A 144,179-nucleotide genomic window follows, 5' to 3' on the forward strand; every position below is an offset into this window, starting at 1 on the left:
GCGCTCTACTGCCCTACAGGTGGGAGCCCTTCTTCTGCCATTTTCTTTTCCTCCATTTACACATCATCTAAAATCGATGAGAATATGTAATCAGGAACATCCATCTACTACTCTCTCTGCATCTTGCTGACTTTTCTAGGGCATGAAGATTATTTGGAAGAAGTAAAGCCAGCAAAAAATGAGGATGGTCATCATTAAGACCTAGCCCACCCAAGGGGTGCAGACTGGATGGTATTGGGTGGCACTTTGGCACCAGAATAATACAGACTTCTATCTTATTGGTATTGAATTACATTTCTTAGTTTACGGCTGATGTAGAAATAAGTAAATGTAGGAATAAATAAATAAAACAGAATAAGAATAAGTCTCCCTACACTGTCCCTGCAGTCTCCCTGTACTATCCCTGCATTCTCCCTGCACTCTTCCTCTCCAATACTCTTCTATTAATTATTTTCAGCAACATTGTCCCTAGCACGTGAACACATCTCTCTCTATGTTCAGCTCACAGGACAATGGCAGAGACTGTGTGAATGAGGGTTTTATAGGGCTGTGACATCACAGGGATGTGCAATCCATGTTTTTCTCTTTTTTCAGATGCATTACACAGGATTGGCTGGCTGCACTCCATTATGGGCGATCTTGCTTTCCCAGGTTTCTCTGCTCTTACCTTCACTTTGTACCACATGCAGTCACCATTTTAGGAAAATGATTTGTTACCACGAAGCGTAAGGAACTTCGAATTTGTTGCGAAAACTTCTGTATGAAATCCGCTTTGAATGCTTTAACAATGTAACACACATAATCCTCTACATATATTTCAGCTCCTACAACTTCCATTTACTCCACAACTTCCATTTACTCCTGCAGTCAGGGAATATTTAATCATCCTGACGACGTTTGACCGGAGTACACTGCCTTCTCTCAGAGCTTGGATGTTGCAGCAGTTTTCTGGTTTCTATGGAAAGTTCTGCTGACCTTTCCTAGATAAACACCATCTGTAATATTAGGATAAAACCTACAAATATGCCTTTTGTTTCCATAGTAATCTTATTGCTTAGCCACATAATTCACATAAATTTATATTTCGTTGCTGTTTTCGGAGTCATTCATAATGTATGGACACCATTAAAGGCCAAGTAAGTTGGGAGAAAAGAATAATTCAAAGCTGAGTATATGGACAGTGCATTCATTATTATCCTTTATTATATTATGGATGTACAGAGTGGAGTCCGCTCCATTCAGGTATTATTAGGACAGATAGATGATAGTGACCCTGTGATTCATCAAGGCTTAATGTAATTTGTTGCCAGCGAATTATATAGACTTCAATACGATGGGGTCGGAGAATATACATAATACATAGTCTCAGAAGTGGAAAACAGACATAGGTTTACCTAGAACAACCAGTGTATTCAGAGTAGGAAACAAAGAAAAAAAAATATATATATATATATATATATATATATATATATATACTGTAGAGATGAAAAACGGACAGCACTCCAGATAAAAAGCAATGGTGTTTATTCACCCATGTGGAAGGCAACGTTTCAGCTCATACAAGAGCCTTTCTCAAACTTGAGAAAGACTCTTGTATGAGCTGAAACGTTGCCTTCCACATGGGTGAATTAACACCATTGCTTTTTATCTGGAGTGCTGTCCGTTTTTCATCTCTATCCATATGGATAGAGATAGGTCTATATCCCTGGACCTAGCACCCGCCATTGTTTGTTACTCCAGTGCCGCCATTATTTTCCTTTATTATATATATACTGTATAAATGCAGTAACTATCTTAACTGCACTATTGGTGCATACTGTATCTATCTATCTACAGGGTGAGTGAAAAGTCCCAGGACACCATTTTGTTTCAGAGACGAAACGGAAAATGAAATATCTGAATACCCCAGCAAATATTGAGTAAAGGGACCTATCTTTTAGTCTATGTCCGAAACATGGTAGCCATTTGAATGACCCCGAAGTAATCTTGATAAATGTTAATACTGCACCTAAAAACCTATAGAAAATGACTTAATGTGTAGGCGTAAATCAAAACTCAAAGCTACAAGAAGATGTTCTCTGAATGACATTTACCAACAACATAAGTGACCCTCAGAAGCGTGTGCTGCGCCATAGGAAGCCATTCACTGCACACCATGGAGCAGCCTTGACTGACTCCATCTGTAAGTCACATTATATTCACTTTACAATGCAATGTTTTTGATGTTATAATGTATGATTATTGTTATGGTTAATAAAGGTCTAAAATCAGTGTAACTTTTATTTATCAGCCTTTTATTATGTCTAGTAATTGTATGAGCCATTATAGCATTTTATTAGTTTTATAATATATATTTATCTTTTATCTTCATTAATAGTATATACATTACTTGAAAATGAAAAAGAAGAGCGGGAAAACTGAATGTGAAGTATAAACTGTTCATGGTGCTTGGTTACTGATCACGCAAGGTGGTTCCCCCTTTATTTTAGATTCTGCAGTGGGGTATAGGATGAGGTCACATTGATACTGGGTGGCATCTCCCCTTGATACCATACAGACAGGTGCTGGACATCTTCCTGTTGTCATTCCATGCTCTTCCTTCTTAGAGCCATAGTTCAGACAAGGTGGTTGTTTGCTGCTGTGCATTGTCCTTTTCCCCATCGAGTCTCAGACATTCTCTATGAAGGAGATATCTGGTGATGGAGCTGGCCAGGTGAGCTGCTGGACTCCCTGAAGAGCATGTAGTGTAGCGTGGGCAGTGTGTGGCAGTATTATATTGTTGTAACACCATGTCTCCTGAGTCTAAAGGTCAGTAGGATTGGATCCTCAATGTCCTGGACCTACTGAAGGCTGGTCGGAGTTATCTACATAAATAACAGACTGGAAAGACCATGGTGGCTAATGGTCCCTCCCCCCCCACAACTGGTGCTGGTCCTGTGTATCGCTGTACTAAGCATGATGGCAGTAGGTGCTCTACAGCCTCCAGCGAACTCTGATCTGACCATTATTATTACCAAAGCAGAACCTACTTTCATCACTGAATACTGTTGTTTTCCTTTGATGACCACCGTATAATGATCTATAACTGTTATATTGGGTTGAACCAATTTTAAATTAGGTTGGTACGAACTACTAACGCACTGCTGCTACTATTTTATAGAAGTTATTTTGACATCTGCTGAATCATTACTGGAAGAAAGTTGATTAAACTTGTCACTACAGCAGTGCCTATGATAGTGAACTACTATAGCTTTGTCCATGGTACTGCTAAAACACTGTCCACATACAGAAATACTCAAAGCTATTAATGGTCCTGAATTACTTCAGAGCTATCCATGGTATTGAACTACTACACCACAGTCTATGGCTGTGATGGCTAACCTCCGGCAAAGTGTACATCCCAAGATGTGTACACTTGCTAGGCTGTTCTCAGAACTCCATAGAAATGAATAGATCATGCTGGGAGTCATAGTTTTACCACAGCTGGAGTGCCGGAGGTTAGCCATCACAGGTCTATGGTATCAAAGTACTCTGCAGTTGTAAACTACTCCAGAGCTGTCCACAATACTGAACTACTACATCACTGTGCATAGTTCTAATACTATTACATCACTGTCCATGGTGCTGAACTACTATTTCACTGTCCATTGTGCTGATCTTACTGTATCACTGTCTATAGTGCTGGACTACTATATCACTGTCCATGGTGCTGAACTACTATATCACTGTCCATGGTTCTGATAATAATACATCACTATCTATAGTGCTGGAATCCTATATCACTGTCCATGGTTCTGATAATACTACATCACTGTCCATGGTGCTGAACTACTATATCACTGTCCATGGTTCTGCTAATACTACATTACTGTCCATAGTTCTGGACTACTATATCACTGTCCATGGTTCTGATAATACTATATCACTGTCCATGGTGCTGAACTACTATATCACTGTCCATGGTTCTGATAATACTATATCACTGTCCATGGTGCTGAACTACTATATCACCGTCTATGGTTCTAATAATACTACATCACTGTCTATAGTGCTGGAATCCTATATCACTGTCCATGGTTCTGATAATACTACATCACTGTCCATAGTGCTGGACTACTATATCACTGTCCATGGTGCTGATACTACTATATCACTGTCCATGGTGCTGATACTACTATATCACTGTCCATTTTTCTGATAATACTACATCACTGTCCATGGTGCTGGACTACTATATCACCGTCTATGGTTCTAATAATACTACATCACTGTCCATGGTTCTGATAATACTACATCACTGTCCATGGTGCTGAACTACTATATCACTGTCCATGGTTCTGCTAATACTACATTACTGTCCATAGTTCTGGACTACTATATCACTGTCCATGGTTCTGATAATACTATATCACTGTCCATGGTGCTGAACTACTATATCACTGTCCATGGTTCTGATAATACTATATCACTGTCCATGGTGCTGAACTACTATATCACCGTCTATGGTTCTAATAATACTACATCACTGTCTATAGTGCTGGAATCCTATATCACTGTCCATGGTTCTGATAATACTACATCACTGTCCATAGTGCTGGACTACTATATCACTGTCCATGGTGCTGATACTACTATATCACTGTCCATGGTGCTGATACTACTATATCACTGTCCATTTTTCTGATAATACTACATCACTGTCCATGGTGCTGGACTACTATATCACCGTCTATGGTTCTAATAATACTACATCACTGTCCATGGTTCTGATAATACTACATCACTGTCCATGGTGCTGAACTACTATATCACTGTCCATGGTTCTGCTAATACTACATTACTGTCCATAGTTCTGGACTACTATATCACTGTCCATGGTTCTGATAATACTATATCACTGTCCATGGTGCTGAACTACTATATCACTGTCCATGGTTCTGATAATACTATATCACTGTCCATGGTGCTGAACTACTATATCACCGTCTATGGTTCTAATAATACTACATCACTGTCTATAGTGCTGGAATCCTATATCACTGTCCATGGTGCTGATACTACTACATCACTGTCCATAGTGCTGGACTACTATATCACTGTCCATGGTGCTGATACTACTATATCACTGTCCATGGTGCTGATACTACTATATCACTGTCCATTTTTCTGATAATACTACATCACTGTCCATGGTGCTGGACTACTATATCACCGTCTATGGTTCTAATAATACTACATCACTGTCTATAGTGCTGGAATTCTATATCACTGTCCATGGTGCTGATAATACTACATCACTGTCCATGGTGCTGGACTACTATATCACTGTCCATGGTGCTGGACTACTATATCACTGTCCATGGTGCTGAACTACTATATCACTGTCCATGGTGCTGATAATACTACATCACTGTCCATGGTGCTGGACTACTATATCACTGTCCATGGTTCTGATAATACTACATCACTGTCCATGGTGCTGGACTACTATATCACTGTCCATGGTGCTGATACTACTATATCACTGTCCCTGGTTCTGATACTACATCACTGTCCACGAGGCTGAACTACTATATTGCTATCCATGGTGCTGAACTACTATTTCACTGTCCATTGTACTGATATTACTACATCACTGTCCATGGTGCTTAACTACTATATCACTGTCTATGGTTCTGATAATACTACATCACTGTCCATAGTGCTGGACTACTATATCACTGTCCATGGTGCTGATACTACTATATCACTGTCCATGTTTCTGATAATACTACATCACTGTCCTTAGTGCTGGACTACTATATCACTGTCCATGGTGCTGATACTACTATATCACTGTCCACAAGGCTTAACTACTGTATTGCTATCCATGGTTCTGATACTACTACGTCACAGTTCATGGTGCTCAACTACTACATAACTATCCATGATTCTGAACTATTCCAGATCTCTTCATGTACTGAACTGGAATATCTGTGAAGAGACAAAAGGAAATAAACTGAATAAATGATCTGTGCTGCATTAGAACTAAGAGTTGCTGCAGGAGTGAGAACCTTGAGGACCTTCTCTTTATTACTTTCCTGGATTATTATTGTCGGGTGATATTGGTGCTGTTCGTATTGCGGAAACAAAAGAAGACTAATAATGTAGAGCACAATTTTTAATATTGGAGTAAAATTGTAATGATGTAACACCCGAGGTAAACAGCAAGTCAATAAATTCAATGTGTTACCCTTACTTCCATATGTAAAGACAAAACAATGTCCAGATTCTCCAAGTTACATGGTAAACACCTCTTCTCTTAGCAATTTTTTTTAGCAATAAGCTTAGGTATCATTTAATAGGTTTTACTATCAACATTGTGTGTGACCACAGCATTCAAAACCCTGGAGGACAGATTAAGATTATTCCAACTGTTTGTATCGCCAGTCATTTAAAACCATTTAAAAGTGCAAAGACATAGAATGTAAGATAGAGTCCTGTATGCCCCGAGCTGCCAGGACACATTATCTATACATGGTATGCAGTGTAAAAAATTATTATAATGAACTCGTAGCATACTGAGTATCATCACTTCCCACACCAGGTAATAATGGCCATTCTTAACCAGTAATGGAAGTTAGATACCACTTTTGCACTAAATATTAAAGTCATGATCTGATTTTAATACATTTTGGCAGTATGGAAATGAAAGGCTATGGACATGTCTGCAATGAGTATTTGCTTTATTGACCATTTGTTTCCTAAATGCAAAATTAATCAGCTTTCTAAACAGTCTTCAGTATAAATTTCCAGCCATTTTGCTTCTGTAGAGTGTGTGTAAGTCCTTCACCTAGTTCGTAGTGCTGTTGAAACTGGCATAAATACATCTGACCTCTGCTGTTGTTTCTTATGTCTCTCTCTCTGCCGTTCCCTTCTCTCAGTGTTAGAGCTAGCAGCAGGAAAGGGGAGGAAGATGTACATGGCAGCAAATGTGGAGAGTGGAGAATCCCAGGAGGGCATCACATGCAGGTTGTAGATGGGAAAGACAGCAACATTCTTACACACAGATCCAGCACATAATACTGGGTGGAAGACATCCACATCGAAAACGCATGAAACTAGAAGTAGGTTGCACACTGAATATTGAAGGTCTGAAAATAGATTAAATATTGAAGATATAGACTGGCAACATTTTGAACTAATGGTAACCACTAGCACAAAGATAAGTAAAAATGCTTATTTCCACATCAATGTTATCTATCAACCCTACTGTTGGTTTCTAAAGTAACCCTGTATGTTATAGTGCACACAGTCTACATAACGATGGAACTGCATACAAGCGCTCTACCTTTCATTGCTGCTCCTTTAGACCTTCTAGGCAGAAACTTTGGTCACATGTTGTGCACCATTTCTATAAAGCGAGGATCAAGGTAAACTAAAAATATAAACATTGCAGCGCTGAGTCTCTTAATGACTTCCATTTATTGGTCATCACATTAGTAGAGACATTGTCGTGTTCTCCAAGTGCTGTTATTACATGTGTTGACCTCTGACAAGAGGTGACAAACAACAGCTATGTACAAATTGCTTTCTTTGTCAGCAACTGACAATTTCAGCATTGCACAAAATTCTTTCTATTATTGTATTGTAAAGATGGTTGTGTGAGACAGAACGGTTGTGGGAGGGAGGCTAACATAGCAACCATCGGCTCCTAATAGAATGCATAGCCTGCTGTTCCGCAGATGTTGATGGCGCTGGTCACAGGCGGTAAATTAAAGCTTTGATTTATAAGTGTGCCTCATGGATTCTTTCTCTTAATTCTTCTTTTGTGTTGTATTATTTGCCCGCCCCAGATCTGCAGATATTATAGCAATGTACAGATCTCATCACTGCCTTTTCTTGAAACCATCGCAATCTGTTCTTCATGCCACATATTCAGCTTTTCTGGAAAGCACATTGTCTATAAAGATAATAAATTGCTTGGGAGGAGAAATGGAATCAAGAGTTTCATGTAGTTCCTTCATTCCTCCAATAATTTTTGACCACCTGCTTCCACTTCTCGAAACAAAGCTGGTTGATGGTTTTCATGGAAATGAAGCTATAATGAGAAGCTCCACAATTACACATATTTATCTATCTGTGTATCTATCTATCTATCTATCTATCTATCTATCTCATATCTATCAATTCAATTTAAATCAGCTTTATTGGCAGGACTAAATACATTTTAGCACTGCCAAAGAAAGTGGGAAATAATTGGGTAGGGTTGGGGGATGAGAACAAGTCCAGAGTGGGGGCATAGGGTAGGTTTGGGGGATAAGGACACGTCCAGGGTATAGTAGTCCATGGTATATCAGGCTCTTCTCTGTCTATGGCAGGCAGTAATATATTGCTGCTGCTATTGCTGCTGCGTTCTCTCTTCTCCCAGCAGTATGGAGAGTATTTCTTCCTCCTCCATGGAGGTGAAGTCTGAGCAGAGATCAGACAGTCTCCTGAATTGAGTGTCCCCCACTGCTCAGTATTTGGGACACCACAGCAGAAGTGAACCTCATCCTCCACCGTCTCCTGGTCACACTGCTATCTATCTATCTATCTATCTATCTATCTATCTATCTATCTATCTATCTGTTTCTATGTAATCTTGAAAGTTGGGGACAGCCTAATTCTAGCTTTTTGCTGCCTGAGTAGGAATGAGCGAACCCGTGGAAGTTCGGGTTCACCGGGTTCGGCCAAACTTCAGGTCAAAGTTCGGGTTCAGGACCCGAACTTGACCCCGAACACGGGCCCCATTAAAGTCTATGGGGACCCGAACTTCACTTTATTATTTTCCGTTATAACATGGTTATAACGGAAAATAACAGCATTCTTAAGACATAATGCTAAATAAAATGGCCATTGAAGGGTTAAAAAAAAAATCAAAAAATCACCTCATCCACTTGATCGCGCAGCCGGTATCCTCTTCTTTCTGCAGGACCTGTAAAAGGACCTTCGATGACGTTACCGTGCTCACCGTGTCACCGCAGGTCCTTCTATCTTCATTCAGCAGGACCTGAGATGACGTGGTAAACGCGGTGATTTCATCGAAGGTCCTTTTGCAGGTCCTGCAGAAAGAAGAGGATACCGGATGCGCGATCAAGTGGATGAGGTGATTTATTTTTTTATTTTTGAACCCCTCAATGACCATTTCATTTAGCATTCTGTCTTAAGAATTAAAGGGTTTCTATCACTTCATATGACATAATTAACTGGCAGACACTAGCGATCTGCTAGTGTCTGCTCTGGCCAACCATCCTACTATAATCACTTGTGGGGCAGCGGTTTTGCTAAAAAACTAACTTTTATAAATATGCTAATGAGCCTCTAGGTGCTATGTGGGCGTCATTAGCACCTAGAGGCTCCGTCTACCTTCATACACAGCGGCCGCCCAGCACGTCCCTCCAGCCCGCCCATGTCCTCCTCCGTGTGACGCAGCGGCCGAATTCTCGCGCATGCGCCGTGCGCGGCTGTATTCGGCGCATTAGAGATGTCTGAGCTCGGAGCGGTCAGACATTCAATGCGCATGCGCCGAATCGCGCATGCGCATTGAATGTCTGACCGCTCCGAGCTCAGACATCTCTAATGCGCCGAATACAGCCGCGCACGGCGCATGCGCGAGAATTCGGCCGCTGCGTCACACGGAGGAGGACATGGGCGGGCTGGAGGGACGTGCTGGGCGGTCGCTGTGTATGAAGGTAGACGGAGCCTCTAGGTGCTAATGACGCCCACATAGCACCTGGAGGCTCATTAGCATATTTATAAAAGTTAGTTTTTTAGCAAAACCGCTGCCCCACAAGTGATTATAGTAGGATGGTTGGCCAGAGCAGACACTAGCAGATCGCTAGTGTCTGCCAGCTAATTATGTCATATGAAGTGATAGAAACCCTTTAAGAATGCTATTATTTTCCGTTATAACCATGTTATGATGGAAAATAATAAAATCACCCGAACACCGAACCAAACTTCAGTGAAAAAGTCCGGGTTCGTTCAACCCTATGCCTGAACTGCTATATATAAATAAAGCACTTCTGGGGGGATATTATATAAAGAGGGCACTGCTGAGGGGATATTATATATAAAGAGGGCACTGCTGGGGGACACTAAATAAATAGAGCAATGCTGGGGGACAATACAAATAAAGAGGGCACTGCGGGGGGACACTATAAATGAAGAGAGTACTGTTGGGAGGAACTCCAATAGTGAGAGGGAGAGGAGGGGAAGTAGATCCAGCGAATGATACACAATGAGTGGTCAGAAAGATACGAAGAAAACCAAGAGAGAACGGTGTCCTTAAGGCCGATAGATTGGAGCATGGTAAGGAGAAAATGGTGTTATACATTGTCAAATGCTGCAGAAAGCTCCAGAAGGATTAGTAGAGAGTAGTTACAGTTGTATTTAGACGTCAGAAGGTCGCTTGTCACTTTGCTAAGGGCAGTTTATGGAGAATATAGAGTGTGGAAACCAGATTGTAATGGATCAAGGAGAGACTTAATGAAGAGATAGAGAATAAGGCGAGGGTAGACCAGATGTTCCAGGAGATTAGAGATGAAGGGGAGGTTACTTTCACTGGATAGGTCAAGAGAAGGGTCATTATTTTCACAGAGTGCTTTATCCAAGCATATTCATGGAAAGTTGAGTAGAAAGAAAAAGTGTGGTAGAAAAAGTAACAGGGAGAACACAAGCAACAGGGAAAACCGCAGCATTGAAAGATTGTCAAGAAAAGGTCATTCAAGAATTTGGGGGATATTCACAAAGAGTGGACTGTAGCTGGAGTCAGTGCTTCAAGACTCAAGAGCCATCACACAGAAATGTATACAGGACATGGGCTACATCTTTTCCGGCATCATTCTCTCTCTGGGCTCATTGCTTATGTCAAGCCTCTCATGACTCAGAAACAACATCAGGAGCGTCCTACTTGGGCTAAGTAGAAAAAGGACTGGACTGTTGCTCAGTGATCCAGAGTCCTGTTTTCAGATAAAAGGATATTTTGTATGTTATTTGTTTTGAGGAAAAGTGGAGAGGCACACAATTCAAGTTGCTTGAGGTGCAGTGTGAAGTTTCCACAGTCAGTGATGGTTTGGAGAGCCGTTTCATCTGCTGGTTTTGGTCTACTGTGTTATAACAAGTCCAAAGTCAGCGCAGCCGCCTACCAAGAAATTTTAGAGCACTCCATGCTATCCTATGCTGACAAGCTTTATTGAGATGCTGATTTAAGTTTCCAACAGGACTTGACACCTGCCTACACTGCCAAAAGTACCAATACCTGGTTTAATAATCACGATATCACTATACTTGATTGGCCAGCAAACTCGCCTGACCTAAACCTCATAGAGAATCTACAAGAGACACCAGACCCAACAATGCAAACGAGCTAAAGGCCACTATCAAAGCAATCTAGGCTTCCATAACACCTCAGCAGTGCCACAGGCTGATCTCCTCCAAGCCGCATTGCCGCAGTAATTAATGCTCAAGGAGACCTGACCAAGTACTGAGTGCATATACTGGACAGACTTTTCAGTAGTCCAATGTTTTTACATTAAAAAAATCATTTTTAAATTGGTCATTTCTTAATTGGTCTTATATAATATTCCAATTATCTGAGATCCTTACTTTAGAGTTTTCATTAAGTGTAAGCCATAATTAATTAAATAATAAATATGAGTAGTGTCTCTACAGGAACACAAGAGAACGAAGACAATGATCTCGGTTCAGTGATTCCGTGAGTCACTTTGCCTCAGGCAACATCAGAACCTGACAACATTTACCTGTTAGCAAACTGAAGTGAATGAGACTTGTAAGCATTTAGACGCTGCCAAATACTGTCTCCACCAATATTAGTGATTCTCCCTGCTATGCGGTAACTAAACTGCTGGAATATTTTGTGATACTGTATGTAGAGTTTTATGTAAACTGAGAAAATAAACATCACTCCCTATATAAATATACAGCAAAAGTCATACGGGCCACCCTTGCCCTGGTGGCTTGCAGCGCTGGGGTCCTAGGTTCGAATACGACCAAGGACACCATATGCATGGAGTTTGTATGTTCTCCCCGTGTTTGTGTGGATTTCCTCCGGGTTCTCCGGTTTCCTCCCACACTCCAAGGACAGACTGATAGGGACCTTAGATTGCGAGCCCCATTGGGGACAGTTGGATGCTAATGTCTGTAAAACGCTGCGGAATATAGTAGCGCTATGTAAGTGCATAAAATAAATAAACACGGCAACCACAATATCCAAAAGCCAGAGGAAACGGTGCATCACTGCTATAGTCTTTGTATGAACTCATTCCCTGTGAGCAGGGGTATATAGACCCTATAGGGAAATTCCCCGGCAGGCCGATGCCCAGGGGGCCGCCTGGGCCCCACTCAAAGCCTCCCAGTGGAAGTTTTTGGGGATGTATTTCGTGCTGCTGGCGGTATTTTTTGATGGACTGTGGTATTTGGCTCTGTTGGGGTGGTATAATGTGCCACAATATGGTATTGCTGGCCCTGCCTTCCCTCAGTTTGGACTCAACTAAAAAACGGGGCCACTTTTAGTATTTTTTGCAGGGCTACTTTGAATTCCCAGTCTGCCCTTACCTGTGAGCTCCTGTCTGTTCATTGTTGCAGTAAGGTTTCAGCATTGTAGCAGCTTGTGGTCTTTATCTCCATGAGACAGATTTCCCCACGTCAAGTTTCACACCACCTTTATGGTATTTGCTTTTTTTTTCAGCTCAAGAATCAGTTGTTGGATGTGGTCATGAGACAGAATAAGCTACTTTCACACTCGCGCTTTGTGCAGATCTGTCATGGACAGATCCGTTCAGATAATACAACCGCGTGCATCAGAATGGATACGTTTGTATTATCTTTTACATAGCCGTCTTGAACACCATTAAAAGTCAATGGTGGACGGATCCGTTCTCTATTGTGCCAGATTGTGTCAGTGAAAATTGAACCGTCCTCATTGACTTACATTGTGTGCCAGGACGGATCCGTTTGGCTCAGTTTCATCAGACGGACAACAAAACGTTGCAAGCGGCCTCCAGAGCGGAATGGAGACGGAACGGAGGCAAACTGACGCATTCTGAGCGGATCCTTTTCCATTCAGAATTCATTAGAATGCAAACTGATCCGTTTTGGACCGCGTGTGAGAGCCTTGAACGGATTTCACAAACGGAAAGCCAAAATGCTAGTGTGAACGTAGACTAAGCTGGGCCCGGAGAGGGAATGATGCCGGAAAAGTAAAGGCATGATGGAATACAATGGAGAAGAAAAAGTAAGAACGTAATTATGAATCATTGTTGCTACAGATCTTCTAAATGGAGGCTTTGGGGCTATTATAAATCATAATATAAGACAGCCTTAGATCCTTACGGCTATCTTTCCAAGTGTGGCATGCAGACCAAAGTAGCGTTAGAATCCATACTGTGGATTTCCTCCGCCTCTTCTCTATTATTTATGATTTGTGATGTGTACCGGGAGCTGTCTATTGTATGTGAGCAATGTGACCCTACACAGACATGGTGTCTTTATCCTGGCTCTGCTCTTGGATGATTCGCTCATTGCCCCCCACCCCTGTGGTTTATAATCTACAACGCCCGCGGTTACTCCAGGGGGCCTTACTGCATTTTCTTATAAATATAGGTATTTTTTTTATCTTTCTTGTGCACCTGAGAAGCCTGCAGACTACAATTTTAAAGAGCTATAAAGAAAAGGATTTCACATAAATAAAACCAGCCGCTGGCATCAACCATAATCACTATATAGAATCCTTATCCGCTGTACTAATAGACACCACTCTCTGCAACTTTGTTACTGTATCTTGTAAAGTATCTAACAGGAACATTTACATATTTCGCTACTGTATCTCTTTTCTTGTGTGTGGAATCAGAATTTTGACCGAAGAATCCGTGGGAGACAGAATACAGAATTTAATCAGATTGTGATACAATCAGTCATATTGGATTAGAGGGAAACTGGTTTCCCACAGAGTCTGCAATTCAGGTGCATGGCCACACTGATGGGGGGGTGGGGGGGATTTTGATTTTTTACAAAATAATTTTGCAAAAAGTTATAAAGACAGAAGAAAGAAAGAAAGAAAGAAAGAAAGAAAGAAAGAAAGAAAGAAAGAAAGGAAGGAAGTAAGGAAGGGAGAAAGGAGGGAGGGAGGGAAAGAAAAAAAGAAAGAAAGAAGGAAGGATGGAAGGAAGGGAATGCTGGAGGAAAAACAAAGCAAAAGGAAAGAAAGAATCAAAGAATACTCAAAAAACATGTTATAATTATAAATGTGACGATATTAATAGTAACATAGTTTGTAAGGCTGAAAAATGCCCTCCGTCCATCAGTTCAGCCTGTTTTCCTGAAAGGTGATCAAGAGGAAGGCCCCCAAGGTAGAAGCCAGATTTCCTCATTTTTGGGGGAAAAAATCCTTCAGGCAATCAAAATTCTCTTTGGATCAACGACTAGGATTGAGCGAACCCGAACTGTAAAGTTTGGGATCGTACCGAACTTTAGGATTTTTGAACCCCGGACCCGAACCCGAACATTTCAGTAAAAGTTCGGGTTTGGTGTTTGGCGCTTTCTTGGCGCTTTTTGAAAGGCTGCAGAACAGCCAATCAACAAGCGGTTAACCTACTAATGGCATGGCTGTGATTGGCCAGAGCAGCATGTGACCCAGCCTCTATATAAGCTGCAGTCACGTAGCGCTGCCCGTCACTCTGCTGTTACTAGTGTAGGGAGAGGATGCTGCTGGACTTGTGATTTCAGGGAGAGTATAGGAGAGAATCTAACTCAGCAATCTACAGAGAAATAGTTGTGTGGGTGCAGGGCACAATCGTTTTACCCTGCCCTGAGCCCATTGACCAAAAATCAACAACTTTTATCCGTCTGTTAGTTAGGTGGGCGGCGGAGGCTATTTAAGCTAGACATACACCCATCATTTTCTAGGGTTTTAAAAACACACTTTTTTGCCAAAAAACTGTATTTTCCTGATCTGCAAGTGTTAAATTCAAGTTTAATATATACAGCTTTCCTATTCTGTTACCAAAAAAACACTCCAAATAAAAAGATAAATGTTGTCCCTCTTTTTATCTGAGCACCTGCAAGTAGGTTACCTTTAATCAGTACGGATAGGGTTCGATCTCTTCACTGTCCTCTGATACACCATACACTATCACAAAGATGATTAAGGGGCGACGTGTTTGAGGATTGAAAACAACTGGAGCCGAAGTCATCTGTGTGTGAGGACGTTATTTATTTGGTGTGTATGCTGGCTCTGTCCACCTTTACCTACACATCTATCTGGGTAAGCGGTGTATATATTACAGTATACCTATCCATATACATGTGTCCGACATGGAATTTGTGATGCTTATTGCCTAATCAGTGTGGCTTCATGGTTACAATTTGGGCTATTTTTACTCTTTAGATTTATTATTCAAAGTTATATTTTACTACTGCCCATTTAGATTTTGGTTTTTCTATCTGGTGGTAGCCTTGTAGGACTATATTTCTAACCTATGAGCAGTAACAGCTCCTGTGGTGGATGTATTGATTCTTTTTTTTAGCTTTCATATTCTGTTACCAAAAAAACACTTTTTTGGCAATCTACAACATCTGGATTAGTCAGTGTGCAATTTAAGCTAGAAATACACCCATCATTTTCTGGGGTTTTAAAAACACACTTTTAAAAAAACAACACAATTTTCAGGCTTTGCAGCATCAGCACGTGTGAACTTACAGGCTTATATACTGCTGTCAAATTCAGTTGTTAAACAAACACTAATTTGGGCAAAAAAAAAATAGTTGGCAGCCTTTGATACAGATGTCATTGTGAGATACACCCTTAATACATTTGGGTTAGATTCAGAGATTTAAAATACCGCCATTTGGTGCACCAATATTTACTTCAGGCCTACAGAGGTTCAGGCCGTGTGAGATACACCCTCTACATACAGCGATTTGATTCAGCCATTTGAAATACAGCCATTTTGGGCAAAGAAATCTTTAATTCAGGCCTACACTGGTTCAGGCCGTGTGAAATACACCCTCTACATACAGGGGTTTGATTCAGGCATTTCAAATACCGCCATTTGGTGCACCAATATTGAATTCAGGCCTACACTGATTCAGGCCGTGTGAGATACACCCTCTACATACAGGGGTTTGATTCAGGCATTTGAAATACAGCCATTTTGGGCAAAAAAAAATCTTTAATTCAGGCCTAGACTGGTTCAGGCCGTGTGAGATACACCCTTTACATACTGTCGTTCTATTCTACTATTAATTAAACACCCATTTAGGGCAAGATCCTATATTCGAAAAATATGAGTAGAACGTCAAATAAGGGACGTGGCCCAGTTCGTGGTGCTGCTGGTGGAGCTCCTGTTGCAGGGAGAGGACGTGGTTGATCTGTGCCAGCTACACGCACAAGTGAAACCCCTTCCTCAGGTGCAAGTAGGCGACAGAACCTGCAGCGGTATTTGGTCGGGCCGAATGCGGCTCTACGAATGGTGAGGCCTGAACAAGTACAGGCGATAGTAGATTGGGTTGCTGACAGTGCCTCCAGTTCCTTCACATTGTCTCCCACCCAGTCTCCTGCTGAAAGACCACAGTTGGCACCTGCAGCCGATGTCCATCAGTCTTTCACCTCACCCCGTGGCAAATCAGCCAAGCAGTCTGAGCCCCAAGTCATGCAGCAGTCTTTTCTGCTTTTTGATGACTCTGTTAGCAGGGTTTCCCAGGGCCATCCACATAGCCCTGCCCCAGAAGTGGAAGAGATTGAGTGCACCGATGCACAACCACTTATCTTTCAAGATGAGTACATGGGAGAACCATCGTAGAACGTCTCGGATGATGACGAAACACAGGTGCCAACTGCTGGGGCTTTCGAAAGTGTGCAGACCGACAAGGAAGTCAGGGGTGAAGACTGGGTGAAAGATGATGTGGAGGACGATGAGGTCCTCGACCCCACATGGAATCAAGGTCATGCGAGTGACCTATGTAGTTCGGAGGAAGAGGCGGTGGTCGCACAAAGCCACCAGCACAGCTGAAAGGGGAGCGAGCAGGGTGCAAAAGCGGAGCGGCCGTCCTCTAGACAGTACGCCTGCTACTGCCCACCGCACCCAGGGACCGAGCACACCAAAGCCAGCTCCAAGGAGTTCCCTGGCGTGGCAGTTCTTCAGACAATGTGCTGACGACAAGACACGAGTGGTTTGCATGCTGTGCAATCAGAGCCTGAAGCGAGGCATAAATGTTCTCAACCTGAGCACAACCTGCATGACCAGGCATTTAAGTGCAAAGCACGAGCTGCAGTGGAGTAGACACCTCAAAAACCAAGAAAGGTCTCTGGCTCCTCCTGCTTCCTTTTCTGGTGCAGTCTCGGCCTCTTCATCCACCTCTGGAGTGACAGTGCCATCTGCCACCCCTCAAACAGAGGATCTGCCAGCAACACCAACACCTGGGTCACCAAGCATCTCCACAATGTCCCACGGAAGCATTAAGCTCTCCATCTCCCAAACACTGGAGAGGAAGAGGAAGTACCCCCCTACACACCCGCGATCCCTAGCCTTGAATTGCAGAATTTCAAAATTACTGGCCTTTGAAATGCTGTCATCCCATCTGGTGGAGACGGATAGTTGTAAAGGCCTTATGGCGGTTGCTGTCCCACAGTACATCGTGCCCAGCCGCCACTACTTTTCAAGGCGAGCCATCCCTTACTTTCACAACCAAGTAGGGGACAAAATCAGGTGTGCACTGCGCAACGCCATCTGTGGCAAGGTGCACCTGACTACGGATGCGTGGACCAGTAAGCACGGTCAGGGCCGTTATATCTCCATAACAGCACACTGGGTAAATGCAGTGGCGGCTGGGCCTGAGGCGGATAGCAGTTTGGCGCATGTCCTTCCACCAACGAGGATTGCAGGGCGCTTCAGTTTGCCTCCTGTTGCTTCCTCCTCCTACTCCGCTTCCTCATCCTCTACCACCTCCTCATCCGGTCAGCGTAACACCTTCAACACCAACTTCAGTACAGCCAGGGGGAAACGACAGCAGGCAGTTTTAAATCGTATCTGTTTGGGGGACAAACCCCACACCGCGCAGGAGCTGTGGACGGGTCTTGAACAACAGACCGATTAGTGGTTTGTGCCAGTCAGCCTCAAGCCCGGCCTGGTGGTGTGCGATAATGGGCGAAATCTCGTAGTAGCTCTGGGACTAGCCGGTTTGACGCACATCCCTTGCCTGGCGCATGTGCTGAATTTGCTGCTGCATAAAGTGCTTTCGGCGTTCTCACCCTGCTGCTGCTGCTCGCCTGTCAGCGCTGCTGCATAACTTCGGCCTTCCCGCTCACCGCCTCATATGCGACGTGCCCACAAGGTGGAACTCCACCTTGCACATGCTGGCCAGACTGTGTCTTCGCAACGACCACCGAGTTGCCCACATTCTAACTTGAGCTGATTACTGGATGGCCACGCTGCTGGATCCCCGTTACAAGGACAACGTACCGTCCTTAATTCCCTCACTGGAGCGTGATTGTAAGATGCGCGAGTACAAGCGCACGCTGGTAGACGCGCTGCTGGTGGCATTCCCATCTGACAGCGGGGGCACAGTGGAAGCACAAGGCGAAGGCAGAGGAAGAGGACGCCAACGCAGCTTGGGCACCGCCAGCACCATAGAAGGCAGGGTTAGCACGGCCGAAATGTGGAAAAGCTTTGTCAGCACGCCACAACAACCAGCACCACCAGCTGATATGGAACGTCTTAGCAGGAGGCAGCATTTCACCAACATGGTGGAGCAGTATTTGTGCACACTCCTACACGTACTGAATGACGGGTCTGCCCCTTCAAATTCTGGGTCTCCAAATTGGGCACATGGCCTGAGCTTGCCCTTTACGCGTTGGAGGTGCTGGCCTGCCCTGCAGCCAGAGTATTACCTGAACGTGTATTCAGCACGGCACGGGGCGTCATCACAGACAAGCGCAGCCGCCTGTCTACAGCCAATGTGGACAAGCTCACGTTCATTAAAATGAACCAGGCATGGATCCCTCAGGACTTGTCCGTACCTTGTGCAAAATAGACATGTATACCGGCACTAAGCAGCCATTGTTATACTGCAGCGCAATTGCTCATTCTTGTTTTTTTTGGATTCTGGATATTTCACATTCTTTTAGAGTGTACCCTAATTTTAACCCCTTTAGGACACAGCCTTATTTTACCTTAAGGATTAGGCCATTTTTTGCTAATCTGACCAGTGTCACTTTAAGTGGTGATAACTTTAAAACGCTTTGACTAATCCAGGCCATTCTGAGATTGTTTTTTTTTCATCACATATTGTACTTCATGACATTGGTAAAATGAAGTAAAAAAATGCAAATTTCCAAGTTCCATTCTCTTTACTTCTATAATACATATTAATACCTTCAAAAATAGTTATTACTTTACATTCCCCATATGTCTACTTCATGTTTGGATCATTTTTGGAATTATATTTTATTTTTTGAGGATGTTACAAGGCTTAGGAGTTTAGAAGCACATTTTTTGTGACTAGTTCAGATCTGAAGTCACTTTGCGAGGCTTACATAATAGAAACCACACACAAATGATCCCATTCTAGAAACTACACCCCTCAAGGTATTCAAAACTGATTTTACAAACTTTGTTAACCCTTTAGGTGTTCCACAAGAATTAATGGAAAATAGAGATTAAATTTCAGAATTTCAATTTTTTGGCAAATTTTCTATTTTAATCCTTTTCTTCCAGTAACAAAGCAAGGGTTAACAGCCAAACAAAACTCAATATTTATGGCCCTGATTCTGTAGTTTACAGAAACATCCCATATGTGGTCATAAATTGCTGTACGGGCACACGGCAGGGCGCAGAAGGAAAGGAATGCCATAAGGCAGAATTTGCTGGACTGTTTTTTTTTACACCATGTCCCATTTGATGCACCCCTAGAGTAGAAACTCCAAAAAAGTGACCCCATTTTAGAAACTATGGGATAGGGTGGAAGTTTTGTTGGTACTTGTTTAGGGTACATATGATTTTTGGTTGCTCTATATTACACTTTTTGTAAGGCAAGGTAACAAGAAATAGCTGTTTTGGCACCGTTATAATTTTTTTTATTTATAACATTCATCTGACAGGTTAGATCATGTGGTATTTTTATAGACCAGGTTGTTACGGACGTGGCGATACCTAATATGTATACTTTTTTTATTTATGTAAGTTTTACACAATGATTTCATTTTTTAAGCAAATAAAATCATGTTTTAGTGTTTCCATAGTCTGAGAGCCATAATTATTTCAGTTTTTGGGCGATTTCCTTGGGTAGGGTATGATTTTTGAGGGATGAGATGACGGTTTTATTGGCACTATTTTGAGGTGCGTGTGACTTTTTGATTGCTTGCTATTACACTTTTTGTGATGTAAGGTGACAAAAAATGGCTTTTTTTACACCGTTTCTATTTTTATTTTTTACGGTGTTCATCTGAGGGGTTAGGTCCTGTGATATTTTTATAGAGCCGGTCGATACGGACGCGGCGATACCTAATATGTATACTTTTTTTTATATATGTAAGTTTTACACAATAATATAATTTTTTAAACAAACAAAAAAAATCATGTTTTAGTGTCTCCATATTCTGAGAGCCATATTATTTTTTTTGTTCCTGGGCAATTATCTTAGGTAGGGTCTAATTTTTTGTGGAATGGGATGACGGTTTTATTGGCACTTTTTTGGGGTACATATGACTTTTTGATCGCTTGCTATTACACTTTTTGTGATGTAAGGTGACAAAAAATTGTTTATTTAGCACAGGTTTTTTTTTTTTTTTTTTTACGGTGTTCATCTGAGGGGTTAGGTCATGTGATATTTTTATAGAGCCGGTCGATACGGACGTGGCGATACCTAATATGTATACTTTTTTTTATGTAATTTTTTTACAATAACAGCTTTTTTAAAACAAAAAAAATTATGTTTTAGCGTCTCCATATTCTGAGAGCCATAGTTTTTTTTATTTCTTGGGCGATTGTCTCAGGTAGGGGCTCATTTTTTGCGGGATGAGGTGACGGTTAGATTGATACTATTTTGGTGGGCAAACGCCTTTTTGATCGCTTGCTGTTGTACTTTTTGTGATGTAAGGTGACAATTTTTTTTTTATTTAGCACAGTTTTTATTTTTTATTTTTTACGGTGTTCATCTGAGGGGTTAGGTCATGTGATATGTTTATAGAGCCGGTCGATACGGATGCGACGATACATAATATGTATACTTTTTTTTATTTCCTACTTTTTACCAATTATTTTTTTACTTTATTTGGGGAAAATTATGTTTTTGTTTATTTTTACTTGAAACTTTTAATTTTTTGGGGGAAAACATTATTTTTTCAACTTTTTTTTCACTTTATTTTTTATCCTACTTTGGGACTTGAACTTTAGGGGGGCTTATCCTTTACAATGCATTCCAATACTTCTGTATTGGAATGCATTGGCTGTATGAGTAATACTGTGTGTATTACTCATACAGCTTCCGGCCTGTGAGATCAAGGGGGCTGGATCTCACAGGCTCGTCACCGGAAGGCAGCGCGATGCCTTCCTTAGGCATCGCACTGCCTTCCATGCCATCGGTTCCCCCTACAGCCGCAGGGGGACCCAATGGCACCGCCGCCGCCGCCACTGCAACCGCAGGTAAAAGCCGCAAACCGCAGGTCTGAATTGACGGGAGGTCTGAAGTCACGGGACTCCCCCGCGCATTTAGCCAAGGTGCCTGCTCAACGATTGACGTACCGGTACGTCATGAGTCCATAAGTACCAGGACAACATGCTGCACCGCGGTACGTCATGTGTCCAGAAGAGGTTAAAAAATTAAAATAAAACCAAAGACCTGTGTTGGCTACCTCGTCCTCCTCCACCGCCGCTTCCACCTACACTATGTCCACCACCTCCTCAAACTCCTACTCCACATGGAACTCCACCTCATAAATCTAATTTTTTTATTTTTTTGGTACGTATTTTATTTTATATAATTTCACTACTTTGTCATTTACATTTTCGGGTGAAATTAACCAATTTTTGGGTGTATAGTACCACTGCTATACCTAGTAGGCTGGTTAAAAAAATGAATAAATTGTCATTTACATTTTTGGGTGAAATGAACCAATTTTTGGGTGTATAGTACCACTGCTATACCTAGTAGACCGGTAAAAAAAAATAAAAAATAGTCAGTTACATTTTCCGGTGAAATTCACCAATTTTTGGGTGTGATGTACCACTGCTATACCTAGTAGGCTGGTTAAAAAAATGAATAAATTGTCATTTACATTTTTGGGTGAAATTCACCAATTTTTGGGTGTAATATGCCCCTCCTCTACCTAGTTGACAGCTTAATAAATTTCAATAATTTTTCTGTTACATTCTTGGGTTGACATTATACAATTTTAGACGTGAATAAACACCTGCTCTGCATAGGTGACAGGGAATTAAATGTAATATGTTATTCAGTAATTAATGTGCACCACATCCTTACATTCAATGCTTAAACTTTTAAAAATTGTCACACTTTTACGCTTTAATCATTTCTCCCATATTTCAACTCTATAATTTTAAATTTCAAAAAATGAATCCCCCCTTGGATGTGGTCTCTCTTTCTCACGCTCCCTATCCAGCTTGGAACCCTGATTCCCCGCCACCCGTGATCACCATGGTAGGCGCATAAAAGAACATCGAAAGTTGATAGAGCAGATATCAAATTGGATGGTGAACATCACGGGGACGTGCGACATGGTGGGGCAGTAAGTGTGCACACACTTACACGAACTGACTGACAGGGGTCAGCCCCTGCAACTTCTGGGTCTCCAAATTGGGCACATGGCCTGAGCTTTCCCTTTACCCCTTGGAGGTGCTGGCCTGCCCTGCAGCCAGTGTATTGTCTGAACGTGTGTTTAGCATGACTGGAGGGGGTTATCACAGGTTATATTTCCCAATGTTTTGGGGTGTAACCTAATTTTAAAAATAAAATTTAAAACCAAAAACCAGTGTAGGCTACCTCCTCCTCCACCGCCGCTTTCACCTACACCGCCACATCCACCGCCTCCTCAACCTCCTACTCCATATGGACCTGGTCCTCCTAGATCAAGATTATTATTTTTTATTTTTACGTATTTTATGTTATTTGAAGTCATTTCCCTATCCACATTTGTTTGCTGAGCACTTGCCATGCTCTTAACCACATTTTGATGCCATTTTCAGCCCTCTAGCCCTTTCCATGACATTTTTACAGCCATTTTAGTGTTCAAAAGTTCAGTTCCCCATTGACTTCAATAGGGTTCGGGGTCAAGTTCGGGTCAAGTTCGGGTCCCGAACTCAAACTTTTTTTCGAAGTTTGGCCGAACCCGTCGAACCCGAACATCCAGGTGTCCACTCAACTCTATCAACGACCCCTCTCCAGAAATCTAGTAACTATAACCTGTAATAATATTACACTCCAGAAATACATCCAGGCCCCTTCTGAACTCTTTTAGTGAATTCACCATCACCACCTCCTGAGGCAGAGAGTTCCATAGTCTCACTGCTCTTGCCATGAAGAGTCCATAGTCTCACTGCTCTTACCATAAAGAGTCAATAGTCTCACTGCTCTTACCGTAAAGAGTCCATAGTCTCACCGCTCTTACAGTAAAGAGTCCATAGTCTCACTGCTCTTACAGTAAAGAGTCCATAGTCTCACTGCTCTTACAGTATAGAGTCCATAGTCTCACTGCTCTTACAGTAAAGAGTCCATAGTCTCACTGCTCTTACAGTAAAGAGTCCATAGTCTCACTGCTCTTACCATAAAGAGTCCATAGTCTCACTGCTCTTACAGTAAAGAGTCCATAGTCTCACTGCTCTTACAGTAAAGAGTCCATAGTCTGACTGCTCTTACAGTATAGAGTCCATAGTCTCACTGCTCTTACAGTATAGAGTCCATAGTCTCACTGCTCTTACAGTAAAGAATCCATAGCCTCACTGCTCTTACCATAAAGAGTCCATAGTCTCACTGCTCTTACCATAAAGAGCCCATAGTCTCACTGCTCTTACAGTAAAGAGTCCATAGTCTCACTGCTCTTACATTAAAGAATCCATAGTCTCACTGCTCTTACCATAAAGAGTCCATAGTCTCACTGCTCTTACCGTAAAGAGGCCATAGTCTCTCTGCTCTTACAGTAAATAGTCCATAGTCTTACTGCTCTTACTGTAAAGAGTCCATAGTCTCACTGCTCTTACAGTAAAGAGTCCATAGTCTCACTGCTCTTACCGTAAAGAGTCCATAGTCTCACTGCTCTTACAGTAAAGAGTCCATAGTCTCACTGCTCTTACAGTGAAGAGTCCATAGTCTCACTGCTCTTACCATAAAGAGTCTCATAGTCTCACTGCTCTTACCATAAAGAGTCCATAGTCTCACTGCTCTTACAGTAAAGAGTCCATAGTCTCACTGCTCTTACCATAAAGAGTCCATGGTCTCACTGCTCTTACCATAAAGAGTCCATAGTCTCACTGCTCTTATCATAAAGAGTCCATAGTCTCACTTCTCTTTCTATAAAGAGTCCATAGTCTCACTGCTCTTACAGTAAATAGTCCATAGTCTCACTGCTCTTACCGTAAAGAGTCCATAGTCTCACTGCTCTTACAGTAAAGAGTCCATAGTCTCACTGCTCTTACAGTAAAGAGTCCATAGTCTCACTGCTCTTACAGTACAGAGTCCATAGTCTCACTGCTCTTACAGTAAAGAGTCCATAGTCTCACTGCTCTTACAGTAAAGAGTCCATAGTCTCACTGCTCTTACAGTAAAGAGTCCATAGTCTCACTGCTCTTACAGTAAAGAGTCCATAGTCTCACTGCTCTTACAGTAAAGAGTCCATAGTCTCACTGCTCTTACAGTATAGAGTCCATAGTCTCACTGCTCTTACAGTATAGAGTCCATAGTCTCACTGCTCTTACAGTATAGAGTCCATAGTCTCACTGCTCTTACAGTAAAGAGTCCATAGTCTCACTGCTCTTACAGTAAAGAGTCCATAGTCTCACTGCTCCTACAGTATAGAGTCCATAGTCTCACTGCTCCTACAGTAAAGAGTCCATAGTCTCACTGCTCTTACAGTAAAGAGTCCATAGTCTCACCGCTCTTACAGTAAAGAGTCCATAGTCTCACTGCTCTTACAGTAAAGAGTCCATAGTCTCACTGCTCTTACCATAAAGAGTCTATAGTCTCACTGCTCTTACAGTAAAGAGTCCATAGTCTCACTGCTCTTACAGTAAAGAGTCCATAGTCTCACCGCTCTTACTGTAAAGAGTCCATAGTCTCACTGCTCTTACAGTATAGAGTCCATAGTCTCACTGCTCTTACAGTATAGAGTCCATAGTCTCACTTCTCTTTCTATAAAGAGTCCATAGTCTCACTGCTCTTACAGTAAATAGTCCATAGTCTTGCTGCTCTTACCGTAAAGAGTCCATAGTCTCACTGCTCTTACAGTATAGAGTCCATAGTCTCACTGCTCTTACAGTAAAGAGTCCATAGTCTCACTTCTCTTTCTATAAAGAGTCCATAGTCTCACTGCTCTTACAGTAAATAGTCCATAGTCTTACTGCTCTTACCGTAAAGAGTCCATAGTCTCACTGCTCTTACAGTGAAGAGTCCATAGTCTCACTGCTCTTACCATAAAGAGTCTCATAGTCTCACTGCTCTTACCATAAAGAGTCCATAGTCTCACTGCTCTTACAGTAAAGAGTCCATAGTCTCACTGCTCTTACCATAAATAGTCCATAGTCTCACTGCTCTTACCATAAAGAGTCCATAGTCTCACTTCTCTTTCTATAAAGAGTCCATAGTCTCACTGCTCTTACAGTAAATAGTCCATAGTCTCACTGCTCTTACCGTAAAGAGTCCATAGTCTCACTGCTCTTACAGTAAAGAGTCCATAGTCTCACTGCTCTTACAGTACAGAGTCCATAGTCTCACTGCTCTTACAGTAAAGAGTCCATAGTCTCACTGCTCTTACAGTAAAGAGTCCATAGTCTCACCGCTCTTACAGTAAAGAGTCCATAGTCTCACCGCTCTTACAGTAAAGAGTCCATAGTCTCACTGCTCTTACAGTAAAGAGTCCATAGTCTCACCGCTCTTACAGTAAAGAGTCCATAGTCTCACTGCTCTTACAGTAAAGAGTCCATAGTCTCACTGCTCTTACCATAAAGAGTCTATAGTCTCACTGCTCTTACAGTAAAGAGTCCATAGTCTCACTGCTCTTACAGTAAAGAGTCCATAGTCTCACTGCTCTTACAGTAAAGAGTCCACAGTCGCACTGCTCTTACCGTAAAAAATCCTTTTTTATGTTTGTGTACAAACCTTCTTTCCTCTAGAGCAGAGGTTGTCCCCTCGTCATAGCCACAGTCCTGGGGATAAATATTACCTATCACCCCCCTCCCCCTCCCCAACCACCACCACACTCCTTCACTCCTGTGTGGTGATGATAAATGCTATGGCATCCACAGGCCTATAAATGGCTCCTGCCAAAACTTTTTTTTATTTCACAGGAAGATAGACTTGAAAAACAATATATACATTTGATATTGACATACACACAGTGACCACCAGTAAAAAGCCTAAAACAAAATATGCCAGGATAACAGTTATTGTTCATTCTGCCTCCCCAATAAAGGTCACTGTTTATACAAACATTATATTTATGTGCTGCCTGCATCTGTTTGTATACACATGGTGGAATCAAAAGAAGTAATGAAAAATGTTGTGAAGAAAAAACAGGATCAGGTATGATTGCTACATATGCACGTGGGCAGAATTGTTGATACCTTAAAGAAATGAACACAATTGTCACTGAAATAACTGAAAACTGACAAAAGTAATAAAATGTAAAAATGTACTGAAGATCAACTGAATTGTGGTTCAACAGAATCTCTATATATATATATAAAAAGAAGGACGTACAGTATATATATGTATGTTCCTCGATCACTCAAAAACACAACCATCGATTTCAACTAAACTTGGTATACACGTCCCTTGCTACCTGGAAAGAAATCTTGGTCAACCAATATTAACCAGACAGAATGATATCAAAACATCGGACCCCCAAGGAGTCATAATAATCACCAAAAAAATGAAACTAACTTTCGTATGTATGAAAATCCAAAAAGCTTTATTGTAAATATATATGAACAGTACATACATGTATTATAAAACAGGCAGCACAAGGCGGGACACACAGATGAGGAGCAGGACCCAAGGAGAGGCCGGGAGATCAGTGCACGAAAATACAGGGAAAAAGAATGCTAGCTGAAAGAGCAAACCTCAGAAACTCATGGCAGCAACGCCCCAAACACAATGCAACAGAGGCGATTGTGGAGACTGAGGTTAAGATGGAAGGAACACAAAGGAACACAATTAAACATACCCTGAATGGTGCAAAGATCTCTCGGCCAACTCCTGACCCAACGCCGTTTCGCCAGTAGATTGTATATATTTACAATAAAGCTTTTTGGATTTTCATACATACGAAAGTTAGTTTAATTTTTTTGGTGATTATTCTGGAAAGAAATCTTGTGGGGTCTCAGCTCTCTAGGACGTACCGTTCCTGAGATATTCCCAAAAAATCACCTGCATTAGCCAATACAGGCCTGCAAGTCTTTCTCTTCATATTCCAACTGCCATACACACGGTCACATGTCCCTTATCAGCCAATAGAAGCTCGCAGGCTCTTAGTCTCCACATATACACAGTTTTACTCCAGGTTTCCATAAAAAACAAGCAATTTCCCTTCACTGCTGTAGGTCAGCTTTAGGCTAGAGCTACATAACGACAATAAGTCGCACTACACATAGGACACAACTACACTGCTACATGCATCCATGGAATTTTGCAACTGTCGTGTCACAGTCGCAGCATGTCGCAGTGCGACACCATAGCCTATCATTATAAAAATTGTTGTGCGACATTGGTACAACAAAAATGTCGTGTGACACATGTTGTCATGTAGCCCTAGCCTTAAAGGGGCAGGACTCTGTGGAGGTCACTGTTAAGGGGGCAGGGGCCACAATTAAAAGGGCAGCTGCTGTGGAGGTCACTATTTAAAGGGCAGACACTGTGGAGTTCACTGTTAAGGGGGCAGGGGCCACTATTAAATGGGCAGCTGTGTGGAGGTCACTGTTAAAGGGGCGGGCACTGTGGAGGTCACTGTTAAAAGGGTGGGCACTGTGGAGGTCACTGTTAATGGGGAAGGCAGCTGTGGAGGTCACTGTTAAAGTAGCAGGAACTGTGGAGGTCACTGTTAAGGGGGTGGGCAATGTGGAGGTCACTGTTAAAGGGGCTAGCACTGTGGAGGTCACTGTTAAAGGGGCGGGCACTGTGAAGGTCACTGTAAAAGGGGTGGGCATTGTCGAGGTCACTGTTAAAGGGGAGGTCACTGTGGAGGTCACTGTTAAAGGGACGGGAACTGTGGAGATCACTGTTAAAGGGACAGGCACTGTAGAAGTCACTGTTAAGGGGCAGGGGCCACTATTAAAGGGGAAGGGCGCTGTGGAGGTCACTATTAAAGGGGTGGACACTGTGGAGTTCACTGTTAAAGGGGTGGGCACTGTGGATGTCACTGTTAAAGGGGCAGGCACTGTAGACGTCACAGTTAAGAGGGCAGGGGACACAATTAAAGGGGCGGGCACTGTGGAGGTCACTGTTAAAGGGGAGTTCACTGTGGAGGTCACTGTTAAGGGGGTGGGCACTGTGGATGTCACTGTTAAAGGGGTGAGCACTGTGGAGGTCACTGTTAAAGGGGCAAGCACTGTGGAGGTCACTGTTTAAGGGGAGGTCACTGTGGAGGTCACTATTAAAGGGGTGGGCACTGTGGATGTCACTGTTAAAGGGGCAGGCACTGTAGAGGTCACTGTTAAGGTGACAGGGGCCTTTATTAAAGGGGCAGGGCGCTGTGGAGGACACTGTTAAGTTCGCAGGCGCCACAATTAAAGGGGCAGCTTCTGTGGCGGTCACTGTTAAAGGGGCAGGCACTGTGGAGGTCAATGTTAAAGGGGAGTTCACTGTGCAGGTCACTGTTAAAGTGGCGGTCACTGTTGAGGTAACTGTTAAAGGGGCGGGCACTGTGAAGGTCACTGTAAAAGGGGTGGGAATTGTGGAGGTCACTGTTAAAGGGACGGGAACTGTGGAGATCACTGTTATAGGGACGGGCACTGTAGAAGTCACTGTTAAGGGGCAGGGGCCACTATTAGAGGGGAAGGGCGCTGTGGAGGTCACTATTAAAGGGGTGGACACTGTGGAGTTCACTGTTAAAGGGGTGGGCACTGTGGATGTCACTGATAAAGGGGCAGGCACTGTAGACGTCACAGTTAAGAGGGCAGGAGCCACAATTAAAGGGGCGGGCACTGTGGAGGTCACTGTTAAAAGGGCGGACACTGTGTAGGTCACTGTTAAAGGGGAGTTCACTGTGGAGGTCACTGTTAAGGGGGTGGGCACTGTGGATGTCACTGTTAAAGGGGCAAGCACTGTGGAGGTCACTGTTAAAGGGGCAAGCACTGTGGAGGTCACTGTTTAAGGGGAGGTCACTGTGGAGGTCACTATTAAAGGGGTGGGCACTGTGGATGTCACTGTTAAAGGGGCAGGCACTGTAGAGGTCACTGTTAAGGGGACAGGGGCCTTTATTAAAGGGGCAGGGCGCTGTGGAGGACACTGTTAAGTTCGCAGGCGCCACAATTAAAGGGGCAGCTTCTGTGGCAGTCACTGTTAAAGGGGCAGGCACTGTGGAGGTCAATGTTAAAGGGAAGTTCACTGTGCAGGTCACTGTTAAAGTGGCGGTCACTGTTGAGGTCACTGTTAAGGGGGTGGGCAATGTGGAGGTCAATATAACAAAAATAATAGCAAAGACAGGTGCACTCTGCGGTCTTACTAAACCCTCAAACTGATTTTAAAATTGAGAGATTAGCCAACATGTCCTACGGTGTAGGACATGTCTAAGCCCGGGCACCACGCCAAGGTTTCTCAAGTAGCCTGGGACCTAACACTCTCCTAACTGAGCCGTATGGGCAATACCAGGAGCCAGTGGGCAAATTACAGGAGCATGAGGCCGACTCACAAACAACTCACCAGTTACCTCCAGCATGTAACCATGCTTGCAGTGGGAGGAGGGAGGAGTCTGTGAGTCCCACTCAATGTGAAGGTCACTATTAAAGGGGCGGGCACTGTGGAGGTCACTGTTAAAGGGGTTGGCACTGTGGAGGTCACTGTTAAAGGGGCGCAAACTGTAACGGTCACTGTTAAGGGGGCGGGCACTGTGGAGGCCACTGTTATAGGGGCGGGCACTGTTGGGGTCACTGGTAAAGGGGTGGCATACTGTGGGGGGGTCAGTGTTAAGGGGTGAGGGGCTGTGGAGTTCACTGTTAAAGGGGACAGGGTGCTGTAGAGGTCACTGTTATGGGGGATACTGTCGATATCTTTCAAAGACACACAAACATTAAGTGAAATAGATGAAATAAACCCGTGCAAAGCCGGGTCCTTCTGCTAGTAATTTATAAAATAGACTAAAGACATTGGCATGGACAGAAATGATGGTTCCTTAACTTAATATTTTGCTGCACGACCTTTTGAGGCAATCGCTGCAATCAAGTGATTCCTTTAACTATCAATGAGACTTCTTCACCAGTCTGCCGGTATTTTGGCCGCTCCTCGTGAGCATACTGCCCCGGATGTCTCAGGTGTGAAGGTGCCTTCTCCAGACTGCAGCTTTCATCTCCTTCCACAGATGTTCAATAGGATTTAGATCAGGGCTCATAAAAGGCTACTTCAGGATAGCCCAATGCTTTGCTCTACGCCATTCTTGGATGTTTTTAGCTGTGTGTTTTGGGTCATTATGTTGGAGGACCCATGACCTGCAGCTGAGACCAAGGTTTCTGAAACTGGGCAGCACATTTTGCTTCATAATGTCTTGATAGTCTTCTGATTTCATTGTACCCTGAACAGATTCAGACACCCTGTGACATACCCGAGCCTCCTCCATGTTTCACAGTAGGTACAATGTTCTTTTCTTTGTATGCTTCATTTTTGTACACATTTGTGAACAGAGAGCTGATGTGACTTGACAAAAAAGCTCCAGTTTTGTCTTATCTGTCTGAAGGACGTTCTCCCGGAAGTGTTGTGGCTTCTTAATATGCATTTTGTCCAATTCCAGTCTCGCTTTTCTATTATTTGCTTTACAACACTGGTTTCCTCCTTGTTTGCCTTCTTTTAAAGGGGTATTCCCATCACAGACAATGTGGTCATATCGCTAGAATATGCCCCCTGTGTCTGATAGGTGCAGGTCCCACCTCTGGGACCCACACCTACGCCGAGAATGGAGCAGGGATTCCCGGGGTCCGGCCACCACCAAGCTCTCTCCATGCAAGTGAAAGGGAGTGCACCGTGCTTGTGCGGCAATTGCTCCCATTGATTTCTATGGGGCCGACAGAAATAGCCAAGCCAGTGCTCGGCTATTTTCGGCAGCCCCATAGAAATGAATAGAGGGCGGCGGCATATGCGCAGTCACCCTCAATCAGCTTTCCCTGCTTGTTCTCAGTGTCCCACCTCTGGGAGCCGTACCTATCAGACAATGGGGGCATATCCTAGTGATATGCCTCCATTGTCTGTGATAGGAAAACCCCATTAAGTCTTCCTTGGCTAAGACAGCAAAAAATGGTGCAATAATGACCTTCTCTTCAATTTGTCATCAATTTCCCTCCTGCCACCATGTCCGGGGGGGCTTGGCTACAGTCTAGAAGCCTTTACCTTTGACATGTTTGTCTAGAATTTTCTCTCTTATCTCCTAAAGGTTAGTCTCTCCTTACCTTTCTTTAGGACACACCATAGTTTAACATGTTCCTATGGTGAATCTACTTTTAATCTTTTCTAGTGGCCCCATCATTTTTGTCCGGGGCAGTTTCATTAGTTTGTTTTTCAAAATTATTCTGTTGAACCACAATTCAAAAACAATGTCTGATTTATATTAGTTGAATTTTAGTAAATTTAAATTCATTAATACTAGAGATGAGCGAATATAAAAAAAATTCAATTGGCAGGTTCACTGAATTTTTAGGGAAAAATTCAGTTCGATATAAATTTATTTGCGGTGAATTACGCTAAAAAAACAGCTATTTCCTGGCTGCAGAGAGCCTGTATATCGGTGTAGAACACTGTGCCTGTATATCGGTGTAGAACACTGTGCCTGTATATCGGTGTAGAACACTGTGCCTTGCAGTAACACACATAGGGAGTCTTCTGGGGTAGTGAAATAATACTGTGAGTCCGTATGACATGCAGATGACAGGCGTCGCTCTTAGAATCACTGCACACTTCACTTATTGGGGCAGTCACAGGGCCAAAACTGACCAAATAACTCAAGTGTGAACTCAGCCTTACAGGTCAATGTTAGCACCAAGAAGAAGCGTGCTCCTTTTACACCATCGTCAGCTGATTCCACATAGATGTCTATAGAACCCGTTCTATTAAACGCTTATACAAGTAGAGCCCCCCCCCCCCCCCCCCGACAGAATGGAGAGGGTGTCAGCAGTAAGTTTGTGTTGACGTCACTGATTATTTTGCCCTTCCTCTGATCAGTTAAAACAATAACCCCCAAAAAACGGATCCTGCCTGTGGAGCATGCACCTTCACTCGGTCAGAATTTGGTCAGTAATTCATCAGTATTGCTAATGCCCAAAAAAACTGAGATGAATGCAATATTTGCATGTCTTCTGTGTTTTGTACCCAATCCTGCTTTTGGCTACCAAATCATAAGCCAATTCATATGGGACCATACAGGCCTTACAGCTGCTACACAGAGAGGATCCGGTGTGCGTTTCATTTTACCTTCCTTCTGAAAGATCAGAAAAAGGGTCAAATAAATGATGATGTCAGCCAGGCAAAAAGGCAAAATAGTGGCCCAGTCATGAAGTGGGGAGGGTGGGAACAGCATGAGAAGTCCAGAGTGGCCCTATGAGATAGTGGTGAGGTGGAAGCAGTATGAGGAGGCCACAGAGTGGCACAATGACAGAGTGTTAAGGTGGCAGCAGCAGCAGCATCATCAGGAGGAGACCACAAAGTGGTACAATGACAGTGTAGAGGTGATGGCAGCATCAGGAGGCCGCAGAATGGCAAGGTGACATAATGTGGAGGTTGCAGCACCATGAAGAAACCACAGAGTGGCCTTATGACATAGTGGTGAGGTGGAAGCAGCATGAGGACACCACAGAGTGGCTCAATGACAGAGTGTGGAGGTGGTAGCAGCATCAGAAAACCATAGAGTGGCAAGGTGACATAGTGTGGAGGTGGCAGCAGCATGAGGAGACCATAGAGTGGCAATGTTACATAGTTTGGAGGTTGCAGCAGCATCCGGAGACCACAGAGTGGCGAGGTGACATAGTGTGGATGTGGGTGGCAATACCAGTATCCGCTGAAGATGTTGGGTGAAAGAAGGAGCACTTGGCATCAGATGTGTGGCATCAGGCGGGTGGCAGCATCAGTATAGTAGCTGAGGCAGGTAGCCAGAAGAAAAGTCTCTTTTGTCAAAGTGTTGGTGTGGCGCCATCTGATGCCACGCTACTGGCCGGGCAGGACAACTTTTCCAGGGCAAACTCTGCTAGTTGCAGCCACAAATCCAGTTTGTCCATCGGATCTTCAATGTGGGTTGGCAGGGTGCACTCGAAGTATGCCACCACCTGCTGGTTCAGGTCCTGCTCCAGGTCTACCTGCTGCTGCTGGTGAGTAGTTTCTTCACTATGCGGGTGAAGAAAGCTGCTCTTTAGCGACTCTAGACTCAGGCTGCTGCTGATGGAGCTGGTACTGCTCCTGCCATTCCACCCATCCCCAGCAGCCATGGCAGTGGAACGTGAGCGCAGAGGACACCCCCGGTCAGACCTGCGAGAGGATGGACGATGGCGCAGATAGGCAGCGGCCAACTGACTACATAGGATGTCTCTGTAGTAGTTCCGTTTGTCCTCCCTCTCAGCGGGTGTAAAAAAGGCCCCCATTTTGGACCGGTATCGAGGGTCCAACAAGGTGGAGAGCCAGAAGTCATCCCTCTCCCGAATGGTGACTATTCGGCTATCACTACGCAAGCAAGTGAGCATGCAGTGGGACATTTGCGCAAGTGACTCGGAGGGACTCCCTGCCTCCATCTCCGTCTGGATCCTATGCCTCATCTTCCTCATCTCCCTCTTGCTCCTCCATCTGCTCCTGCTCCTCCTCTCCTGTCACCTGTGAAGAAAAAACACCCATTTCGCTACACATTGCTTGTGCTACAATTTCCTCCTCCTCCTCCAGTTTAGGCCTCACAGGGCTCATGTGGCCGTTGAGATCTAGACGCCACGTCTCCAGTGCCCTGATCAGCCAGTGTTACCAGCATCTGTTATAGGACATGAAGCAGTGGAATGACTTTGTTCATCCCGTAGTTCTGGCGACTGACAAATATTGTGGCCTCCTCAAAGGGTCTGAGCAAACGGCAGGTGTCACACATGAGCTGCCACTGGCTGACATCGAAGTTACACAGGGGAGTACTCCTATCTGCTTTCATCATCATGAAATCGTTGATGGCCTTTCTCTGTTCGTACAATTGGTCCAACATATGGAGGGTGGAATTCTAACGGGTGGAAACGTTGCATAGCAGCTCAAAGAGGGTGTGTTTTACGGTGTACGAGTGGCTGAAGTGCATGCAAAGTTTCCTGCCCATTTTTAGGATGTCTTGCAGATGGGTGGAAGACTTCAGGAACCGCTTGACAACCAGATTGAACACGTGAGCCAAGCAGGGCGCATGGCTCAGCCATCCTTGATGCACCGCCGACACCATGTTCTTACCGTTGTCGGTCCCCATGGTCCTGATTTTCAGTTGTCGCGAAAAAAGACAGGATTTGATTTCTTGCTGAAGGACGCAGAGCAGTTACTCCCCTGTGTGACTCAGTTCGCTCAGGCAAACGAGGTGCAGAACAGCGTGACACCGCCGTGCCCTGCACATGTGTTATGCTGGAGGGGCCCTTTGAATTGTCACTGCAGTGGAGGCTGAGGACACGGTGGAGGATGAGGAGGCAGAGGCGCACATTGTCGCCAGACTAACGGCGTAGCAACGTGGAGGCGGAAGCGGCGTCACCTGTGGCTTCACAAATGCTTTGCTGCATACCTCGGTTGTAACAAGTGGTTATTTCAGTCAACGTTGCTCTTCAGCTTGAATCAGTCGGCCCATTCTCCTCTGACCTCTAGCATCCACAAGGCATTTTTTCCCACAGGACTGCCGCATACTGAATGTTTTTCCCTTTTCACACCATTCTTTGTAAACCCTAGAAATGGCTGTGCATGAAAATCCCAGTAACTGAGCGGATTGTGAAATACTCAGACCGGCCCGTCTGGCACCAACAACCATGCCACGCTCAAAATTGCTTAAAATCACCTTTCTTTCCCATTCTGACATTCAGTTTTGAGTTCAGGAGATTGTCTTGACCAGTAGCACCCCCCCTAAATGCATCGAAGCAACTGCCATGTGATTGGTTGACTAGATAATTGCATTAATGAGAAATAGAACAGGTGTTCCTAATAATTCTTTAGGTGAGTGTATAACTGCACCGCACAAAGGCAAATAGGACGGACTATACAAATATTTCCTTGTTAATGGCTGTATCAAATAGCACTTGCACCCCAATAACAAGAATGGTTTGCTGGAATTGCAGAGCTGTATAATAGCAATTTGGATCCCCAGTCAGTGCAGCAAGGTGTAATAGGATTGTTCCTATTACCCAGGCTGTAACCTCCCCTACTGAACCCTGTTCTGCTTCAATACTGTGGAATAATTCCTCCCTATCCTTTCCCTACACTTATAAATAGCTTTTTCAGCACAATGAAGTCTTTCCTAGCACTGTCCCTAGCGCCTGCAGACGTCTCTCCCTGCACTAAGTACGCTGGAAAATGGCAGAATCTAAGATGGCTGAGGCTATTTATAGGGCTGGCTGGCTGCTGATTGGCTACATGCATGGCATTATGGCTGATCCCACATTCCCAGAGTTCCTTGCTCCATGTCCTCACTAGTGTTGAGCGGCAGGGGCTATATTCGAACTTGCGATATTTCATGAATATTAGGGCAAATATTCGTCATATATTTGCGAATTCTATATTATGTTCTTGATTGCGAAAAATCGGCAATGTAATATTCGCGTAATGCCCTTGAAACATAGCCGTGGGTCAGTTTTGCTACATTTTCCAAGCTGCTAGAAGTTTCCTGGGACTGGAGAAAATGGTTGGCACAGCAGAACATTAAAAATGGCTTTATATGCAGTTAGAGTGTTCCAATATATTTGCGATTGCGCTAATCGACACTAATAATGCGAATATTTTGGCGCAATACGTAAACTTCACATTTTAGCAGGTCTGCATGTATGTATGGACAGCAGAACCTATCACTTTACTAACACCCTGCACTGGAACCTATCAGCTACACTATATCACTATCTAACCTACACTGACTATCTCCCACTAACTATCTGTATTATATATATGAGCTAACTAACTAACTAACCAATGTAATGAGTGGAAAGCACAGAGCACAGCAATGTCACTGCTCTCTCTCTCAGAATTGCATAAAACTGCAGAAAATGGCTGCTTGGGAGGTTCTTATATAGTAAGGGGTCGGCAACTTTCCTATTGGTTGCTAGGGATGTTGCTAAGCTCAGACCAAGACATTGCAGCCTTCTCATTGGCCCACAAGCAAGAAGGGAGGTGACTGATGAAAAAAAAATCTAGAATATTTGAAATTATGAATATATATCACTATATTATAAATATTCGCAAATTCTCGTAGTGCCAATATTCGCGATTCGAATATTCACGCCCAACACTAGTCCTCACATGTGCAGCAGCCATTTTAGGAAAAAATGCGATTCTCTACCACGATTTTTTCTGAAATTCGGAATTAATTCCACCTTGTCAGATTCGATTCGCTCATCTCTAATTAATACTTTTGTCAGTTTCAAGCTATATCATTGACCATTGTGGGTTTTTCTTTCTTTAATGGAAGAGTACCAACACTTTTGTCCTTTAATTACATGTGTGTAACTTAGCAGAACAATACATCTGACCCACTATCAGCTCCAGGATTAATATATTATTGTTGTAAAAGATTTGCGATTATGAATGGGATGATGACGATTGAGGTGATTCACATTAATAAGAAATTGTATTATACAGTATTAGCACTTATTCACAACAATTGATACAGCCTGCCTGAGCAACACAATGACACACTGATTCTTATCTTTAAAATCTATCAATACACTCATTTATCTATTGGCTTCTTCTTACTGTGAAACACACTCACTGACTCTAAAGCAAGATTTGGGATTGGGATTCGTGAATGATGTGATGAAGACTGGGGTGATTCACATTAATAAGAAAATTGAATTAGTTTCAACTATAGCAACACTCACAAAATCTCAAAATCTCTGCCTGCCTTCCTGAGCCTGCCTGACTAAGTAACACAAAGACACACTGGCTGTGATCTCTTAAAGCTATTTTCTTATCAATCAATTGTAATTCTATCTATTGTCTTCTCCTCACTGTGAAACACACTCACAGAAACTAAGGCTACGTTCACATAACAATAATAAATGGCCATCACACAGTCAATTTTAGAACCAATTACAGTTAAAGGGGATATTCATATGGCCATTTTTTTTAACACCCAGTGAATAGTGCCCATCAAAAAATAGGATATGTGCTATTTTTGGGGCGCTAGACGGACTTAATTGAAATCAATGGGATCATTTTTAACAGCCATTAGACAGTATATCTATAAAGAATAAATCAAGGCAACTGGACTTACTGTAGATTTCTTGAAAACATTTCACTCGTTCTTCCAACGAGCTTTCTAAATTCTGAGTGACTGTACAAGAATTCTCAGTTACATATTTATTCCCAGAGAATTCTTGTACAGTCACTCAGAATTGAGAAAGCTCGTTGGAAGAACGAGTAAAAACGTTTTCAAGAAATCTACAGTAAGTCCAGTAGCCTTGATTTATTCTTTACAGATATACCATGACCTGGATAAATGAGAACCTTCACAGACAGCCATTAGACAGGATTGCACTGGGGTATATTAGTGAAAGGTGAGCTTTAAAGTTCAGCATCAAGAGAGGAGTAACTGCCCCTTTGCGTGCAAATGAATGTTTTTTTTTTCTCAGCATAAAAAAATAAATCTGCAAATTATGACTGCTGGGGGGAACTATGTGGGATATTATCACTTCTGGAGACCACTATAGGGGACATTATCAGTGCTGGGGGCCACTATGGGGAACATTATGTATACTCCATGGATTGAGATATAAAAAAAAATAAAAAAAATAAATAGAAATAATTTTTAATGGCTGTTTTTAAAGTCTTTTAAAAATGGATGCAAAATGGCCATTTGATGGCCATGAAAAACTGACAGTGTGTCTGTTTTTCATGACCTTTTTTTCACTGTTGTGTGAACGTAGCCTAAACTAGCTGTTTTCTGTGGTTTAACCTCTTCCGGACACAGGGCGTACAGGTACGCCCTGATGTCCTGGTACTTAAGGACACAGGGCGTACCTGTACGCCCTGTGTATTTCCGATCACCGCCGCGCGGCAGGTGGTGATCGGAACAAGGTGCCTGCTCAAATCATTGAGCAGGCACCTTGGCTAAATGCGCGGGGGGGACCCGTGACCCCCCCATGTCGGCGATCGCCGCAAACTGCAGGTCAATTCAGACCTGCGGCTTTTCGTGTTGCGGGCGGCGGCGGTGCCATCGGGAGAATACCGTAAAAAAATAAAAATAAAAACGGTGTAAAAAAAGCTATTTTTTGTTATCTTACATCACAAAAAGTGTAATAGCAAGCGATCAAAAAGTCATATGCACCCCAAAATAGTGCCAATCAAACCGTCATCTCATCTCACAAAAAATGAGACCCTACCTAAGATAATCGCCCAAAAACTGAAAAAACTATGGCTCTCAGACTATGGAGACACTAAAACATGATTTTTTTTGTTTAAAAAATGAAATCATTGTGTAAAACTTACAGAAATAAAAAAATTGTATACATATTAGGTATTGCCGCGTCCATGACAACCTGCTCTATAAAAATACCACATGATCTAACCTGTCAGATGAATGTTGTAAATAACAAAACGGTGCCAAAACAGCTATTTCTTGTTCGTTTGCCTCAAAAAAAGTGTAATATATATATAATCATATGTACCCTAAACTAGTACCAACAAAACTTCCACCCTATCCAGTAGTTTCTAAAATGGGGTCACTTTTTTGGAGTTTCTACTCTAGGGGTGCATCAGGGGGGCTTCAAATGGGACATGGTGTCATGTCCCATTTGAAAAAAGTGAAATTTTGAAATTGAATCTCTATTTTCTATTAATTCTTGTGGAACACCTAAAGGGTTAACAATGGTTGTAAAATCAGTTTTGAATACCTTGAGGGGTGTAGTTTCTTAGATGGGGTCACTTTTATGGATTTTCTACTCTAGGGGTGCATCAGGGGGCTTCTAATGGGACATGGTGTAAAAAAAAACAGTCCAGCAAAATCTGCCTTCCAAAAACCGTCTGGCATTCCTTTCCTTCTGCACCCTGCCGTGTGCCCGTACAGCAGTTTACGACCACATATGGGGTGTTTCTGTAAACTACAGAATCAGCGCCATAAATATTGAGTTTTTTTTGGCTGTTAACCCTTGCTTTGTAACTGGAAAAAAATATATTAAAATGGAAATCTGCCCAAAAAGTGAAATTTTGAAATTGTATCTCTATTTTCCATTAATTCTTGTGGAACACCTAAAGGGTAAACGACGTTTGTAAAATCAGTTTTGAATACCTTGAGGGGTGTAGTTTCAAAGATGGGGTCACTTTTATTGAGTTTCTACTCTAGGGGTGCACCAGAGGGGCTTCAAATGGGACATGATGTAAAAAAAAACAGTCCAGCAAAACCTGCCTTCCAAAAACCGTATGGCATTTCTTTTCTTTCTGCGCCCTGCCGTGTGCCCGTACAGCAGTTTACGACCACATATGGGGTGTTTATGTAAACAACGGAATCTGGGCCATAAATTATGAGTTTTGTTTGGCTGTTAACCCTTGCTTTGTAACTGGGAAAAAAATATTAAAATGGAAAATCTGTCAAAAAAGTGAAATTTTGAAATTGTATCTCTATGTTCCATTAATTCTTGTGGAACACCTAAAGGATTAACGACGTTTGTAAAATCAGTTTTGAATACCTTGAGGGGTGTAGTTTCTAGAATGGGGTCATTTTTGGGTGGTTTCTATTATGTAAGCCTCACAAAGTGACTTCAGACCTGAACTGGTCTTTAAAAAGTTCTGAGAAATTTCAAGATTTACTTCTAAATTTCTAAGCCTTGTAACGTCCCCCAAAAATAAAATGTCATTCCCAAAATGATCCTAATATGAAGTAGACATATGGGAAATGTAAAGTAATAACTATTTTTGTAGGTTTTAATATGTATTATAGAAGTAGAGAAATTGAAACTTGGAAATTTGCTAATTTTTCAAAACTTTTAGCAAATTTGGTATTTTTTTTATAAATAAAAAATAATTTCTTTTACTTCATTTTACCAGTCTCATGAAGTACAATATGTGACGAAAAAACAATCTCAGAATGGTCTGGATAATTCAAAGCGTTTTAAAGGTGAAATAAGGCTGTGTCCTTAAGGAATTAAGATCTCTTTCTGACATACCGTTCTCTTTTTTTTTGAATAACCCCAGATAACACTTGCATTTGGGGATATTTTTTTCTAGTGCCTATGATGCATCACACCTATAGTTCCTCATGACTGGCTGAGGCTGACTGCAAGGCATTATGGGCAAGCACCACTGAGCTAGGGCATGTGATCCCCCTTCTACATCTTCTCTGTCTTCGGATCTGTACAATGGAGGATGAATATTTTTATCTGTGCAGGAAAATTGTAGAACAAATTGCATTGTTTAGAATCAATTCACTTATCTGTAACCATTATACAGTTTGTATTAGATTAAAATACAATTCCCTCCATGCATACCTCAATAAAAGAGTAAAATATAGGAACTTTGTAATATATTTTATCTAAGAAAAATGCTTCGTTCTCCCAACAATCTCAGCTGAGTCTACCTTGGGAGCTTACTAAAGGATCAAATTACATGCTGCCCACAGAACTCTCTGGAGAGCGTTGAGAGGTGGGACAGAGAGACATATACAAACCCGCTGCCCATAGAAGTCTATGAAGAAGGAAGGAGGGAGGAGGAGGAAGGAAGTGCTGAGAGACACACACAGACACGCTGCCCATAAAAGTGTATGGACAGGGGAGGGGGAGGATAAGAGGAAGTGCAGAGAGACATATACAAACCTGCTGCCCATAGAAGTCTATGAAGAAGGAAGAACGGAGGAGGATGGAGGAAATGCTGAGAGAAACACACTGACGGCTGCTCATTGAAGTCTAGAGGGAGAAAAGAAAGAATTAGTTTAGTATATTCCCCTGTCCTATTGTTGTATGCACAAATTACTGAACTGACAATGACCAGTTAAGGAGTTAAAAATACAGTTGCAAGAAAAAGTATGTGAACCCTTAGGAATGATATGGATTTCTGCACAAATTGGTCATAAAATGTGATCTGATCTTCATCTAAATCACAACAATAGACAATCACAGTCGGCTTAAACTAATAACACACAAATAATTAAATGTTATCATGTTTTTATTGAACACACCATGTAAACATTCACAGTGCAGGTGGAAAAAGTATGTGAACCTTTGGATTTAATAACTGGTTGAACCTCCTTTGGCAGCAATAACTTCAACCAAACGTTTCCTGTAGTTGCAGATCAGACGTGCACAACGGTCAGGAGTAATTCTTGACCATTCCTCTTTACTGAACTGTTTCAGTTCAGCAATATTCTTGGGATGTCTGGTGTGAATCGCTTTCTTTAGGTCATGCCACAGCATCTCAATCGGGTTGAGGTCAGGACTCTCCAGAAGGCGTATTTTCTTCTGTTTAAGTCATTCTGTTGTTGATTTACTTCTATGCTTTGGGTCGTTGTCCTGTTGCAACACCCATCTTCTGTTGAGCTTCAGCTGGTGGACAGATGGCCTTAAGTTCTCCTGCAAAATGTCTTGTTAAACTTAGCAATTCATTTTTCCTTCGATGATAGCAATCCGTCCAGGCCCTGACACAGCAAAGCAGCCCCAAACCATGATGCCTCCACCACCATACTTCACAGTTGGGATGAGGTTTTGATGTTGGTGTGCTGTGCCTCTTTTTATCCGCACATAGTGTTGTGTGTTTCTTCCAAACAACTCAACTTTGGTTTCATCTGTCCACAGAATATTTTGCCAGTACTGCTATGGAACATCCAGGTGCTCTTGTGCAAACTGTAAACGTGCAGCAATGTTTTTTTTGGACAGCAGTGGCTTATTCTGTGGTCTCCTCTCATGAAATTCATTCTTGTTTAGTGTTTTACATATCGTAGATTCGCTAACAGGGATGTTAGCATATGACAGAGACTTTTGTAAGTCTTTAGCTGACACTCTAGGATTCTTCTTCACCTCATTGAGCAGTCTGCGCTGTGCTCTTGCAGTCATCTTTACAGGACGGCCACTCCTAGGGAGAGTAGCAGCAGTGCAGAACCTTCTCCATTTATAGACAATTTGTCTTACTGTTGACTGATGAACAGCAAGGCTTTTGGAGATACTTTTATAACCCTTTCCAGCTTTATGCAAGTCAACAATTCTTAATCGCAGGTCTTCTGAGAGCTCTTTTGTGCGAGGCATCGTTCACATCAGGCAATGCTTCTTGTGAAAAGCAAACCCAGAACTGGTGTGTGTTTTTTATAGGGCAGCTGTAACCAAAACCTCCAATCTTATCTCATTGATTGGACTCCAGTTGGCTGACACCTCACTCCAATTAACTCTTGGAGATGTCATTAGTCTAGGGGTTCACATACTTTTTCCACCTGCACTGTGAATGCTTATATGGTGTGTTCAATAAAAACATGGTAAAATGTAATTCTTTGTGTGTTATTAGTTTAAGCAGACTGTGATTGTCTATTGTTGTGACTTAGATGAAGATCAGATCACATTTTATGACCAATTTGTGCAGAAAACCATATCATTCTAAAGGGTTCGCATACTTTTTCTTGCAACTGTACATAAAACATATACAGAGTAAGAGGTGGACACAGATGGCAGAATATTTTATGGAACCCTAGTATTTTAATAGCTCAGTTTGGAACACATCTAGTACTCATGAGTCCTGAAGTTCTTTAGTGCAGTCCTGTGCATGGAATCTAATATTCAAATATAAGATGAAAATTGGCCCACCTAGTCTACTCAGCCCACATGGATACCCTTACACAGGATTTCATAGAGTTTTATGGTCTCTATATGTTTCTTTACAGGTTTCTTTAGGCCTAATGCATGTGAAGCTAATCTCTCCTAGAAACAATGTTCCTTTATACCATCATCTATTATCCTTTCTCTTGGATTCATTGGGAATCCAACTGAAAAAAAAAACCTCTATATGAATCTTTATGAAATTGGAAGCACATACAGGTACAGCAGAGGCCTCCTGCAGCTCAATAGCAGCCCTGTATAACTGTACAGAGCAATGTTGAAACATGGCCTTAGAATCATTAGAGAAACGCCATCATGTGCATGAATTTTTGCAACCCCCATTGGGATGAATATAAAAAAATACAGCACAACACAAGATGACATTTGGTGTTCTTCTTTATCACTTGTCAAATTTCTCCCAAGAATCTAGGACATGGTGATATATCGGCAGATGATCCTGCAGATACCAGCAATGTTGCTTTCTGACCATCTGTCAACATTCAGTTGCTTTAATTGCCTGCCGAGGTCTTTGGGGGTGGCTCCCAGTGTGCCGATCACCACTGGCACCACATCTGCTGGTTTGTGCCAGAGTATTTGCTTTTACTTATTTCCACTTGTGGACTGAGTATATAATTTTTTTTTTTTACTATTATATAGCTAAAAGCATAGGTGGTTGCAGTGGGACGAAACAAAAACATACATACATATATACACATATATTGTCACCATCTGGGGCCGCGGTAAGATAGTTATGGGTAGATCTTACCCCGTCCTGTAGACACACGACCAGTAGACAGTGGATGGCGTCAGTGCCCTGGTATGATAGATGGACACTGGTGACCAATGCTTCTGTGGGTATGGCAGTTTGGACACTCCTATAATGCCCTGGTCTAAAGCCCTCCCTATATGGATGGTTAGGGGCTATCCTCATAGACCTGCCTCAACAACACAGAGCACCCGCATCGACAGGGGCGACCCCATACGGAACCTGTCCCTGTAATGGGGCCTAGTCCCTGTAAAGCCCTTACTGTATAGCCCTATATGCCATGTTTCATTCCATAGAATTGGAACTCATCAAGTTTTCTCTCCTTGTAGATTGGAGGGTGTACGGACGGTCAGTTGTACTCGTCCCTACAGGGTATGGGAAAGTGTCCCCCAAGAATACCCTCGCCTCGCCACAAGATGCCAGGAGTGCGGAGATACAGCATTTTTTTTTATATATACTCAGTCCACAAGTGGAAATAAGTTTATTAGAGGTGTGACATATATCTCTGCACATACCGTATATACCTGGTGCATGGAGATTTTCTTTTGTATATAATAGTATAGTATTTGCTTTTCAGTTTTCAAATCTTAATATTCAGCCGTTTTTTCTTGTTGCTTCTCATCCACCTTGCTGTCACCAGGTATTGTGACGTCAGTGAGCCACACCCTTTCCTTTTCTGTGATCAGATGTGTTATGTGCCAATACTTTGTCAGTTTGAATTAAAAAATTCCAGAGTATTTTGGCACATTCATATTCAACCACCGTCTCAGGCTTGTGGTCCTTCCACTTCTTTGCAGCTGGTAACCAGTATTTTTTGCAAATGTTCCAGTGGACCATTTTTGCCACTGAGTTTTGCCGTTGTTTATAGTCAACGTCTGAAAAGTTTGCACTTGTGGTCAATTGACTTTTCATTCCTGGCTTATATAGCATTAGTCATGAGGGCCTGTTCTTGTGCGGCTGCCAGTATCAGTCTTTCAGTCTCTATTAGTGTTGGGCAAATTGTACTCCACAAAGTGGAATTCGATCCTAATTTCAGAGAAAATTCTATTCTCCATGAAGCTGAATTTCCTCGTGCTTTGTGGTAGTGAATCTTTGTGGTAGTAAAACTTATATTTACCCCATCTGTTTGAGTGTGAAGAGCCAACTGCCGCCATCTTGATTGAAGATCTTGTATGAAATCCTGTGCACAGTGATGTATGACATCACAAATAGAGATGAGAGAATCGAAGTTGGCAAAGTGGAATTCAATTTGAATTTTAGGAAAAATTTAATTCGCACCGAAGCCGAATTTCCTATTGGTTCGTGGTAACAAATCGCATTATCTCTTAAAATGTCTGCTGCACGTGTTAGGACATGGAGCAAAGAACTCTGGGAGTAAGGGATCACCCACAATGCCATGCATGCAGCCAATCAGCAGCCAGCCAGCCCTGTAATATCACAGCCCTATAAATAGCCTCAGCCATCTTGGATTCAGCCATTTTTCAGTGTACTTAGTGCAGGGAGAGATGTCAGCAGGCGCTAGGGACAGTGCTAGGAAAGAATTCATTGTGCTAAAAAAACGATTTACAAGTTCAGGGAAAGATTAGTCAAGGTGTAGGGAAAGCATAGGGAGGAATCATCTACACTATAAAAGGAAAACAAGATGCAATAGGAGAGTGTACAGCCTGGGTAATAGGAGCGATTCTATTACACCTTGCTGCACTAATTGGGGATCCAAATTGCCGTTCAGCGGTGAAGTTACATTATACTACAGCCATTTACGGGGTGTATTAATAGGAAAGATACGTACGTCCTATTAGCCATTCTGCATTGATTTTACATTGTTTTACATTTTTTAACTTATTAATAGGGGGGGATGTATATATACTGTATATATATATATATATATATATATATACAGTACAGACCAAAAGTTTGGACACACCTTCTCATTCAAAGAGTTTTCTTTGTTTTCATGACTATGAAGGCATCAAAACTATGAATTAACACATGTGGAATTATATACGTAACAAACAAGTGTGAAACAACTGAAAATATGTCATATTCTAGGTTCTTCAAAGTAGCCACCTTTTGCTTCGATTACTGCTTTGCACACTCTTGGCATTCTCTTGATGAGTTTCAAGAGGTAGTCCCCTAAAATGGTCTTCCAGCAGTCTTGAATGAGTTCCCAGAGATGCTTAGCACTTGTTGGCCCTTTTGCCTTCACTCTGCGGTCCAGCTCACCCCAAACCATCTCGATTGGGTTCAGGTCCGGTGACTGTGGAGGCCAGGTCATCTGGCGCCGCACCCCATCACTCTCCTTCATGGTCAAATAGCCCTTACTTTCAAAGTTTTCCCATTTTTTCGGCTAACTGACTGACCTTAATTTCTTAAAGTAATGATGGCCACTCATTTTTCTTTACTTAGCTGCTTTTTTCTTGCCATAATACAAATTCTAACAGTCTATTCAGTATGACGATCAGCTGTGTATCCACCTGACTTCTCCTCAACACCATTGATGGTCCCAACCCCATTTATAAGGCAAGAAATCCCACTTATTAAACCTGACAGGGCACACCTGTGAAGTGAAAACCATTTCAGGGCACTACCTCTTGAAGCTCATCAAGAGAATGCCAAGAGTGTGCAAAGCAGTAATCAAAGCAAAAGGTGGCTACTTTGAAGAACCTAGAATATGACATATTTTCAGTTGTTTCACACTTGTTTGTTATGTATATAATTCCACATGTGTTAATTCATAGTTGTGATGCCTTCAGTGTGAATCTACAATTTTCATAGTCATGAAAATGAAGAAAACTCTTTGAATGAGAAGGTGTGTCCAAACTTTTGGTCTGTACTGTATATATATATATAAAACATACTGTAATTGCCGTTCAGTGGTGAAGTTACATTGTACTACAGCCATTTACGGGGTGTATTGAAGGGAAATAAGCCTACTTCCTATTATCCGCACTGCGGTGAATTGTGATTGTTATTATTTTTCTCGGGGGGGGGGGGGTGGAGGTTATTAATTGGAAAAAATATATGTCTTAATTGCCGTTCTGCAGTGAAGTTGCATTGTACTACAGCCTTTTTGGAGGTATTATTTTAATTTAATTCTTTTATTATACAGTATGTCAGACAGGTGACAGGCCTTTCAAAGGGAATGGGCAGTGGCCAAAATGTTTCTGTTCCAGGCAGCATAAGAAGGGGGAGTGGCAGCAGGAGTTGCAGAGAGAGGCCTGAGCTCCGGGTGTCATCTGTATCGTGTCTTGACCAGAAACCAAGCAGTGCTTGAATGGTTGACTCGGTCTTTGACTTTGTCTTAAATGACATCAGACACCCCCAGCCAAGAGTCGGTGGGTTCCTCTGACACTACACTTAGTTTGCATGGCCCGGGAGCAGGCCCTGTGCCCCCAAGTGTCCTCAACCTGCCTCTGTCCTTTTCTGTTCCCTCAGCGTGAGAAGTATTTTATGCCTATGACGGACTGAACCGTCACTGGGGCTGCTGGAGAAGCCTGAGGGCCAGCCTCCTTCCTACAGACTATGGACCCAGTACTATGGAGACCCCCTAAGACCTTTTGGGGTTACAAGAAACTATGAACCCTGATTTATGTGTGTAATTTATATGCCACATATTTCCTATTTCCCATTAAAAAGGCATGGCGTGGATTCAGCAACACAAAAAGGGTTAACTCTGCACTGAGACTCCCACTGATTGTGTTAGTGATGGGATTAAGATAGTTTATTACAATATCCTCCGACTCCTAGATGAGTAGATCACCATATGATACACTCATGAGATAATCCCATCACATGTGTCTCCTCCCTCCCGATTCATTCATTATGGAGGGGGTGAAGATGTCTGTTTGCATGTTATTTATTGTTGATTGGGTCAAAGGCAATGCCATTGTGTTTGTTAATTGCGTCACAGACAATGCCATTGTGTTTGTGGAATAGGGTTAGTTTTTGTGTTTAAACTGTAAAGCTGTAAAGGATTGGCTGCTATGGCATGTCCTCAGTTCCCAACCAGGTCCACGGGGGTGGTACCTTTGTTGGAAAATGTGTATATAAGTCAATGCTTGTGTGTTCAATAAAGAGTTCATGTTTTACCCTTCATCATGTTGAGGCTGGTGTTTGGGTAACTGATCAACACTGGGGATTGCTATACACTGAAGATTTTCTATACTCCCCTGGCTATAACTACTAGCTATTGTAAGAGCTGTTCCTGTTACTTGTTCCTGCATCGCTCTCTGAAGGAAGAGAGGTTCACCCACTGGAGCCTGGAGCCTTGTCGTAGGTCCAGGGAGGGTAGGAGATGGCGAGACCTCAACCAAGCTTCAGCAGTTCGTGGGGTCTGCAGTGCTTACGGTGTCGAGTGGAGTGCTTAGAGCCCTCGGGAAGCGCTAGGAGCATCCATCGATGGAGGTACCCGGTCGGGGTGCCAGGAGATTCGTTACAATGCCGTAGGCTCGGCTCCACTTTTCAGCGAGGACAAGCTACTAGAGGACAGTCAGCAGCTACTGCCCAGCCAAGATGTGGAGGAGACATCCGTCGCTTCCTCCGGTAGGCTGGCAAGTAGTGATGATGAGAGTCACGTGGGAGCAGGTGTTGCGAGCGGTCAGGCTCCTGGCCCTGAGACCGTTAAGGGGGACATTAGTGACGTGCAGACAGTAGCGGATGATGATGATGTGGCCGATCGTACTTGGGAGCCGGGTGAAGAAGCGGCTTTATCATTAGGAAAAGAGGGTGGCAGCTTGCGTGTGAGGCAGCGGCTGAGCCACCAGGGTGGTAGCAGTGGCTGTAAGTTAGCAGAGTAGCAGCAGTGGGAGGTCGGGAGTCACACGTGCCCAGGGTAGACCACCCGCTTCACAGGAGCCTACCGGCCCGTACAGTAGCAGTGCAGGAGTTCACAGAGGCAGCAGTAGAAGGATGCCAGCGCGGAGTGTTGGTGGGAAAATGCCATACTTGGCAGTGTGGCAATTTTTTGTTAGGCCGCCGAGGTGAACATGGCCATTTGCAGGATTTGTGGGCAGAATGTGAAGCGCAGCCAGAGTGCCAATGTTGGCACCACAGCCCTGCATCAACACATGCAGCATCACCATAAAGTGTTCTGGGAGAACCGTGGCTCCGATGTGGTGGTCCAGCCTGCCGCAGCAACCCCTGCATCACTCAGTGGCACGCACCCAATTTCATGCAGTCAAGGCACCACCACCTCAGCCGAAGGGAGCTCTCTGTTTCTCCCATCATCTGCTGGTCCTGATGCTCCTGCTACTCCTCCCACTCCTGGTCACGCATTCCATCAGCAATCGATCACCAAAACGATTGCCAAGAGACAACAGTAGGCGTGCACTCATCCAACGGCAAAGAAGCTGAACGTGCTCCTGTCCAAGTTGCTGGTACTGCAGTCCTCCCTTTGCAAGTGGTGGACTCTGCACCTTTCAGTGAACTGATGGCTTGTGCCCAGCCGAGGTGTAGAGTCCCAAGTCTTCATTTCTTTGCCAAAAAGGCAGTACCAGCCCTGCACACAAATAGAACAGAAGGTTGGCCAGTCCTTGAGCCTGTCGGTGTCTGCCAAAGTGCACGGCAGCGCCGATGTGTGGAACTGTAAATACGGTCAAGGACAATAAATGTCCTTTACGGCCCACTGGGTAAATGTGGTCCCCGCCCAGCCACACCAGCATCTTGGCAAGGTGACGCCGCTTCCATCTCCACGTTGTCACGCCATTGGTCCTGCAACAATGTCCGTTTCTGCCTCCTCATCCTCCACCGTGTCCTCAGCCTCCATTGCAGGGACAAGTCACAGTGCTCCTCCAGCATACCACATGTGCAGGGCACGGCGGTGTCACACAGTTCTGCACCTAGTTAGCCTGGGCGAACGAACGGAGTCACACAGGGGAGGAACTGCTCCGCGTCCTTCATCAAGAAATCGAATCCTGGCTTTCTTCTGGACAACTGGAAAAACATTCTGTCAGCGCTGAGTCAAGGAGCGCTGAGCCATGCGCCCGGCATGGCGCACATGTTCAATTTGGTTGTAAAGCATTTCCTCAAGTCTTCACCCCATCTGCAAGACATCCTGAAAATGACCAGAAAACTTTGCATGCACTTCAGCCACTCATACACTGCAAAGCACACCCTCTTTGAGCTGCACTGGCAGAACAGCATCCCCCAACATAGGCTGATATGCGACGTTTCCACCCGTTGGAATTCCACCTTCCATATGTTGAACTGATTATATGAACAGAGAAAGTCCATAAACAATTTTTTATGGATTATACAGACGGACAGAGGTACTCCCCCTGTGTAACTTCGATGTTACCCAGTAGCAGCTCATGTGTGACACCTGTTTGTTCGGGCCTTTTGAGGAGGCCACTTTATTTGTCAGTCACCAGGACTATCTGATGAACAACGTCATTCCACTGATTCATGTCCTGGAGCACATGCTGCTAAATCTGGCTGGTCAGGGGACTGGAGACGTGGCGACTACATCTCACAGCCACATGAGCCCTGTGGGGGCTGAACTAGAGGAGGAGGAGGACATTCGAGCACAAGCAATGCATAGAGAAATGAATAGTTTTTCTACACAGGTGACAGGAGAGGAGGAGCAGGAGCAGCCGGAGGAGCAAGAGGGAGATGAGGAAGATGAGGCAGAGGACCCAGACAAAGGGTGGCAGTATGCAGTCGAGATGGAGGCCTGGAGTCCCTCCGAGTCACTTGCACAAATGGCCCGATGCATGCTCAGTTGGTTGCATTGTGACAGCCGAATTGTCACCATTCCTTACGAAGCCAGTGAAAAGTGCATCGAGGTAGCAGTAGTGCCAGGTGCACCGGGCCACATATCAAATATAGGTTATTGATTATTTTACAGTCCTATCTCATCCTACTTGTTGGTTCTATTGTGGAGTATGTATCATATATATATATTTTCTCTGATACTGCCCGGATTGTGAGACAATTTTGAGTGACATACTTTTTCCAGGTGCTTTATGTATTATACTCTATATGTACACTCACCTAAAGAATTATTAGGAACACCTGTTCTATTTCTCATTAGTGCAATTATCTAGTCAACCAATCACATGGCAGTTGCTTCAATGCATGTAGGGTTGTGGTCCTGGTCAAGACAATCTCCTGAACTCCAAACTGAATGTCAGAATGGGAAAGAAAGGCGATTTAAGCAATTTTGAGCGTGGCATGGTTGTTGGTGCCAGACGGGCCATTCTGAGTATTTCACAATCTGCCCAGTTACTGGGATTTTCACGCACAACCATTTCTAGGGTTTACAAAGAATGGTGTGAAAAGGGAAAAACATCCAGTATGCGGCCGTCCTGTGGGCGAAAATGCCTTGTGGATGCTAGAGGTCAGAGGAGAATGGGCCGACTGATTCAAGCTGATAGAAGAGCAACGTTGACTGAAATAACCACTCGTTACAACCGAGGTATGCAGCAAAGCATTTGTGAAGCCACAACACGCACAACCTTGAGGCGGATGGGCTACAACAGCAGAAGACGCCACCGGGTACCACTCATCTCCACTACAAATAGGAAAAAGAGGCTACAATTTGCACGAGCTCACCATTGGACTGTTGAAGACTGGAAAAATGTTGCCTGGTCTGATGAGTCTCGATTTCTGTTGAGACATTCAAATGGTAGAGTCCGAATTTGGCGTAAACAGAATGAGAACATGTATCCATCATGCCTTGTTACCACTGTGCAGGCTGGTGGTGGTGGTGTAATGGTGTGGGGGATGTTTTCTGGGCACACTTTAGGCCAATGCCAATTGGGCATTGTTTAAATGCCACGGGCTACCTGAGCATTGTTTCTGACCATATCCATCCCTTCATGACCACCATGTACCCATCCTCTGATGGCTACTTCCAGCAGGATAATGCACCATGTCACAAAGCTCGAATCATTTCAAATTGGTTTATCAAACATGACAATGAGTTCACTGTACTAAAATGGCCCCCACAGTCACCAGATCTCAACCCAATAGAGCATCTTTAGGATGTGGTAGAACGGGAGCTTCGTGCCCTGGATGTGCATCCCTCAAATCTCCATCAACTGCAAGATGCTATCCTATCAATATGGGCCAACATTTCTAAAGAATGCTATCAGCACCTTGTTGAATAAATGCCACGTAGAATTAAGGCAGTTCTGAAGGCAAAAGGGGGTCCAACACCATATTAGTATGGTGTTCCTAATAATTCTTTAGGTGAGTGTATACTTTTGATCTTATTTCACAATATACTCCGTATACATGCTGCTGCCACATCACCACTATGTCACTGGGCCACTCTGTGGTCTCCTCATGCTGCTGCCACCTCCCCACTATGTCACTGGGCCACTCTGTGATCTTCTCATGCTGCTGCCACCTCACCACTATGTTACTGGGCCACTCTGTGGCCTCCTCATGTTGCTGCCAACTCACGACTCTGTCACTGGGCCCCTCTGTGGTCTCTTCATGCTGCTGCCACCTCACCACTCTGTGGTATCCTCATGCTGCTGCCCCATCAGCACTCTGTGGTCTCCTCATGCTGCTGCCACCTCAACACTATGTCACTGGGCAACCTTGTGGTCTTATCATGCTGCTGCTATATCCCCACTCTGTGGTCTCATCATGCTGCTGCCACCTCACCAATATGTCACTGGGCCACTCTGTGGTCTCCTCATGCTGCTGCAACAACACCCCTCTGTGGTCTCCTCATGCTGCTGCCACCTCCCCACTCTGTCACTGGGCATTTGCATGCTGTTCCTACCCTCCCCACTTCATGACTGGGCCACTATTTTGCCTTTTTGGCCTGGTTGACATCATCATTTATTTGACCCTTCTTCTGATCTGTCAGAAGGTGTCATGGTCTTACCTGCTTGCTGCTCTCCTTCGTTTGACATGTGCTGGCGGCCATCTTGGGTCCTGGGTTTCTTCTAGCCTTCCACCCTGCGGCTCCTCCTTCCCCTGGGAGGAGCTGGATGCCTAGCTCATATATATAGGAGGTCTGTGGCTTCAGTTCCTTGCTTGGTCCTCTTGTGTTCACATGCTTCTAAGACTGCTGCTGCTGCTTCTGGTTCCTGATCCTGGCTTCGTCTGACTACCCTGCTGGTTCCTGATCCTGGCTTCGTCTGACTACCCTGCTGGTTCCTGATCCTGGCTTCGTCTGACTACCCTGCTGGTTCCTGATCCTGGCTTCGTCTGACTACCCTTCTGGTTCCTGACCTCTGGCTTCGCAAAGACTCTGCTCGGTTTCACCATCCGTTTGGACTTTTGCTTTACAGCTTTATTTTCAATAAAGCCTTCTTATTTTCATTTTTCTCTTGTTGTACGTCTGGTTCATGGTTCCGTGACATTAGGACCAAGCCATGAATTCTGACGGTACAGGGCCATCCTCGCTACCCACGCTGGTTGCCAGACTTGATCAGCAGGATCACCTGTTGGGTCGGTTCGCTGTGGCGTTGCAAACCCTGCTTGAACGCACGGCTCATTTCGCTCCCGTTGCCGATGGGTCGGTTGTCGCTCCTGGGCTCGCTCCTACTGCCGCTCCGGTTGTTGCGCCAGAGTCTACCCCGACACCTGTTGTTGCGCCTGCGGTGTTTCGGGGTATGACCGGTTCTGCCCCTCTTCCACAGCGCTTTGGGGGAGAGCCAACTCAGTGCCGAGGTTTCCTTAACCAGGTGGGCATTTATTTCGAGTTGCTGCCACATGCCTTTCCTACTGAGAGATCAAAGGTGGGCTTCTTGATCTCGCTGCTCTCGGACAAGGCCTTGGCATGGGCCAGCCCTTTATGGGAGAACAACAATCCGGTGGTTGCCGAGTTTTCCGGTTTTGTTGCTTCTCTTCGGAAGGTATTCGATGTGCCGGCTCGTGCTGCCTCTGCTGCGAAGCTCCTTATGTCCATCAGACAGGGTTCACGATCCGTAGCTGAATACGCCATTGAGTTTCGTACCCTGGCAGCAGAGGTGGGCTGGAATAATGAGGCTCTGGTCGCTGCTTTCTCTCATGGTCTCTCGGATGCCTTGAAGGATGAGGTTGCAGCTAAGGACCTACCAGTTGAGCTCGAGTCTCTTATTTCTTTCCTGATTTTGATTGACACCAGACTCAGGGAGAGACCTTCCTTTAAGGAGAACCTGCGGAGGTCTTCTAACAGATTGGTGCCTACGTTTGCTGTCCCACCCGTGCCTCCCTCTCCTCCCACGCCTCCTGGGGATGACTTGTCTGGGGGTGAACCCATGCAGCTGGGGTTTGCTCGCCTGTCCGAGGGGGAGAGGGCACTCCGGAGACGCGAGGGCCGATGCATGTACTGTGGTCTCGGTGGGCATTTTCGGTTGGCATGTCCGAACCGTCCGGGAAACGCTCGTACCCTGAGATCCTGTCGGGGGCAGATCTTGGGTGGAGTCTCCTCGTCCCCGGTTTCCCGTGTTGACAAACCACTGATCACTGTTGTCCTCTCCTGGGTCGGGGGCTCGGTGACGACCCAGGCGTTGGTGGACTCTGGTGCTGGTGGTTTGTTCATTGATAGTGTGTTCGCTGCCGCCAATTCCATTCCTCTGCAGGCTCGAGGTTCCCCACTGGCTCTTGAGGCGATAGACGGCAGACCCTTTCTGCCGCCACACGTGACTCATGAGACCCTTCCAGTGGGGATAGCCATTGGTGCCGTTCACAGAGAGTCGGTCTGCCTCCAGGTTATTTCGTCTCCACACTACTCGGTGGTCTTGGGGTACCCCTGGCTCCAGAAGCATAATCCGACTTTCGATTGGAGATCGGTCGAGATCCTCTCGTGGTCACCGCAGTGTGGGGCTAGTTGCATCCATGGGTCTGTCAAGTTGCTGTGTACTTCCTCGGACTCTCTGTTGCCTCCTGAATACGAGGAGTACCGGGATGTATTCGATAAGGTGCGCGCGGTTGCCCTACCTCCGCACCGCCCATACGATTGTGCCATAGAGTTACAATCTGGTGCCGTTCCTCCTCGTGGCAAAGTCTATCCACTGTCGGTAGCGGAGAATGAGGCCATGGAGGAGTACGTGAGGGAGGCGCTTTCACGCGGACACATTCGCAAATCTTCGTCCCCGGCAGGGGCTGGATTTTTCTTTGTGAAAAAGAAGGGCGGTGAGTTGAGGCCTTGCATCGATTACAGGGGTCTCAATCGCATCACGATCAAGAACGCTTACCCGATACCCTTGATTTCCGAGCTGTTCGATCGCCTTAAAGGGGCCACGGTCTTTACCAAACTCGACCTGAGGGCGGCATATAACCTGGTAAGGATCAAGGCGGGCGATGAGTGGAAGACCGCGTTTAACACCAGGACCGGTCATTACGAATCCTTGGTTATGCCCTTTGGGTTGTGCAATGCGCCCGCAGTCTTTCAGGAATTCATCAACGATGTTTTCCGTGACCTGTTGCAGCAGTGTGTGGTAGTCTATTTGGATGACATCTTGGTATATTCTGAATCCATGGAGGCCCACATTCTGGATGTCAGACGAGTGTTGCAACGGTTACGAGAGAACAAGCTGTTCGGTAAGCTTGAGAAATGCGAATTTCACCGATCCCAGGTAACCTTCTTAGGTTACATCATTTCCGCTGAGGGGTTCTCCATGGATCCTGAGAAGGTTTCGGCTGTCTTACAGTGGCCCCAGCCCAGTGGTCTTCGTTCCCTGCAGCGCTTTTTGGGCTTCGCCAATTATTATCGGAAGTTCATCAGGGACTTTTCCATGCTGGCCAAGCCTCTCACGGATCTGACCAGGAAGGGCAGTAATTCCCAGGTCTGGCCGCTCGAGGCCATCCGAGCTTTTGAGGCCCTAAAGTCCGCCTTTGTGTCGGCTCCGATTCTGTCGCATCCCAACCCTGGGTTGCCCTTTGTCCTCGAGGTGGACGCGTCTGAGACGGGAGTAGGCGCCCTTCTGTCTCAGCGTAGAACACCAGAGGGTCCTCTGCTTCCTTGTGGGTTTTACTCCCGGAAACTGTCTTCCGCGGAGTGCAACTATCAGATTGGTGACAGGGAGTTATTGGCCATCGTGCAGGCCCTTAAAGAATGGAGGCACTTGCTCGAGGGTTCGGTGGTTCCGGTTCTCATCCTGACGGACCACAAGAATCTGACCTACCTTTCTGAGGCCAAGAGATTGACACCACGTCAGGCCAGATGGGCTCTGTTCTTGTCACGTTTTAATTACGTGGTCTCCTACCTACCCGGTTCCAAGAACATCAGGGCGGATGCCTTATCACGGCAGTACTCCGAGCTGTCCAGGGAGGAGTCGATTCTGACTTCGGTCATACCTCCGAATCAGATCCTGGCCGCCATTCGCACCAGCCTGACCTCTCCCCTGGGTGAGCAGATTTTGGCGGCTCAATCTGGTGCTCCCTCTGGGAGACCCAACGGCAGATGTTTTGTGCCTGAGGAGTTGCGCACTCGGTTGTTGCGAACCTACCATAACTCCAAGACCGCGGGGCATCCTGGAAAGAATCAGCTGTCCTGGGCTGTTTCACGTCTGTTCTGGTGGCCTTCCCTACGTTCCGACATCGCCGCATATGTAGCGGCATGCTCCGTTTGTGCCCAGAGTAAGTCCCCTCGGCACCTTCCGTTGGGCCTTCTGCAACCCATAGCCACCGGGGAGCGCCCATGGTCACACCTGGGGATGGATTTCATTGTGGACCTCCCTGCATCCCGAGGCCATACGGTCATTCTCATGATTGTGGATCGGTTTTCCAAAATGTGCCACTGTGTTCCTCTCAAGAAGTTACCCTCTGCACAAGAGTTGGCCACGATTTTTGCCAGGGAGGTCTTCCGGTTGCACGGTTTGCCTAAGGAGATTGTGTCGGATCGGGGGAGTCAGTTTGTGTCCAGGTTCTGGCGCGCCTTTTGCTCCCAGTTGGGGATTCATCTCTCCTTCTCCTCGGCCTACCACCCTCAGTCCAATGGGGCCGCAGAACGATCCAATCAGGCCTTGGAGCAATTCCTTCGTTGCTATGTCTCCGATCACCAAGACAATTGGGTTGACCTCCTGCCTTGGGCTGAGTTTGCCAGGAACACGGCGGTGAACTCTTCCTCTGGGACGTCTCCCTTCATGGCCAATTATGGGTTCCAACCTGCCGTGTTACCGGAGGTATTCTCTCGCCAGGATATTCCGGCTGTGGAGGATCACCTTTCCGTCCTACGTGCTTCTTGGGTACAGATCCAGAAGTCCCTTGAGGTCTCTGCGCAGCGCCAGAGATTCCAGGCTGATCGCAGACGAGCGCCTGCTCCTTCCTACCAGGTCGGAGACCGTGTATGGTTGTCCACCCGCAACCTCAACCTTCGAGTGCCCACTCCCAAGCTGGCGCCTCGCTTTGTTGGTCCCTTCCGAGTGCTTCGCAGGGTAAACCCGGTAGCCTATGCCCTTGCGCTTCCTCCTGGCATGCGGATCTCCAACGTGTTTCATGTCTCCCTGTTGAAGCCACTGGTGTGTAATCGTTTCACTTCCTCGGTTCCTCGGCCTCGTCCGGTCCAAGTGGGCAATCGTGAGGAATATGAGGTGAGCAATATCCTGGACTCACGCCTGGTCCGCGGTCGGTTGCAGTTTTTGGTCCATTGGCGTGGTTATGGTCCAGAGGAGCGTTCCTGGGTTCCCTCCGCAGATGTCCATGCTCCTGCCTTGCTCCGAGCCTTCCACGCACGCTTCCCTCAGAAACCGTTTTGTGCTCCGCGGAGGAGGGGCCCTTGAGGGGGAGGTACTGTCATGGTCTTACCTGCTTGCTGCTCTCCTTCGTTTGACATGTGCTGGCGGCCATCTTGGGTCCTGGGTTTCTTCTAGCCTTCCACCCTGCGGCTCCTCCTTCCCCTGGGAGGAGCTGGATGCCTAGCTCATATATATAGGAGGTCTGTGGCTTCAGTTCCTTGCTTGGTCCTCTTGTGTTCACATGCTTCTAAGACTGCTGCTGCTGCTTCTGGTTCCTGATCCTGGCTTCGTCTGACTACCCTGCTGGTTCCTGATCCTGGCTTCGTCTGACTACCCTGCTGGTTCCTGATCCTGGCTTCGTCTGACTACCCTGCTGGTTCCTGATCCTGGCTTCGTCTGACTACCCTTCTGGTTCCTGACCTCTGGCTTCGCAAAGACTCTGCTCGGTTTCACCATCCGTTTGGACTTTTGCTTTACAGCTTTATTTTCAATAAAGCCTTCTTATTTTCATTTTTCTCTTGTTGTACGTCTGGTTCATGGTTCCGTGACAGAAGGAAGTAAAAATGAGACATTCAATGGATCCTGTCTATGTAGCAGCTGTAAGGCCTGTATGACATGGTCCCTATTTTGCATCAGAATTGGCTTATGATTTGGTAGCCAAAAGCAGGAGTGGGTACAAAACACAGAAGACATGCAAATATTCCATTCACGTGTCATCTCTGTTTTGGATCCACTCCTGTTTCTTTGGCTTTAGCAATACTGATGGATTACTATCCAAATACTCCACAGACAGGATCCATTTTTGGGGGTTATTTTTCAGACGGATCAGAGGGAGGGCAAAATAATTCATGACGTCAACACAAGCTTACTGCTGACACCCTCTCCACTCTTTTAAGGGGAGATCTGCTTGTATAAGCGTTTAATAGAACATCTTCTGTAGACATCTGTGTGGAATCAGCTGACGACGGTGTAATAGGAGTGCACTCTTTCACGCTACAGTAGGATCTTGGGCCTCTGCACAGTTTTTTATATCTGGCGCTAACATTGACCTGTAAGGCTGAGTTCAGACTTGAGTTATTTGTTCAGTCTTGGTCCTGTAATTGACCAAAATAGTGATGTGTGCAGTGATTCTAAGAGTGACGCCTGTCATCTGCATGTCATACTGACTCACAGTATTATTTCACTACCATAGCAGACTCCTTATGCGTGTTACTGGCACAGTGTTCTACACCACTATACAGGCACAGTGTTCTACACCACTATACAGGCACAGTGTTCTGCACCACTATACAGGCACAGTGTTCTACACCGCTATACAGGCACAGTGTTCTACACCGCTATACAGGCACAGTGTTCTACACCGCTGTACAGGCACAGTGTTCTACACCACTATACAGGCAGTGTTCTACACCACTATACAGGAACAGTGTTCTACACCGCTATACAGGCACAGTGTTCTACACCGCTATACAGGCACAGTGTTCTACACCGCTATACAGGCACAGTGTTCTACACCGCTATACAGACACAGTGTTCTACACCACTATACAGGAACAGTGTTCTACACCACTATACAGGCAGTGTTCTACACCACTATACAGGAACAGTGTTCTACACCGCTATACAGGCACAGTGTTCTACACCGCTATACAGGCACAGTGTTCTACACCGCTATACAGGCACAGTGTTCTACACCACTATACAGGCACAGTGTTCTACACCACTATACAGGCACAGTGTTCTACACCACTATACAGGTACAGTGTTCTACACCGCTATACAGGCACAGTGTTCTACACCCCTATACAGGCACAGTGTTCTACACCACTATACAGGCACAGTGTTCTACACCACTATACAGGCACAGTGTTCTACACCACTATACAGGCACAGTGTTCTACACCGCTATACAGGCACAGTGTTCTACACCACTATAAAGGTTCTCTGCAGACAGGAAATAGCCATTTTTTTTAATGTGATTCACCACAAATAACTTTGGTTAAAATCAAATCTTTTTAAAAAATTTGGCGAAGCGACCGAATCGAATTTTTGAGAAATTCACTTATCACTAGTCACCACGCCGGCCGACGTAATAACGTCATCACGGACCGAGCGAGATTTCACACTAGATCAGTGGTTTTCTATGCCAACTTTCAGCCCAAGTTTTAACTATATTATTCCAGTATTCTTGTTTTGTTTCCTGATTTTTTGAGCATCTTCTGTCTGCTACCTTCACTTGGCTGGATGTTTTCCTTCTTCAAAAGTCTGTTTCACCTGCGGAAATCTTCCTACCGATGTTCTGGGCAAGTATAGGCAATCAACATCACTAAGTGGGCGTAAACTGTAGTAGATTGTCAGCAGTGTTCCAGTTTTTCTGTCCAATGCATCCAAATCTGCTTGTGTGCAGATGGTAATCCCAGTAGTGTATCTTATGACAGATATGATCCAGGTGTTAATGGCCTTGTTTGTATGCCCACTGTTCAGTTTGCCCTTCAGTATTTTTCTCACTCCCTGGATATATTCCTTGCCAACCATGGTCTTCACTTGTCCATGCTTGATCTTTTCTAGCTGCAGAATGCCAAGTTATTTGTAGACCTCAGGATGGTGACACTTGATGGCTTGGCCATTGGGCATTTACTGTCACACACTTATCTAGGCCAAATTTCATGACAATATCAATATTTATTAGTATGGTACTTATTATTATTATTATGATTATTATTATTATTATATTATTTGTTTGTTTTTTCATTCCATTTGGCTCTTTCTCTCCGTTATATTTGTTTAAATAAATAAAAACTGTCCTAAAATTAATTGGATCATTATAAGCCGATTATTTTGCCTTCTAGGATTTAATGGCAAATGCATAAAAATCTACCTATAAATGAATGTAAACCAGAAGACAAGAAACAGCTTTTTCAGCAGCTTTTATTGTTTCACAGCAAAAAGAGGCCAAAGCTGTAATTATCTCATATTGAAGATATTTCTCTCTGTGTTCACAATAAAGATAAAACGAAAAACCTATTTTTATGTTAAACTTGTCGTGCTTCATGTCTTTGGGGCGTTGAAATGTTTGTGACATAGACAAAGTACCTCTAGAATTATAGATTTTAATGAGAAGATGACCTCTGCCACTACTTAAATGAACATTTTCAAATGAAGGTGTCCTAATGCAACAAGGGTAAATGAGTTTTGTCTAACAGAAATGTAACAAAATGAAACAATTAAGTGAAAAGTTCTGTTCACAAGCATTGATACAATGTATCAAGGTGTTTATGTCTTTATCTCTTTATCCTGCTGTTTCTGTGTCCTAATATTATTGTGTTATTACCTAAATCTGCCCATAGACATTAAACAATATTAGGTCACAACCTAAAGCTAACAATACGCATTAGATTAATGTGGCCTGAAGCCTTCAGCCTTCAGCCGACCATCTAATGTGTATGGTGGTCTCCCGACGTTCTCCTATGGCAGATGTCTAGGTAGAAAATGATCAGGCAGTTGGATGTTAACATGTCTGATCTTTTTGGTTCTTTGTGAGATAAGCCTCCATCAGAGGTATCTGGAAGCGGTCTATTACCCCCCCCCCCCCTCCCCCTTAATTATAAATATACAAAAACTTGGCAGCCAAGTGTGTGTGTGTGGTGGGGTATCAGAAGAGATACAGTTGTAGTAATGCTTAATGTGACACTTAACACATTAGATACACAATTGTAGCAGACTTTAATCCGATGCTTCAAACGCCAAAAGGTTTATGCAGGAAGATATGCAAAACAACACACTTGCTTTCTTGAACTGCTTAGTAACAGTCAATGAAGGAGGAAGCCTGGAAACTGGAGTCTACAGGTAACCTACACATATGGACCAGTACCTGTTGTTTGACTCCAACCATCCTCTAGATCAGGGATGCTAAACCTGCGGCCCTCCAGCTGTTGCAAAAGTATAACTCCCAGCATGCCTGGACAACCTACAGCTATCAGCCTACAGCAGGGCATGGTGGGAGTTGTAGTTTTACAACTGCTGGAGGGCCGCAGGCTGAGCATCCCTGCTCTAGATCACAAACTGTGAGGCATAAGAACCCTACATATCCTGCCAGAGAAGATCTCAACTGGCACAGAGGCTGAAGGAAAAGACACCTGAGAGAAGCACTTAAAACATTTTGGTATCTAGACCAGGCCATTGTTAAAACTGAGAAAGGAAGAGGACAGAGTATCAAGATTAAAAAAATTCAATTCGGCCAGTTCTCCGAATTTATTCGCGGCACATTACTTTAAAAAAACGGCTATTTTCTGTCTGCAGAGAGCCTGCATAGTGGTGTAGAACACTGTGCCTGTATAGTGGTGTAGAACACTGTGCCTGTATAGTGGTGTAGAACACTGTGCCTGTATAGTGGTGTAGAACACTGTGCCTGTATAGGGGTGTAGAACACTGTGCCTGTATAGTGGTGTAGAACACTGTGCCTGTACAGCGGTGTAGAACACTGTGCCTGTATAGTGGTGTAGAACACTGTGCCTTTATAGGGGTGTAGAACACTGTGCCTGTATAGTGGTGTAGAACACTGTGCCTTTATAGGGGTGTAGAACACTGTGCCTGTATAGTGGTGTAGAACACTGTGCCTGTATAGTGGTGTAGAACACTGTGCCTTTATAGTGGTGTAGAACACTGTGCCTGTATAGCGGTGTAGAACACTGTGCCTGTATAGCGGTGTAGAACACTGTGCCTGTATAGTGGTGTAGAACACTGTGCCTGTATAGTGGTGTAGAACACTGTGCCTGTATAGCGGTGTAGAACACTGTGCCTGTATAGTGGTGTAGAACACTGTGCCTGTATAGTGGTGTAGAACACTGTGCCTGTATAGTGGTGTAGAACACTGTGCCTGAATAGTGGTGTAGAACACTGTGCCTGTATAGTGGTGTAGAACACTGTGCCTGTATAGCGGTGTAGAACACTGGGCCTGTATAATGGTGTAGAACACTGTGCCTGTATAGTGGTGTAGAACACTGTGCCTGAATAGTGGTGTAGAACACTGTGCCTGTATAGTGGTGTAGAACACTGTGCCTGTATAGTGGTGTAGAACACTGTGCCTGTATAGTGGTGTAGAACACTGTGCCTGTATAGTGGTGTAGAACACTGTGCCTGAATAGTGGTGTAGAACACTGTGCCTGTATAGTGGTGTAGAACACTGTGCCTGTATAGTGGTGTAGAACACTGTGCCTGTATAGTGGTGTAGAACACTGTGCCTGTATAGTGGTGTAGAACACTGTGCCTGAATAGTGGTGTAGAACACTGTGCCTGTATAGTGGTGTAGAACACTGTGCCTGTATAGTGGTATAGAACACTGTGCCTGTATAGCGGTGTAGAACACTGTGCCTGTATAGTGGTGTAGAACACTCTGCCTGTATAGGGGTGTAGAGCACTGTGCCTGTATAGCGGTGTAGAACACTGTGCCTGTATAGTGGTGTAGAACACTGTGCCTGTATAGTGGTGTAGAACACTGTGCCTGTATAGTGGTGTAGAACACTGTGCCTGTATAGTGGTGTAGAACACTGTGCCTGTATAGTGGTATAGAACACTGTGCCTGTATAGTGGTGTAGAACACTGTGCCTGTATAGTGGTGTAGAACACTGTGCCTGTATAGTGGTGTAGAACACTGTGCCTGTATAGTGGTGTAGAACACTGTGCCTGTATAGTGGTGTAGAACACTGTGCCTGTATAGTGGTGTAGAACACTGTGCCTGTATAGTGGTGTAGAACACTGTGCATGTATAGTGGTGTAGAACACTGTGCCTGTATAGTGGTGTAGAACACTGTGCCTGTATAGTGGTGTAGAACACTGTGCCTGTATAGCGGTGTAGAACACTGTGCCTGTATAGTGGTGTAGAACACTGTGCCTGTATAGTGGTGTAGAACACTGTGCCTGTATAGTGGTGTAGAACACTGTGCCTGTATAGTGGTGTAGAACACTGTGCCTGTATAGTGGTGTAGAACACTGTGCCTGTATAGTGGTGTAGAACACTGCGCCTGTATAGTGGTGTAGAACACTGTGCCTGTATAGCGGTGTAGAACACTGTCCCTGTATAGTGGTGTAGAACACTCTGCCTGTATAGGGGTGTAGAGCACTGTGCCTGTATAGCGGTGTAGAACACTGTGCCTGTATAGTGGTGTAGAACACTGTGCCTGTATATTGGTGTAGAACACTGTGCCTGTATAGTGGTATAGAACACTGTGCCTGTATAGCGGTGTAGAACACTGTGCCTGTATAGTGGTGTAGAACACTCTGCCTGTATAGGGGTGTAGAGCACTGTGCCTGTATAGCGGTGTAGAACACTGTGCCTGTATAGTGGTGTAGAACACTGTGCCTGTATAGTGGTGTAGAACACTGTGCCTGTATAGTGGTATAGAACACTGTGCCTGTATAGTGGTGTAGAACACTGTGCCTGTATAGTGGTGTAGAACACTGTGCCTGTATAGCGGTGTAGAACACTGTGCCTGTATAGTGGTGTAGAACACTGTGCCTGTATAGTGGTGTAGAACACTGTGCCTGTATAGTGGTGTAGAACACTGTGCCTGTATAGTGGTGTAGAACACTGTGCCTGTATAGTGGTGTAGAACACTGTGCCTGTATAGTGGTGTAGAACACTGTGCCTGTATAGTGGTGTAGAACACTGTGCCTGTATAGCGGTGTAGAACACTGTGCCTGTATAGTGGTGTAGAACACTGTGCCTGTATAGTGGTGTAGAACACTGTGCCTGTATAGTGGTGTAGAACACTGTGCCTGTATAGTGGTGTAGAACACTGTGCCTGTATAGTGGTGTAGAACACTGTGCCTGTATAGTGGTGTAGAACACTGCGCCTGTATAGGGATGTAGAACACTGTGCCTTGCAGTAACACGCATAGGGAGTCTGCTGTGGTAGTGAAATAATACTGTGAGTCCGTATGACATGCAGATGACAGGCGTCGCTCTTAGAATCCCTGCACAATTCCGGGGCCAAAACTGACCAAATAACTCAAGTGTGAACTCAACCTTACAGGTCGATGTTAGCGCCAAGAAGAAGCGCACTTCTTTTACAAAGTCGTCAGCTGATTCCACATAGATTTCTACAGAACCTGTTCCATTAAACGCTTCTACAAGTTGAGCCCCCGACAGAGTGGAGAGGGGGTCAGCAGTAAGTTTGTGTTGATGTCACTGATAGGGCTAAGTGAACACCTGAAAGTTCAGGTTCGCCGAGTTCGGCCGAACTTCCCAAAAAAGTTTGGGTTCGAGACACAAATTTGACCCCGAACCCGAACCCCATTTAGGTCAATGGGACACTAACTTTGGGGAACTAAAATGGCTCCAAAAAAGTCAAGGAAAGGGCTAGAGGGCTTCAAAAGGAAGCAAAATAGGGGTAAGAGCAGGACAATTGCCCTGCAAACAAATGTGGATAGGAAAAGTAAAAAATAATGATCTTGAATTCGGAGGCGGAGGTCAAAGTGGAGGTTGAGGAGTCGGTGGACGTGGCGGTGTAGGTGAAGCGGTGGTGGAGGAGGAGGTAGCCAACAATATTTTTGTAGTTTTTTTTAATTTTTAATTTTTAATTTTTTTTTAATTTGGGAAGACCTCAAAACATTGGGAAATATAAGAAAGAAAACAAAGAGAAAGTGCGCTGGAGTATAACAATGGCTGCTTAGTGCCGGTATACATGTCTACTCAGCACAAGTACGGACAAGTCCTGAGGGATCCATGCCTGGTTCATTTTAATGAATGTGAGCTTGTCCACATTGGCTGTGGACAGACGGCTGCGCTTGTCTGTGATGACGCCTCCTGCCGTGCTAAACACAAGTTCAGACAATACACCGGCTGCAGGGCAGGCCAGCACCTCCAAGGGGTAAAGGGCAAGCTCAGGCCATGTGCCCAATTTTGAGACCCAGAAGTTGAAGGGGGCAGACCCGTCATTCAGTACGTGTAGGCATGTGCACACATACCGCTCCACCATGTTGGTGAAATGCTGCCTCCTGCTAAGGCTACTTTCACACTTGCGTTGTTCTTTTCCGGCATAGAGTTCCGTCACAGGGGCTCTATACCGGAAAAGAACTGATCAGGTATGTCCCCATGCATTCTGAATGGAGAGTAATCCGTTCAGTTTGCATCAGGATGTCTTCAGTTCAGTCGTTTTGACTGATCAGGCAAAAGAGAAAACCGTAGCATGCTACGGTTTTATCTCCGGCTAAAAAAACTGAAGACTTGCCTGAACGCCGGATCAGGCATTTTTTCCCATAGGAATGTATTAGTGCCGGAACCGGCATTCAGAATACCGGAATGCCGGATCCGTCGTTCCGGTATGCGCATGCGCAGACTGAAAAAAAGGTGAAAAAATAAATGCCGGATCCGTTTTTGCCGGATGACACCGGAAAGACGGATCCGGCATTTCAATGCATTTTTTCGACTGATCAGGCATTTTTAAGACTGATCAGGATCCTGATCAGTCTTACTAATGCCATCAGTTAGCATACATTTTGCCTGATCCGGCAGGCAGTTCCGGCGACGGAACTGCCTGCCGGATCTCTCTGCCGCAAGTGTGAAAGTAGCCTAAGACGTTCCATATCAGCTGGTGCTGCTGGCTTAGAACATATAACTGCACCAATGAATGACAAATATATTTTTCTTTTGCCACTAATACACGACAAAAAGGGGTGTAATTTTCTCACTTCACCACACATCGGCTAATAAACCCTTTTTTCCCACTAATAACTGCACTGCATAGGGAAAATAAGTAGAAATATTTCCTTGTAATAACCCCTGTTAATGTCGGTATCACACAGAACTTGCACCCCAATAACAAGAACGGTTTGCTGGAATTACAGAGCTGTATAATGGCAATCTGGGTCCGCAGTCAGTGCAGCAAGGTGTAATAGGATAGTTCCTTATACCCAGGCTGTAACCTTCCCTACTGAACCCTGTTCTACAGAAATGCTGTGGAATGATTCCTCCCTATCCTTTCCCTACACCTTGAATAATCTTTCCCTGAACTTGTAAATAGTTTTTTCAGCACAATGAAGTCTTTCCTAGCACTGTCCCTAGCGCCTGCTGACGTCTCTCCCTGCACTAAGTACACTGGTAAATGGCAGAATCCAAGATGGCTGAGGCTATTTTTAGGGCTGTGACATCACAGCGCTGGCTGGCTGCTGATTGGCTGCATGCATGGCATTTTGGGTAATCCCGCCTTCCCAGAGTTACTTGCTCCATGTCCTCACACATGCAGCAGCCATTTTAGGAAAGTAATGTGATTCGTTACCACGAATCGCGAGGAAATTCGGCTTCGGTACGAATTGGATTTTTCCTGAAATTCAGATCAAATTCCACTTCATCAGCTTCAATTCGCTCATCTCTAATAACCAGTAAAGGCGCTGATCAGCCCATAAGGAAGAATTTAGTTCTTCTGGTAATAGCTGAGATGTTTTAAAAACTCTAAAGAATTTTAAGAAACATCACATCCCATTTCAACCTGGTTACATGTTGAGGCACAAAATTTACAATAGAAAATAAGCAGCACTTCAAATCCCCATGTGGTCACGGTACCTAATTATTACGTCCAGTTCAAAGTTGGTTCCCGCAGGAACATGATCCTGCTTGATAAAGACCAATATTGGTTAAAACGTTGCACATTGTATGCTGCTGGTTGAATAAAACCGGAATCTTCACAACTGGGGAGTGCTGCGGATTTCTCTTCTTATACACATGGAGGCACCAACTGGTTCGCCCAAAGCGCAAGAAGAGCAATATTGTACATGCATTCCAGTGCAATGAAGAGTGCCAAGAAGTGTACACTGGGGAAGCAAATCAACAGCTAAACCAACTTATAACCCAGCACAGAAGATCCAACACCTACAGTCAGGCTGTGTACCAACATAGAAAAAGGACTCTAGTCTGATGATTTATGTCAAATTGGAGAAGCCAAGCTTGAATAAAGGTGGAGGGGTGCAACATCTATTGTCTTCCACTTACACTGCTGTTCTAACACCTCTCCTGAGGCAGTTTAATCACAACTAATAGCTTCAATCATGCAACCTGCAATCAACATCTTACATCCATGAGTTCCTTTACCTTGTGTTGACTATGATAATCAGATTATCCTTAGTCGCCATTATTTAATGTCAGAGATTCTTTGTACAAGTCATTGACTGCTCATGTTGACCTGTTGAACTGACACAAATTGATGCTTTAAATACTAACCTTATTCTAGTAAATAATAATAATAATAATAATAATAATAATAATAATAGAAAGCATGTCACATATAGTAAAGTAAATAATTGAACATTTCTCTGAAATAGAAGGTGTGAATTAATTGAAACCAAAGGTTGTCGTTTCTGAAAGATACTAAAAATAACTGGAAAAAGCCAGACAGGTGTGAAATAGATGTGGTCATTGTGGGAAGACATTAAGTAAATTATTATTATTATTGTTATCATTATGGCTGTTTAACCTTTATCTATGTGATTAATGGCTTCCCCAGAATGCGCTGGAGGACTCCGACTCTCATGTTACACATTTATCAAATAATTGATTATGTTAACCTGCTATTATCTATAAAATATGGTGGAAGAGAAGAAGACGACGGCCGGTACAGGATTTGCATTTAAAATACATTTTGTGTCATAAAATAAATGGAGCGTGACGTTACTTAGCGGATGTAGGCAGATAACTGGGTTCCTTTGATTTTGCTTTACAGTTGACTGTAGTGGAAACAGTCATATATCATACGGCAGAATGATTGAAAGGCCGGTAAATAGATGCTCATACACTGATGGGACGCATAGTCATATTTCTAGGCAAGCATAAATTAACTAAGACATATACCGTAAACTGAAGAATACTTTACAGATTTATTTATTTTTTTAGGATTTTTTTGTCTGTTTAATTATTTATTTTTTACTTTTTCCGCCATAACCCCACCCCCAATACCGCTTAAAAAGAGGTGTTGAGCAAATAGTAGTCAAACAAATTGACTTTGATTCGAATTTCAGGAAAAATTTGGATTGACCGCAAAGCCAAATTTCCTTGCACTTCGTCATAACGAATCATTTTACCCTGAAATGGCAGAAAAAAATAAAATACTTACCTCATCCATTTGTGTGCGAAGAGGCCGCGTTAGCCATCTTGATTGAAGATACCATGCAAAATCTCGCGCACAGTGATGTATGACGTCACCACACCTGCCAGCTATAATGATGTCATCACATCACCATATGAGATTTGGCACAATGTCTTCAATCAAGATGGCTGTGGCGGCCTCAATGCGATCAAATGGATAAGGTGAGTATTTTTTTTTCCGGGATTAACCTTTGAAAGCACTCCATGTAGAGGACAGTTTTTTTTTTGGGTGGAGGTACAGTACATTGTTAGCCAGATTTATCTTTGCTACTTTTAGCAAAAAGTTGCAACTGTACTCCGGTCCCCCGATGACAACAAACTGACAGAGCCTTTGTAATAGATATGTATAGACTTTAGACAAAAAAATCCTTAGGTATTTCATGCAACAAATTTTATAAAGGTCAACACTTTGTAATCTATTTGCAAAAATGGCTTCAAACCAAGCAGAGAGCTAAAAAACGTCAAAAACTGTCATTGATATATTGATACAGTCTTAAACTACATTCATCACAGAGGCTGACACTGGAGGGTAAGTATGGTGCATCTTTAGACTGTCTAGGCTGTCTTTACATCATCTATTTGTGTTCCCTGTGGCAAATCTATAGGGGATGCAGAGATAGTAGTTGGCCCTCGTACCTAAGGGGGCTAATAGTCGCTTTTCCATGTAAAAAAAAAGACACTAGTATTATGGACAGCACATGGTAGGTGGGTGCATTGAAGCCCCGGAGCTCTATGTTACGCCTCTACCTTTCCCCATGAAATGGTCACAGTGTGAAGTAAATTTGCCCTTAACGTCATTGATCAGGGAAAGCAAAAATAAAGAAATAAAAATCCACAATAATAACATAATCTTGGAATATTTTTATAACCACATATTAGTACAGATTTGTCCTTCCGTACTTAGACCTAGAGATGTTTGGCACAAGATAACAGCTTTGAAAAAAAAAAAAAACATGAATCCATGATACTCTGTCACGAGATGTCAATCCTATATCTGTCTATGCACAGCGACCCAATGGTTGTGATGTGACTTGCAGCCTGACAAGGGTGTTTGCTAACATGTCTCCATAGTATATGGAACATGTTTCACGAGAAATTGGAGGTCTCTACGGAATTAATGGTAAGGTAAGGGTGGACACCTCTGTATGTGTCTGTAAATAATACTGTACCACTGAACCTCTCATATCATTACATCGTGAACAGGATTTTCATTAAAATTGACTTCAATGTATATAATTATATTGTCTATGTCTTTCCAGCTTCATGTCCCTTTTTATCAATGATTCTTGCATTTACATATCAAAAGTAATCTGTAACATTTTGTACAAGTAGAAACATTGTATCCTTAGGACTATGTTTACTAAACCGAAGTCCAGGTGTTATTTTTCTTTAATATCCTTGCCTTTTTGAATACGAGTAACCTTGAGAAAGCTTGCACAATGCTTTTTAATAAACTTCTCCCAATGGTGGAATTCCCTCAAGGGGCTTCATAAATCTGCAGAGCAGAAATAATAATTCTGCAGAATAATCAAAATAGATTTAATTAGTAAAAGTATCAGGTTTAGGAAACCTTGCACACCTCTAATAATGAATATTGTCTAATTTGGATTTTCTTTGAGTGATGCACACAATAGTTTAAGTAACCTTATACTGCGGGAAGAAAATACGTTGCCTTTGGTTAATCGTTAAAGCAATTATACTGTTCATATACATTAGGCCTCTTCACTCTATGGTTGGGCTGTGCTTGGTGTCTTGGTGTCTAATGTGGACATAGTCTATTAGCCAAAGATAAGCCTGAAACCTTTAGGTAAACGTACAGCTGGTATATATTATAATTATGGATGAACGAATCGAGCTCTGGATCCAAGATCCAAAGTCGATTCACTCCATGATGATTTATCTACGTAGAACATAAAATTTGATGGGCTTCGGCGAGGGAAATTCGTTATTCAGACTTCAGTGAATAACTTCAGGATTAGATTTTTGAACTTGAACTCAGCTTTGGAACCGAGGCAGCAGCCGGTGCCAAATTCTTCTTCGGATTCCTGTTTTAGGCTACACGCACACGACCGTGTGCCCCCCCGTGGCCGTATTACTTTATTGGGTCCGCAATCACGGAGATGCAGAACGGAGGCACGGATCGTAACCCCACGGAAGCACTCCGTAGTGGTGTTTCTAGCTGTGCCTCCGCACAGCCAAAAAGTAGCGCATACAATACTTTTTGCGGTGCGGACCGTCGGATGCGGATCGCGGACCCCATTCAAGTGAATGGGTCTGAGATCCTCATGCGGCTGCCCACGGTCTGTGCATTGCAGACAGCTATTTGCGGTCCGCAGCGGCAGCACGGGCACGGAGCACTAATGTTCGTGTGCATATAGCCTTAAAATGTGTTTTAATTTTAAAATCGAATTCCAAAGTTATTCACTGAAGTCCCGCGAGACTTCGGTGGTGACTCATTTCTAGTGACTCATTTCGCCAATTTTTATCGCAAATATTGGCACTTCGAGAATTCGCGAATATCTAGAATATAGTGCTATATCTTCGTAATCGCGAATATTCTAGATTTATTTTCATCAGTACCCATGATCCCTCACTGCTTCTTGCTTGTGGGCCAAAGAGAAGGCTGCAAAATCTTTGACTTTAGGAGTAGTGTTGATCGCAAATTTTTATCACAAATTTTCCGATTGCCGATTTTCGCAATCAGGAAAATAATGACTGGAGATCACAAATATTCGCCCAAATATTCACAAAATATTGTGAAATCAAATATTCTCCCTGCCGCTTATCACTGCTGTCCACATCGAGTACTTCCATTCTGCAGTCCCACAAAAAAAAAAAAAAATAGAACAATAGTCCCTATTGCGGACAAGAATAGGCATTTTTTTTTTACAAAGGACAGGACATACAGATCTACAAAATATGGAACACACATGGCTGGTATCAATGTTTTTCAGACCACAAAGACGGATACGGTCGTGTGCAGGAGGCCTTACAATAGGAGTCATAGGTAGACATAATGAAATGTGTAGACAGATGTATACTACAAATCTCACATACCTTTTTATCAGCAAACCGAGCTAAAGACTAGAAAACCTAAAAACTGATTCTCATGCTGAAAAGCTTTTGAATAGGAATGTATTCATCTCATCAATCAGAGTTCTTCACCTGTGAGGGGCTCTCTAAGTTGATGAAGAATCTCCCCTTGCCACTTGATGGACAGGGCAGGGCTCTGGCAATATTGTGTCTGCTCCGCTGCTCGAAGGAGTGGCACAAGCGCAAAGGTTATGCTTCCACTATCAGGGCAGCAAGTGTGAATGAGCTGCTACACTTTCAGGTTGTGGCACATGATCAATCGCTGCTCCGGAAGTGGAAGTTCCTGGTGGCTCATTCACAGTTGCTTTGCCCTTGCACCACTAGCAGTGGCACAGATGTGATATTGGTAGGCCTCGGTAGGGGGAGATTCTTCACCAGCGGGGACAGCCCCACACCTGTGAAGAACTCTGATTGATAAGATGGATAGATTCATAGAACTGATTCACTTACCCCTACTCTTGAAAAATGCATTTCAAATTTAGCAAAATGTTACCAATTTAAACTAAAAATACTAAATATAATTGCAAATAACGGTGTGTAATATTCTTCAGTGCATAATGTCTTTCTTAGACTACTTTCACACTAGCGTTCGGGGCTCCGCTTGTGAGTTCCGTTTGAAGGCTCTCACAAGCGGCCCCGAACGGATCCGTACTGCCCCAATGCATTCTGAGTGGATGCGGATCCGCTCAGAATGCATCAGTTTGGCACCGTTTGTCCTCCGCTCCGCTCAGCAGACGGACACCCGAACGCTGCTTGCAGCGTTTTCGTGTCCGCCTGGCCGTGCGGAGCCAAACGGATCCGTCCAGACTTACAATGCAAGTCAATGGGGACGGATCCGTTTGACATTGACACAATATGGTGCAATTTCAAACGGATCCGTCCCCCATTGACTTTCAATGTAAAGTCAGGATTATACCATCAGATCGGAGTTTTCTCCAATCCGATGGTATATTTTAACTTGAAGCGTCCCCATCACCATGGGAACGCCTCTATGTTAGAATATACCATCGGATTTGAGTTACATCGTGAAACTGCTCATATTTAATACTGGGGAGGGAGGGAGGGGGAGACCGCACTGCTCATATTTAATACTGGGGAGGGAGGGAGGGGGAGACCGCACTGCTCATATTTAATACTGGGGAGGGAGGAAGGGGGAGACCGCACTGCTCATATTTAATATCCGCACTGGCCACCGGTGAATATAGAGGGAGGGGGGCCGCACTGGTTACAATTAATACTGGGGAGGGAGGGGGGGCCGCACTGGCCACCAATAAGTTAAATACAGGAGGGGGGGGGGGGGGGTCTGCCCCCTGCTGCCTGGCAGCATCTGCCAGGCACAGGGGGCAGTCATGTACACAGTTCTCAGTATATTCTAACTTGAAGCGTCCCCATCACCATGGGAACGCTTCTGTGTTTAGAATATACTGTCGGATCTGAGTTTTCCGAAGTGAAAAATCAGATCTGAAATAAACTGTTATGCAAACGGATCCGTTCTGAACGGATGCAAGCGTTTGCATTATAGGAGCGGATCCGTCTGATGAAACATCAGACGGACCCGCTCGAACGCTAGTGTGAAAGTAGCCTTACTAATTTTGAAAATTTGGAACAAATGTCAGTATTGTATCGGTGGCTTCAGTGGTACTGAATTTAAATGACTAGAGATGAATGATAAGATACACTGCGTGCAGAATTATTAGGCAAATGAGTATTTTGACCACATCATCCTCTTTATGCATGTTGTCTTACTCCAAGCTGTATAGGCTCGAAAGCCTACTACCAATTAAGCATATTAGGTGATGTGCATCTCTGTAATGAGAAGGGGTGTGGTCTAATGACATCAACACCCTATATTAGGTGTGCATAATTATTAGGCAACTTCCTTTCCTTTGGCAAAATGGGTCAAAAGAAGGACTTGACAGGCTCAGAAAAGTCAAAAATAGTGAGATATCTTGCAGAGGGATGCAGCACTCTTAAAATTGCAAAGCTTCTGAAGCGTGATCATCGAACAATCAAGCGTCTCATTCAAAATAGTCAACAGGGTCGCAAGAAGCGTGTGGAAAAACCAAGGCGCAAAATAACTGCCCATGAACTGAGAAAAGTCAAGCGTGCAGCTGCCAAGATGCCACTTGCCACCAGTTTGGCCATATTTCAGAGCTGCAACATCACTGGAGTGCCCAAAAGCACAAGGTGTGCAATACTCAGAGACATGGCCAAGGTAAGACAGTCTGAAAGACGACCACCACTGAACAAGACACACAAGCTGAAACGTCAAGACTGGGCCAAGAAATATCTCAAGACTGATTTTTCTAAGGTTTTATGGACTGATGAAATGAGAGTGAGTCTTGATGGGCCAGATGGATGGGCCCGTGGCTGGATTGGTAAAGGGCAGAGAGCTCCAGTCCGACTCAGACGCCAGCAAGGTGGAGGTGGAGTACTGGTTTAGGCTGGTATCATCAAAGATGAGCTTGTGGGGCCTTTTCGGGTTGAGGATGGAGTCAAGCTCAACTCCCAGTCCTACTGCCAGTTTCTGGAAGACACCTTCTTCAAGCAGTGGTACAGGAAGAAGTCTGCATCCTTCAAGAAAAACATGATTTTCATGCAGGACAATGCTCCATCACACGCGTCCAAGTACTCCACAGCGTGGCTGGCAAGAAAGGGTATAAAAGAAGAAAATCTAATGACATGGCCTCCTTGTTCACCTGATCTGAACCCCATTGAGAACCTGTGGTCCATCATCAAATGTGAGATTTACAAGGAGGGAAAACAGTACACCTCTCTGAACAGTGTCTGGGAGGCTGTGGTTGCTGCTGCACGCAATGTTGATGGTGAACAGATCAAAACACTGACAGAATCCATGGATGGCAGGCTTTTGAGTGTCCTTGCAAAGAAAGGTGGCTATATTGGTCACTGATTTGTTTTTGTTTTGTTTTTGAATGTCAGAAATGTATATTTGTGAATGTTGAGATGTTATATTGGTTTCACTGGTAAAAATAAATAATTGAAATGGGTATATATTTGTTTTTTGTTAAGTTGCCTAATAATTATGCACAGTAATAGTCACCTGCACACACAGATATCCCCCTAAAATAACTAAAACTAAAAACAAACTAAAAACTACTTCCAAAAATATTCAGCTTTGATATTAATGAGTTTTTTGGGTTCATTGAGAACATGGTTGTTGTTCAATAATAAAATTAATCCTCAAAAATACAACTTGCCTAATAATTCTGCACTCCCTGTACAAATGGTCAAAATGTTATTCTTTTAATCTATTTTCTCCAAGTTACCAGCCCTGAGAAATGGTGTCGCTGATTCTCCTTTACTCCTATAGGGCTCCCTTGCCCAAGAGATGAATACTCTGTTGGCCTTAGGTCTTTGGAGATGGAAAAGTTCAAAATGGTTTGAACAAATAGCAACTGGTAAAGTTTTGTTTCCTTACAGGTTGAAATACAGTCTGGGAGGCACTAAAACTGGAAAATAATTGGCATCGAAAATGGGGACAGGGGTCAGTGTGAAAGGATGGCAATGAAGATAGGGCAAGCGGGGAAAGGTGGGGGGCAACAAGAACATTAAAATGAATATTTGCCCTGGGTGAAGGAAAGCTTATGGGTATAGCTGGGCCTACGGACTCCCACCAAGTAAGTTTATTGATGGTTTCCAAACATAAAGGATTACCTTTCCAGGAGAACTGTACATTTTGGAAGGAGACCATTGTAACTAAAACTACATTCTGTAGTAATTGTCCCCTTCAAGATATTTTCCTGCTGACTTCCAGGCAGGTTCTCCATCCCTCGCCATTGAAATTACGCCTTCATTGAACATGTTATTAAACAATTTTTAAAATGCAATTTCTGATCAATTTTAATTAAAAAATATTTTTCTTTAAGGCGTTGATTGGACTGTTAAAATGAGAGCAGTAATTTTCCAGGGACGTCTATTTCCTGATTGAATCATTATCCGGGCCTTGATTAATGTCCTTGAATAAGAACCACACATCGGAAGGCGTCTTTCTACCCGAGGATCAATTTGAATGATTGAAATCACAGAGGAAGGACTGACTGTATTTAGGCAGATTCTTCGCAACTTTCGCATTTGTCTCGATCCTGTAAACATTTTAAAGGATAACATCTGTGGATTTCATAATTAGTTTTTTTTTTGGTAGTTTTTTTTGCTAAGAGTGGTAGTAGGTATAATGTAATATGAGCGTACAAAAATTTCAATGATTATTAGATTTTCTTTTTCAATACATTCAGTATAGTGCCACCGACAGCATGGTTCCTTCTTCATCCCAGCGACAAGTGATTCCAGTGTAAGGTCCATACCATAGGTGAGGTCCCAGTGCTGTGAACAGGTAATGGCCCCAAATGTTGGCAAATTTAAATGGGTTTAAAAGCAAGAAAAAGGGTGGGTTCACATCTGCGTTCTGGATTCCGTTATGGCTTTCCGTTATAACATGGTTATAACGGAAAATAACGGAATCCATAAGACGGAAGTCAAAACGGAAGCCTTTAAGAGGCATTCCATTTTGATCCTCCATAATACAAGTCTATGGGCAGCAGGACGGATGTGTCCTGCTTTCCATTATGCAGGAGTCCAGTCCTGCATAACGGAAACAGGACGGATCCGTTATGCTGCCCATAGACTTGTATTATGACGGAATGCAAAATGGAAGCCTTTAAAAGGCATTCTGTTGTGCTTTCCGTCATAATAGAAGTCTATGGGAATCAAAACGGATCCGTCCCGTTTCCATTATGCAGAACGGATAAAAAAGTCCCGACAGGACTTGGTTTCCGTCTTGCATAACGGGAACTAGACGTATCCGTTATGATTCCCATAGACTTCTATTAAGACGGATCAAAACGGAATGCCTCTTAAAGGCTTCCGTTTTGACTTTCGTCTTATGGATTCCGTTATTTTCCGTTATAACCATGTTGTAACGGAAAGCCATAACGGAATCCAGAACGCAGATGTGAACCCACCCTAAGTGGGTTAAAACAATAAAAAAAAATATGCTGACCCCACTCTCTGTTACTCCTGTTCTAATTTGTCTGTTCTATACTCTTTGGTCCCGCCTTGGCACACAGGAAATGTCCACTCAGCCAATCACAGGGCACTGTTGTGACCAGCCATTGGCTGACTGGGCCTCTCCAGGCATTTCCTGTCAGCAGCATTAGCCGAATTTTACCAGGCATACTGTCTGGTAGGGTTGATCCTGCAGATCATACATATCTACTGTTATACTGTACATACATACCTCTTACATCCAGTGATGTCTCCTCTAATGTTCTCTTTCCTCTTCTCCTCTCTTCTGACCAGACCACCCTGACGACTTATTTCACCCACATCTCAAATCTGCAGAGTTTACCACACAGACATCTTAGATTCATCACTTTTGCTTCATCCTCCCCCTCCTCATGCCCCAAAGCTATTATCCAGCTGATAACCCCCAATACTGTGCCCGCTGTGTTCCCCAATGTCCCCAAATACTATACTGCAAAAATAATTAAAGTGCATACAGATAGTACCCCCAGAGTAATAGTGCTCCCTAATGCCCCCTACCTCGTGCAGTACCAGTATGTATAATATTCCGCCCTGTAGTGCCCCCATTATTACAATGCTCATTGTAGTACTAGTATGTATAATGCTCTCAACTCCCCTGTACTATCATGTCCCCATAGTGCTAGTATGTATAATGCTCTCCCCCTCTCCCGCTGCAGTGCCCCCTGTAGAATAATGCCCCATGTAGTATAATCCTCCTGTAGTATAACACCCCTCTGCAATATAATGCACCAATGTAGTTTAATGTTCTTCTGTAATATAATGCACTCCTGTAGTATAATATTCCCCTGTATTTCCCCTGTGGTATACTGCACCTCCTGTAATAAAATGCACCCCTGTAGTCCCCCACTTAGAAGAATACTCCCATAGAGCTTTTATATATAATGCTCCCCCTGTAGTCCTCCACTTAGTATAATGGCTCCTGAGGGATTTTATATATAATGTTCTATGTGTATCTGTGTGAGTGTCTGTGCCTACCTCTGCTTATTCTGTATATAGGAGATGGCACCTAGCTATCTGGATATGAGTAGTAGTGTATATATATATATATATATAAAGCGCACTACTACTCTTATCCAGATATTTTTGACACTAATACTGTAATTTTGTAATTTTGATATATACAGTATATACAGTATATAGTCCAGATAAACTGGCAGCACTCCAAGAAAATAAATGAAGAAAACTTTTATTCACCCATATGGAAATGCGATGTTTCGGCACAACAATAGAGCCTTCCTCCAGTATATATATATATATATAAATATGATTCATTTTCACCCAAAAAACTGTGGGGAAAATGTCCCTGTGTCTTATGGAGTGAATACTAATGAGCTCTTCCATTATGGAAGCGCTCATTAGTACCGTAGGACCGGGAAGCGTTGAAGGCTCTGTACTCACCGCTTTCTGGTCCTCGGCTGTTGGCTCTGGCTGCCCACAGTGTTAGGGGCACTCTGTGACCTCAGGTCACTGCACAGCCGACAGCAGGAGGAAGAAGATTGCTGGAGGTGAGGAGCGGCGGAGTTCAGTGCAGGAGAGGTACGTTTTTTTTATTTTATTTTATGTGGCATGGGGACTGATCAGATGCAATGGGGCCTGATGAGAGGCATATGGGGGCTGATATGAGGCATATGGGGGCTGATCAGAGGCAATGGGGGCTGATGAGAGGCATATGGGGGCTGATATGAGGCAATTGGGGCTGATAAGAGGCATATGGGGCTGATATGAGCCAATGGGGATTGATATGAGGCATGGGGGCTGATGAGAGGCAATGGGGGCTGATGAGAGGCATATGGGAGCTGATATGAGGCAATGGGAGCTGATGAGAGGCAATAGGGGCTGATGACTGGCCCCCACAGCAAATTTTTGAACGAGACCCGCCCCCCCCCCCCTTTCCCTGAAACTTCGTTGCAACCCTCACTCCTCTGGATAGTCAGGCGAGAACCAACAGCCGCTCCATCTGTTTCCTACACTGTTACTGTATATAATGTCATATTACAATACTGTTGAGGGGGCCCTGACAATAAAATCATCTAGTCCTCCTCCTGGATGTGCCCCTTCTGAGTTGGGGCCCCAAAGCAGCTGTTTCCCCTATAGCTATGCCCCAAGAAATAGTGGAGTAGCAGTTATTTTTTTACTCAGACAGTTCTCTCTCTGTTCTCCATCCTTACTGTGGCGCACACAGACACACAATGCAAAGACTCAGCTTCTCCCCTTTTTGTCTGGTTTCAGGTGTGATTTGTATATTGCCCACACCTGGTACTTGCTACAGGTGAGTTTGAACGAGCATCACATGCTTGAAACAAAATTTTTACCCACAATTTTGAAAAGGTGACAACAATTTTGTCTTGCCCATTTTTGGAGTTTTATGTGAAAATATGTCCAATTTGCCTTCTTTCCTCATTTTTTGTTTTGTGTTGTTCCGGCACACACAAAGGAAATAAATATGTGTAAAAGAAAACACGTGTAAGTGCAATGATTTTCTGGAAAAATTGCAGGAGTGGCAACACTTGAGGCCATGATTGTATATATATATATATATATATACAAACCGGATTCCAAAAAAGTTGGGACACTAAACAAATTGTGAATAAAAACTGAATGCAATGATGTGGAGATGGCAAATGTCAATATTTTATTTGTAATAGAACGTAGATGACGAATCAAACGTTTAATCTGAGTAAATGTATCATTTTAAAGGAAAAATACGTTGATTCAAAATTTCACGGTGTCAACAAATCCCAAAAAAGTTGGGACAAGTAGCAATAAGATGCTGGAAAAAGTAAATTTGAGCATAACGAAGAGCTGGAAGACCAATTAACACTAATTAGGTCAATTGGCAACATGATTGGGTATAAAAAGAGCTTCTCAGAGTGGCAGTGTCTCTCAGAAGCCAAGATGGGTAGAGGATCACCAATTCCCACAATGTTGAGCAGAAAGATAGTGGAGCAATATCAGAAAGGTGTTACCCAGCGAAAAATTGCAAAGACTTTGCATCTATCGTCATCAACTGTGCATAACATCATCCGAAGAATCTGTGCAGCACCTGAAACTACGGATACTGGAAGCCTGTGCTAGCATTTCTCCTGCGGTGTTGATATCAGTGTGTGAAAAGTGGGAGAAGAGGGTTGCATTGACAATCCAACACAATGGGCAGCACATTGAACACATTTTATAAGTGGTCAGAAACTTGTAAATAACTCATGAAAGAATAAAGTTACGTTAAAACCAAGCAGACCATTGTTTTTCTTGTGAAATTCCCAATAAGTTTGATGTGTCAAATGACCCTCTTCCTATTGAAAAAACAAAAGTTGGATTCAAAATGGCCGACTTCAAAATGGCCACCATGGTCACCACCCATCTTGAAAAGTTTCCCCCCTCACATATACTAATGTGCCACAAACAGGAAGTTAATATCACCAACCATTCCCATTTTATTAAGGTGTATCCATATAAATGGCCCACCCTGTATATATATGAACATATCCATATATTTAGGACACTGATGCTATCTTGCTATCTCCTATATACAGTATATGCAGATGTTGACCCAGACACAAACACAGATACACACATACACTTATTTACTTTACTTTCAGGCTGCACGTTCTCCATTCTCCTCCTTCTCCTGTGGCATCTTTTGTCTAGGAGAAAATTATAAAAATTGGTGGGACTTTAGGGATCGCTTACTATGGGGGTACAATCTGTATGGCGCTATTATTTTTGCATTATAGTATTTGGGGGCATTGGGGAGGAAAGCGCACAGTATTGGGGTTAGAAGTAGGATAACAGCTTTGGGGCACCAGGAGGAGAAAGAGGATGACAGAAAAGTGAGGAATCTAGGATGTCTGTGTGGCAAACTCTGCAGAGATAAGACGCGACTGAAATAAGTCATCCTGGCCAAATGGAGAAGATGAGAATGTAGAACATCTACATCAGAGGCGACGTTACTGGATGTAATAGGTATTTAGTGCTGTATTCTCCTGTATGTTTGGTAGTGCTGAATATAATGTCCATCCTGCAAGTAAAGTATATCTGTCACTGTTACATTATAAGGAGAATTATTACTACTGGGAGGCATTATGGTGAGCTTTACTACTACTGGGGGGTTATGGAGAACATGATAATTACGTACACTATGGGGGCATTATTAATACTAAATGAATTCTGGCAGAACATTATTTCTATTGGTGGAATTTGGGGGAGCACTATTACTGTGGTGGGCACACCGGCACAGTATCAGCTTAGCACATTATGTTTATACTATTAGTGTCCGGGATACTGTTTGCAGGGAACAGGTTTTTTTTGTTTGTTTTTTTAGAGCACTGTGTGGCAATAATTATTGAAGAGGGCACTATCTGGGGTACTAGTATTTTCAGGTGGACTGTTTCTGCACTATAGTATTGGGGAGCACAGTATTAGGGGTGGCAGAATGGGGTGTTCGGAATATGTGAGGATGATGGAAAAGTTGGAAACCAATTTCTGTTTGTAAATCTCTGCAGTGAGAAGATATGGCTGAAAAATCATCATGGCGGTCTGGTCTGAATGGAGAAGATGAGGAAAGAGAACATCTACATCAAAGGTGACATCACTGGATGTAAGAGGTATGGGGCGCTATGTAGGAGAGGAGATGCTCTGGCTGCTCCCCCTGCCATTTGCACAAAGAGGATTCAGAGCTGGACAGCTATAAGCATGGTGGTGGCTGCAAATGGGGCAGGGGGGGCTTCGGTCTGGTTAGGACGGCCGAGGGGGGCAGCAGACCATGGGTGGGTGGCGGATGGTGGGGGGAACCATAGGCCGCGAGCAGGATCTGGGGAGGGAGGGGAGGAGCTTCCTGGCTGTAGCCTGCTATTGTCTATTGTATAGGACGGCCCTCTCCTCTCCTCTCCACCCAGACCTACACACCTTAAATATCGCGCAGCTCCTCCTCCACTCCTCTTTTGGCGCCTTCAGGATTAGGAGGGAGGAAGCAAAGCTGCAACAGCTACTGCCACGGAGCCACGTGGTGAACAGTTACAGAACTGGATGGTGAAGGGGAAGGGAAAAAGAATAGTTTGGGTACAGTAGCTTTATGTTGGGCCCTGAGTTTTAAGTACAGTGTGTCTATGTAGGATCAGGCTGAGACTCTTACCTTCATCCTCAACAATATCATTTTTGCTGTATGGTGTTTGTTGGGAGTGGCCTATTACATGTAGGAGGGGCTTATAACAATGGGCGTGGACCACAATTTTGCACGGCACGCTATATGCGCTGCCTTTATTCTACTCGGATCCCCCCTAGACAAAATTTCTGGGTGCTCCGCTGGAGGGGATTGAGTACAACTATAACATTTTACATGTGATGAGGTTAAAAGTTGACTTTGTGGTACAGTATCTCGGATAATGATGAGGTGTATACTAGGCCTGTATCACACATTACACAGGAAATAGGTTTGTGGTAAATCTTAGTCGTGGTTATATTCAAGCAGAATAACATTCACGAGTTAAATCTCTTTCTTACTAGCCGATGTCAATCAAATATCCTTTAATGTGTCAAAACCAGCATATGCCTCTCCTTAAACACATTTAGCATTTGTATAACGACGTGCGGCATCTTAATGTTTCCTGCTGATTCTCCAGATTTACAAGACACAAAAAAAGGAAAACATTTTAATAACTTACATTAAAAGTTGGACGTTTGACATTTTGTCTTGTTGAGCACATATTCAGCTTTGCCAGGAGAATGGCTGCAGACATAATACATCTCCATGTACTGACAGCTTCTTATATTGTATCCAGTGTAGAGATGAGTGTAAACCGAAATTCAGTTTGGTTTCAATTCACCACATTTTTGAAAAAGTTTGGTTCGGACCCGAATCGATTTGGCCTGAAGCGAAGTGCTTCCAATTGCTCAGAAATTTGGTATATAATGCACTCTAGTCTTCTAGGTTTCCAAATTTTTAGGAAAACCTTTTGGGGCACTTTTATTAAGACCAACGTTTTAGACACCGGTCTTGATAAGGCCCATAGTTGGTGGTGGATCTGGCGCCGGCCTCTTTATAACTTCGACAGATCCACGACTGCTTCTAAATGTAAAACAGCTTCCTTGCTATCTTACATTTAGACTATTCTCTACACCTAATCCAGCCGTAGAAAATGATCAATGAGACAGGCCCGCCACCCGGTAAGCGAGGAGAAATCGCAGATTGTGGCACAAAGGAACTTTGCGTTGCAATCTGCACCAGAAATAGGTATCATTTAGGCATATTTCTGTTAAATAAATGACCCCCTTTATCGCTATTCATAAATTTTTTATGAATTTTTTCTTTTTCTCTACCCCCTCTCTAAGGTCTTTAACGCAATGACAGCAATAGTACACTGACATAAATAGCTGTGGGTAATCACATGTTTGTGTTACCCAAACATCCAAAAAAACACACCGCGCCGGCCCATGTCTCATGCTTTTTCATATTCCAAAAACTGTCCCTTATAGGGGCAAATTATTTTTAAACACGCCTCTTGTTATGAGATTTAAAAACAAAACAAAACAAGGCTTGTTGGGGAGAGCAAGATTCCAAAAAATATTCCTTGACGGGTCAGAATGTTGCCCATACAATGTGCACAAGTGTTGATTGTCAGAAGAAAAAAGTGTCTCATTATGAACAATGTGTCCTTTTAATTTGGAGCAGCAGCAGTAGAGTGCGGGTGTGGAAAGGGTGGGGTATTAGAGGCAATATTAGCGGCAGTAGAAGCAGCATAGCATAGAACATACAAGGCAGTAGGTCGGCTGTCTATGAGTAGTAGTAGCGGAAGTAATAGTGGTGACAGTAGGGGATAAGCAGTGACTAGTAGCAGTTGCGGCTGTGGGGGCAGCAGGAGCCATATGGTACATGTTGACAGGCAAGCATCAACAGTGGCATTATGGTGGCAGTGGCATGATGGAGGTAGCAGCATCTGCACTAAACATGATGGTAGGCAGGCAGACAGCAACAGTGGCAAGATGGGGCACCGTCAGGAAGGCCAGATCTATTCATCGGTCTCAGCCAGAGGAGTGTGAAAATCCTTTCGAATCCAGGCTTGGTTCATTCTGACAAAAATTATGTTTTGGACATGTTATGTTTGGGTGTCACCATGCCCCCTGCAGTGCTGAAAACCCGGTCTGAGATGACACTGGAGGCTCGGCAAAAAAGAAGACATGTCAGAAAGCATGCTAGGCCAATTCTGGCCACTGTTTTAGTCTGCCTAAACGGAAGTCCATGGGGTCAGGGAACAGGGTATGCGCCGGTGACAGGTCAGAGTATAGGTAGGCCTAAACCTGGACGTTGAGACTAGAGGTCTCTGCTTTCTGACTGGCCTCAGCCTGGAGCAGAATATGAAAAAACTTCTCCATCATGTTGAGGAGACTGAACTAGATGCTGCTGCTGCTGCTGTTACCGCTGCTATGGATTCTGCTGCTTGTGGTGGAGGGAGTTAGGTGACTCTGCTGGGGGTGGTGAGGGATCTCCCTTTCAGACACGCTGGCAGCAGGTGCCTGCTCCCTGAAAGCCGTGGCAAGCTGCGTACGCAGTGTTTCTTCGGAGGGAGGAAAACATTTCCCCATTTTGCTTTGATAGCGAGGGTCTAAAAGCATGGCTATCCAGTAATCATCAGACTGCTTGATGTCAATGATACGCCTGTCAGTGCATAAACAAGCCAGCATACAGGTCACCATTCTGGCCATTGTGCCAATGAGCTAGTTCTTGCCAGCTCAGCCCCCCACTGAGAAAATTGTGTGCTGTGGATGGTGTCACTGTCATCATCACCATCCTGCAACACCAACTCCTCCTCCTCCTCTTCCAGTGGTAGGTAATCATCCTCCTCCTCCTTCATGGGAGTTTCTCCTTGTGGGTCCCCAACAGTTACAGGACAGACAGCAAGATGCGTTAGCTGTTCTTCCGCCATCGCCCCTTGCTGCATGAGCATTAGTATCTGTTCTAAGATAAATATGAGGGGGATGAACTACATGAGGTGACCTTAAAACAACACATGCTCCCTGCTGCTGAGGCAGTCTGGTGCATGACAAATCGTTTACAGCTTTACGCCGCTCGTACAAACGCTTTAGCATGTGCAATGTTGAATTCCAGCAAGTTGGAGTGTCATGAATTAAGAGGTGTAGTGGCAGATCTTTCTGTCGCTGCACATCCAGAGAAATTCTTGCCACATAAGATTGGTTGAAATTCAAGGACAGACTCCTGGACATTGCTAGCACCTTGGTGAGTCAGTGTACTTCTTACAAAAGCATTGCACGACTAGGTTAATGATGTGGGCCATGCAGGGAGCATGTGTTATGAAGACAAAGAGGAATCCACTGAAAGCCTTCTCTGGGGATGCAAAGAGGAGGAGCAGGAAGAATTCTGTGACCCTTGGCTCCAAGGAATGGTTCCAGACTCAGAAGCCACCTTCACGTCTTCCTGTTGTGACTGAGAGGAGGAGTGAGCCATCCAATTCAGAATCTTCACCTCTTTCTCCTCAGTGATATTGTTTTACCTTTTAGAAGCCAGGGAGATCTGTGGCCTACTACTACGACTACTACTTCTGGCCAGATAGCTGGTATTGCTACTACCCAAATTCTAGCTCTGGGAGGACAACGCCTGGGCCCGGGTCATACAGATGGCCTTTAAATAGCCAGATTATATCCACCTCAGTCTTTCACAGCCAATGTCTAGACACCTTAGGGTATTCATGGCTCATTTCCCTATGGAAAGGTGCCTGAGCAATAGGTTCTAGTTGTCCAGTGTCTTACTAAGGTAAGCCATAGTCTTGTTTTGACTGTCCATGTGCCAATTTCTGTCTGTATATATTACCCTTCACTGCCTGATCTGACTTCTACCTGTTACTCTTACTTCCTGCCCTAATCTTTGGACTGTTTTTGGACTTGCGTTTGCATCAGTATCTGTTGATCCAAGTGGGTCAGCAGCCTCTAAACTGAGACTACTTCAAGAGGTACGTAGCTGCCTGGTGGTTTTCTTGCAAAGAAACGCGTTGAGCATTTAATGGGCGATATGTAGGCACATACAAACTGAAGCTGCTAGGTGTAGGGTGCTGTGCCGTCCCGGGCACTGGATTATCAGACTATTTTATCAGGGTGACATTACTAGGGGAGTAAATAGGACGAATTGTGGTTGCAGTTATAGCTTTCACAGTGTGAGTGTACAACAACGCTTATATAGGACGCTGTGTATAGCATATCTGCCCTCTCCTCTCCCTGCAAGTAGTTTTGTCTCCTCAGTGCCCGGTTTTCATTTGTAGACGCATCACATCATAAATCATAGTATTGGTGGATGCCCTACAATTAAAAGGGGTTTAGTACCTTGTAGACTATACTTTTTGGCAGAGACATCTCCTCCTTTTGTCCGTGCCAAGGGATAGGGGTAGGAGGATACCATTGACCAAGTCTGGTGCCAATTAGTTGCATTTATAGCTGCACAAGGTATAACCCCTATTGAGCTCATTATCTTGCATAGTGATTCACTCTCGTTCCAACCTTTTAAGGTATATCAATAAAGTTCAACATTTTAAACTATATACATATACAAACGTTCTATTGTTCAGTGACAAGTGGTTTTCTTGCAGCAGAGTCCAGATCCCACATAAGGGGTTAAAGGAAGAACCAGAAAAGTTACCAGATAATGCCCTTGAGAGTAACCTCAAGCCAAATCAGTTCAGTAGGTACAGAAATTACAGTTCTTTCATTCACATATGAGATTGGGTAAATAAACACACAAAATATATAGAGAAGCTTGAGTTATGCATAGAGCAGGCAGAGTGTTGGTTATGGTGGCTGGAAAGGACATTTCCAAAGATAATGTTTACGTGGAATTCAAGGTGGAGTGAAGATGAAATTCCAAGAAAGCTCCAAGTGCAAATCCAAGGAGACATTGTTGAAGCTCTAAGAACAATTTTCAAGGTACATGGTAAGGCACCAAGAAAAAGCTCAGTGGTGAATCTTTAAGAAGAACTTGAAGGTAACATTATGAAGTAAAGCTTCTTGGACACAATGGAAGGTGAAGCTCCAATAATAAAAGGGGTTGTCCGAGATTTTGATATTGATGACCGATCCTAAGGATAGTTCATAAATACAGTACAGACCAAAAGTTTGGACACACCTTCTCATTCAAAGAGTTTTCTTTATTTTCATGACTATGAAAATTGTAGATTCACACTGAAGGCATCAAAACTATGAATTAACACATGTGGAATTATATACATAACAAACAAGTGTCAAACAACTGAAAATATGTCATATTCTAGGTTCTTCAAAGTAGCCACCTTTTGCTTTGATTACTGCTTTGTACACTCTTGGCATTCTCTTGATGAGCTTCAAGAGGTAGTCCCCTGAAATGTTTTTCACTTCACAGGTGTGCCCTGTCAGGTTTAATAAGTGGGATTTCTTTCCTTATAAATGGGGTTGGGACCATCAGTTGAGTTGAGGAGAAGTCAGGTGGATACACAGCTGATAGTCCTACTGAATAGACTGTTAGAATTTGTATTATGGCAAGAAAAAAAACAGCTAAGTAAAGAAAAACTAGTGGCCATCATTACTTTAAGAAATGAAGGTCAGTCAGTCAGCTGAAAAATTGGTAAAACTTTGAAAGTAAGGGCTATTTGACCATGAAGGAGAGTGATGGGGTGCTGCGCCAGATGACCTGGCCTCCACAGTCACCGGACCTGAACCCAATCGAGATGGTTTGGGGTGAGCTGGACCGCAGAGTGAAGGCAAAAGGGCCAACAAGTGCTAAGCATCTCCGGGAACTCCTTCAAGACTGTTGGAAGACCATTTCAGGTGGCTACTTTGAAGAACCTAGAATATGACATATTTTCAGTTGTTTCACACTTTTTTGTTGTGTATATAATTCCACATGTGTTAATTCATAGTTTTGATGCCTTCATAGTCATGAAAATAAAGAAAACTCTTTGAATGAGAAGGTGTGTCCAAACTTTTGGTCTGTACTGTATGTGATCGTGGGGGTCTGGCTACAGGCTAGGCCAATAATATCATGTTCATCGTCATGTGGCCTACACACAGCTTAGTTCCATTCAAGTGACAGGATCCAGGCTTAATTACCAAGCACTGCCACTAAACAATGAACACTGCTGTGTTTGGCAAACTTTAAGGATGCTCCAGTGTTCCTCAGAACACAGCGACCTCTTCAAACAGCTGAGGGTAGGTTATCAATAATAAAATTCCAGACAATTCCTTTAAGCTTCAAAAGTGAAGGTCCAAAATGAAGCTCCATGATTAAATTCATGTTTAAAATTCAAGTTGAAGCTCTTAGGAGGACCTTTAGGTTGATATGTATTTATAAAACTGCTTGTCTCAAGCCTCCTATTTTTTATGAATATCATTTCAGGTTCATATGGCTTGAGCATGTGTGTGTGTGTCAGTGGCGTACTAGGAAGGATGGGGGGGGGGGCAGTCTGTCCCAGTGCAGGCTCTCAGGGGGGTGCCAGAAGCAATGAGCTCTTCCATCAGTACAGATGGAAGGGCTCATTGCTGGAGCGCAGGGAGCTGGGTCCTCTCACTCACCGCTCAGCTCTGCGCGCTCCTCCCCTCCTTTAGGCCAACGGCGCTCTTAATGGTGAAGCAGGAAGACTTCTTTCTGCTCCACCATTCAGCCTGCAGGCACAGATCGTCTGCCAGCATGTGTGGGTGGAGCCTGCAGACCAGAAATCTGCACAAGCTCCGCCCCCACCCAGTGCTGCAAAGTGATCTGTGCCTGCAGGGAAGAGAGGTATGTGAGTTTCAGGAACGGGACAAGGTGAGTAGTTCGTGTTTTTTAATACAGATGGGCACAGAGGGCTTTATTACTATGGAGGGGGCACAGAGGACTTTATTACTATGGAGGGGGCAGAGAGAACTTTATTACTATGGAGGGGACACATAGAATTGTATTAATATGGAGGGGGCACAGAGGGCATTACTAATGTGAAGGGGGCACAATGGGCATTTCTACTATGGAGGGGGCACAGAGCCAGAGGGCATTACTACAATGAAGGGGGCACAGTGGGCATTACTACAATGAAGGGGGCACAGAGGGCAATGTTACTGTGAATGGGGCACAGTGGGCATTATTACTGTAATGGGGGCACAATGGGGATTTCTACTATGGAGGGGGCACAGAGGGCATTACTAGCACAATGGGCATAACTACTATAAAGGGGGCACAATAGGCATTACTGTGAAGGGAGCACAATGGGCATTATTGCTATAATGGGGGCACAGTGGGCATTATTACTATAAAGAGGGAACAATGGGGATTATTACTATGAAGGGGACATAATGGGGATTATTACTATGAAGGGGGCACAATGGGCATTACAACTGTAAAAGGGGCACAGAGATGGCATAACTACTGTGAGGGGGCACAATGTGGGCATAACTACTGTGAGGGGGCACATACAGTTCCAAGAAAAAGTATGTGAACCTTTTGGATTGATATGGATTTCTGCACAAATTGGTCATAAAATGTTATCTGATCTTCATCTAAGTCACAACAATAGACAATCACAGTCTTCTTAAACTAATAACACACAAAGAATTAAATGTTACCATGTTTTTATTGAACACACCATGTAAACATTTACATTGCAGGTGGAAAAAGTATGTGAACCCCTAGACTAATGACATCTCCAAGAGCAAATTGGAGTAAGGTGCCAGCCAACTGGAGTCCAATCAATGAGATGAGATTGGAGGTGTTGGTTACAGCTGCCCTGCCCTATAAAAAACACACACCAGTTCTGGGTTTGCTTTTCACAAGAAGCATTGCCTGATGTGAATGATGCCTCGCACAAAAGAGCTCTCAGAAGACCTACGATTAAGAATTGTTGACTTGCATAAAGCTGGAAAGGGTTATACAAGTATCTCCAAAAGCCTTGCTGTTCATCAGTCCGCGGTAAGACAAATTGTCTATAAATGGAGAAAGTTAAGCACTGCTGCTACTCTCCCTAGGAGTGGCCGTCCTGTACAGATGACTGCAAGAGCACAGCGCAGACTGCTCAATGAGATGAAGAAGAATCCTAGAGGGTCAGCTAAAGACTTACAAAAGTCTTTGGCATATGATAACATCCCTGTTAGCAAATCTACGATACGTAAAACACTAAACAAGAATGGATTTCATGGGAGGATACCACAGAGGAAGCCACTGCTGTCCAGAAAAATAATAATTGCTGAACGTTTACAGTTTGCACAAGAGCACCTGGATGTTCCACGGCAGTACTGGCAAAATATTCTGTGGACAGATGAAACCAAAGTTGAGTTGTTTGGAAGAAACACACAACATTATGTGTGGAGAAAAAGAGGCACAGTACACCAACCTCAAAACCTCATACCAACTGTGAAGTATGGTGGTGGGGGGGGCATCATGGTTTGGGGCTGCTTTGCTGCATCAGGGCCTGGACGGATTGCTATCATCGAAAGAAAAATGAATTCCCAAGTTTATCAAGACATTTTGCAGGAGAACTTAAGGCCATCTGTCCACCAGCTGAAGCTCAACTGAAGACGGGTGTTGCAACAGGACAACGACCCAAAGCATAGAAGTAAATCAACAGCAGAATGGCTTAAACAGAAGAAAATCCTCCTTCTGGAGTGGCCCAGTCAGAGTCCTGACCTCAACCCGATTGAAATGCTGTGGCATGACCTCAAGAAAGCGATTCACACCAGACATCCCAAGAATATTGCTGAACTGAAACAGTTCTGTAAAGAGGAATGGTCAAGAATTACTCCTGACCGTTGTGCACGTCTGATCTGCAACTACAGGAAACGTTTGGTTGAAGTTATTGCTGCCAAAGGAGGTTCAGCCAGTTATTAAATCCAAGGGTTCACATACTTTTTCCACCTGCACTGTGAATGTTTACATGGTGTGTTCAATAAAAACATGGTAACATTTAACTCTTTGTGTGTTATTAGTTTAAGCCGACTGTGATTGTCTATTGTTGTGACTTAGATGAAGATCAGATCACATTTTATGACCAATTTGTGCAGAAATCCATATCACTCCAAAGGGTTCACATACTTTTTCTTGCAACTGTATCTGCACAAAACTACTGTGAAGGTTGTACAATGAGGGCAATACTACTGTGAGGGGCTACATTTTTTTTAAGTATTGAATTTCACGAAAAAGAAAGGAGCCGCCACTGGTGCCAAATATCATAGGCAATCCACTAGTGTGTGTATATATATATATATATATATATATATAAAATACAAATTCAGCTTTAGTGTTGAGCGTGAATATTCGAATTGCAAATTTTAATCACAAATATCGCCACTTCGAGAATTTGTGAATATTTGGAATATAGTGCTATATATTCGTGAATAGTGTTGAATATTCTAATCGCGAATTTATCACAAATTTATTGAGAATATATTACATTGCCGATTTTTTTTAATCAAGTAAACAATGACTGGAGATCATGAATTCTCTAATTTGCGAATTTATGGCAAATATTTAGCCAAAAATTTGCTAAATATTGCGAATTCGAATATTGCTTATGCCGCTCATCACTATTCAGCTTATTAAAAATTACACTCTCGATTAATGTGCTGCACATTGATTTCTTAGGCAATACTTTGGCTTCTGCCCATTGTGAGTTTTTCACATGTTCAGCTTTTATGTCATGTGGAGTGGAGTTAATTGATTTGTTGAATTTAGAAAGAAATCCTCCGTGACTGATGCCGATAGGACTCGTTCCAGCTGATACTTTGAGCCCATTATTGATAAATTTCAAGTAGAATGTCGTCAGGTTACAAAATAAATAAGGGAATACTTTATACTCTACATACCAATGTTTTTTATATTTTCACAACACTGGAAAAGGTTAAAAAAAAGTTGGAAAAGGGTAAAAAACTAAACTAAATGTGCTAAAGTCTTACCTGCAGTCCCATGCAACATCACAAAAAAAAAACTGTGTTAACTTTCTAAGTAGACAAAATGTAGTAGATCTCACATAATAACACCACAGATAACGCAGTGACAACTCTCTGAGTACAGATAATGTAGTAGATGTCACCTGCAGTCCTATGTAACACCACAGATAACACAGTGACAACTCTCTGAGTACAGATAATGTAGTGGATGTCACCTGCAGTCCTATGTAACACCAAAGATAACACAGTGATAACTCTCTGAGTACAGATAATGTAGTAGATGTCACCTGCAGTCCTATGTAACACCAGAGATAACACAGTGATAACTCCGTGAGTACAGATAATGTAGTGGATGTCACCTGCAGTCCTATGTAACACCACAGATAACACAGTAATCACTCTCTGAGTACAGATAATGTAGTAGATGTCACCTGCAGTCCTATGTAACACCACAGATAACACAGTGACAACTCTCTGAGTACAGATAATGTAGTGGATGTCACCTGCAGTCCTATGTAACACCAAAGATAACACAGTGATAACTCTCTGAGTACAGATAATGTAGTAGATGTCACCTGCAGTCCTATGTAACACCAGAGATAACACAGTGATAACTCTGTGAGTACAGATAATGTAGTGGATGTCACCTGCAGTCCTATGTAACACCACAGATAACACAGTGATCACTCTCTGAGTACAGATAATGTAGTAGATGTCACCTGCAGTCCTATGTAACACCACAGATAACACAGTGATCACTCTCTGAGTACAGATAATGTAGTAGATGTCACCTGCAGTCCTATGTAACACCACAGATAACGCAGTGATAACTCTTCGAGTACATATAATGTAGTAGATGTTACCTGCAGTCCTATGTAACACCATAGATAACGCAGTGATAACTCTCTGAGTACAGATAATGTAGTAGATGTCACCTGCAGTCCTATGTAACACCACAGATAACACAGTGATATCTCTCTGAGTACATATAATGTAGTAGATGTCACCTGCAGTCCTATGTAACACCACAGATAACACAGTGGTAACCCTCTGAGTACAGACAACGTAGTAAATATCACCCGCAGGCCTATGTAACACTACTGATAACACAGTGATAACTCTCTGAGTACAGATAATACAGTAGGTGTCACCTGCAGTCCTATGTAACACCACCAACAAAAGAATGATAATTTTCTGAGTACAGATAATGTAGATGTCACCTAAAGTCCTTTTGGTAGGGTGGTTTTGCATATTTAACACCCGAATACTTTGGTGCTCGCTCATCACTACCACTAATAATACTAAAATAAGTAATACTTTATAATAAAAAATATAAATATATAAGTAAATAAAAAAAAACTATACAAATGAAAGAAAAGTAAAAAGAAAATGCAAATGTATTTATATACACAGATATTCAAAAGATAATGTAGCTGTTCTCTTCACTTGAACTAACAAGAAGAATAAAAATAGTACAAATGTTTCTTTTATTCGTTTGTTCATGTATATAATGCAAAAACTTTTTGTATGACAATTAAAGTTTTCATTGTATCATCATTTCTTTGTTAAAAGCAAAAGAAAACACAATACACCAGTACTCTGCTAACATAGAACATATGGACTATATTCTCTATATAATAGAAAGTGAGTTACTTAGCAAATATATTTTTCAGATACTGGTGAAACTCGAAAAATTAGAATATCGTGCAAAGTTCATTTATTTCAGTAAAGCAACTTAAAAGGTGAAACTAACATATGAGACTCATTACATGCAAAGCGAGATATTTCAAGCCTTTATTTGTTATAATTTGGATGATTATGGCTTACAGCTTATGAAACCCCAAAGTCTCAATTTTGAGGTACCCATTGCTCAGGGGGTATGGAGTAATTAGCTGACTAGAGGGTGAAACTTTTAGCCTAGAATATTGAACCTTTTCACAAAATTCTAATTTTAAGCTGCATTAATGCAATTCCTTTAAATTTGCATGGCTGAAATAAAGGGATTTTTGCACAATATTCAAATTTTTCGAGTTTCACCTGTACATGTACACTGTGTGTGCTCTATTTGTTACCTCTCTCTGTGCCAGTAGCCTCTGATTTCAGGGAGAACAGACTGAAGCAATATATACTGCACTTTTTAAAGGGTTTCTGTCACCCCATTAAACAGTTTTTTTTTTTTTTCATTAATAATAATCCCTATAGTGCGATCTCTTGATACATAATAAAATTAATCATTTTGATTCAGTAGATTTAGCTAAAAAATGATTTTTAAAATATGCTAATTACCTTGCTACCAGCAAGTAGGGCGGCTACTTGCTGGTAGCTGCCGCATCCTCCGTTCGTAATAACGCCCCCTCGGCATGCTGATTGACAGGGCCAGGGAAGGGAATCCTTCTCTGCTGGCGCTGTTCGAATTCGAAATCTCGCGCCGGCGCCGTACCTGGCTTCAATCGGCGCAGGCGCACTGAGAGGCGGCCGCTCGCTCGACCGCTCCATCCTCAATGCGCCTGCGTCGATGACGTCATCACATACACCCGGAAGAGAAGACGCCGGCGTCTTCTCTTCCGGGTGTATGCGATGACGTCATCGACGCAGGCGCATTGAGGATGGAGCGGTCGAGCGAGCGGCCGCCTCTCAGTGCGCCTGCGCCGATTGAAGCCAGGTACGGCGCCGGCGCGAGATTGACGCCGGCGCGAGATTTAGCTAAATCTACTGAATCAAAATGATTAATTTTATTATGTATCAAGAGATCGCACTATAGGGATTATTATTAATGAAAAAAAAAAAAAACTGTTTAATGGGGTGACAGAAACCCTTTAAGAACAGCTGGTGGAAAGGATGGGTTAGTTAGGGTATGACCAACAGGCGTAGCGTTCAAGGTGCTGTGCAGCCATTACCAATGAAGACTGGATATACGGTGTGGTCTTCATTGGTGTAATAAAAGGCAGCTGTGGCTTTATTGGCTGCTTAGTTCTCCACCGCAGCCAGCCGTGAAAAGAATGGATTACGACCACATCGTGTGGTCTTAGTCTTAGGAGTGTATAACAAAAACAGAGACAGGCCCACCTCCAAATCCATACAAAAGGCAAGTTAGGTGTGCATCACCATGGCTGAAACTGCCTAAGTTAAGGCAATCACAGAGGAACAGCACTCTGCAAGCACAGACTATATGAACTACGTTGGACATTTATCAAATCTGCTACACCTGTTTTGTGGCGTAAAAATTTTACAAATTATGTGGCATGCAACATTTGTGAAAAATTTAGCAACTTTTGGTGAGCTGCGCCTTTAGAAGTGGAGTGAAAAGTTGGTTAGGTTTTGCCAGTACATCCCTTTCAAGGCACATTTATGAAGTGCAAGTTTTTAAAATGTCGTAATAAAAGTTGCCAGTGGGGGGCTTGCTGCCGAGGAAGATGGCCACCGAAGAGCAGAGCTCCAACAAAACAGCAGCGACTAACCTAGCATTTGGCTCTGGAAACTTGCTAGCTCCTCTCTGCCTACATGTCTCAGACATCTATGATGACCCAGGGCAAGAAATACATGAAGGCCCAAGGCAAACTAATCTTTTTCTTTGACAAAGAGCAAGGACAACATGGCGGCAGCGCTCCTCACCAGTGAGACGCGGCTCGCACTTATCTGCCACAGATGAGCCTGGAGATGGTAAAGGGCCAAGCCCTCGATCCCCGTCACCCACCGTGAGTACTCTGACCAGAGTCGGCAGCTCCCAACCCCCTTGATGCAGGACAGCTCCGGAGGGAGCCTGGAAACTGTAGGCCACGTGTACCGGCTAAACGCCCCTCTCACTAACAGCTGCCATACCCAGCAGCTCATCCAGCAAGAGCCGCACGCCGCTACAGATCTATCCCTGCTCAATTGTACCCCGGGGAAAGTTGGGGCAACATTGCAGGACTTTCCAACTTCTCGGTAGATCTATGCAAGACAATATGGCCTCGCTAATCTCCCCTTTGCAGGCCTCTATCTCAGAACTAGCCGGTAGGGTCTCACATGCATAAATAAAACTTGGGGAATTTGCGCCCTCCCATAACCAACTCATCGATGCCCATAATGACCTCACAGATGAAATTGTGGTAATAAAGCACAAGCTCATTGACCTAAAAGACCAGTCAAACGAAACAATGTCAAAATAAGAGGGATCCCTGAGGTAGTTGAACCACAGGAGCTATGGTCCTACCTTCAAAGACTGATTCAAGTCTTGATCCCGTCAATCTCTGAATGAGACCTACTTGTTGACAGAATACACAGAGTGGCACGTCCTAAGCATCTACCATTCCTAGGGATGTCCTAGCCCGGATCCATTTCTTCCAAATAAAGAAGGCATTACTTAAAACCAGCAGAAAAAAAAGGTACCCTGCCTTCCCCTTATGAGGAGATTAAGTTGTTTGCAGACTTGTCCACAGACACCCTGCTGCCCTGCAAGACCATGCCATGCCCTATAGGTGGGGCTTCCCCACAAAAACCTAATACAACACAATGGGGCTCTAAAATCCATCTACTCCTTGGAAGAAGGCAAGCATCTGTTGCAACAATGGAACATTTTGGTTTCAGAAGCCTTCCAGAACCAAACATCCATCAGTATCAACCCACCTACGCCAAAAATGGAGAATGGTCTCCTGCAAGCGCAAATCCAGAAGCCGAAATCCCGACTAGCTGTACAAGTGTGCATGGAGCTGAACTATTACATGAAGCTAAACCAAAATAACCGAGAGCTATTTTGGTTCCCCCCCCAGACATAAGTGTCAGTCAAAACTATGCTGACAGCGAACTTTAATTTCTATTTTATGCAGGTTCCTATTTGGTTTAATGTTGTTTTGTTTATGCAGTTATCATGGTACAGTACTTTCTTTTCCAACCAATTTAAATCTACAGGGGCTGTCAGGTCCAAAAATATTGGGACATGGACACAATTCTAACTTTATACACCACCACAATGGATTTGAAATGAAACGAACAAGATGTGCTTTACCTGCAGACTGTCAGCTTTAATTTGAGGGGATTTACATCCAGATCAGGTGAACGGTGTAAGAATTACAACAGTTTGCATATGTGCCTCCAACTTGTTAAGGGACCAAAAGTAATGGGACAATTGGCTTCTCCGCTGTTCCATGGCCAGGTGTGTGTTATTCCCTCATTATCCCAATTACAATGAGCAGATAAAAGGTCCAGAGTTAATTTCCAGTCTGCTATTTGTATTTGGAATCTGTTGCTGTCAACTCTCAAGATGAGATGCAAAGAGCTGTCACTATCAGTGAAGCCATCATTAGGCTGAAAAACACAACAAACCCATCAGAGAGATAGCAAAAACATTAGGCGCGGCCAAAACAACTGTTTGGAACATTCTTAAAAAGAAGGAACGCAGCGGTGATCTCAGCAACACCAAAAGACCCGGAAGACCACGGAAAACAACTGTGGTGGATGACCAAAGAATTATTTTCCTGGTGAAGAAAACACTCTTCACAACAGTTGGCCAGATCAAGAACACTCTCCAGGAGGTAGGTGTATGTTTGTCAAAGTCAACAATCAAGAGAAGACTTCACCAAAGTGAATACAGAGGGTTCACCACAAGATGGAAACCATTGGTGAGCCTCAAAAACAGGAAGGCCAGATTAGAGTTTGCCAAACGACATCTAAAAAAGCCTTCACAGTTCTGGAACAACATCCTATGGACAGATGAGACCAAGATCAACTTGTACCAGAGTGATGGGAAGAGAAGAGTATGGAGAAGGAAAGGAACTCCTTATCATCCTAATATAACCTATTAAACCAACAAGATATTGGTAAGATGCATGACATCACATAAAAAAACCAAAAGACCCGTAGGGACACACATACAAAAAATATGAAACTTTATTAGATAAATAAAGACAAATAATTACAACAACACATAATTAGAGACAAATATTTAAAAGGTAAAGCAGCAATGCAGGTAGTGTGCATGAAGTAGCTCACCAGCTACTGACTGACAAGGCATAAGATCACAATATCTAAGCTTGCTCAGCACAAAGGCAAATGAGCAATAACAGATAGTATACCAATGATCTCCTGGAAACTATCACATAATCCCAACCGCCTTCTATGCAAAACTCCATACAAGGTTCCAATAGGAAACCATCAATGGATGAAAGTTACAGGCAGATAAAAAAGGACAGAAATACCTGGGAAATGGTAAAGTACAGGGAACTAACCTTCAGTCAGCTGTGAGCACACTCCGACGCACGTTTCGCTCTGATTCTTCAAGGGGCGTATCTGATTTAAGCACTCAGCCACATTATATACCCAGAAGCTAATTCGATGTGTGGGACACCTGTGGATGGACCAATGGATCAGCTCCGCTAATCTCGGGTGGAATCCCGCGAGACCGGTGTGATTACACCACCTATCGTCATCAATCCTCCTGACCTAAGAAGGCCCTTCCCCAATGTTCACGGCTAATCCCGCGAGACTACGCACGGGACAGCATCCCCCAGCCGCAGTCACGTGACTGCGGTGTCACCCGGCAGTAATTCGCGAGAGATCTCGCGCAAGCGAACGAATCGCGCGAGACTACGCGCAAAGCAGTTTCACCCGACCGCGGCCACGTGACTGCGGCGTCACCAAGCAGATCACATGATCGCACCCGAACCATCTCTAATCAGAGGAGTAGAATCTAGCCACTGACATGTATCCACATAGGTATAGTATTAAAATAGTGGTAGGTTGTGATGGCTCACTAGCAAGTAGTTAAGGTATGGTGCTGCAAGCTCATATAGAGGGAATCACCCCACCCTCTCTTAAAGGCAAATGGTATAGTATTAAAATACATTGTATTAGAGAGTGGGGTTAACAAAACCAGCGTGTTATATATCTAAATAGTAAAATACTTTATAAATCGTGCTAAGTACAGAGCATACTAGCCGATACATTTTACAAAGGACATCAGTATTCATACATAATAGCTTCCTTTGACACATTATGCACTATAAAGTGCTCCAGTGTGATATGTACATGTATAAATAAGAAAATGAGTAAATAAGTAAATATAAATAAATAAATATAAGTAATGATTATAAATTCATTGTGACACATATAAAAGCTTAATGCTAAAATATTAAGGTAAACAAGTTGTGCTACAAAAAAGTGCAAGTGCCGTGAAAAGTGCTGAGTGCAAGTGACATGCAATAAAATAAAACGGTGTAAAAAGTGATATATCCAAATAGTAACAATTCTGTATATCCCAGGTTGATTATAGCCTAGATTTTGCGATTATAGTTACATAAATAAAGTAGACATAACAAAATGGACATAAAGGGAGCATATAAGTCCAATCATCATGCAAAAGTCCCACATCTCAAGCAGAGGTACAAAGGATTATTCTTGACATCCCAAGCAGAGGTACAAAGGATTGTTCTTGACATCCCCATCCAAAAAGTGTCCCCAAATCTGTAATATATACAAATGGTCATGAGTGACTAGTAGCATATGTATACAAACTGTTAAACGTACACAATATATACAATATGAAAAATGTTAAAAATGCAGTTAAAATAAACACAACTACATGTCGGTTTGGACTGGCGGACCGCAGGACACCATAATGTAGTTCAGTCGAAGGCACAGAAAGCAGAACTCAAGGACATCCTAAACCGAAGCCCCCTATCTATATGAATGGGGCATAACTAATGCCCTCATTAAGGCCACTAGGGGAGACAGTGTTTAGAAGAAAAATCTATTTGGTCTCACGCTGAGCCAGTAGTTTCTTCCAACTGCCTCCTTTTTGGAATAAGCACTCGGTCAAATCCTCTTATCCGTAATAAGGATCCATCTGTGTCATGTTTGTCTTTAAAATGCCTAGCCAAGGTCTTCAACTGTGTCACATCCTCCTCCTCTCGTGCCGCATTGATAGACAGAACATGCTCCCTGACCCTTCTTTTTAGTGGGCGTGAGGTCAACCCCACATAAATCAGGTCATACGGGCAAATCGCCCAATACACCACTCCAATAGTCATGCAATTGATAGTGTGTGTGATCTTATAAGTCCTGTCACCGCTCGAATTGTGGCAATGAGTTGCCCTCTACATATTTGAGCAGGCGACACATCTCCCACATTCCCTACTCCCCAATGGGTACCCCTTTGTCCCAAAAGGGTTCGCCTCTCTACGGGCATAGTCACTGCGGACCAAATGGTCACGTATATTTCTTGCTCTCCGAAACGTCATTGAGGGATGCTCTGAGATGACCCCACGTAGTTGGGGATCCTGTGACAGGATACCCCAATACTTAGTTAGAGCTGTATTTACCTCTTTCCATTTCTTATTGTAGCCAGTGATAAATCTGATTGGTTGTATCTCTTGACTTTTATGTCCATCTCTTTTCTTATGGAGAAGATCTTGTCTCATAGTTGTCCTCGCTCTTTTGTAGGCTCTTTCCATACAAGGCCTGCCATAGCCCCTCTGCTCAAATCTCTCTCTGAGGTCATCCGCCTGCAATTCAAAAGTCTCATCAGACGAGCAGATCCGACGAGCACGCAGGAACTAAACCACCGGTATTTTTTTAATTAGATTACCAGGGTGTGAGGAGTTTGCATGTAAGACGGCATTCACCGAGGTTTCTTTTCTATGTAGGTCAGTTGTAATCTGTCCACTTGAATCCACCTGAAAGACCACATCCAGGAATTCCACATTTGTACGGGACACCTTAAAGGTAAGTTTAATATTGTTGTTATTGCTGTTCAACAGGCTATAAATCGCCCAAACTCATCCGCAGAGCCCTGCCAGATTATCAGTATGTCATCAATATAGCGTCCCCAATACTGGACGCCATTAGCTTCTGGCAATGGGTCTGTTTGGAGGATCCTCCTCTCCCACAGCCCCAGGAACAAATTAGCATATGAAGGTGCACAAGATGCCCCCATTGCCGTGACCTGGAGCTGTAGGTAGAAGGATCCCCCAAACATAAAAAAGTTATGTGTCAGAATATATTCCAAAAGGGATAAGATAAAGCGACCTTTCCTCTTACCCATGTTGGAACTATTCAGAAAGAAAGTCGCTGCCTCCAGACCGTCTTGATGACGAATAGAAGTATATAATGACTCAACATCGCATGTGGCGATAAGCATATCCGGTTCCAAATGGATATTCTCCAGCTTTTTTAAGACATCTGTGGTGTCCTTCAAATAGGACGGCAGTTCTTCCACCAGTGGCTGTAGAAAATAGTCGACATACTGGCAGATTGCATCATTCAAGCCTTTAATTCCTGCGATGATGGATCTCCCAGGTGGATTCAGCGGATTTTTGTGCACCTTCGGTAAAAGATAAAGGGTGGGTATCACAGGACATTCTGATAGTAAATAAGAGCATTGTTTCGCTGAAATAATACCATCTTCCACCCCTGTTTCAGCTCCTGCGCCGTTGTATGAGTGCACGCATACTGTTGTCTCTTGGCAATCGCTTCGGTGATTGATTGCTGATGGAATGACTGACACGGAGTAGGAGAGCAAGGAGCAGGAGCATCAGGACCAGTAGATGATGGGAAGGACAGACAGCTCCCTTCAGCTGAGGTGGTGGAGCCTTGACTGCCTGAAATCGCCTGTGTGCCACTGGGTGATGCTGCGGCAGGCTGGACCACCAGATCGGAGCCACGGTTCTCCCAGGCCACTTTATGGTGACGCTGCATATGTTGATGCAGGGCCGTGGTGCCAACATTGGCACCCTGGCCACGCTTCACCTTCTGCCCACAAATTCTACATATGGCCATGCTCACCTCCTCCGGCGGCTTAACAAAATACTGCGACACCGCTGAGTAGGTGATTTTACCCCCAACACTCTGCACTGACTGCTACCACCGCTGCTTCCGTGAACCTTTGCACCACTACTTTACGGGCCGGTAGGCTCCTGCGAAGCGGGTGGTCTACCCTTTGCACGTTTGGCTCCGATCTCCCACTGCTGCCAACTTGCTGACTCCACCGGATAATTCACCCGGATCCCAAGTGCAATCAGCTATATCATCATCATCGACTACTGTCTGCATGTCACTGATGTCCTCCTCAACGGTCTCTGGGTCAGGAGCCTGACCGCTCGCAACACCAGCATCTACGCCACGCTCCTCATCACTACTTGCTCGCCTACCGGAGGAAGCAGCGGTTGTCTCCTCCACATCCTGGCTGGGCAGTAGCTGCTGACTGTCCTCTAGTAGCTCGCCCTCGCTGTATAGTGGAGCTGAGCCCACAGCATACAATACTTCTCTGGCTGAGGGAACAGAAAAGGCCAGAGGCAGGTAAAGGACAGGTGAGGGCACAGGGCCTGCTCCCGACCCATGCCAATTAAAGGGAACCTGTCATGTGGATATTTGATTATAATCTAACTAATTACAGTATATACAATCATTAACTACTAAAAAGTACCTTAGATGTATTCACTTACTGGTGTGACAGATGGTTACCTCATAATATACAGACAAAGATGCCGCATGCCGCATGCTAATGAGCTGATTTGAGTCCGGCGTGATGTCATTGAGTCCAGCGTATATATTTAATTCAGAGCTATAGCCACTCCCCTGCCCACCTGCTGCTGATTCCTATGGAAACAAACTGTCATTCAGCAGCAGGTGGGCGGGGAGAGTCAGGAGCTCGTGAATATTCAGGACTCATCATTATCAGCTGGAGCTTTTCAATACAAGATGTTGGCAGATTGACTGGGTCAATTAAAGAAAGTGACCCAGCATTGTGCTAAGAGAATCAGTCACTTATTTATGTTGCCCTTAGTTAGGACACCATAAAACTGGTGACAGGTTCCCTTTAAGGGTTGTGTCTGACGAACCCACCGACTCTTGGCTGGGGTTGTCTGATGCCACTTGGGACAAAGTCGATGACCGATTCAACCATTCAAGAACCGCTGGGTTGCTGATCAAGACAGGACCGCTAGATGACATCGAGAGCTCAGGCCTCTCGCTGCGACCCCTGATGCCACGACCCCTTACTCTGCTGCGACCTCTGTCTGCGCCAGAAACATTTAGGCCTCTGCCCCTCCCCTGTGCAGGGCCTGGCACTTCTCTGTCTGACATACTGTTAGATCAAATAAATAAATAAAAAGGAAATTAAAACACCCCAAAAAAGTCTGTACTTTTCTCACTTCACCACACAACGGCTAATAAGCCCTTTTTTTTTTTCACTTATACACGACACAAAAGGCTTTAGAACATATAACTGCACCGCTGAACGGCAAATCTATTTTTTTTGCCACTAATACCCCCCAAAACGGACTGTAATTTTCTCACTTCATGACACAACGACAAACACTTTTTTTGTGGCAGTAATACACCGCTGAACGGCAAATATATATATATATATATTTCCACTAATACACGCAAAAAAGGGGCTTTAGAACATATAACTTCACCGCGGAACGGCAAATATATTTTTTTGCCACTAATACAAGCCAAAAAGGGCTTTAGAACAGATAACTGCACCGCACAAGGGCAAAAAAGACGTAGAAATATTTCCTTGTAATAACCCCTGTTAATGCCGGTATCACACAGCACTTTCTCCCCAACAACAAGAGCGGTTTGCTGGAATTACAGATCTGTATAATAGGAATTTGTATCCGCAGTCAGTTCAGCAAGGTGTAATAGGATTGTTCCTATTACCCACGCTGTAATCTCTCCTACTTAACCCTGTTCTGCTTCAATACTGTGGAATAATTCTTCCCTATCCTTTTCCTGAACTTCTATACTTAAAAATAAAAGTTTTAAAGGTCTTTCCTAGCACTGTCCGTAGCACTGCTGATGTCTCTCCCTGCACTGGAAAATGGCTGAATCCAAGATGGCTGAGGCTTTTAATAGGGCTGTGACATCACAGGGCTGTCTGACTGCTGATTGGCTGGATGCACAGCATTGTGGGTGATCCCTAGTTCCCAGGGTTTCTTGCTCCATGTCCTCACACGTGCAGCAGCCATTTTAGGAAAAATGCAAATCATTACCGCGAAGCGTGAGGATATTCGGATTCGGTGCAAATCAAATTTTTCCTTAAATTCGGATCGAACTTTGATTCGCTCATCTCTAGTTATATTAATTTGACAGTTATGTGTTCATTTATATTTTTTTGTAAATAATCAAATATAATATTAGTCAATATGGTAAAAAAAATATGAGATCAATAGATGAATGCCTAAAGTGCAGAAATCTGATGTACTGTAACTTTTATTTTGTTCATATGTTTGAATGTCTGTGATAGGGAATCTACCATTACAGTCAAATAGCTGATCATAAGAACAGCGAAGCTCCATTACGGCTTGATTTGTTCGTGTGCGTGAATGCTTATGTGTGATTATAGTCAATAATTAGCACATTCTCTAGATTTGCTGCTAATAATAATTATATCCTGGAGCTGTAGATTGTAACACCCACAGTTTTGGTCCATCTCACTGAAAGGCGCTTACTCTTGTTAACAGCAATGTGTCGCAATATATAATAAGCATGTGTCATCCAATGTAATATAATGAGCCATGCAGCAGCAAACGGAACAACATGATAACAAGCTACCTGGGTTCAGTGGATATATGGACCCTGCCTTGTACCTGGTACTAAAACAGTTAGCATTTAGAGTATTTCCCATCCAAAAGATGTCACCTTGCTGTGGTGGATGGGCACAAATGTATTTGCTAAGTACCTTTTCTATAGCATTACTTTCTGTATGTTGTGATTGTGTATTTTGTGTAAGCAGAGTGCTGTTACATTGTGATTGTAGTCGCCTGCCTTGTAAACACTCAGTGATTAGCTGCTTCCAGTATAAGGAGATGAAGTGAGAGAAAACCGAGGAAACGTGACAATGATCGACACAAAGATATCAAAGGCATCGGAGGCACCGCAGGAGGTTTACATTGCGGGAGATAAACAATACTAATAGGAATATAGGTGCAAAATATGTCAGTGCTCGCTAATTAAAGCCTTGCTGTCTATACTGATAAAACCTGGAGGGACGAAATCTACATACATCACACATGAGGACGTGAGGGAAGAGATGAAAGGTGATGGAACATTATAGGACAGAAACAGATGAAGGGGAACCGGTGAAACTAATGTCTATTCAGACAATACTCTGTATGCTGCAGTGCAGGAGTATCAGGAACAAACCCGATGTCATCTATTTTCTTACTGTGGAAACTCTCATCGTTCTGATCCATTACCCCTATCCAATCAAATACAGCAGCTGGGTTTCTGTCCAACCGCTACACTGATGCATTAGCCAATGCCTCCACCCTGTGCCACTTACCACACCGATACCTTCACCCTGTGCCACTTACCACACCAATACCTTCCCCCTTTGCCACTTATTACTCTCATGTCTTCACCCTGTGCAGGTAACTGCTGGACCTACAGTATGCATCCACGTTGTGCCACTGCACCTGTGCCTCCACCCTCTGCAGTCATTGCACCCATATTTCCACCCTGTGCCACTCACCACATCAATTCCTTCACCCTGTGCAAGTTATTACTCTGATGCCTCCACCCTGTGCCAGTCATTGCACCCATATTTCCACCGTGTGCCACTCAACTCACCAATATTTCGACCCTGTGCAAGTTATTACTCTGATGCCCCCACCCTTTGCCAGTCACTGCCATGGTTGTCCATCCACGATACCACTATAGAATATAATTTATACTTATCACTCCCCCCCCCACAACGCTCTCCCCAGTGCTGCACCTCCCTTCATCTCCACTCTCATTTCCGTCCACCTCCTTACTCTTGCACTTTCTTCTGCCATTTGATTTATGACTAACATCCTCCATAATTGGAATCTCTCACTTCTGTCTCCATGTTCAACCGAGGCAATGAAATGAATTTCCAAGGACTATAGCATTAAGTGTCTTTTTAAGGTGGTTTATCACATCATTTAACCCTTTCAGGGCCATTTTCAGGACCATCATTTAACCCTTTCAGGCCATTTTTTGCTTCTTCATTTTCTTTTTTTTTTTTCTCTTGGCCTTCCTGGAGGACTTACATTTTTAGTTTTCTATTCGTATAGCCATTTGAGGGCTTGATTTTTGCAGAATAAGTTTTACTTTCTAATGGCTCCATTTAATTTTGAATACAATATACTGAGAAGCTGGGAAAACATTCCACATTGGGATGAAATTGAAAAAAATAAATTCTGCCATAGTTTTACGAGCTTCAAGTGTTTTTGCTATGACCAAGCCCTCAGGTGACTATTCTACAGATTCACAGTTCTTATGGTGAAGAAGCCTTGTCACCTCTGGAGACGGAACCTTTTCTTCTCCAGACAGAAGCAGTGCAACCTTGAGATTTTACAGATTTTCACTATATTGTTTGTATGGGCCATTTATATATTTGCATAAATTAATCATGCCCCGCCACTCTTTGGGCTTCTGCCCAAGACTAATTAAATCAAATTATTTTAATTTCCCCCCAAAACTAAGACCCCCTCCCCATGCCCCATATTCCAGATGAGGTCGCACCAACGCTTTGTAAAGTGGTAATATTACATCCCTGCCCCTCGTTTAATGCATGACAATATCCTGCTGTTATTTAAACTACAATCTACAGATGCACCCAAATCCTTCTCTAGAAGTGACTTTCCAGTGCTACTCCCCCTAGGACATCAGCTTGAAGCTTATGGACATCATTCATACACTGCACAGTACTACATAGCTTGGTTTCATATGAAAAAATAGAAGTAATGCTATTAATCCCATCCTCGATATCCAGTGGCATGCCTAGGGTGTTTGGCACCCGGGGCGGGTCCTTTCTCTGGCACCCTCCCCCCCCCCAATACTTGACCACATACCTGTTACAACCAGGGACATCTCCTGTCATGTAGACCTTCTCTATCCTCTACTCCTCCGTTAGACCGCCATGACAAATTCTTTCAGCCGCATCTCGTCTCTACAGAGTTTGTAACACAGATGCGTTGGATTTCTCAGTTTTTCCATCAACCTCCCCATCCTGGTGTCATCCTGCTGCCATCCCCAATACTGTGCCTGTTGTACTATACTGCTGAAAAAATTGTGACCCCAGTAGACATAATTGGGGTCATTTATCAAACTGGCGTAAAGTAGAACTGGATTTCCAAAAGAGCTGTCAAAAAAGAAAGGTGGAATCTGATTGGCTGCTGTGGGCGACTAAGCCAGTTCTACTTTACACCAGTTTGATAAATTACCCCAAATGTCTCTATAGTGTCTACAGCAGCTATAATGTCCCCTAGAGACCCCCAGTAATAATAACACCCTATATTGTGCTCCAGGCAATAATCCCTGTATAGTGTCCCCAGAAATAATAGAATTGGCCCTACAGTGCCTCCCCAATACAAACGCCCCCTACACTACCCCCATATAGTCATTTCCCCCACACTGTCCCCCATAGTAATCCCCCCCCCCACTGCCCCCACACAGTTATTTCCCCCACACTGCCCCATATAGTAATTTCCCCCACACTGCCCCATATAGTAATTTCCCCCACACTGCCCCCATATAGTAATTCCCCCCACACTGCCCCATATAGTAATTTCCCCCACACTGCCCCCATATAGTAATTTCCCCCACACTGCCCCCATATAGTAATTTCCCCCACACTGCCCCCATATAGTAATTTCCCCCACACTGCCCCATATAGTAATTTCCCCCACACTGCCCCATATAGTAATTTCCCCCACACTGCCCCATATAGTAATTTCCCCCACACTGCCCCATATAGTAATTTCCTCCACACTGCCCCATATAGTAATTTCCACCACACTGCCCCATATAGTAATTTCCTCCACACTGCCCCCATATAGTAATTTCCCCCACACTGCCCCCATATAGTAATTTCCCCCACACTGCCCCCATATAGTAATTTCCCCCACACTGCCCCATATAGTAATTTCTCCCCACACTGCCCCCATATAGTAATTTCCCCCACACTGCCCCCATATAGTAATTTCCCCCACACTGCCCCATATAGTAATTTCTCCCCACACTGCCCCCATATAGTAATTTCCCCCACACTGCCCCATATAGTAATTTCCCCCACACTGCCCCATATAGTAATTTCCCCCACACTGCCCCATATAGTAATTTCCCCCACACTGCCCCATATAGTAATTTCCCCCACACTGCCCCCATATAGTAATTCCCCCCACACTGCCCCATATAGTAATTTCCCCCACACTGCCCCCATATAGTAATTTCCCCCACACTGCCCCCATATAGTAATTTCCCCCACACTGCCCCCATATAGTAATTTCCCCCACACTGCCCCATATAGTAATTTCCCCCACACTGCCCCATATAGTAATTTCCTCCACACTGCCCCATATAGTAATTTCCCCCACACTGCCCCATATAGTAATTTCCTCCACACTGCCCCATATAGTAATTTCCACCACACTGCCCCCATATAGTAATTTCCCCCACACTGCCCCCATATAGTAATTTCCCCCACACTGCCCCATATAGTAATTTCCCCCACACTGCCCCCATATAGTAATTTCCTCCACACTGCCCCATATAGTAATTTCCTCCACACTGCCCCCATATAGTAATTTCCCCCACACTGCCCCATATAGTAATTTCTCCCACACTGCCCCATATAGTAATTTCCACCACACTGCCCCATATAGTAATTTCTACCACACTGCCCCATATAGTAATTTCCCACACATTGCCCCATATAGTAATTTCCACCACACTGCCCCATATAGTAATTTCCCCCACACTGCCCCATATAGTCATTTCCCCCACACTGCCCCATATAGTAATTCCCCCCACACTGCCCCATATAGTAATTTCCCCCACACTGCCCCATATAGTAATTTCCCCCACACTGCCCCCATATAGTAATTTCCCCCACACTGCCCCCATATAGTAATTTCCCCCACACTGCCCCCATATAGTAATTTCCCCCACACTGCCCCATATAGTAATTTCCCCCACACTGCCCTCATATAGTAATTTCCCCCACACTGCCCTCATATAGTAATTTCCCCCACACTGCCCCATATAGTAATTTCCCCCACACTGCCCCATATAGTAATTTCCCCCACACTGCCCCATATAGTAATTTCCACCACACTGCCCTCATATAGTAATTTCCCCCACACTGCCCCATATAGTAATTTCCCCCACACTGCCCCATATAGTAATTTCCCCCACACTGCCCTCATATAGTAATTTCACTCACACTGCCCCATATAGTAATTTCTACCACACTGCCCCATATAGTAATTTCTACCACATTACCCCATATAGTAATTTCCCCCACACTGCCCCCATATAGTAATTTCCCCCACACTGCCCCATATAGTAATTTCCCCCACACTGCCCCATATAGTAATTTCCACCACACTGTCGCCATATAGTAATTTCCCCCACACTGCCCCATATAGTAATTTCCACCACACTGTCGCCATATAGTAATTTACCCCACACTGCCCCCATATAGTAATTTCCCCCACACTGCCCCATATAGTAATTTCCACCACACTGTCGCCATATAGTAATTTACCCCACACTGCCCCCATATAGTAATTTCCCCCACACTGCCCTCATATAGTAATTTCCCCCACACTGCCCCCATATAGTAATTTCCCCCACACTGCCCCATATAGTAATTTCCACCACACTGCCCCATATAGTAATTTCCACCACACTGTCGCCATATAGTAATTTCCCCCACACTGCCCCCATATAGTAATTTCCCCCACACTGCTCCATATAGTAATTTCCACCACACTGCCCCATATAGTAATTTCCACCACACTGTCGCCATATAGTAATTTCCCCCACACTGCCCCATATAGTAATTTCTACAACACTGCCCTCATATAGTAATTTCCCCCACACTGCCCCCATATAGTAATTTCCCCCACACTGGCCCATATAGTAATTTCCACCACACTGCCCTCATATAGTAATTTTCCCCACACTGCCCCATATAGTAATTTCCACCACACTGCCCCATATAGTAATTACCCCCACACTGCCCCATATAGTAATTTCTACCACACTGCCCCATATAGTAATTTCCACCACACTGCCCCCATATAGTAATTTCCTCCACACTGTCCCATATAGTAATTTCCCCCACACTGCCCCATATAGTAATTTCCACCACACTGCCCCATATAGTAATTTCCACCACACTGCCCCATATAGTAATTTGCCCCCACACTGCCCCGTATAGTAATTTCCCCCACACTGCCCCATATAGTAATTTCCACCACACTGCCCCATATAGTAATTTCTCCCACACTGCCCCCATATAGTAATTTCCACCACACTGCCCCATATAGTAATTTCCACCACACTGCCCCATATAGTAATTTCCCCCACACTGCCCCATATAGTAATTTCCACCACACTGCCCCATATAGTAATTTCCCCTACACTGCCCCCATATTGTAATTCCCCCCACACTGCCCCATATAGTAATTTCCTCCACACTGCCCCATATAGTAATTTTCCCCACACTGCCCCATATAGTAATTTCTACCACACTGCCCCATATAGTAATTTCCCCCACACTGCCCCCATATAGTAATTTCCCCCACACTGCCCCATATAGTAATTTCCCCCACACTGCCCCATATAGTAATTTCCCCCACACTGCTCCATATAGTAATTTCCCCCACACTGCCCCATATAGTAATTACCCCCACACTGCCCTCATATAGTAATTTCCCCCACACTGCCCCATATAGTAATTTCCCCCACACTGCCCCATATAGTAATTTCCCCCACACTGCCCCATATAGTAATTTCTACCATACTGCCCCATACAGTAATTTCCTCCACACTGTTCCCATATAGTAATTTCCCCCACACTGCCCCATATAGTAATTTCCCCCACACTGCCCCCATACAGTAATTTCCCCCAAACTGCCCCCATATAGTAATTTCTACCACACTGCCCCATATAGTAATTTCCACCACACTGTCCCCATATAGTAATTTCCCCCACACTGCCCTCATATAGTAATTTCTACCACACTGCCCCATACAGTAATTTCCACCACACTGCCCCATATAGTAATTTCCCCCACACTGCCCCATATAGTAATTTCCCTCACACTGCCCCCATATAGTAATTTCCCCCACACTGCCCTCATATAGTAATTTCCCCCACACTGCCCCATATAGTAATTTCCTCCACACTGCCCCATATAGTAATTTCCACCACACTGCCCCCATATAGTAATTTCCACCACACTGCCCCCATATAGTAATTTCCTCCACATTACCCCCATATAGTAATTTCCCCCACACTGCCCCACATAGTAATTTCCCCCACACTGCCCCCACACAGTAATTTCCCCCACACTGCCCCATATAGTAATTTCCCCCACACTGCCCCATATAGTAATTTCCCCCACACTGCCCCATATAGTAATTTCCACCACACTGCCCCATATAGTAATTTCTTCCACACTGCCCCATATAGTAATTTCCCCCACACTGCCCCATATAGTAATTTCCCACACACTGCCCTCATATAGTAATTTCCACCACACTGCCCCATATAGTCATTTCTACCACACTGCCCCCATATAGTATTTTCCCCCACACTGCCCCCATATAGTAATTTCCCCCACACTGCCCCATATAGTAATTCCCCCACACTGTCCCCCATAGTAATTCCCCCCCCACTGCCCCATATAGTAATTTCCCCCACACTGCCCCCATACAGTAATTTCCCCCACACTGCCCCATATAGTAATTTCCCCCACACTGCCCTCATATAGTAATTCCCCCCACACTGCCCCATATAGTAATTTCCCCCACTCTGCCCCTATATAGTAATTTCCCCCACACTGCCCCATATAGTAATTTCCCCCACACTGCCCCATACAGTAATTTCCCCCACACTGCCCCATATAGTAATGTCCCCCACACTGCCCTCATATAGTAATTTCCCCCACACTGCCCCCATATAGTAATTTCCACCACACTGTCGCCATATAGTAATTTCCCCCACACTGCCCCATATAGTAATTTCCACCACACTGTCGCCATATAGTAATTTCCCCCACACTGCCCCCATATAGTAATTTCCCCCACACTGCCCCATATAGTAATTTCCACCACACTGCCCCATATAGTAATTTTCCCTACACTGCCCCCATATAGTAATTTCCCCTACACTGCCCCCATATAGTAATTTCCCCCACACTGCCCCATATAGTAATTTCCCCCACACTGCCCCATATAGTAATTTCCCCCACACTGCCCCCATATAGTAATTTCCCCCACACTGCCCCATATAGTAATTTCCCCCACACTGCCCCATATAGTAATTTCCTCCACACTGCCCCATATAGTAATTTCCCCCACACTGCCCTCATATAGTAATTTCCCCCACACTGCCCCATATAGTAATTTCCCCCACACTGCCCCATATAGTAATTTCCCCCACACTGCCCCATATAGTAATTTCCCCCACACTGCCCCATATAGTAATTTCCCCCACACTGCCCCATATAGTAATTTCCCCCACACTGCCCTCATATGGTAATTTCCCCCACACTGCCCCCATATAGTAATTTCCCCCACAATGCCCTCATATAGTAATTTCCCCCACACTGCCCCATATAGTAATTTCCCCCACACTGCCCCATATAGTAATTTCCCCCACACTGCCCCATATAGTAATTTCCCCCACACTGCCCCATATAGTAATTTCCCCCACACTGCCCCATATAGTAATTTCCACCACACTGTCCCTATATAGTAATTTCCCCCACACTGCCCCATATAGTAATTTCCCCCACACTGCCCTCATATAGTAATTTCTACCATACTGCCCCATACAGTAATTTCCACCACACTGCCCCATATAGTAATTTCTACCACACTGCCCTCATATAGTAATTTCACTCACACTGCCCCCATATAGTAATTTCTACCACACTGCCCCATATAGTAATTTCCCCCACACTGCCCCATATAGTAATTTCCACCACACTGTCCCCATATAGTATTTTCCCCCACACTGCTCCATATAGTAATTTCCACCACACTGCCCCATATAGTAATTTCCCCCACACTGCCCCATATAGTAATTTCTACCACACTGCCCTCATATAGTAATTTCCCCCACACTGCCCCCATATAGTAATTTCTACCACACTGCCCCATATAGTAATTTCCCCCACACTGCCCCATATAGTAATTTCCACCACACTGCCCCATATAGTATTTTCCCCCACACTGCTCCATATAGTAATTTCCACCACACTGCCCCATATAGTAATTTCGCCCACACTGCCCCATATAGTAATTTCTACCACACTGCCCCATATAGTAATTTCCCCCACACTGCCCCATATAGTAATTTCCACCACACTGTCCCCATATAGTAATTTCCCCCACACTGCTCCATATAGTAATTTCTACCACACTGCCCCATATAGTAATTTCCCCCACACTGCCCCATATAGTCATTTCTCCCACACTGCCCCATACAGTAATTTCCACCACACTGCCCCATATAGTAGTTTCCCCCACACTGCCCCATATAGTAATTTCCCCGACACGGTCCCCATATAGTAATTTCCCCCACACTGCCCCATATAGTAATTTCCCCCACACTGCCCCATATAGTAATTTCCCCCACACTGCCCCATATAGTAATTTCTACGACAGTGCCCTCATATAGTAATTTCCCCAACACTGCCCCCATATAGTAATTTCCCCCACACTGCCCCATATAGTAATTTCCCCCACACTGCCCCATATAGTAATTTCCCCCACCCTGCCCCATATAGTAATTTCCACCACACTGTCCTCATATAGTAATTTCCCCCACACTGCCCCATATAGTAATTTCCCCCACACTGCCCCATATAGTAATTTCCCCCACACTGCCCCATATAGTAATTTCCCCCACACTGCCCCATATAGTAATTTCCCCCACACTGCCCCCATATAGTAATTTCCCCCACACTGCTCCATATAGTAATTTCCACCACACTGCCCCATATATTAATTTCCCCCACACTGCCCTCATATAGTAATTTCTACCATACTGCCCCATACAGTAATTTCCCCCACACTGCCCTCATATTGTAATTTCCCCCACACTGCCCCATATATTAATTTCCCCCACACTGCCCTCATATAGTAATTTCTACCATACTGCCCCATACAGTAATTTCCTCCACACTGCCCTCATATTGTAATTTCCCCCACACTGCCCCCATATAGTAATTTCTACCACACTGCCCCATATAGTAATTTCCCCCACACTGCCCCATATAGTAATTTCCCCCACACTGCCCCATATACACTCACCTAAAGAATTATTAGTGCCCCCATACTAATACGGTGTTGGACCCCCTTTTGCCTTCAGAACTGCCTTAATTCTACGTGGCATTGATTCCACAAGGTGCTGATAGCATTCTTTAGAAATGTTGGCCCATATTGATAGGATAGCATCTTGCAGTTGATGGAGATTTGAGGGATGCACATCCAGGGCACGAAGCTCCCGTTCTACCACATCCCAAAGATGCTCTATTGGGTTGAGATCTGGTGACTGTGGGGCCATTTTAGTACAGTGAACTCATTGTCATGTTCAAGAAACCAATGTGAGATGATTCGAGCTTTGTGACATGGTGCATTATCCTGCTGGAAGTAGCCATCAGAGGATGGATACATGTTCTCATTCTGTTTACCCCAAATTCGGACTCTACCATTTGAATGTCTCAACAAAAATCGAGACTCATCCGACCAGGCAACATTTTTTCAGTCTTCAACAGTCCAATTTTGGTGAGCTCGTGCAAATTTTAGCCTCTTTTTCCTATTTGTAGTGGAGATGAGTGGTACCCGGTGGGGTCTTCTGCTGTTGTAGCCCATCCGCCTCAAGGTTGTGCGTGTTGTGGCTTCACAAATGCTTTGCTGCAGACCTCGGTTGTAACGAGTGGTTATTTCAGTCAACGTTGCTCTTCTATCAGCTTGAATCAGTCGGCCCATTCTCCTCTGACCTCTAGCATCCACAAGGCATTTTCGCCCACAGGACGGCCGCATACTGGATGTTTTTCCCTTTTCACACCATTCTTTGTAAACCCCAGAAATGGTTGTGTGTGAAAATCCCAGTAACTGAGCAGATTGTGAAATACTCAGACTGGCCCGTCTGGCACCAACAACCATGCCACGCCCCAAAATTGCTTAAATCACCTTTCTTTCCCATTCTGACATTCAGTTTGGAGTTCAGGAGATTGTCTTGACCAGGACCACCCCCCTAAATGCATCGAAGCAACTGCCATGTGATTGGTTGACTAGATAATTGCATTAATGAGAAATAGAACAGGTGTTCCTAATAATTCTTTAGGTGAGTGTAGTAATTTCCACCACACTGTCCTCATATAGTAATTTCCCCCACACTGCCCTCATATAGTAATTTCTACCATACTGCCCCATACAGTAATTTCCACCACACTGCCCTCATATAGTAATTTCCCACACACTGCCCCCATATAGTAATTTCCCCCACACTGCCCCCATATAGTAATTTCCCCCACACTGCCCCATATAGTAATTTCTACGACACTGCCCCATATAGTAATTTCCCCCACACTGCCCCATATAGTAATTTCCCCCACACTGCCCCATATAGTAATTTCCCCCACACTGCCCCATATAGTAATTTCCCCCACACTGCCCCCATATAGTAATTTCCCCCACACTGCCCCATATAGTAATTTCCACCACACTGTCCCTATATAGTATTTTCCCCCACACTGCCCTCATATAGTAATTTCCCCCACACTGCCCCATATAGTAATTTCCACCACACTGCCCCCATATAGTAATTTCCCCCACACTGCCCCATATAGTAATTCTTCCACACTGTCCCATATAGTAATTTCCCCCACACTGCCCCATATAGTAATTTCCCCCACACTGCCCCCATATAGTAATTTCCACCACACTGTCCTCATATAGTAATTTCCCCCACACTGCCCTCATATAGTAATTTCTACCATACTGCCCCATACAGTAATTTCCACCACACTGCCCTCATATAGTAATTTCCCACACACTGCCCCCATATAGTAATTTCCACCACACTGTCCCTATATAGTATTTTCCCCCACACTGCCCTCATATAGTAATTTCCCCCACACTGCCCCATATAGTAATTTCCACCACACTGCCCCCATATAGTAATTTCCCCCACACTGCCCCATATAGTAATTCTTCCACACTGTCCCATATAGTAATTTCCCCCACACTGCCCCATATAGTAATTTCCCCCACACTGCCCCCATATAGTAATTTCCACCACACTGTCCTCATATAGTAATTTCCCCCACACTGCCCTCATATAGTAATTTCTACCATACTGCCCCATACAGTAATTTCCACCACACTGCCCTCATATAGTAATTTCCCACACACTGCCCCATATAGTAATTTCCCCCACACTGCCCCCATATAGTAATTTCCCCCACACTGCCCCCATATAGTAATTTCCCCCACACTGCCCCATATAGTAATTTCTACGACACTGCCCCATATAGTAATTTCCCCCACACTGCCCCATATAGTAATTTCCCCCACACTGCCCCATATAGTAATTTCCCCCACACTGCCCCATATAGTAATTTCCCCCACACTGCCCCATATAGTAATTTCCCCCACACTGCCCCATATAGTAATTTCCCCCACACTGCCCCATATAGTATTTTCCCCCACACTGCCCTCATATAGTAATTTCCCCCACACTGCCCCATATAGTAATTTCCACCACACTGCCCCATATAGTAATTTCCCCCACACTGCCCCATATAGTAATTCTTCCACACTGTCCCATATAGTAATTTCCCCCACACTGCCCCATATAGTAATTTCCCCCACACTGCCCCTATATAGTAATTTCCCCAACACTGCCCCATATAGTAATTTCCCCCACACTGCCCCCATATAGTAATTTCCCCCACACTGCCCATATAGTAATTTCCCCCACACTGCCCCATATAGTAATTTCCCCCACACTGCCCTCATATAGTAATTTCCCCCACACTGCCCCACATAGTAATTTCCCCCACACTGCCCCATATAGTAATTTCCCCCACACTGCCCCCATATAGTAATTTCCCCCACACTGCCCCATATAGTAATTTCCACCACACTGTCCCCATATAGTAATTTCCCCCACACTGCCCCATATAGTAATTTCCCCCACACTGCCCCATATAGTAATTTCTACCATACTGCCCCATACAGTAATTTCCACCACACTGCCCCATATAGTAATTTCCCACACACTGCCCCCATATAGTAATTTCCCCCACACTGCCCCCATATAGTAATTTCTACCACACTGCCCCATATAGTAATTTCCCCCACACTGCCCCATATAGTAATTTCCACCACACTGTCCCCATATAGTAATTTCCCCCACACTGCCCCATACAGTAATTTCCACCACACTGCCCCATATAGTAGTTTCCCCCACACTGCCCCATATAGTAATTTCCCCCACACTGCTCCCATATAGTAATTTCCCCAACACTGCCCCATATAGTAATTTCCCCCACACTGCCCCATATAGTAATTTCCCCCACACTGCCCCATACAGTAATTTCCCCAACACTGCCCCATATAGTAATTTCCCCCACACTGCCCCATAAAGTAATTTCCCCCACACTGCCCCCATATAGTAATTTCCCCCACACTGCCCCATATAGTAATTTCCCCCACACTGCCCCCATACAGTAATTTCCCCCACACTGCCCCATATAGTAATTTCCCCCACACTGCCCCATATAGTAATTTCCCCCACACTGCCCCATATAGTAATTTCCCCCACACTGCCCCATATAGTAATTTCCCCCACACTGCCCCATATAGTAATTTCCCCCACACTGCCCCATATAGTAATTTCCCCCACACTGCCCCATATAGTAATTTCCCCCACACTGCCCCATATAGTAATTTCCCCCACACTGCTCCATATAGTAATTTCCCCCACACTGCCCCATATAGTAATTTCCCCCACACTGCCCCCATATAGTAATTTCCTCCACACTGCCCCATATAGTAATTTCCCCCACACTGCCCCATATAGTAATTACCCCCACACTGCCCCATATAGTAATTTCCCCCACACTGCCCCCATATAGTAATTTCCCCCACACTGCCCCATATAGTAATTTCTACCACACTGTCCCATATAGTAATTTCCCCCACACTGCCCCATATAGTAATTTCCCCCACACTGCCCCATATAGTAATTTCCCCCACACTGCCCCCATATAGTAATTTTCCCCACACTGCCCTCATATAGTAATTTCCCCCACACTGCCCCATATAGTAATTTCCACCACACTGCCCCCATATAGTAATTTCCCCCACACTGCCCCGATATATAGTAATTTCCCCCACACTGCCCCCATATAGTAATTTCCCCCACACTGCCCCCATATAGTAATTTCCCCCACACTGCCCCCATATAGTAATTTCCCCCACACTGCCCCCATATAGTAATTTCCCCCACACTGCCCCCATATAGTAATGTCCCCCACACTGCCCCCATATAGTAATTTCCCCCACACTGCCCCCATATAGTAATTTCCCCCAGACTGCCCCATATAGTAATTTCCCCCACACTGCCCCATATAGTAATTTCCCCCACACTGCCCCATATAGTAATTTTCCCCACACAATAGTTTCCCCCACATTGCCCCATATAGTAATTTGCCCCCCCCCCCCATAGTAATCCATCCCATAATAAATAAGTTAATCCATATCAAAATATATAAATATAAGATATAAGTACCTAATATATCAGTATAGATATACATATAAATATACACATATTTTAAGGTCAAACATAATGGCTGCTGGGAGAGCGGGGGGGGGGGGGGGCTGATACATAGGTCAAATCATATATAGGTATTTGTTTTCAAATTGATTAGTAAAAGATATCAATAAATGAATAGATGATGGGGGTAGTGGTTCTAACCCTGTACATAATCAAGATACCCTTAGAGGAACAGATTAGAAAAGAGGCGTATAACAGTGTGTGTGTGTGTGTGGGGGGGGGGGGGGGGGGGTTCATGTCACTCCTGATTACCCCTTATTTATTTTATGCACTTATTTAGCAGTACTATATTCTGCAGCGCTTTACAGACATTAGCATCCTTGTATATATATATGGGCGGGTGGCTCTCACCTAGTAGCTACGGTGGGTGCTGCTAACTCAGAATTGGGTGCCCGATCCCAAAATAATAAAGAACTAAAACAGGAAAGAGAGTGAGCACTCACAACATCTGCGTCATATGGAATTGATTTTACTTATGGGATTAGACCTAAAAGGTCAGATAGGGTTAAACAATAATACACCATTCACAATAAAATACAATACATAAAAATATCTAAAATATAATAATATGGTACCAATTTTTCATCAACTGTTGCCGGGGTGAGAATTCGTTGCCACACTTAGTGACAATTGTTGTAGCAGTGTCACTACCTGTTGTATCGCAGACCGCACATTGAATAGAAGCGTCCTAAAAGTTCCTTATGTAGGGCACTTAAAATAACTTGTCTCCAATGCAAACAATCTCCGTGCTGAGTAATTCCTCCAGAGAAGCTCAGTCCAGCCAAAAGGGGTATTGGCAAAGTCCCAAACTCCAATTTTGCAATTCCTACCTGGTTCCTGGTAATGTATCTCGCTATGTGGCGTCTCACACTCCTTCCTCGAGGCGAGCGGTGCCGGCCGTCCAAGCGTCTTGCGCCGCACGTCTCAGGCTGGTGACGTCACAGTATCGCGGGATCCAGCAGGTAGGAGTCTAATCAGCAATGTTCGCTGAGAGCTGGATCTGTAGTTGTTCGCTGAAGATTTATTCATGCATGGCCATGCAATCCATAAGAGGGTCCAGTAGACTAGGTGGGCGCTTTCTCCTTCTCTTTCACCAGACGCGTTTCGGGGCGTCTACACCCCTTCCTCAGTGGTCAAAGCGCCATGAATCGCTGTCCACCTTTTATAGTCTGTTTGGTAATCCACAAAAACAGGAATCCGGATCATCTGGATATAATAACTCCCAGTGCGGTTTTTAGTGCGGTATGTGTGCGGTTTCTCAACATCCATTGCGTTTTCTATTGAAATTACATCTAACACTTTATAATATTATGCCCGACACAATACTTAAGATAAAAAGTCATAATTTAATACTTTAATATAAATACTAGAGTTAAAATGGTTAAGATGAATAAATACACATACATACTAACCCTTTCTATAAACCCATTAATAAACATCGGCTGACATATCAATCGGGGACATTACTATATAAATATATAAAAGAAGGGAGGTTACAGTAAAATTTCTGCCAATGAGATAAATGTAGAAAGTGAGGTTCAGAAGTTGCGGGCGCTGATCTCCACTCCGAGGGGGGGCCCCAGAGCCAACAAATGGCTAACCATGGGACCCCCCATCAGAGGGGGGACCAGCACTCTATAGAAAGCCGAAGATCTCCAAATCCGAATTCAGGCCTGCTGGTAATAGGCAGCCAAATTCATAAATGTGTTTCGATTCGGCTCTGGACATCCTCCTAATATAATCACCCCTTCTCCAATGTCTATCAATTTTTTCCAGGGCCACAAAGAACAATTTAGATGGATCCCTATTGTGTACTTCATCATAATGTTTGGAGAGGGAGTGTTTTAGATAGCCCTTTTTAATATTTGATACGTGTTCGCTTATTCTAGTTTTTAATAATCTTTTTGTTCTGCCAATGTATTGGCGCTTGCATGGGCACTGTATCAAATAGATAACTCCAGATGAGTTACAAGTGAGGCAATTATTAATTTCCCAGACAAAAGAATTGTGTGCTGAGTGTACTGTAGTTGTTTTCCTATCTTGTAGGCTCACCCTGCACCCCATACATCTCCCGCACTTGAAAAAACCTTTTAGGTTCATATAGGATCCTAAATTGGTAATTGTGGGTCCTTTTTCTTTTTCTTTCACTGACGGGGCTATTTTAAGTTTTAGATTTGGGGCCTTTGTATATATTATTTTCGGTACATTAGGCAGTGACGGGCCTATAACCTTATCACCCTCAGACATTAGCATCCAACTGTCCCCAATGGGGCTCACAATCTAAGGTCCCTATCAGTATGTATTTATATGTATTTAAAGTGTGGGAGCAAAGCGGAGTACCCGGAGGAAACCCACAGAAACACGGGGGGAACATACAAACTCCATGCAGATGTTGTCCTTGGTCGGATTCGAACCTAGGACCCCAGAACTGCAAAGCACCAGTGATAACCACTGAGTCACCGTGCTGCCATACTCCTTCATTCATCCCATCTCTAACTCCTTCCCTTGTCTCATATTTCTCCCTCCTTCCCTTTCTTTTTGACCAATCTCTTCCTCTTTATGATGATGGGAACGTGTTAAAAGTGACAGTAGGGGGATTAAATGATAATTTACATCATTAGTCACATGAATAATCACAGCAAGAATTGTTGAAATAATATATGATTATTGGGTCGACAGGGTCAGCACCACATGTCTCTCCTACCTGGCTGCATGGATAGATATGTAGTTAGGGAAAGGGATTTTTTTTCTACTCCATTTAATAGTGACTGTATTCCAGGGTTTAGTTCAGGCCAAAGGGGTGAGGGTGTTGAACCTATAGATCCAGTACATTTCTCTTTTGCAAAGCTGGGAGTAGGTTTGGGGAACTGAATCTATGGGGGTTAATTTTAGGCCAAAAGGGTTGCCCCCATGTACCTCAGAAAAGCGTTTTGACACCCCATGTTTTAAATATTCCCGCTGGATGTTGGAACGATGTTGGTTGAGTATCTCCCTCACTGTTTGGGTAGTACGGCCAATATATTGTAAGCCACAGGGGCACTCCAACATATACACAACGTGTCTGGAGTTGCAATTCATATTGTGTCTAAGTGGAATAGATTCACCCGTGTTGGAAACAATCACTGTGTCTACATGGTCCGAGATACTGAGACAACACATGCAGCATCTGGAGCCACACCGGAAGGAACCTTTAGGTGATGTACTGAGATCACCATTTCAGGAACCCAGATTACGGCCAGTGTGTTTAGGACAGGAAGGTGCTAATATATTTTTCAACGTGTGGGCCCGTCTATAGGTGATACTGGGTTTGGTGGGGAGTGTTTTACCAATGATTGGATCTTGACAGAAAATTGACCAATGTTTTTGAAGGATCAATTTAATGGAGTTATGGAGATAATTATACCTAGTAAAGAAATTATACTGTACATCCAATGGTTCAATCTTTGGGATGGTTGACCGGGGTTTCAAACAGTCTTCCTGACTCTCTTTCAGAATACGGGATCTAGAGTCTCGTATTAAATCTTTGGGGTACCCCTTATCTCTATATCTCTTCTGTAGTACTGCTAGTTGTTTAACTAAAACCTTGTTATCCGAGCAATTCCTCCGGACCCGTTTAATTTGTCCGTAGGGAATGTTCTTTTTCCATTTGTGGAAATGACAGCTACTGAAGTCCAAGTAGCTGTTCGCATCCACTTCTTTAAAGTGTGTGCTTGTTATAATTTTACCTTCTTGGGCCTGAAAATGGAGATCCAAGAAGACTATGGAGTTTGGGTCAGAAAGGGCAGTAAATGATAGGTTCTAGTTATTACAATTCAATTTATGGATAAGTGTGGACAAGATGGAGGGCTCTCCCCTCCAAATGAAGATGATGTTGTCGATAAATCTTCTGTAAAAGACGATATCATCATAGTCTAGGAGGCCCTCCCTACATTCAAAGGCCCCCATGAAGAGGTTGCCGTATGACGGGGCGAACTTAGTCCCCATAGATGTTCCACACTTTTGGAGGTAAAATTCCCCTTTGTATTGAAAATAATTATTTGTCAGTATAAAGTGGATGGAATCTAGGATGAATATTTTTTTGACTAGGTGGTAGAAACATGTCCTCATTGTTTGATAAATGAGGACATGAAAGGGATTATTTTTTTCTACTCCATTTAATAGTGACTGTATTCAAGGGTTTCGTTCAGGCCAAAGGGGTGAGGGTGTTGAACCTATAGATCCAGTACATTTCTCTTTTGTAAAGCTGGGAGTAGGTTTGGGGAACTGAATCTATGGGGGTTAATTTTAGGCCAAAAGGATTGCCCCCATGTACCTCAGAAAAGTCTTTTGACACCCCATGTTTTAAATATTCCCGCTGGATGTTGGAACGATGTTGGTTGAGTATCTCCCTCACTGTTTGGGTAGTACGGCCAATATATTGTAAGCCACAGGGGCACTCCAACATATACACAACGTGTCTGGAGTTGCAATTCATATTGTGTCTAAGTGGAATAGATTCACCCGTGTTGGAAACAATCACTGTGTCTACATGTTCCGAGATACTGAGACAACACATGCAGCATCTGGAGCCATACCGGAAGGAACCTTTAGGTGATGTACTGAGATCACCATTTCAGGAACCCAGATTACGGCCAGTGTGTTTAGGACAGGAAGGTGCTAATATATTTTTCAACGTGTGGGCCCGTCTATAGGTGATACTGGGTTTGGTGGGGAGTGTTTTACCAATGATTGGATTTTGACAGAAAATTGACCAATTTTTTTGAAGGATCAATTTAATGGAGTTATGGAGATAATTATACCTAGTAAAGAAATTATACTGTACATCCAATGGTTCAATCTTTGGGATGGTTGACCGGGGTTTCAAACAGTCATCCTGACTCTCTTTCAGAATACGGGATCTAGAGTCTCGTATTAAAACTCTGGGGTACCCCTTATTTCTATATCTCTTCTGTAGTACTGCTAGTTGTTTAGCTAAAACCTTGTTATCCGAGCAATTCCTCTGTTTAATTTGTCCGTAGGGAATGTTCTTTTTCCATTTGTGGAAATGACAGCTACTGAAGTCCAAGTAGCTGTTCGCATCTACTTCTTTAAAGTGTGTGCTTGTTATAATTTTACCTTCTTGGGCCTGAAAATGGAGATCCAAGAAGACTATGGAGTTTGAAAGAGTCAGAAAGGACAGTAAATGATAGGTTCCAGTTATTACAATTCAATTTATGGATAAGTGTGGACAAGATGGAGGGCTCTCCCCTCCAAATGAAGATGATGTTGTCGATAAATCTTCTGTAAAAGACGATATCATCATAGTCTAGGAGGCCCTCCCTACATTTAAAGGCCCCCATGAAGAGGTTGCCGTATGACGGGGCGAACTTAGTCCCCATAGATGTTCCACACTTTTGGAGGTAAAATTCCCCTTTGTATTGAAAATAATTATTTGTCAGTGGAAAGTGGATGGAATTTAGGATGAATATTTTTTGACTAGGTGGTAGAAACATGTCCTCATTGAGGACATTTTCCACTGCCCAATGCCAAAATGGTGGTGGATATTGCTATATAGGGCTGATACATCAAGTGTGACCCAGAGCATCCCCGGTTGCCAATTGATATTTCGGAGGAGTGTGATCAGATGGCCGAAATCCCTCAAGTAAGATGGTAGATGTTTGACAGATCTCTGTAGGGTCTGATCTACATATGCAGATAAGTTTGAGGTCAATGAGTCAAACCCCGAAATAATCGGGCTGCCAGGCGGGTTGGTCAGATTTTTGTGGATCTTAGGTAAAATATAGAAATACGGAGTGGAAGGGAGTGCTGCTTTGAGAAATTAAGTTTCTTTTTTCGTGAGTATTTTTTCAGCAAACCCTCTGTCAATAAGTGAAGCTACGGTTTTCTTAAAATTGTCACCTGGGTCACTTGAGAGTTTGACATAGTAGTTCTCATCTGACAAGATTCACAAAGCCTTATTGTTATAGGCATTGGAGTCTAGGATGACAATCCCCCTACGCTTATCCGCATTCTTAATGACTATTTCTTTATTGGATTTTAGGGAGGAGGAGGCCTTCATTTGTGCTCCAGTGAGATTGCGTGTTGGTTTTGTCTCTGCCTGACCAGGGCCAACTAGGGTTTTTTAGGTCAATCAGGATTATATTGTAGAATGTTTCAAGGTGGGGTCCCCTGTTTTCTATTGGATAGAATGTAGATCTAGGTTTGAAATGGGATGGGATAGAACAATCAAAGAGTTCCTCCATTAAGGTGTCTACTACATTGGCCTCTGTCTCGTCCACTGGAGAATTAATAATAGTCGTGGTTGTGGAGTTGGGGGTGAGGTCCTTAAGTATAAAATGGCGTTTTAGTGTTAATCAACGAATATATTGATTCAGATCCACAAACAATTCAAACATATCTGGGCCCTCAAAGGGCTAGAATGACAGCCCTTTGGAGAGTACTTCTATCTCACTTTGGCTCAGGTTGTAGCTAGATAGGTTAAAAAATTTTTTTTCCTTTTAGACTGCTCTCTATTCCCTTGATCTCAGCTCGCAGTTTTTTGGTGTCTGGACCTATGTTTCTTTCCTCCTCTACACCCTCTTTGCCGGACATTACTCTTTTGTTTATGTGGGACATGGGTTGGATTGGGCTGAAGAATTTTTTCAAGTTTCGCTGTGATCATAAATTCCGAAAAGGATTAGGTTGAGCTGATGGAGATTTAACAAGGTAAGGTGAGAATAACTGAATGCTGGATAGGACTGGTCTGGGTCCGATTGGGATGCCAGCGGATGGAGATAGGTGGTTTAGGGATCTGCCAGATTCGAGGGTAAGGCTAAAAAGGGTTCAGGGCTGGATGAATTGTTGCTGTAGATAGATATATTGTCTATCAGATTATGCGAGGAGAGACTGGTAGAAGCTGGGGAATAGGGGGATCTGCAGGAAGTGTAAATGATGTCATAAGACTGGCTGGGTTGAGACTGGGGGAACCCCGTGATGGATGGCATTTGGGGCTTGTCCTCCATAGGATCATTTATGAGAGTTTTTATTACTGGTTGGTGTAACGGAACGCCTAGCACCCCGACCGGGTACCTCCGTCGATAGGTGCTCCTAGTGCTTCCAGAGGACTCCAAGCACTCCACTTGACACCGTCAGCACTGCAGACCCCACGAACCGCCGAAGCTTGGTGGAGGTCTCGCCGTCTCCTACCCACCCTGGACCTACGAAAAGGCTCCAGGCTCCAGTGGGTGAACCTCTCCTAAATTCAGAGACAGGAACCAGGAGCAAGCTCTTACAAGAGCTTATACTCAGGGGAGTATTGTGATATAGCAGTCCCCAAGAGTGTAGTTATTCCATCCCCCAAACATGAGCCAAGACTTCATGAAGGTATAAAAACAGGAACTCCCTTTATTTTAACACACAAGCATTTTATACACATCTTCCAACAAAGTTACCACCCCAGGGTTTTGTAAAAACAGCCAATAACCACGTACAATACACTCAGACACTCCCACACAAAATAGAATTACCTCACACTGGGTTGATGCAATCATCACAGGCAGACGAATACACAATATCCTCTGTCCTGGAGACAACCGAGAAGTAATTCAATTATCTCTCAGGACAAAGGACATCGCCAATACACACAGAGAGACAATGGAACAGACCTCCCTACTCAACGTATACAATGTCCCACCCTTTTCAATACACATAGACATTTAACATCCCAAAACGGCACGAATTAGACCAGGGTTCAAGTTAGTCCAAGTCCTTTGTGAACAAATGAGGCCTGCCTGATGAGAGGGCCCCTAATCCTGGGGCAAGAGGCTAGTACCCAGGCCCCTCCAAAACCCAGTGGCGAGGTTGGTTTCGCCACACATCTCCCCCTCCCAGGGAAGACTAACCAGATGCCAGTTAGTCTGGCAGTCCAACCACAACCCAATACTGGACCTGTTGAATTTTGTATGTCCCCAGCTGTTGAGTGGGCATCTGCGACTCCTTACTCCCTTGTGGTTCTCTAGCTTGGAGCTGTAGGTACTTGGTGGGCAGAGGCCGACTGCGCTCTGCCCAGATGCCAGCTCTTCCGCTGGGGTAGCCTGTGGGAATTCAGGCTCTGGAGAAGAGGATAGGGGAGGGCAGAGGCCAGCGGCGCTCTGCCATGATGCCAGCGCTTCAGCTGGGGTGCATGGTGCCAACTCCGGCTGGGTAGTAAATGAAAGGTTAGGGCAGAGGCCAGCGGCGCTCTGCTCTGATGCCAGCTCTTCTGCTGGAGAGGGGTCAGTGGGGTTTAAAGCCTTACCCACTACACTCAGTATTGGGCTGGGAGAGAGCTGTGGAGGGGGGCTATCACTTACCCCCTCCTCTGGATACCCCATCTGCCGCTGGGGAGAGAGACCAACTGTCTCCTCTCCCTGTAGAGTATACTGCCGCTGGGTAGTGAGACCGGCTGTCTCCACTACCAGTGATTCTGGTTGTTGCAGAGATGAGGGACCGACAATCTCCTCTCCCTGTACTCCCAGTGGCAGTTGGGGATCTTGGCCGCCTGACCAGCCACCCTGTTGGGACGGTGGAGTGACTACGGTCCCATCTCCACCTGCCGACTGGGGTTCCTCCCAGTACCAGTCTATGAAGTCCCCTACTTCCACAGTTGGTGAGGAAGTATGGGCTACCTCAGCTGTGACTTGCCAGGGGTAGGGCTGCAGGTCTGGGCCTGGTATCCAACTGTCTTGTATCTTGCACTGGGCTTGAATGGAGCGAAACAACTGTTGATAATCTTGCTCCAGCTCCCACTCCCTTTGGACCAGAAAGGTCAGATCTGCCCTCACCCCACTAGTTGTAGGCCAATTGTGCAAGTCCCACCTGTAGTCAGTAATGTCCCAAAATCTAGACTCTTCTGTGCTCCTAAAGTCAATGTCTTCAAAAGACTCCCACAATAACCCAGGGCAATTATATTCCTCACCTTCGGGCTTGGCGTACTCCTCCATCCATGGAGACTGTCGTACTGTGTCCCACCATAGTGCTTGGTAAGCGTCATCCAGCCAGGTTTCCTGCCATACCAGTGTCCCAAGCTCTGACACCCACTCTGTCAATGGTTGCTCTCCCAGTAGAGGTAGTCGCAGCGCCAATCGCATTCGCAATCTGTGCTCCTCGCTGGGAAGACTCTCACCCCTCCGACGCTGCACGTCCTCCAGGGCCTGGTGCCATACGCCTTTCCGCTCTGCATCCCTGTAATCCGTGTGATCTTCCTCATGGAATGCTGTGCAAGAACCAACGGCATCCATATTGCTGTAGCCAGGGGCGCTGTACGGATACTAGCGTTGCCCTCAATATACTCCACGAACGGTGTCTCCGAGCTGCTTCTCCTCACACTAGGACGCCATCCCACTGCTTGCCACCAATGTAACGAAACGCCTAGCACCCCGACCGGGTACCTCCGTCGATAGATGCTCCTAGTGCTTCCAGAGGACTCCAAGCACTCCACTTGACAGCGTCAGCACTGCAGACCCCACGAACCGCCGAAGCTTGGTGGAGGTCTCGCCATCTCCTACCCACCCTGGACCTAGGACAAGGCTCCAGGCTCCAGTGGGTGAACCTCTCCTAAATCCAGAGACAGGAACCAGGAGCAAGCTCTTACAAGAGCTTATACTCAGGGGAGTATTGTGATATAGCAATCCCCAAGAGTGTAGTTATTCCATCCCCCAAACATGAGCCAAGACTTCATGAAGGTATAAAACAGGAACTCCCTTTATTTTAACACACAAGCATTTTATACACATCTTCCAACAAAGTTACCACCCCAGGGTTTTGTAAAAACAGCCAATAACCACGTACAATACACTCAGACACTCCCACACAAAATCCTCCCCTCTGTCCGTGATAGAATTACCTCACACTGGGTTAATGCAATCATCACAGGCAGACGAATACACAATATCCTCTGTCCTGGAGATAACCGAGAAGTAATTCAATTATCTCTCAGGACAAAGGACATTGCCAATACACACAGAGAGACAATGGAACAGACCTCCCTACTCAACGTATACAATGTCCCACCCTTTTCAATACACATAGACATTTAACATCCCAAAATGGCACGAATTAGACCAGGGTTCAAGTTAGTCCAAGTCCTTTGTGAACAAATGAGGCCTGGCTGATGAGAGGGCCCATAATCCTGGGGCAAGAGGCTAGTACCCAGGCCCCTCCAAAACCCAGTGGCGAGGTTGGTTTCGCCACAGTTGGGATGATGCTTTAGCCTGTGGAAAAGAGCCACCATTACTCAGAGGGGGACTTATAGTAGTTTTCTCCCCATTGTCTGGAATATCAGTTGCTGTGGATTCTATGTGGTGAAGGCATTTCACAGGGTCTTCCGTACACTTAGGATCTGAAGGTATCACAAAGGTACCAGGCCTGGGGATGGAGGGTATAGCTGAGTGATTGGTCTGAGGGGAGTTAAAGTTTGGTGCCTCTCGATTAAGTGGGAGGGCCAAGATTCTAGGGTTGGCTGGTGGAAGAGCAACAGCCGCTGTTGATTCCCACACAGGAAGATGGGAAGGGGGTTTTCTATTGTCTTTCCTGGCCTTCACTGGGGGTATCACTGGTGGGATTTGGCTCCCATAGAAGGTCCTTCCTTGGATATTCCCGTGTGTGGCGTGTCTGTGTAGGTATTCTGTTTGGGACTGATGGTAAAGTTCAGAGGTGGAGTATAGGACCCGGATGTGGATGATAGTTGGTTATACTGCCACCGTCTAATATGGCCATTTCTGTAGTCATGAATATCATGTAGGAGTTTTTTGCACTTTTTCCTAACCTCGTTGTACTCAAACCTTCTAAAGAAGTTTCTAGATGGAAGTGTTTTGGCTTCCAAATCCAAGGCATTGACAATGTGTGTTATAAGTCCTCTACAGAGGCTACGGCGTTTATTTATTAATATATTAACCAAGGATTTTGAACACCCATCGATATGTTTATACCATCAATAAAGTCCCCATCATTCAGAAAAACAGGTTTGAAAGAGATTTGCAGACCCCTTGGTATAATTAATGTCTAGATGTGAATAGAGGCTGAGAAAGTACCAGTCGATCTCATGGTGTACGAAGTCCTTCAAGCTTTTAAAATGAGTTGTAGTCCTGCCTAGTTGAGGGTGTTCACCGAAATTACTGTTGGTTAATGCATTCATTTCCTGAAGTTCCCGTATCCATGGATCCAAATTATAATTAGTGATGAGCGGCAGGTGCCATATTCGATTTCGACGAAATTCGCGAATATTCGATAGAATATTCGTTTCATATTTGTCGAAATCGAATATTCGTCATTATTCTAGTTATCGCGATTATTATGCGATTTAAATAATCGTGTATTGCGATTTTAACTTAAGGCTACTTTCCTATTGGTTTGATATCTAGAATTAGCGAAGATGACTAATGTATTCGCAATATTCCTCAAAACGAAGATAATGAAGTATTCTACGTCTTCGTTATAGCTCCATATTCGTCAACTTCGCTAATTCTAGCAATCAAATAGGAAGGTTGACTATAGAGACAGCTGTGTTTAATTCGCTATGCGATTATATTACTTAGCTTTTTTTTTTTTTTTAACCCCTTAAGGACTCGGCCCTATTTCACCTTAAGGACTTGGCCATTTTTTGCAAATCTGACCAGTGTCACTTTTAGGGCTCTTTCACACTTGCGTTCTTGTCTTCCGGCATAGAGTTCCGTCGTCGGGGCTCTATGCCGGAAGAATCCTGATCAGGATTATCCTAATGCATTCTGAATGGAGAGAAATCCGTTCAGGATGCATCAGGATGTCTTCAGTTCCGGAACGGAACGTTTTTTGGCCGGAGAAAATACCGCAGCATGCTGCGCTTTTTGCTCCGGCCAAAAATCCGGAACACTTGCCGCAAGGCCGGATCCGGAATTAATGCCCATTGAAAGGCATTGATCCGGATCCGGCCTTAAGCTAAACGTCGTTTCGGCGCATTGCCGGAGCCGACATTTAGCTTTTTCAGAGTGGTTACCATGGCTGCCGGGACGCTAAAGTCCTGGCAGCCATGGTAAAGTGTAGCGGGGAGCGGGGGAGCAGCATACTTACCGTCCGTGCGGCTCCCCGGGCGCTCCAGAGTGACGTCAGGGCGCCCCAAGCGCATGGATCATGTGATCGCATGGATCACGTCATCCATGCGCATGGGGCGCTCTGACGTCACTCTGGAGCGCCCGGGGAGCCGCACGGACGGTAAGTATGCTGCTCCCCCGCTCCCCACTACTACTATGGCAACCAGGACTTTAATAGCGTCCTGGGTGCCATAGTAACACTGAAAGCATTTGGAAGACGGTTCCGTCTTCAAATGCTTTCAGTACACTTGCGTTTTTCCGGATCCGGCGTGTAATTCCGGCAAGTGGAGTACACGCCGGATCCGGACAACGCAAGTGTGAAAGAGGCCTAAGTGCTCATAACTTTAAAACGCTTTGACTTACCCAGGCCGTTCTGAGATTGTTTTTTCGTCACATATTGTACTTCATGACACTGCTAAAATTGGGTCAAAAAAGTTAATTTTTTTGCATAAAAAAATACAATTTTTACCGAAAATTTTGAAAAATTAGCAAATTTCAAAGTTTCAGTTTCTCTACCTCTGTAATACATAGTAATACCCCCAAAAATTGTGATGACTTTACATTCCCCATATGTCTACTTCATGTTTGCAGCATTTTGGGAATGATATTTTATTTTTTGGGGATGTTACAAGGCTTAGAAGTTTAGAAGCAAATTTTGAAATTTTCAGAAATCTTCAAAATCCCACTTTTTATGGACCAGTTCAGGTTTGAAGTCATATTGTGAGGCTTAGATAATAGAAACCTCCCAAAAATGACCCCATTCTAGAAACTACACCCCTCAAGGTATTCAAAACTGTTTTTTCAAACTTTATTAACCCTTTAGGTCTTCCACAAGAGTTAATGGCAGATGGGGAAACAATTTTGAAATTTAAATTTTTTGGAAAATTTTCCAATATAATCAATTTTTTCCAGGAGTAAAACAAGGGTTAACTGCCAAACAAAACTCAAAATGGGTTGCCCCGATTCTGTAGTTTGCAGAAACACCCCATATGTGGTCGTAAACTACTGTTTGGCCGAACGGGAGCACATAGAAGAAGGGGAACACCATATGGGTTTTGGAAGGCAGATTTTGCAGGACTGGTTTTGTTTATACCATGTCCCATTTGAAGCCCCCTGTTGCACCCCTAGAATAGAAGTTTCAAAAAAGTGACTCCATCTAAGAAAGTACACCCCTCAAGGTATTCAAAACTGGGCTTACAAACTTTGTTAACCCTTTAGGTGCTCCACAAGAGTTATTGGCAGATGGAGAAACAATTTAGAAATTTCAATTTTTTGGAAAATTTTCCAATATAATCAATTTTTTCCAGGAGTAAAACAGGGGTTAACTGCCAAACAAAACTCAAAATGGGTTGCCCTGATTCTGTAGTTTGCAAAAACACCCCATATGTGGTCGTAAACTACTGTTTGGCCAAACGGGAGCACATAGAAGGAGGGGAACACCATATGGGTTTTGGAAGGCAGATTTTGCAGGACTGGTTTTGTTTATACCATGTCCCATTTGAAGCCCCCTGTTGCACCCCTAGAATAGAAATTTCAAAAAAGTGACTCCATCTAAGAAAGTACACCCCTCAAGGTATTCAAAACTGGGTTTACAAACTTTGTTAACCCTTTAGGTGCTCCACAAGAGTTATTGGCAGATGGAGAAACAATTTAGAAATTTCAATTTTTTGGAAAATTTTCCAATATAATCAATTTTTTCCAGGAGTAAAACAGGGGTTAACTGCCAAACAAAACTCAAAATGGGTTGCCCTGATTCTGTAGTTTGCAAAAACACCCCATATGTGGTCGTAAACTACTGTTTGGCCAAACGGGAGCACATAGAAGGAGGGGAACACCATATGGGTTTTGGAAGGCAGATTTTGCAGGACTGGTTTTGTTTATACCATGTCCCATTTGAAGCCCCCTGTTGCACCCCTAGAATAGAAATTTCAAAAAAGTGACTCCATCTAAGAAAGTACACCCCTCAAGGTATTCAAAACTGGGTTTACAAACTTTGTTAACCCTTTAGGTGTTCCACAAGAGTTATTGACAGATGGAGAAACAATTTAGAAATTTCTATTTTTTGGAAAATTTTCCAATATAATCAATTTATTCCAGGAGTAAAACAAGGGTTAACTGCCAAACAAAACTTAAAATGGGTTGCCCTGATTCTGTAGTTTGCAGAAACACCCCATATGTGGTCGTAAACTACTATTTGGCTAAACGGCAGGACATAGAAGAAGGGGAACGTCATATGGTTTTTGGAAGGCAGATTTTGCTGGACTGGTTTATTTACATCATGTACCCTTTCAAGCCCCCTGATGCACCCCTAGAGTAGAAACTCCATAAAAGTGACCCCATCTAGGAAACTACGGGATCAGGTGGTTGTTGTTTTGGGACTATTTTAGGGGTAAATATGATTTTTAGTTGCTCTTCATTACTCTTTTTTGAGGCAATGTAACAAAAAAAAAAAATTAAAAATTGTTTCTACATTCGCTATTTAGTTTTGTGGAACACCTAAAGGGTTAACATAGTTTGTAAAGTAACTTTTGAATACCTTGAGGGGTGTAGTTTCTTAGATGGGGTCACTTTTTTGGAGTTTCTAGTCTAGGCTACATCAGGGGGGGCTTCTAATGGAACATGGTGTCAAAAAAAAAACTGTCCATCAAAATCTGCCTTCCAGAAACCGTATGGAGTTCCCTTCGTTCTATGCCCTGCCGTGCGGCTATATAGCCATTTACGACCACATATGGGGTGTTTCTGCAAACTACAGAATCAGGGCCATAAATATTGAGTTTTGTTTGGCTGTTAACCCTTGCTTTATTACCGGCAAAAAGGATTCAAATGGAAATTTTGCCCAAAAATGGGTGTTTTGGCACCGTTTTTATTTTATATTTTTAACACCGTTCATCCGAGGCGTTTGGTCAAAAGTTATTTTTATAGCGACGACTTTTACGCACGCGACGATGCCCAATATGTATGGCTCTCAGACTTTGGAGACACTAAGCAGGCATCCTAAAACTGCGGCCCTCCAGATATTGTAAAACTACAATTCCCACCATGCCCTGCTGATGGCTGTAGGTTGTCTGGGCATGCTGGGAGTTATAGTTTTACAACATCTGGAGGGCCGCAGTTTGAGGATGCCTGCTCTAAAACTAATATTTTTTTGGGGAAAAAAAATTGTTTCCGTGTCTCCAAAGTCTGAGAGCCATAGTTTTTTATGTTCTCTAGTGGACTGTTGGGGATTATAAAAATGTAGTACTCCATGGAAGTGTGATACTCCCTGAAGCAATTGATAATGCAGAGGCCCGGATGATCGGGGCACGTGTCACATTGAGTAGTGGTGTCCTTCCGTATCCCCCTCTTGTGACACACTCTGCATCTTTTTTGGGTTCGTCCCTTCTTTCCAGTATGGGGGACCACACCTGGAAAGTGTTGGCCAGGGACGATCCGGGCGCCTCCAATTCCCGAGGTACTCCGGCCTGCTCTTTCCCGGTCCGAAAAGATCAGGTCTTTGAGGACTGCCTCATAGAATTGGAGGAATGTCCCTGTGCTGCCAGCGCTTCGGGATAGTACAAAAGAGTTGTACATGGCAACCTGTACCAAGTAGACCGCAACTTTTTTGTACCATGCCCGGGTTTTGCGCATGGCATTATATGGCTTGAGGACTTGATCAGAGAGATCAACTCCTCCCATATACCGATTGTAGTCGACGATACAATCGGGCTTGAGGACCGTTGCCGCGGTACCTCGCACAGGGACTGGGGTGGTGCTGTTACCGTGGATTGTGGACAGCATAAGGACATCCCTCTTGTCCTTATATCTGACCAGCAACAGGTTTCCACTGGTAAGTGCACGGGTCTCACCCCTGGGGATAGGTACCTGGAGGGGGTGGGCAGGGAGGCCGCGTTGATTTTTCCGCACGGTCCCACAAGCGAACGTGGATCTGGCGGCAAGGGACCTGAACAAGGGAATGCTGGTATAAAAGTTGTCCACGTACAAGTGGTAACCGTTATCCAGCAGTGGGTACATAAGGTCCCACACGAGTTTCCCGGTAACACCCAGAGTGGGGGGACATTCTGGGGGTTGAATCCGGGAATCTCGCCCCTCGTACACACGAAATTTGTAAGTGTACCCTGAGGTACTCTCACAAATTTTGTATAGCTTCACGCCATACCTCGCCCGCTTTGTGGGAATATATTGGCGGAAACTGAGTCTCCCCTTGAACGCAACGAGAGGCTCATCAACCGCGACCTCCCTTCCAGGTACGTAGGCCTGCTGAAATGTGGCCCCAAAGTGATCGATGACCGGCCGTATCTTATACAGCCGGTCATAGGCAGGATCACCTCGGGGTGGACATGCTGCATTATCGGAATAATGCAGACATTTCCGGATGGCCTCAAACCGGGGACGTGTCATAACCATACTGTACAGTGGGGTCTGGTATAGGACGTCCCCACTCCAGTATTGTCTGACACTGGGTTTTTGGACTAGACCCATATGCAGCACGAGGCCCCAAAATGTCCTCATCTCGGCTGCACTGACCGGCGTCCAGCCACCGGGTCTAGCCAAAAATGAGCCTGGGTTTTGAGCGACGAACTGTTGGGCATACAGATTCGTCTGCTCCACCATCAGATTCACCAGTGGGTTACTGAAAAAAAAACTAAAATAGTCAATTTCAGTAAACCCCACTGTGGGAATCTGGATTCCAGGATTGCCAGCAAAATCCGGAATCTCAGGCTCAAAGTCCACTGGGGGACACCAGCTAAGTTCATCGGCAGGGGGCTCCGGTGGACTTATTTGGTGGGCCGGGAAACCAGTACGAACCCCAGGGCGGCTCGTAGTAGGGTGGGCCACAGGATCCCTAGCATGTGGGGCCCCTGGCTCCGCCTGGCGGCGTCTCCGCCGCCTTGGTGGCTCATCGTCATCCGATGATGATGAGGAGGATGCGGATGACAAAAGGAACGTGGGGTCATCCTCATCCTCACTGGGGCTCTCGGAGTCGGAGGCAATCTGGGCGTATGCCTCCTCGGCCGAGAACATCCGGCGGGCCATGGGTGTGTGTGCGTGTATGTGTGCGTGTGTGGCAAACTTTATTATATGTGCGTGTGTGTGGGGGCAACGGGTGTTCGCGTACTAAATAAGGAAAAAAAAGGGGCAAGTGTTTAGAAAAAAAAAAAAAAAGTTCAAAGTTGCTGATCAGCGGTACAACGGTGGTGGTGGTGGTGGGGGGCTGGTTGGGGGGGCAAGTGGCAGGGGGGGGTCTGGGGTCTGATAGATGGATCAGAAAGAAAGAAAAGAAAGTTTAGTAAAAGTTTTTTTTTTTTTTAACTTTTCCCTTCTTTCCCTTCCTAACGGTGCCTCTCCCTCACTGACCCTAACCTACCTGGGTGGCGATGGGTGCAGGAGGGTGATGGACTACGATTAGGGGGACTCAGGAGCTGGACGCTGGACGGTGCTGCACGGTCAGGGTGCTGGACAGGAAGAGGAGGGGAGAGAGGAGCGCAGGAAGTTTGAATCTCGCGCCTCTCTCCCCTGCACCAATCAGCACCCTGGACAGCAGCGTTCAGCACCAGGGCCAGCGCCGCCTCTCTAAATCCTCGGACTGCGATAGGTGGTGTATAATTACGCCACCGATCGCAGTCTTTTTCCGGTTCATCGGGTCACAGGACACCCGAATGGACCGGAAACGCAGAAAACCGCAGGTCTGAATTGACCTGCGGTTTTCTGCGATCGTCGATACGGGGGGGTCAAATGACCCCCCCCTGCATTGTTACGGGATGCCGGCTGAATGATTTCAGCCGAAATCCCGTTCCGATTAACCCCCGCGGCGCCGGAATAGCAAATTAAAGCCATGACGTACCGGTACGTCATGGGTCCTTAAGGATTCGGGAACCATGCCGTACCGGTACGTCCTAAGTCCTTAAGGGGTTAAATAGAATCATTATAATAATCAAGTATTTAACTATTCCATTTTTTTAAAAAAAAAGCAAAGTAATATGATCGCATAGTGAATTAAACTTAGCTGTCTCTATAGTAAACTTTCCTATATGATTGCTAGAATTAGCGAAGTTGACGAATATGGAGCTATAACGAAGATGTAGAATACTTTGTTATCTTCGTTTTGAGGAATATGACGAATACGTTCGTCATATTCGCTAATTCTACCAAGCCAACCATAGTAAACCAGGTCCAAGTTGAAATAGCAATTTGATTAATTCAAGTTATAATAATCAAATTTTGATTTTAACAGCACTGCTATATTCCATATTAGGCTAGAATTAACGAATATGGAATATAGCAGTGCTAAGTTAAAATCGAAATTTGATTATTATAACTTGAATTAATCGAATTGCGATTTCAACGTAATTCTCAAATCCGACAGTACATTCTAGTATGGAGACGTTCCTATGGTGATGGGGACGCTCCATGAGCACGGAAGTCGTCAGAAGCGGCAACGGGCACTGACTGGAGCAGCCAGGAAGCCAGGAATCCTAAGGACAGGTAAGAACTACTTTTGGGAAGTGGGAAAAATAAAAATAAAAAAATATTCGAAATATCGAATTTATAGCACTATATTCGAAATATTCGCGAATTAGCGAAGTGCCAATATTCGCAAAACAAATTTGATATTCGAATATTCGCGCTCAACACTAATTATAATCACGAGAGATGTTAAGATTTTTAATTTCTCCGAAATTTTTTTTAGACAGGTTTTGTAGGTCATTTCGCAAGTAGAGGTGTCCGAAATCTTCCCCATGAGCTCCAGCCGGTTCTCCCAAAGTGGAGGACCAGTCCATAATGCATTAAAATAGAAAAAGAGGAGCGTGAGTTGAGATGGTCAGAGTATAAGGGAAGATGGCTGGCTTAGCTAATAGTGGGGGGAGGGGGGAGGAAATGGAGAGATGGAGAGGAAACGGTGGGATTGTGGGGAAGGAGAATGGGTGGGGGAGGGGGAATAGGGCGCCAAGGTCCAAGAAATGGAGAAGGGTAAAGCAGCTCACACTAAATGGAACTAATAGTCCAAGTTGGCCTGACTCGCAGGTCGCAGTAGCAGTGGATATACAAGAAAAAGAAGACAAGTGAAACGCCAAAGTGTGGGAAAAAGATAAATAAATAAATAAAGGAGTGGCAGGAAATGCTGTCGACAAAAGCCGTCACTACTTTAGGTTTTAAGAGGCTCAGGTTCCCACCCCACAAAACATCCAGATGGAAAGTACACGTGAAGAGGTGTCAAAGATAGATCGATTAAAAGATATATATGTGGTATACAGACACATGAAAAAGAGAAAATATATAAAAAGAATTAGCACATACTTTGAGGCAATAAAATCAATATAGAACAACTATTATGATCTTCAATAAAGTAAAATACACACAAACTTGTGTGTTACTCACATCACCAGGGAGGGTGCTCAAAACACTTGACACCGAACCCTCCCTTGCCGAGATCGTCTGTAGAGTGGTAGTCACTTTGTCGTCCTATTGATAGATGGCCAAGAGGACTTCTCTAGTAATACGAGGTGACCTTTTATTTAAAAATAGCTTGACACGTTTCCTCTGGAGCAAAACATAGTGCACATACATTCACAATATTGTATACACAACCAACACATGAAAACAGGCTAACTTCCGATCACATGACCCGGAACTGGAAGTACCAGCTTATATTTTACTATATTTAATCCCCCCAATGATCCCTAGATGCATTTTAATTGAATTTGAGCATATGAGCTTTCCTCGGGTGGAATGCACTTCCGGTTCTGGGTCATGTGATCGGAAGTTAGCCTCCCACCACGTGGACCTAACTGTTTTCATGTGTTGGTTGTGTAAAAATATTGTAAATGTATGTGCACTATGTATTCCTCCTGAGGAAGGGGTTTATTACAGCCCGAAACGCGTCAAATAAAAGGTCACCTCGTATTACTAGAGAAGTCCTCTTGGCCATCTATCAATAGGACAACAAAGTGACTACCACTCTACAGGTGATCTTGGCGAGGGACGGTTCGGTGTCAAGTGTTTTGAGCTTATCTTGCACCACCCTCCCTGGTGACGTGAATAACACACAAGTTTGTGTGTATTTTACTTTATTAAAGATTATAATAGCTGTTCTATATTGATTTTATTACCACAAAGTATGTGCTAATTCTTTTTATATATATATATTCTCTATTTCAGGTGGCTGTATACCACATATATATCTTTTAATCAATCTATCTTTGACGCCTCTTCATGCATACTTTCCATCTGGATGGTTTGTGGGGTGGCAACCTGAGCCTCTTAAAACCTAAAGTAGTGACGGCTTTTGTCGACATCATTTCGTGCCACTCCTTTATTTATTTATTTTTGTATGTTTTTCCTACACTTTGGCACTCCACTTGTTTTCTTTTTATTGTATATCCACTACTACGCTGACCTGCGAGTCAGGCCAACTTGGACTATTAGTTCCATTTAGTGTGAGCAGCTTCAACCATCTCCATTTCTTCTTGGTCTTTTTTCTTGTGGGTAGACCTTGGTGCCCTATTCCCCCTCCCCCCACCCAATCTCCTTCCCCACAATCCCACCGTTTCTCTCTTTATCTATCTATTTCCTCCGCCCCCGAATATTGGCTAAGCCAGCCATCTTCCCTTGTACTCTGACCATCTCAACTCACGCTCCTCTCTTTCTATTTTTATACCTCTAGCATAATGCCCCATATATAATGCTCTCCCCCTCTAGTATAATGGCCCCATATATAAGGTTCTCCCCCTCTAATATAATGCCCCAATATATAAAGCCCTCCCTCCCATGTGAGGTACATCACTCCCCCTGCCTTCTCCACCTCCAACTTACAGTCTCATATTAATAATATCACCCACTTCTCCTACGACGCCTCTATCATACAGTCTCCAGTACAAAGATCACTCCTCCTCTCTTCAGCCGCTGCAAAAAGGCACCCAAGTAAAACTAACAGTCATTGATCTCAGCCACACACCGACCAGCAGAATCTGCTCCTCTCTCTGACAATGTGCTCTGTAGAATGTCCTGCAAATTCTGAGGCTCCACCCCATGGATGACAAGACTCTGCCTCTTCTTATGACATCATAACTGCCAGGAGCAACTCTATTCTAGTCACTACCGTGGAAGAAGGAAGCATGCACAGAGGAGGCGGCATCCAGCAGTGTTTGTTAACTGGTGTGTGGATGCAAAAATACTGCAAACTGCTGTGTGGGTGCAAAAATACTGCAAACTGCCGCCTGAGGCAAGATTCTCATCTCGCCTCATGGCAGAAACGGCCCTGAGTCTCATTCCTTGCTGATTGGTGGGGGTCGGATTGCGCCTCATCTCATACTCTATGTAAGGTGACCTGTCCCAATAGAGACTTTTAGGTTGCAGTGTTCGTCTTGCGCAGGGTTATTTCCACTGCTGTAGACACATTGATTGTGTTAATCCTGAGTACACGACCTTCATTGTGCGCAGTGATTGCCATATTGTAACCGGTTGCAGGATTTAATGAAACAGAGATGTCAATAGCCGTTTCTTACTTAAGTCGCACAACAGACAAAATAGAGCTAAAAATGCATCATTATCTTCCTGGGATTACACCGTCTTCTTATTTGTATTATTCCGTGGTGGAGTTTTCTCGGGGAATTACTTGGGTTTCAGCTGCTCGGGTCGTGCACACAGTTTTGTCTCTTTTCCCATGGTGCAGCCGTTTTCTTGCTTTAATAGAATAAATTGTAGTAAATGACTTTGTGATTGTTAATCTTTGCAAGGCTCAGTCTGTTTACTGCGCAGGATGATCTCTGTGAACGGCTTTTTACATGTTTCTTTTTCATCACTGACGAGATTGACATCTCATCACAGACACTTTTTTCCATTCCAATTTAAAATTGAGTCCAACCAGTCATAACCAGTGTATGGCGACCTAATAATTGAGCACTAGATGAACGAGTACGATACTATCGATGAACGATAGTGTGAATGTGGGCTCTAAATGGTGTCACACTGTCAAATCATGCAGTATAACCCATGTGGATTCTAAGGTGATACATAATAAAATAAATGGCTAACTGAAAGATAAGGAAACAATTGCAAGCTTTCAAGAGTACTCAGGCCTCTTCCTGAGATTCACATATTTATACATCAAGTTACAGGAATAATGAGGTAGATGAGGCAAATGATGTAAAGCAGGTCAATATTAGTGCAGAAGTAAACAAACAGTTGAAGCAGTAAATTGTTGTAGCAGTTATAGATAAAGAGTATGAAAGTTTTATTGTCCTCAAATACATATTAAATCCATGTAATAAACCCAACAGGTCTGAGGAACACATTCCTTAAAATATGTAAAAGGTAAGGTGATAGACATTTACATTACACACAAAAAGTTAGGGATATTTGGCTTTTGGGTGAAATTTATGGAAAACCTAAAAAGTTCCCTCTACAGTGATATCATATCATGAAAGTCGGGCATGTAAGTAGAAGCAGCAATGGTGATTTCCTCATCTCAAACAATTTATTGGAGCAAAATCCAACACCAGTGGTGGGTATACCCCCACAAAAATGTCAGAGTCTTAAAAACTTGTCATGTGGCCTTGAGCATCAACTACAGCTTGACAACGTCTCTTGCTGTTCATAAGTCGACTTATGGTCTGCTGAGGAATGGCACCCCACTCTTCTTGAAGAGCGGCCCTCAGGTCATTGAGTTTCTGGGGTACAGAGTTACGAGCCTCTACATGGTGACTCAGCTGATCCCAGAGGTTTTCAATGGGATTCAGGTCTGGAGAAAGTGCAGGTCACTCCATTTGAGGTCCCCCAGTCTCCAGCAGCTGTTCCCTAATGATGCAACCTCGATGAGCTGGCGCATTGTCCTCCATGAAAATGAAATTAGGCCTGTGTTGTTCATGCAGAGGCACAATGACTGGATTAATGATGTTCTTAAAGTAGTATGGGCTTGTCACTGTACCATTCACAAAGTGTAGGGCAGTTCTGTATGGAATAGACACACCTGCCCACACTGTAACACCACCACCACCAAATGACAACAGTGGCTGATGCATAGCGCTCTCCTTGACGTCTCTAGCATCATTGGTAGCATGAATTAACTTGCATCAGTAAACAGCACTGAGACCCACTGGTCCCTTGTCCAGGATAGATGCTCCCTGGCCCATGCAAGAAGATGATGTCTGTCCCTGGTTTTGTGGTCAGGTATCCTTGCAGGTTGTCTATCTCGTAGACCACACTGATGTAAACAGTTTTGAATAGTCTGATGTGACACTTGGGTGCCTCTTACTTCCCTTAAATGTGCCTGGAGTTGTGTGGCATTCATCATCTGGTTCTGCAGGGCATTGTTCACAATGAAGTGGTCATCATTGTGGGATTTGGCCAAAGGACGTCCACTTCTCTGCCTTTTTATGACTCTATGATACAACCTGCTGATGACACTTTGTGACTTTCTAATCTCAGTGGCCACTTCCGTCTGAGAACATCCTGCTTGAGGCCTCGCAATGGCGAGGTACTGTTGATCAATTGTTAGGTGTCGTCTTGGTCTCATGATGTCAAAATGTGAACAGCATGATGAGAAGGACTGTTTAAATACCAATTCTAATTGAACCAGGAAATTTATTGGGCGTTTCATGGATCAAACACCTGTGAATTTTGCCATTAAACTCCTTGTTAGAGAACAGCAAGTTGTACAAAAAGAAATGAAACATTTTAGGTTCATCCTGAAATTAAACCCATGTGCCAAATATCCCAAACTTTTTGTGAGTAGTGTATTTCTCTTCAACGGAGAAACTTCAGTGCTCCTTAAAATCCATTACTTTTAGAGATGAGTGAATTTCTCAAAATCTTGATTCGGCCGATTCGCCAAATTTTCTGAAAAGATTTGATTTAATCCAAATTTATTCATGGTGAATTGCGTTAAAAAACAGCTATTTCCTGGCTGCAGAGAGCCTGCGTAGTGGTGTAGAACACTGTTCCTTTTAGTAACACGCATAGGGAGTCTGCTGTGGTAGTGAAACAATACTGTGAGTCCGTATGACATGTAGATGACAGGCATTGCTCTTAGAATCACTGCACACTTCACTTATTTGGGCAGTCACGGGGCCAAAACTGACCAAATAAGTTTGAACTCAGCCTTACAGGTCAATGTTAGCGTCAAGAAGAGGTGCACTCCGTTTACGCTGTCGCCAGCTGATTCCACATAGATGTCTACATAACATGTTCCATTAAACGCTTATACAAGTAGAGCCCACCGACAGAGTGGAGATGATGTCAGCAGTAAGTTTGTGTTGATGTCACTGATTATTTTGCCCTTTCTCTGATCTGTCAGAACAATAACCCCCAAAAAACAGATCCTGTTTGTTGAGCATCTGCCTTCACTCAGTCAGCATTTGGTCAGTAATCCATCAGTATTGCTAAAGCAAAAAAAAAACAAAAAAAACAGGAGTGGATCCAAAACAGAGATGACATGTGAATGGAATATTTGCATGACTTCTGTGTTTTGTACCAACTCCTGCTTTTGGCTACCAAATCATAAGCCAATTCTGATGGGACTATACAGGCCTTACAGCTGCTAGATAGACAGGATCCATTGTGCATCTCATTTTTCCTTCCTTCTGACAGATCAGAAGAAGGGTCAAATAAATGTTGATGTCAACCAAGCCAAAAAGGAAAAATAATGGCCCAGTCATGGAGTGGGGAGGGTGGAAACAGCATAAAAAGTCCAAAGAGTGGCCCAATGATATAGTGTTGAGGTAGCATCAGCATGAGGAGACCACAGAGAAGTAATGTTGCAGCAGCCTGAGGAGACCACAGAGTGGTGAAGTGGCAGCAGCATTAGGAGACCACAGAGTGATGATTTGGCAGCAGCATGAGGAGACCACAGAGTGTCACAATGACAGAGTGTGAAGGTGGAAGCATGAGGAGACCACAGAGTGGCAAGGTGATATAGAGTGGAGGTGGCAACAGCAGCATGAGGAGACCTGAGTGGTGAGGTGGCAGCAGTATGAGGAGACCACAGAGTGACCAGCTGATGATGATGGGTGTAAGAAAGAGCACTTAGCATCAGATGTGTGGCATCAGGCGGGTGGCAGCATCCGAGTAGTGGCTGAGGCAGGTAGCCATAAAAAAAACTGTCTCTTTAGTCAAAGTGTTAGTGTGGCACCATAGATGATCTAGTCTGATGCATCTGGAATTGGTGGGTGGAAATCTTGTCTGATCCACGCCTGATTCATCTTGACAAAAGAAAGTCAGTCTCTCCACACTATGGCCCCCGCCGCACTAAACACCCGTTCGGATGCCACACTACTGGCCAGGCAGGACAGCATTTCCAGGTCAAACTCTGCTAGTTGCGGGATACAAATCCAGTTTGACTGCCCAGTAGTCCAGCAGAT

The sequence above is a fragment of the Bufo bufo genome, chromosome 8 (genome assembly GCF_905171765.1).
Source record: "Bufo bufo chromosome 8, aBufBuf1.1, whole genome shotgun sequence".
NCBI classification, from domain to species: domain Eukaryota; kingdom Metazoa; phylum Chordata; class Amphibia; order Anura; family Bufonidae; genus Bufo; species Bufo bufo.